Source organism: Homo sapiens, chromosome 21 (genome assembly GCF_000001405.40).
Source record: "Homo sapiens chromosome 21, GRCh38.p14 Primary Assembly".
NCBI lineage: Eukaryota > Metazoa > Chordata > Mammalia > Primates > Hominidae > Homo > Homo sapiens.
In genome coordinates, this window is record NC_000021.9 from 39,820,127 (window position 1) to 39,942,022 (window position 121,896).

Below are 121,896 nucleotides of genomic sequence, written 5' to 3' on the forward strand. Positions count from 1 at the left end.
GGAACAATGGCTAAAATGAGAATAGAGAAGAAAAATTTAATTAAATATCTGGTCACCATGTGGCCCAGTCAAAATGACACATTAAAATTAACCATCACTCTGCACTTGTCACAGGCCTCAGCTCATCTTCTGGTTACTTCTCCTTGCTCGCTAAAGGTTATAACATTCATGTCATTCTTACTAGCTAGGGAACTATAGAGAAAATATTTTTGTGTTTCTCGAGTTAGAATTTTCTGGGCAAATTTTATTAAAATTTCTTTAAAAGAATATGACTTGAAAGCTGAAGAATGATTAGATACTGACAGACTTTCCAGAGAGATTTATCCTCCTGAAGGCATGTGTTTACATTTCAAGGGGGATGAGACCTGGGACCATGGACATATTCCTGGGATCCAAATCTGGAGACACTAGTCTTCTCTTCCTTTTAGAAACATTTATTTATATTCTGAAGTGTAAAATCCCTGGGTATTTTCTAAAGAAAATTTATTTACCTAGGGAGATTATTTCTCTGTCTCAGAACGGAGGAGGGCTACTCTCTAAGTCAGCCTCTGTAACTACCCAGGTTTATGATGTCATTGCAGAGCATGGTATATGGAGGGTGATGTCTGATCTGGCTTTCATTGCACCACCTTACGGGTAAGAATAAAGCATGGAGGGAACAGTATGGTTACTGTAAGTAAGAATTATTTTATTTTATTTTTTTTTGAGACAGGGTCTCGTTCTGTTGCCCCCAGGCTGGAGTGCAATGGCCTGATCTCGGCTCACTGCAAGTTCCGCCTCCTGGGTTCACGCCTTTCTCCTGCCTCAGCCTCCCAAGTAGCTGGTACTGCAGGCGCCCGCCACCACGCCCGGCTAATTTTTTTGTACTTTTAGTAGAGATGGGGTTTCACTGTGTTAGCCAGGATGGTCTTGATCTCCTGACCTTGTGATCCGCCCGACTCGGCCTCCCAAAGTTCTGGGACTAAAGGTGTGAGCCACTGCGCCCGGCATAAGTAAGAATTATTAATCTGTTCTTGCTTCAGAACATCTGTCTTTTCAACTTAATACGAACAAATATAAATATTAAACACTTCACTTTGTCTTCAAAACTGCTCAAAACACTTCACTTTGTCTTCAAAACTGCTCCCAGAATTTTCCTAGCATTTTTGGTGATTCAACATTCATGTCAAACCACCACACTTGGGCTCCCCAGTTTCTTCATTTCCTCATTGTTGCATGCACAAATTTTTCTCTGCTCTATCTCAGCCACATCCTACTCCTTCGGTTATTCCTTAGACCTCCAAAATTTTAATTATAAGCATTTTTCTCCAAGATCTCCCTCATTTCTTTACTTATCTTAATCATTCTCTTCCAACAGCACTTCATCTACTTTGGGAATGCCAATGAATCCGATTTCTTCTTCACTCGTCATTACCTCTATGTCTGCTCTTTCTTTTCTTGTTTTTTATTGACCCAGTTTAGAGTTTACAGAGTCCTTAAATATAATCACTACTTTGAAAACATCCTCAGCTGTTTTGCTCCTCTTGACTTTGCTTGGCAAAACTCAGCCTTGGCTAAAACTTCTGGCCATTTCACACCTGCATCCAAGCAACTGAAGTTGGCTAGAAACAATTGCTACCAGCATGGACTGGTTCCACTTTGAATTCGTAACACAACCTCATGTAGGTCCTCAGCACTGCCTGACTAACCTGTTACTTTCTGTTGTCAATTTTTTTCCACACCCAGAAACAACTATTTCATACTTTCTTATCTACCCTCAAAATGCCAATATCCTTCTGTATCAGTGAGTTTTTGCTGTGTAACGGGCAAGGACACAATCCCAGTGGCATACAGTGGTAAGGATTTGTAATCATGCTCACAGGTTTATGCATCAGCTGGAGCTCCTTGTTTCATGTGTCTCTCATTATTCTGGTACCGCCTGGTTGCCAAGGGCATATTCTTCTCTTGACAGTGGCAAAAGCACTCTGTTCACTTCATATTTACTCAAATATCATTGGCCAAACTAAGTCACAAGGCCAAGTCCCACATCAATGAGGTGGGAAAGTATATTCTTCAGATGGAGATGGCAGGGAAAGGGAGCGAATATTTGCTGAATAATAATCACTCCCAATTGATGACCTTGCTTTATTTCATTGAACAATCAACAGAGATCTACCTTATGTTTTCCCCACCAAATCTGCTAACCCAACAGCATTTGTCCGTCTCATGCACTCTGCCTTTGCTCCTGTGATACAGGGCCTGCTGTGTCTAAGCCCAACCCCTCCAACTGTGCCTTGGATATCACTGCTTCTGTCTATACAGCTGGCTTCCTTGGATCATCCCTTTTCTCTTCTCTCATGGATCACTCTCATCAGCAAACATGCTGTATGATCTCCCATACCAAAATGTTGTTCTTTGAATTCTCATCTGCTTCTAGTCACGAACTTAATTTGCTGATCTTTACAGCAAAACCTTCAAAAGAGTTACTTCCCCAAATCAGTTTCCACTCTCTCGTCTGTCAGGCTCCCTTCTTTCCATTCCTATGAAGGATTAATTCTCCACATTGCAATCACTTTTGTCAAAGTCATCAACCACCTCCATCTTGTCAAATCCAAGGCACAATCTGCAGTCCTCATCTTGTGTGATGCACCAGCAACATTTGATACACTTGATCACTTCCTTCTTGAAATCTCATTTGGTGTCTATGAACCTCGATTCTCCCCATCCCATGTCACTAGCTTTTCTTTCTATACTTTTTATTTTTAGGATTGTCCTCTTCTTGTGACCTCTAAATATTGGTTGAGACTGGACTAAGAGTCATTCTGGACTCAGTTTTTTGTTCTCTTCTCTTCTTTATCTACAACTCCTCCCTAGGTAGTTTCACTGTCTCATGGCTTTAAAAACCATAAATATGATGATAGCTTCATGTTTTTTCTTTATCTTTGACCTCCTGCACTAAACTCAATATTTGTTATCCAATTTGCTATTTGGCATCTCATGTGGATATTGAATGGACACCTCGGTATACATAGGAATATCAGATTTCTTCCCAAACTCACTGCCCCTCAAATCAGTAAATGGTGCTGCTAGTAGTCAGGCTACCTGGCTTTGGTTCTCTTCTTTACATATTTCATTCATTGTCTTGTTGGTAATATCCTTAAAATACATCTGGAATTCATCTATTTGTCATCCCTTCTGTGGTAGGCAGAATTGTGGCCCCTCAAAGATGTTCATGCTCTAATCCTTAGAACCTGTAACTATTACTTTACATGACGAAAGAGACTGTGCAGATGTAATTAAGGTAATAGACCTTGAGACAGGAGATTATCCTAGATTATCTGAGTAAGTCCAGCCTAATTCACATGAGCCTCTAAAAGTAGAAGAGAAAGGCTGAAATGTGGGTCAGAGAGATATGACATTAGAAGGACTGAACTGCTGCTGCTGGCTTTAAAGTTGAAGAAAAAGGGTCACAACCAAGGAATGTGGCAGCCTCTAAAAGACGAAAACAGCTGTCATTTTACAGCTTGGAAGAAAACAGAGACCTTGGTCCTTTGGCCAAAAACAAACTGAATTCTCACAACTCAAACAGGAAATAAGTCATTCCCTAGAGCCTCCCAAAAGGAATGCAACCTTGCCCACACCTTGATTTTAGTCTCAGGAGACCATATCAGCCTCTGATCTACAGAACTGTAGGATAATAAATTAGTGCTATTTTAAGGCATTAAGTGTGTGACAACTTGTCACAACTGCAATAGACAACTAATATAACCCCCATTACTATCATCCCATCAAAGCCAGCATCATCTCTCCCCTGCAATAGTCAACTGATTGCTTCTACTCCATAAAATAATCAGTGATATTTATTTATTTATTTATTTATTTATTTATTGCGATGGAGTCTCACTCTGGCGCCCAGGCTGGAATGCAGTGATGCGATCTTGGCTCGCTGCAACCTCCACCATATGGGTTCAAGTGATTCTCCTGTCTCAGCCTCCTGAGTAGCTGGGACTACAGGTGCCCGCCACCACACCTAGCTAATTTTTGTATTTTTGTTAGAGATGGGGTTTCACTATGTTGGGCAGGCTGGTCTTGAACTCCTGACCTCAAAAAATCCACCCGCCTCAGTCTCCCAAAGTGATAGGATTACAGGCGTGAGCCACGATGCGCAGCCCAGAGTGATATTTTAAAACGTAAATCAGATCATGCCATTCTCCTGCTCAGAAACCTCTAAAAGTTTACCAATACATTAAATAAAACCCAAATTTTTGGCCATGACCCATAAATCTCTGCATGTCTGATGCTTGCATGTCTGCGTAAATTAACACGATCTTGCATTCTTCCATTCTTTTCTCTTGTTTTACTCCAGCCAAACTGGTCTTCTTGCAAAATTCTCAAACACACCAAGCTCATCCCTGTCTCAGGGCTTTTATCCTTTTAGCACCCTTGCCCTTGAATCTTCACTCCTTCCCCAGATACTCACCAGGTTTGTTTCCTCATTTTATTCAGGTCTGTGTTTCCATGGTTCCTCCATCAGCGGAACTCTGACAACCGTATATAAAATCACTCCATGTCCCACTCCTGTCACCTCTATTTCTTCACCTGCTGCATTGTTCTTGGTAGCATTTATTTGTGTTTGAAATGAGTATCATGGATTCATTTCTTTACTAGTTTATTGTATGTCTCTGTTCCCAAAAGCTAGCTTCATGAGGGTCCCTGAAAATTCTGTCTCCTGTGTTGCTGTATTATGTGTTTCTGGCTAGACAGCTCCTGGCATATAAGAAGGGTTCAATATGTTTTTGTTGAATGAATAGGTAAAGGGCAGAGTGTGGCTAGGGTGTCTGAGCCTTTGATTCAATGAATCCATCTCTTCCATGCCTCACATGTTTGGCAGAGGGAGTAAAGAGAGACACTGAATTTTCTAAATGATTAATTCTTTATCAGGCTGATCACCACATCTGTGAGTTCACTGGGTGCAGGGTCTCTGTAGAGCTACAGAAGGCAGTACTGCTGAATGAGTCGGCTGGCACATTGTGTATTTCCCAACACAGCAGAATTAGGGTCCCTGAGACAAGTCAAACGAGGAGCATTTGAAGGCCTGGTCAGCTGCTGCCTCAGGACTTTGGGGCTCAGGCGTTTAAGAGTTCATGACATTTTTCTTGCTTCTTTGGTTTTCTGCTGAACCTACATGCTTCTCAAATATGATGATTACTGGAAGAAGATTCTCCCCTCTTTCCACTCACAATGTGAGCTGGTCCCATGCTGTCACCACCTGGGGGAGAGGTCACCAAGCATGATCTTCTGATTAAGTCAGGCATCCAGCATCTCTCATTTCTGATGACATCACTAAAATGTTGACAAGGGCATATGATGCTAAAAAATACTTATTTATAGAACAAACCCCTTTGTTTAGGGAGGTGAGTCTGGCAGATGTGTCCTTGGGCCTGTGAGGAGGACTTTTCCATTTTGCAGCTTACTTCTTCCCACCTGTGCTTCAGGACCCAGTTTGCACAGTAGAACTCCACCTTCTTTGTTCACGTCATGAGTTTGTAAGTTTGACCAAATAGTGCTTTGTTCTGGTCAAGTCCAGGATCAAGCAGCATTTTCTAGTGCACGTTGACTTTAGGATTTCATATGTCGTGATCTACAACTCAGGAGCCATGCTGAGCTGCATTCAAAAAGTGCCTTGTGATGGGTAACAATAACCCTTGACATTTATTGGAGACAACTATGTGCCAGACTCTGTGTGAGAACAGCACTATATAGGCACAGTCCCTTCTCTTCCATTCTCTTTCCACCAGCTTCATTCTGGCTTCTGTTCCCATCATAGCACTGAATCAGCTCAGGTCAAGGTTACCCATGACCACCATCTTGTCAAGATCCAAGAGAATCACATGGGTCCCCTCCCTCGCCTCAGCATTTGATTCATTTGACCACTTGCTTCTTTTTTTCCCACCATTTTTTCTATTTCAATAGGTTTTGGGGGAACAGGCAGTGTTTGGTTACATGAATAAGTTCTTTCATGGTGAGTTCTGAGATTTTGATGCACACATCACCCAAGCAGTGTACACTGTGGGCAGTGCATAGTCTTTTATCCCTTGTCATCCCCCATTGTTTTCCCCAAGTCCCCCAAGTCCAATGTATCATTCTTATGCACTTGCATCCTCATAGGTTAGCTCCCACATGAGTCAGAACATATGATGTTTGGTTTTCCATTCCTGAGTGACATCACTTAGAATAATAGTCTCAAATTCCGTCCAATTTGCTGCAAATGCCATTATTTTGTTCACTTTTGCAGTTGAGTATTATTCCATAGTGTGTGTGTGTATATATATATTTATCATATATGTATGACATATATATATAACATTTTCTTTATCCTTTTTCTATATATATATATAAGATTTTCTTTATCCACTTGTTGATTGGTGGGCATTTGGGCTTGTTTCATATTTTTGCAATTGCAAATTGTGATGCTATAAACGTGTGTGCAAGTATCTTTTTTGTATAATGACTTCTTTTCCTCTGGGTAGACACCTAGTAGTGGTACTGCTGAATCAAATGGTAGATGTACTTTTAGTTCTTTAAGGAATCTTCACACTGTTTTCCACAGTGGTTGTACTAGTTTACATTCCCACCAACAGTGTGAAAGTGTTCCCTTTTCACGGCATCCATGCCAATATCTATTTTTTTAAATTTTTTTGATTATGGCCATTCTTGCAGGAGTAAGGTGGTATTGCATCGTGGTTTTGATTTGCATTTCCCTGATTATTAGTGATGTTCAGCATTTTTTCATATGTTTGTTGACTGTTTGTATATCATCTTTTGAGAATTGTCTATTCATGTTCTTAGCCCACTTTTTGATGGGATCGTTTGTTTCTTTTCTTGCTGATTTGTTTGAGTTCTTTGTAGATTCTGGATATTAGTTATTGTTGGAGGTATAGATGGTGAAGATTTTCTCCCACTCTGTGGGTTGTCTATTAACTCTGCTGATTATTTATTTTGCTGTGCAGAAGCTTTTTAGTTTAACTAAGTCCCATCTATTTGTCTTTGTTTTTGTTGCATTTGCTTTTGGGTTCCTGGTCATGGGGTCTTTGCTTAAGCCTATGTCTAAAAGAATTTTTCCAATGTTATCTTCTAGAATCTTTATGGTTTTAGGTCTTAGATTTAAGTCTTTGGTCCATCTTGAGTTGATTTTTGTATAATGTGAGAGATGAAGATCCAGTCTCATGTCTCTACATGTGGCTTGCCAATTATCCCAGCACCGTTTATTGAATAGGGTGTCCTTTCCCCACTTTATGTTTTTGTTTGCTTTGTGGAAGATCAAAGTATCTGGATTTATTTCTGGGTTATCTATTCTGTTCCATTGGTCCATATGCCTATTTTTATACCAGTACCATGCTGTTTTGGTGACAAGTATTTGGCTTTATTTCTTGGTTCTCTATTATGTTTCATTGGTCTATGTGCCTATTTTTATACCAGTACCATGCTGTTTTGGTGTCTATGGCTTTATAGTTTGAAGTCAGGTAATGTGATACCTCCAGATTTGTTCTTTTTGCTTAGTCTTGCTTTGGCTATGTGGGCTCTTTTTTGGTTCCATATGAATGTTAGGATTCTTTTTTCTAGTTCTGTGAAGAATGATGGTGGTAGTTGATGGGAATTGCATTGAATTTTTAGATTGCTTTTGGCAGTGTGGTCATTTTCACTATATTGATTCTAACTGTTTATGAGCTTGGGATATGTTTCCATTTGTTTGTGTCATCTATGATTTATTGCAGCAGTGTTTTGTAGTTTTCCTTGTAGAGGTCTTACATGTCCTTAGATATATTCCTAAGTATTTTTTTTTTTTGCAGCTATTGTGAAATGGGTTGAGTTCTTAATTTGATTCTCAGCTTGGTCACTGTTGGTATATAGCAGAGCTACTGATTTGGGTACATCGATTTTGTATCCTGAAACTTTGCTGAATTTGTTTACCAGTTCTAGGAGTTTCTTTGATGTGTCTTTAGGGTTTTCTAGGTATATGATCATATCATCAGCAAATAGCGCTGTTGGTATATAGCAGAGCTACTGATTTGGGTACATCGATTTTGTATCCTGAAACTTTGCTGAATTTGTTTACCAGTTCTAGGAGTTTCTTTGATGTGTCTTTAGGGTTTTCTAGGTATATGATCATATCATCAGCAAATAGCGACAGTTTGACTTCCTGCTTACAAATTTGGATGCCCTTTATTTCTTTCTCTTGTCTGATTGCTCTGGCTAGGACTTCCAGTACTATGTTGAATAGAAACAGTGAACGTGGGCATCGTTGTCTTGTTCCAGTTCTCAGGGGGAAAGCTTCAACTTTTGCCCATTCAGTATATGTTGGCTGTGGGTTGTCATAGATGGCTTTATTACATTGAGGTATGTCCTGTATATGCTGATTTTGCTGAGGGTTTTAATCATAAAGAGATGCTGGATTTTGTCAAGTGCTTTTTCTGCATCTATTGAGATGATCATGTGATTTTTTGTTTTTAATTCTGTTTATGTGGTGTATCACATTTATTGACTTGTGTATGTTAAACCATCCCTGCATCCCTGGTATGAAACCTATTTAGTCGTGGTGGATTGTCTTTTTGATATGCTGTTGGATTCTGTTCACTAGTGTTTTGTTGAGGATTTTTGCATCTATGTTCATTAGGGACATTGGTCTGTAGTTTTTTTTGTTATGTCCTTCACTGGTTTTGGTATTAGGGTGATACTGGCTTCATAGAATAATTAGGAAAGATTCCCTCTTTCTCTATCTTTTGGAATTCTGTCAGTAGGATTGGTACCAATTCTTCTTTGAACATCTGTTAGAGTTCAGCTGTGCATTTGTCTGTCCCTGGACTTTTTAGTAGGCAGTTTAAAAATTACCATTTCGATCTCACTGCTTGTTATTAGTCACTGCTTGTTATTGATCTCTGTTAAGAGATTCCATATCTTCCTTGTTTAATCTAGGAGGGTTGTGTATTTCCAGGAATTTATCCATCTCCTCTAGGTTTTCCAGTTTATGTGCATAAAGGTGCTCATAGTAGCCTTGAATAATCTTTTCTATTTCTATAATCCTTTCTATTTTTATTTCTTTCCTATATCAGTTGTAATATCTCCCATTTCATTTCTAATTGAGCTTATTTGGATCTTGTCTTTTCTTTTCTTGGTTAATCTCACTAATGGTCCATCAATTTTATTTATGTTTTCAAGGAACCAGCTTTTTGTTTCATTTATCTTTTGTGTTTTTTTTAGTTTCTGCAAATTTGGTTCTGATCTGATCTTCAGTATTTCTTTTCTGCTGTGGGGTTTGGGTTTGGATTGTTCTTGTTTCTACAGTTCCATGAGGTGTGACCTTGAATTGTCTATTTGTGCTTTTTCAGACTTTTTAATGTAGGCATTTAATGCTATAAACTTTCCTCTTAGCACTGCTTTTGCTGTATCCCAGAAGTTTCGATAGTTTATGTCACTATTATTGTTCAGTTCAAAGAAATTTTAAATTTCCATCGTTATTTCATTGTTAACCCAATGATCATTCAGGAGCAGGTTATTTAATTTCCTTGTATTTGCATGGTTTTGCAGGTTGCTTTTGGAGTTAATTTCAAGTTTTATTCCACTGTGGTCTGAGAGAGTACTTGTTGTAATTTCAATATTCTTAAATTTATTAAGACTTGTTTTGTGGCCTATCATATGATCTAGCTTGGAGAATGCTCCATGTGCTGATAAGTAGAATGTTTATTTTGCAGTTGTTGGGTAGAATGTTCTTTAAATATCTGTGAAGTCCATTTGTTGTAGGGTATAGTTTAAGTCCATTGTTTCTTTGTTGACTTTCTGTCTTGATGACCTGTCTAGTGCTATCAGTGGGGTATTGAAGTCTCCCACTGTTATTATGTTGCTGTCTATCTCATTTCTTAGGTTTAGTAGTAATTGTTTTATAAATTTGGAGGTTCCAGTGTTAGGTGCAGATAAATTTAGAATTGTGATATTTTTCTGTTAGACTAGTCCTTTTATCATTATATAATATCCCTGTTTATCTTTTTTAACTGCTGTCGCTTTAAAGTTTGTTTTGTTGGATACAAGAATAGCTATTCCTGCTTGCTTTTGGTGTCCATTTTTATGGAATATCTTTTTCCACTTCTTTATCTTAAGTTTATATGAATCCTTATGTTTTAGGTGAATCTCCTGAAGACAGCAGAAACTTGGTTAGTGAATTCTTAACCATTCTGCCTTTCTATATCTTTTAAGTGGAGCATTTAGGCCATTTACATTCAATGTTAGTATTGCAATGTGAGGTACTGTTCTATTCATCATGCTTCATCATGCTATTTGTTGCCTGAACACCTTGTTTTTTTTTTTTCCTCATTGTGTTATGTTATAAAGGGAGTAGCAAATTCTCTCAGCATTTGTCTGGAGAAGACTTCTTGCAAGCTCTGTTTATTTTTTAAAAATTCCTTTTTCTTTGTCTCTGACGGATTGGATTAATTCAAAACCTTGTGTTTGAGCTCTGAAGTTCTTTCTTTTTCTTTGATTCTATTGCTGAGACATTCCAGTGCATTTTGCATTTCTCTAAGTGTGCCCTTGATTTCCAGAAGTTGTAATTGTTTTTTTATTTATGCTATCTATTTCACCAAAGACTCTTCCTTTCACATTCTGTATCATGTTTTTGATTTCTTTAAGTTTGACCACTTGCTTCTTCTGAGCCACCTTCTTTGTTGGCTCTTATGTTGCCTCATTTTCTTGATTTTCCTGCTACTTCAAATTGCTTTCTTTAGTGCTTGTTTTTATAAGATTGCATGTTGGAGGACCATTTCCCTTGTCCTTGTTTTCCTGTTTGTTTACACTCTCTCTGTAGGTAATATTTTATGGTCCAATGATTTTACATACCACTCATATGCTAACAGCTTCCCAGTTTATCTTAGCCTTGTATATAAAATGTCCCCTTGACATCTCTATTTTGATGTCTACTAGGCTGCTCAAAGTAAAATGTCCAAAACAGAACTTTTGATCCTGTATAAAATATGGAGAAAAATCTGGAAGTAGATCTTAATTCTTTTCTTTCCTTCATTGTGACATACAAATCCACAGTAAGTCCTGCCAACTCTACCTTGATACTACATTTCCTTAGCTCATCCACTAGGCTCATCCCCATGGCTCCCATGCAGGTCCAAGCCACCATCACCTCTTGTCTAGAAAACTACCCTAGACTCTTTATGGTCTCGTTGCTTTCACTCTACCTCCAGTACGTGTCATTCTCTTAGCAGCAAGAAGAGTCTTTAAAAATGTAAATCAGATAATATTATTTCCTTATTAAAACTATCCAGTGGCTTCCCATTATACATAAAGAAAAAAATCCTCCAAGATTTCTTAACCTGGGTGTGCCTAATTATTCTGACTTCAGTTATCCCCCCAACCCTTGCCCACCCCATCAGCACACATATGCACTAGATGACCATGTTGCAGCTTCTCTGGTCTACCTGCCTTCCCCACATTGGTTGATCTTCTTTCCGTCTCATGACCTTTGCATTTGCTGATCCTCTGCCTTCAGCACTGTTTCCACACATCTTCACACCATTCAGGTCTCAGAGGTATGTCACCTCCTTAGAGAGAGCCTCTCTTCCTTGCCTGATAAGTAAACTGAGGCTCAGAGAGGTCCAGTAACTTGCATGAGGCTACCATGCTAGTAAGTAACATATGTGTAATCTGAGCCTTGAGGGTGTGATGCTACATCCTGTGTCTTGACCACTATTTTATCTGTCTTTACTCACCCATAATAGTGGCAAGAGAACACAGCACAGTGCAGGGCTTGCTGGGGGCCACACCTGCAGAAGATACAAAGAATGGAGAGAAGAAAAGGAGCAGAAGAAGGAGGAAGTGAGGCCATAGCCCATAACATTTTTTGGCAGCAGTAGCAGAGCCCAGTAACAGAACAATTGGATGTTGAATAAAATGAAGAGTGAGCCATTAACTCCTCAGTACAGCCAAGGTTAAGATATCAGGTCATGATCCAGAGATGAGAAGATCAGGCCTGCAAAACCAACCTGCTGTCCCAGCTAGAAAAGTATTATTTATTTCCTAGGGAACTAAAATAAGAATAAAAACCCAACTTGTACTTGTGTCCATGATTAGTATCTTATTCCTGATTTAACAACTCACTTGATATTCTCAGTAATTTATTGCAGCATGAGTGTTATTCTCAAGTAAGTCCTTTAGTTCACTATTACTATTAAAATAACCGCAATGGATATTGGTTGAAATAGAAATATCTGAAAATGGTGGATTGGGATTGAGCAGGAGAGAACGATGGAAATAATAATAAGAAGAGTGGACATCAACTGTCCTGTTAGGTCATTTAGGTGTTCCTTTTGGGTACATCTCTACAGCAATCTTCTGGGGAGAAAGAAAGACAGGAGGCCCCTATGATGGGGCCAGGGAAGAGGATAGTAATTACATAAGCACATTGAGACACCGATATAATCTTCAGTGCATATACTGACTTTAATACTGTCTTCCCAAATTCATGTCCATTCAGAATCTGTGAATGTGACTTTATTTGGAAATAGGGTCTTTGCAGATGCAATCAAGTTAAGATGAAGTCATTAGGGGGAACCCTAGATCCAACATGAATAGAGTCCTTAAAGAAGGAGAAATTGGAAATAGAGAGACACATACACAGGGAGAATGCTGGGTGAAGACAGACAGAGGTGAAGATTGGAGTAATGCGTATACAAGCCAAGGAGCACCATAGATTGCAGCCACCACCAGAAGCTGGAAGAGACAAGGAAGGATCCTGCCCTGGAGGCTTCAGAGAGAACGTGTTCCTGCTGACACTCATTTCAGACTTCTGGCCTCCAGAACAGCGAGAGCATAAATGCCTGTTTTTATAAAGCAGGCAGTTTGTGGTCATTTGTTAAGGCAGCCCTATGATTTAATACAGCAAATCTAAATAATTGGCTATCACAGATGATTACTATAAGTAAAATTTCCGCAGAATTGCTTTTTCTTCTGTTGACATAGCTTATTTTTATTTTAAAAACTAGTTTTTAGGAATCTATATGAACAGACAGTACATTCATATGGTTCCGAAATTAAAAACAAAGCAGGAAATGACATGAAAAGACCTCCTCCTTCCCCGGCTCCTGTTTCCCCTCTTCACAGACATTTTTAAAATTCATGTCTTGTGTGTTCTTCCAGGAGAATCATGTGCATCTACAAACAATTCAAGGACATATTCTTCCCGTGTTTTTAAAACACAAATTATAGCATATCATACTCTGCTTTGCACCTTGCTTTTTTTCCACTCAAGTATATATCCTGGTAAACTTTCCACATAAGTCTATGCAGAGCATCTTGATACATTTTTACAGCTGTAAAACTTTCCATTGTATGATTAGAATGATAATATATCCAGTTGGTCCTCTCATGAAGGCAATTTAGATGGCTTCCAATATTTTGCTATTATATACAAAGCTGCAAGACGTCACTTTATATATATAAATGCTTCTTGATTCATGATGGGGCTATGTCCCGGTAAACCATCATAAGTCAAAAAATCCTAAGTCAGACCATGGCAAGTCAGGGATGGTCTGTGTGTCATTTTATGTATTTGTGATTATATATGTAGGAAAGAATTCCACAAAAGTGAAATAGAATCCTAAGGGCATATGCATTTGTTGTTTTTAAAAATATATTTTATTGTGGTAAAATATACATAACAAAATTTGCCATTTTAATGATTTTTAAATGTACAGTTCAGTGGTATTAAGTACATTGATATTGTTGTGCAACCATCACCAACCTCCGTCTCCAGAATATTTTCATCTTCCCTAATTGAAATTCTGTACCCATTAAACACTAATTTCCCATTCCCCAGCACCTATCAGCCATAATGTGACTATCCATCTCTATGAATTTGACCACTCTAGGTATCTTACGCAAGTGGAATCATACAATATATTCTTTTTCTGTCTGGCTTATTTCACTATGTAAATGTCTTCAAGCTTCATTCATGTAACATGTTTCAGAATTTCCTTCTTTTTAAAGGCTGAACTATAGTCCATTGTTTGTATACACACATTTTGTTTAACCATTCATCCATCGATAGACATTTGAATCATTTCCACCTTTCGATTATTGTGAATAATGCTGCTGTGAACATTAGTGTACAAACATTTGTTCTAGTCCATGCTTTCACTTCTTTTGGATATATTCCCAGAAGTGGACTTGCTAGATCGTATAGTAATTCTATGCTTAATTTTTAGAAGAATCAGCATATGGTTTCCACAGTGGCTACACCATTTTACAGTCTCACAAGCAATGGTGGGAACTCTGATTTCTCTACATCCTACATCCTCACCAATACTTGTTAATTTCTGGGTTTTCTTTTTGGATAATAGCTATCTTAATGGGTGTGAAGTGGTATATTATCTTAGTCATCTTGAGCTGTTATAACAAATATATTATAGAAAGAGTGACTTAAACAACAAACATTTATTGCTTTGGTTCTGGAGGCTGGGAAGTCCAAGATCAAGGTGCTAGCATGTTTGGTGTCTGGTAAAGACACTCTTCCTGGTTTACAGATGGCTCACTTCTCTGTGTATTCTCACAAAGCAAAGAGGAGAGAGAGAGAGAGAGAGAGAGAGAAAGAGAGAGAGAGCGAGAGAGCGAGCTCATGCGTCTATCCTCATCAGGACACTAGTCCTATTCATGAGGGCTCCACCCTCATGACCTAATCACCTTCCAAAGTTACCATCTCTTATTATACACTGAAGTTAGTATTTCAACATATGCATTTTCTGGGGACACACATTCAGTCCAGAACAAATCTCGTGATTTTGATTTGCATTTCCCTAATGATTAGTGATTTTGGGCATCTTTTTATTTGCTTATCAGCTATTTGTATATCTTATTTGGAGTAATTGCTAAATTAAAGTCTTTTGCCCATTTTTTGATGGAGTTGTTTTTTTGTTGCTGAGTTCCCCATGATTTTCTATATATTTAATATTACAGTATTTTTGTGCTATTTTTGATTTAAAAATTTATGACAGATACTATTTTTCTGCCTTACTTTAAATATAATTTATCCTTTTCTTTCCAACTCAGAGACACCTCAGTTATTCTACTACTCTGTAATATGGGGAAAACTAAGATGTCACCCAATATCCACCTGTTCTATTAAGAGATGTCCTATCTGTTAAGCCAAAAGTTCCATCTTCTTGGTATAAAATTTTCAGCTCATTTACTTAATTAACAGTTAATTTGATGCACTGAGCACTACTCTTGGGGTTGACAAAACAAAAATGAATTAGTAGTTGTTACTGTCTCTGCAGAACTTGCAGATGAATAAATGAATGATCATACCAGAGTGCAGTAACGGTTGTCCTGGGCAAACACAGATAATCTCTGGCATAATTTAAATCAAGAATGTCTTGAACTCTATTGCATGAATCAGAAGACTTAGAAAAGTATTACCCTATTGGATAATCATTGATGAAAATCAGAACAAAGGCCATGTGCAATCTGTTCATCCCAAAATCATAGCCTTCCTATAGACTTCAGCTGCAAAGTGGTACAGAAAGTGTGGCATGAATCTCACAAAGAGAACATTGATAGAACAGAGACTATTATCGATCTACTTAAATTTTTCTTTAGCATCTAGTGTATGCCCTATATTGTGCTAAGGCAATGGTAGAAATTGCTTCTGTGATCTCCTCCCTGTCAGCCCCATAGTAATGTCCACCTCTGAGGGAAAGACTAACAAAAGTATGGCATGTAGCACCAATGGAAGACATCACTAACTGATGGTGGCCTTTCTCACTTAGTCTAGTAGTAGTTTCTGAACCCACGGCTGGAGGAGAACAATACCAATCAATAGAGTTGGCCTTGGAATTTAAATTCACTTGCAATTTTGGCTGTCAAGGGTCTCTATGTATAAGAAATTCAGCAGTCTCTCTTAATGTCTGCTGCTTTGAGAAGAAGAAGAAAGTTTGGGGCTCCAGGGAGTGAAATCAGAGAACATGCTCCTCTTTGGGCCTGGATACTGGTGAGTCAAGGTCACCATCTCTTTTGTCTATCTTCTTAAATTTATAATTTCTCTCTTTTTTCATATTGCATGTTAAGTAAAAGATTCAATGTGCTTGGTTGACCCTGAAAAGAAAGAGTTGTTGGGAGCAGGCTTTGATTTGACTGATATGTTAACTCATGTGTACATGTCCTATTCATCTTCACATCCTCAGTTCCTGTAATAGTCTTTAGGACATAGTAAGGGCTCAGAGAACATGAGCTGGATGAATGATTGAAGCTATAGGACAGTCTTGGATCTACTCACTTGGTTAAATAAAAATCCAGGTAGACTGCAGCTCCAACTATCAAGTGACCAATACCTAGGCAAGGGAGAAAACTCTCAGATATGATTCCTACTTGGGAGCCATTCATTCATTCATTAACAAATGCTGAACTTGCATGTACTCTAAGGTAGGCTGTAGGTGCTGGGTCCCTAGGGGCAGGCAAGAGCATGAGCCCCTCCTGCAAGGAACTTTGGTGAAGTGGAGAAGACATATCTTGGACACATAAAGAGAAAATTATAAACTGTGATAGATATTATAGTTGGATAAAAAGAGCGCAGGAAGGACATAGTATAGATTGGGTTTAAGCATCCACAAGTGAAGAGATGGAGTGGAGCTTTGAACTTGTTCATTGCCCTGCAGTCTGTCAGGGTGCTTCTCCCTGACACATGTCCCTCAGAGGAAGGACCCTGCACCTGGTCATCAGCTGCTTGAGTGGCATCAGAGGCTCTGAGTTCGTGCAATGCAGTGCTCCTCTCTGTGAGCACGTGGTCTGTTACCCAACACACTCCACTGGGCGAGTCATAGGGAGTCCTTTCTAACATTGTTAAAGTCTTAGCTACTGAGACTTCGGTTCAAAAGAGGCAGTGAACTAAATATTTAGGAGAGCTCAGAATTGAAATTGATGGTCAGAGCCTAAGAAGCCTCCTGCTTCATAGTTATAAAATTGAGTATAGTTTCCAATTCATAAAAATATACACTCAAAAAGCCTTAATAATTTTCATTTGCTTCTTGCAAGGTTTACAAATGGTTTAACTCAATTTCAGCCCTCAGAGCTTGGATTTCCAGCAATTCCATAAAGATAGAGACCTCATTCTATTCATTTTAAAGCTTTAATGTCTTTTTTTTTTTCATTTTATAAAATAATAGGCTGTATTCCAAATCTTGATAAGGCCCTGGAATTCTTATTCTATTCCAATGGATTTCCTTCGCTAAGTGTTTTCTCTTTATTAATCTCTCTCTCTCTGCAGAATACAGAATTTACACACTAAAGAAAGTTAGAACCTTTCTTCTGTTTACTAACACACCCCATGAAGTATCCAGTTAACTCTAGGATAAGACAAAGAAGACTTATCATTGATGAGAATCAGAACAAAGGCCAATTTAGAATGGTTTAGAATCATTGTTACAAATAATGACATTATTAGAAACGAAGTGTTAACATATGTGTTAGTAATACCCCTTTGCATGAGTATACTATGGATCCCACAGCAGTCAACATTTGCACCATCGAATCTGCTTGTTACCTACTTTTGCTCCCTGATATCTGATGTTTGTGGCTCATTCATTGCTTAATTGACTTTGAGTATATTTCCCAAATGTTCTTCTCAATCTTGTCTTTGCAGCAGAAGGGAGAAGCTGTGTGTCCCTGGGATTCTGGGGGCTCACCAAAGTCCACAATGGCTTACCGAAAGTACAACATTTTTGTGAAATCTCGTGCTTTAGCTGAACATTTTGCCTGCAATTTGTGTTCTAATCATATTCCTACGTGTTTTAATACAAAATTTCTCTTTTCCCCTAAACCTTTAAGTAGCATCAGTGCCTTGGAATGCTGTGTCAAGTGCATGGACTCTGCAGTTGTGTGTCTGAGATTCCTCAGTATTTGGTGAATCATTAGCCCAGCAGAGCAGCACAGTATCAAAGGAAGGGGTTTAGCAGAGGATTTATTGAGTGTTCCATGCATGAAGACGAGGACCACAGCCTAATCCTCTCTTCCTGCTCAGGAGCCTAGCAACCTGTTGCCCCGATTGTGGACACAGTTCTAGTCCTACCTCCCCCCATGTGGTTCTTCACTTGTGTCCTCACAAACTAATGGATGGGAGTAAATCCATGAGAAAAGGAGGCTACCTAAGCCTAGCTCAGCCAGGATGCTCTGTTTGGTTTTTTAGTGTTTATTAGGAAACATCTGTTTCCTAATATAAGGCAGCAAATGCAGCTTTTTAGGTCTCCTTCCACATCTCCAAACGCCCTCTCTCTCCTGAGGTTTCCTTCATCACCCCAGCAAGTGATGGTCTCTTCCCTTCTTCACTTCCAAGTAGCAAAAGCAAAACAACAAAGCAAACAAAAACAAAAACAAAAACAAAAAACAAAGAGAAAGAATTAGATGGAAAATGATGGAATGAGAAAATCATTATTTTGCAACTGCTGCTGTAACTGAGTCAGGTGAAGACCCTGGGAGGAGCAGTTGTTGGGAACGGGCTGGTTACATGGTCTCAGAGCGTCACTCCCTCCCTATTTGTTAATTACAAGGGAAAACATTTCCTCTCAGTGGAGAGGTCCAACACTTAGCCCAGCCGTCTATCGACATCACCATCATGGGAGAAGCTGACATCACGGGCTGCCCACTGTGATGCGAGGGGGAGGGCATGCCGTCAAATATTTAGCATTCTGGCCCAAAGCCCTTAACTGGAATCTAAGGTTAGTGAGGACACAGTCAGACAAATACAGACTTAGCACATTCTACAAAATGACTGGCCTGGACTCTTAAAAAATATGTTACAATAAATAAACCAACAAAACAAAAACATAGGCAAAGGATCTGTTCTAGGTAAAAAACACTAAAGAACGATGAAGATTGAATACATTGCATGATCCTTGAGAAGGTCTTGGAAAACTGGGACATTGGAATATAGACTGTGCATTTGGTAATATTATTGATCAATGTTAAATTTCCTGGGTGGGATAATGATATTCAAGTTATATAGGAAAAATATCCTTTTTCCTAGAAGAAACATTTGTGTAAAATGAAACATAAAAGTATCACAATGACTGCAACTTACTTTTGAATGATTTGGAGACTGAGAGAGGAAGAAAGGGAGAGAGAGCAAGAGAGAAGAAAGGGAAGGAAGGGAGAAAGCAAATGTGGAAATGTGGAAAAATGTTAACAACTGGTGAATTGAGGTCAAGGGTGCATAGGTGTTGATTGTAATCATTGACTTTTTTCAGAGGTTTGAAGTTTTTCAAATTTTTGCAGAAAAAAATTAGCATAGCAATATACCTATCTACGACTCTTGCTGGGCAATTTCAATCTTGTGCTACAGTTACTTATGGGTTCTACTGTCCCTAATTTGTGGGTTGTTCGCCTAATTAGGATAGGATCCTAGCTCCCTACATTATAAAGCACCTGCAGAGGTTAATGCATGGCTCTTCAAATAATAAATAAATGCCACTCACATGAATGCTGAGAACTAATATTGCGTATCCATACACTGGATGGAGAGGTGGAATTCCAGCCTTGCTGGGGCAATGAAGTGGGTCACTTCCTGCTGAAAAGGGGAAGGAATTTTAACCCTCATGGGTCACGAAGACCTTGTGAGTCCTCCAAGTTTGCAAGCCCCACATTTAGGAGGCCGCACTTGGCCTTGAAGGCCTGACCTTCATCTACACAAGATGGTGGGGTGTTATCTTTTTTGTGTCTTGTGTGAGGGAACTGCACAAATCAATTGGAAATAATGCAATGATAAGGCTTCTATAATAGAGAAGGAATAATGCACAAAGCTTCAGGTGATACGGTGTTTACCAAGTTATGTTTTAAAAATACAGGGCATGAGTGATAGGAATGAAATGCACATTTAATTTAGAGCAATCAGAATTTTCAAAATCATATATTTATTTAAGGTTCAGGAGCATTGCCTGGTTTTGTCATTTTCATTTGATTTGGGAAGCATGGATTTATCTTATAAAGGGGCTTGGTGCTGTGGTGGAGGGGCCCTAAACCTTCCTATCAGGACAATACAGTTTTGGGGTTTTTACTATCTTCTCCATGGTATACTGTTTTTCTGAACCCATCCTCGATGGTGAAGGAGGGATACAGAGTTTTTTCACTGAAGGGTCAGGTTGATCAGGGAAGAGGAGTGCAGAGCTGAAAGAAGTGAGGCTGGGACTTTGTGCAGCTTGGGGTTCCTTCTACCCTCCATGGGAGACGTGTGAGGATGCAGGTCTTGAGAGGAGGCTGTCACACGTGGAGTTTCCTCACGATGACCTGTGCTCCTTTCCCACCCTCCCCGCTTACAGGACAGCCTCTTTCAAGGTCCTGAATTCACTGACCCCACGCTCCCTCGGAGGCCCCTGAGCTCCCCTACAAGGACCGAGTTAGTCCCTTCGTGGGTTCCCTTCATGAATCTTGATTTCTGAGTGCCTCCAGGCTGGGCTGGTGGTGGATAGAGACTGTCACTGCCACTGAGGCCCCAGGGGGAAGGGTGCAGGCGGTTCCACAGTGAGTGTGAAGGAGATGCCTCACCTCCAGTTCCATCTCGCAAGCAGCCTGATGGGCAGCTGCCTGCTTCCTGTCACCTGCAAAGCAGGTACGCCTTGCCAGGGTGAGCACTGTTTCTTCTCGGAGGCAACACAGTCAGCCTCACACAACGAAGCGAAAAGATTCTCACTCCTGCTGCACGGCATTGGTGTCAACCCTCGCAAACAAGCCCTGCGTCGTTCCCTGGAGCTTTTGGCATCTTCCCAGGACGGGCTTCCCTTACAAATGCCTCCTCACTGGCTGCAGATGAGCCTGTCTTTGCCACACAGGGAGGAGGACGCTGCTCTAAGACGATTTTACCTCCAAACCTTCCCCAGCAATTAGAGCAGTGGCGGTGATTTCCAGTTCAGACACTTCAATATATTAGAAGTTATCATAGAGTAAGACCCTCGCCCCACACTCAATCCTGTGCACGACTCTTTGTCTTTGTTTTTCTGTTTTGGTTCCATGTTGATGTTTTGACTCTACTCTGGGCATGGAGAGATTCTCCTCTCCTCCCTGTTTGCATGGGCCAGTGGGGGAGGGGCAATGGGCACGCTGTTTTCTCTGTCATTCTGGGTCCCAGTGATTGAATTATTTGAATATTTTGGCATTATATTATTATTTTTTGAACAGGGAACACATCTGCATGATTCAAAATTGAAACAATATAAAAGGTGCACAACCTCAATGTCCAATCTCCGCCCTCATGCCCTGCTCAGCCCAGGAAGCTGCCCCCATACAGTGCACCGGCCCCGCTTCTTGGGCTTTGTTTAGCCAGTGGGAGATGCAGACAGGGCATGGGGTTGAGCCAGACGAGGGAACCCAGCGGGTTCCATAACCTCCCCCTCCTGTTCCCTCTCTGCCTCACCATTGTTGGTGTCAGCTACATTCTCACATTCACCCCATTCTCTGGGGTGGCCTCCTGGGTGAATCCCCTTCTCATGGGACTCCGGTAACTGTTTCTGTTCCTCAGGCAAGGGGGCGATGGGAGGAGGATGGGGTGATGGAAACGGCTTTCTGAAGCTGTTAGTCCCTGGCTGTTTAACTTCCTCTATGGTTCTCTTACTCCTGCTTGCAGACGTGGTGTGTCATCTCTACACTGACGGGTATTGATTGGGTATATCATCTCTACATTCAACTCTCCAGTTAAACCATCTGAGTGGCCTAACAGTTTGTAGTCAGGCCCTGTATGACACACTTACCACTCTTTATACTTTATAGGTAACTGCTGGTACTAGTTTTTCCTTATGTAAACATGAAACTTTTGCATATATATATTCTTTTTCTTTTTGGTGACAGGGCCTCACTCTGCCGCCAAGGCTGAGTGCAGTGGCACACTCGTGGCTCACTGCAGCCTTGACCTCTTGGGCTCAAGTGATCCTTCTACCTCAGCCTCCTGAGTAGCCAGGACTAAAAGGGCACAACACCATGCTCAGTTAATTTTTGTATTTTTTGTAGAGACAGGGTTTTGCCATGTTGCCTGGGCTTGCATAAGTATTCTTATTTCCCCCTTTCTTACATGAAAGATAGCACGCTTTTCACTGAACAATATATCCTGAAGGTATATTCCTAATACTGCATAAAGTGCCTCACCTTTCTTTCCTCTCTCCCTCCTTCCTTCTCTCCCTTCTTTTTGATGTTTGCATAGTGTTCCATTTTGCAGGTTTTCTAGAGTTTGCTCAATAAGTCCTCTGTTGATGGACACTTTCTCCCTTTTTATTAACCAACATAGACAATGGCACAATGAACAGATGTGTTTCACTTCTGTGCAGGCATACGTATAATGTCAATTCCTAGAAGTGGGGAAATGCATTTAAAATTTTTATCAATATTTCCAAGGGCTCATAATTTGCTGCTGACATCTCTCCTGCCCCTCTGAGCTCATCTTCTGAACTGCCAAGAGAGTTCCTTCTTAGAACACTTCAAAGCAATCCGTGGCTTCCTGTTACCCAAGCCACCTTCCTAGAGAGGGATAGGTGGTGTTTTTCACTCTCTCATTCCAAATTCTCTTCGGCCTCAGCGGCTCCTGCCTCATCTATGTACCATGCCCTCTCTCCACAGCTGCTGGCAGATAACAGAACACTGGGATTGTCAGTTCTTCTGTATCTTAGCTCGCTGTGGTCACCGAGTCTGCAGTACTCCCTTCCCCATCGCTCATCCTCATCCTTCACCCCATTCCTCCTATAGCTCTAGATGATGAAACACAGTGTAACGTTATGTATTACACATATTAAACTATCGTGTAACTCTGGATGACGCTAAGCCCCAGCTCACATGGGTTTCCCTGACCCTCGCAGGCCATCTGGCTGCTCCTTAGCTGCCTGTGTTATGAAGCCACAGCAGATCGCACTCACCCATCCACACATAAATTGTCCTAAAAAGTCATGAGTCTTTAAGGAAAACAATTGAGGCTTACTTTCATTTTCTAGCAAGGAGCCTGGTACAGAGTGGACGTTCTAGAAATTGATGTTGTCATTGCTTATTTGCTTGTTTTTAAAATAGTGCATTTTCCATTTCTTGCCTAACAGTTGTCTAACCTCTTTATTTCCAGAAGACTAGAGACCAAAGATATAAACAAATGATCTAATCAAGTTGAGAAAGATCACAAATTGGAGTGAAAGGCCGAGAAGAAAACCGGACTCTTGTGTCCTCCATCTGTGTGGAGGGCACTGTGATGCCCTGGGGAGCTTGCGGGTCTGGGTCTCAGTCTGGCTCCAGACTTTGCTGAATTAGGGAAGTTTTCTGTTCTCATCAGCTCTCTGCGTACATGGTCGTGTGTGTGTTTTGTCATCTGGAGCTGTAGGTGGCTTGTCCTCTGCTCAGCTAATGTGATTCCACTAAGTGGGAGAGGGAGTCTGTGATGGGGCTGTGGCATCCCCAAATCTACCTTCTTGGGGGATTCAGTAGCAGGTGATTTGGGATTTAGAGAGGAAAATAGGTTTGGAGAGTGGTAAGGAAGGAGGGAGTGCAAGAGACGATAACAGTGTAGGGGAAGGAAGAGGAAGGGAGGAGGAGAAGGAGAGAGGTCTGTGGCTGATGCGGCCGCCACTCATCTGGGGTGTCATCCACACTTTTTGCGTTTAGCAACTCAATTTGAGTGATGCCACAACACAGGAATATCTAGAATATGAGGTTTCCTATTAAGGGCCAGGCTAAGGTCCAAGAACATATTTCATTAATTTACCTGAGAAAGCATTCCTTTTCACTGGCTAAGAGACTTGTGCTCTATTCCGGAAGGGAAGTAAAGATGAAAATCAGATATGTGCTTGGGGCTGGGCACCATGGCTCACATCTGTAATCCCAGCCCTTTGGAAGGCCGAGGCAGGTGGATTGCTTGAGGCTAGGAGTTTGAGACCAGCTCGGGCAACACAGTGAAACACTGTTTCATCAGTAGTCTCAGCTACTTGGGAGGCTGAGGTGGGAGGATCACGTGATCCTAGGAGGTTGAGGCTTCAGTGAGCCATGATCATGCCACTGCACTCCAGCCTGGGCAACAGAGTGAGACCCTATCTCAAAAATAAGTACATAAATAAAAATAAAAACATGTGCTTGGTGAGCCCAGAATCAAGCAAAGCGAATTTCATCATTTCATCCAATATTCTACCTGGGATTGTCTTTGTTATCTTGAGACTTTGGTGTCTGAGGTAAAAAAGACTTTGGTGTCTGTGGGTTTGGGCGGGTCCATTGACTGTCTCTTTACTGAATATCTACCATGGATCTGGTCAGTGCTTGGTGCTGGGGACACAGAGGTGGAGCGAGCACAGTCTCAGGGCTGGGGTGTGGTGTGGAAGGGGAACTGAGATGTGTTGACTCCACTCTGTGGAGGCTTCCTCAGTTCTCCCATGAAGTTGATGTTTCCAGTTCCGGTTGATTGCAGGGAAGGAGAGTGGGGATCAGGCTGGATGTGGTGGCTCATGCCTGTAATCCCAGCACTTTGGGAGGCTGAGGTGGGTGGATCACTTGAGGTCAGGAGTTCGAGACCAGCCTGACTAACATGGTGAAACTCCATCTCTACTAAAAATACAAAAACTAGCCGGGCATGGTGGTGGCACACACCTGTAATCCCAGCCACTTGGGAGACTGAGGCAGGAGAATCGCTTGAGCCTGGGAGGTGGAGGTTGCAGTGAACCAAGATCCTGCCACTGCATTCCCACCTGGGCAAAAAGAGTGAGACTCCATCTAAAAAAAAAAAAAAAAAAAAGAGAGAAAAGGAAAAGAAAAAACAAAAAAGAGAGTAGGGATGAGAGAGGTCACACAGCTTTCTCAAAGTCACGCAGTCCCCAAAGCCCGGGAAGACCTGTGAGTCTGACTGACTCCGCCCTCTCCCTCTTCATGAGGATGCCTTTGGGACCAACAGTTGTGTGGGATAAGGCCTGGGATGGTCTCTAACCCAGGAGACACCCTCAGTATGGTGCTGGGTCTGTGGAGATATGAGCGCTTGGGAAAAGGCTGTAGCCCTTGCTTCTCTGAGGATGTAGTGGTGGCGATGGAGGAGGAGGAGGAGGAGAGGACATTTGAGGACAGGAGGACCAGGCCTGGGATGATCTCTAACCCAGGAGACACCCTCAGTCTGGTGCTGGGTCTGTGGAGTTATGAGCGCTTGGGAAAAGGCTGTAGCCCTTGCTTCTCTGAGGATGTAGTGGTGGCGATGGAGGAGGGGGAGGAGGAGAGGACATTTGAGGACAGGAGGACCAGGCCAGGGATGGGATCCACACTGAGGGCACCACTCACGTACACAGAGGCCCTGGTCTGTTTAGAACTCTTGTCCCCTCCTTCTGAGGAATGAGCATCTTTGACAATAGTGCGTTGGTGCTGTCTTTTGCTTCAACATTTGCAAAACTTGCTCCTCAACCCCTTGGCCTGCAAGGTTGGAGTCCTGAGGAGTTTTTGGTTCTGTTACTATGAACTGTGTTTGTGGGCCCGTGGAGGAGCTGAAAGCTCAACCTACACTGGGGTCTTTCAAATGAATTTTCTTTTCCTTTCTGTATTTGACCCAGGTTTTAATTTATTCATGGCAGATGACCTCACAGCATGTTGCCCATCTGGCAGAGCTACCTTGGAGCAATTTTAATCCGCGGAGCTTAAAGCCTTTTGATCTCCCTCATACTTTCCATTCTCAGAGGCTGAGTAATTCAAGTAAGACGTACCAGTTCAATTTTCCTCCCAGGGAAAGAAAGGAAATGACCTTTCTGGAAAAAAGTAGGAGAATATCTCAGAGGGAGGTTTTGGGGAGAAAAAAATCACAAGGTTACAAATAACTCAACAAGGGCAGTAGAAAATCATTGTCCTCCACCACAAAGCTCTGCCAACATGATGACTGTAAAGTCACGATGGCAAGAGAACCCTTTCTTTCCCCTTCCTGGGAACAATTTTATTTGACCTCTAGACACTTTTTGCGAGTGGCAAAAATCCATCTGGACTTAGAGGTGAGCAGCAGAAGCTATTTCCACCTGCATTCGGAAAGCCAAGCTCTATGGGGACAGGGCAGGAGCAAGCTGAGAAAGACATTCCTGTGTAGAGTTCCAAAGTCTTCCAAAAATGACCAAGACCAACCAAGAGCCTGCGGACACCTTCCCCTTCTGCGGGGGTCTGATGCCCTTCCTTTCAAAGATGTTAATAATTCAGTCCACAGATGGGCCGCTGTCTTATGCGAAATAACTTGCACTCCTTAAATCCAGAGCAGCGGCAGGCAGGTGTTGGGTGTGGCTGCCCTTGCACCCAAGTTTTCCAAAATAAGAAGAGAAGAGTGTTGGCAAAGGTATATTTTTTATCTTCACCCCTTTTCTCAACTTCAAGAAATAATTATTGAGGCCTTTTAAAAACACATTAATTCCCTTGTCTGAATAGAGATTGAAATTTGTTAACTGATAATTAATGTCTCTTTACCTTTTAATTAAAAGTTAACTGCTAGTGGAAAGTGCCAAGGATACTCCTTGGGCTGTGCCCAGGCCGTTCGTGCACTCTGTGTTTTGCTGGCCTGCTGGGGCTCAGAACTGGAGGCAGTGGAGGGTCTCAGGGTGGTGTATGTATGCATGGGACAGGTTAGGGACTGGTGGAGCTTGAAATAAAAGCCATTTCTTTTATGTAAAATTCACGGTAAGGCTGAAACAGTTAAATATGAATACCACCCCAAAGTCAACCACCCTGCCAATTACCAATCCCTGTCCGCCACCTCCTGCTTGCTGGAGACCAAGGCTTTGTGTTGTCTTTGGGGGACGATGGCTGAGAATCGCTTTCTCCAGTGTCTTCTGTAAGCAGAAGACTGCTTGGCCACCAGCTCTACCGCTCCATTGGGATGATGCCTCCTTTTGTCCTTCCTATTGTCACTTAACCACCTTTCTTTGAACTGTCACAGATGGTGCTTAATTAAAATTTCCCCCAAGGATACTTTCTTAGCACTATCGTTTCTACCTTAGTTAATGCCATGTGCTATATTCTGTCCAAAGTTGAGGTGGGGTGGGGATACCGTGCTCTTAGGTAGAAGTTATTTTTTCATTGTATTCATTGCATAGTCTGAGTTTAATTTGCATCCCTGTAGGATTCATATTTATTGAGCACTTACTATGTGCTAGAGCCCTTGAGTGTTATGTGAGCCATATGAAATAAGATATTCAACTGTTTGTCCTACAGATCCAGACATTTCATATGGCTCAATCTAACATCTGATTTCACTTAATCCTTACAATAAGTCTATGGGAGAGGTGCCATTGAATTCATTTTTTGGATGGTGAGGAGCCGTGGTCCATGGATGTGAAGGTATTTCTAAGGCTGCATGGTTAGGAGGCCGGCAGAGGCCATTGTCTGATGCTAAATCGCTTGTACTCTTTTGTATCTTGCTCTGGGTCTCAGGACCCTCACTGTGAATTTCAAAAGGCTTGGACTAAAACCCAGTGCTTTTCAATAAGATGCAGTCTTGTTCTCTGAGGAGGCATGTGACATAAAGGTGGGTGGTTTAGTGTCATGAAGACTGGGGAGGAGACCCTTTGGCTTATAGTAGGTGGGGTAGAGGGTAGAAGCCCCCTGCAGTGTGAGTCAGACTGACTGATGACCAAGCATTTTGCTCCAAATGCCTTTTGCTTCCTGTTTAGAAACATGGGCCCACATGAACCCCACATTTCTTCAGACAGTGGAATCCAATCACTCAGCCTTCAATAAATCCCAACAGACGAGGGCGGTACTTTGCTTCGATGGCTGCCTGGTGGGATGACCTGCCCCTTTTGGGAACATGCTGGCCCCGCCCGGCTTAGGACTGGCTCCTGGGCCATGATTCTGTTGTGTGCTCACATCCCCCAGGTGGGGATGATCCAGCCGTGGGTGGGCACCTGGCCTAGCTGGGCTGTGGGAAATCTGACCACGTGCACACATGGGCCCTACCACATGTGAACTCAGGGGCTGTGGATGGTCATCGTCTACCTACCCTGTGGCCTTGAGGGACTGAGAAGGCCAGTTTGCAAAGAGAGAGGGTGGAAGCTCACCATTGATTCCTCCTGGTTTCCCAGGGGCCTTCCTCGTGGGTCACCTGACTTCCTGTCCTTGGCTTCCATGAACCAGCCCTGTCTCCTTGCAACCCCTCCTCCTCTTTGGCTTAAGCCTGTTGGGAATGTTTGCTGTTTTTTGAAACTAGAATAAGCCTAAGCAAGATAACTCTATCAGGTCTACCCTTGCACGAGTATAAGAGAAATGTGGAAAATGAACCACACTTCAGAGCCCCTTTAGAAGATAAAAAGTGAAACTTAATGCAAATGTGAAGATGCTCATCTTAGACTCCACAGGAGATTAATATTTTTAGAGTAGAAAACTTTAGCTGTCATTGTTCAAGATGAATTTTCCATAATTATGAAGGCAAATTATCTGTGAATCTGGAAGCTATCATTATTTAAAACAAGTTCAATCAGACAATTTCCTGGTTTCCCAAATTTTACGATTTTTTTCTTGCAACCCTTTTTTGAAATTGGTCTTGTCATTTGTCTTGAAATGCAAACAATATTTACCTGTTGTGCAGCTAGTTTTAATAAAATGGAAATGCATCATCAGAACTGAAATTCATTTTGAAGTAAGAACCTGGGTGCTTTCTTACTTAATAGTTATGTATTAGATAACTATTACCTATGAATGCTTGTCAATTTTGTGTATTTTTCTTGGGCAAGAAGAGCAGCTATTTTCCTTGTATGCAGATTGTCATAGCTTAAATGTTCCAGCTTAATTATCTCCAAGGCTTTATCTTTGGAAAAGTCACTGAACTACTTGGAAATAATGGTTTCAGCATCGACTAATAAAATTATACATGAAAAAATTTATCTTCTGATGCTGAAAGGAATCATGACAGCATCAGACATTTACTCTACTCTTCTTTTATTTTTATAATTGTAAGTATTAGATCCCATCATCTTGAAAAAGTAATACACTTAATTTATGAGGAAACAAATGGACTGAGTCTGTTGCACAATGAGAACCAGATGCTCAACTCCTCAAACAAGTAGGAAAATTCTTTGAGATTTGAGAATTTCCTGAAATATTTTTGCCAGAGTTGACTTTCAAGGTGAATCATCCATAGTCAGATAACTCGGAGCGCTTGGCAACCATAGCCCGGCCCCTGCAGAGCCCTGCTGTACCTCGGGTCTCGGTCTCAGCTCTTCATATCTCGATCCACTTCATTCATTCAGTCATTTGCTCACACCTCTGGGGGCCGAGGGAAGGGTTTGTTCAGTCGAGTCAGATTTCTTGTGGTCCAAAGCCTCATGTTGGCAGTGTATATGTGTGTGTCTGTATGTGTGTGCCTGTGTGTGTGTGTATGTGTGTGGGGCGTGTGTGTGTGTGGGGGCATGTGTGTGTGTGTGTGTGTGTGTGTGTGTGTGAGAGAGAGAGAGTTGGAAGGCAGGGGAATGGATTGGTTGGGAAGTAGTCTGTGCTGGCAGCTCTGTGTGCCCAGACACCCCGATACATCCATGTCTATGCAAAGACCATCTCTCAAGCACCAGGCCTTTTAGCGGCTGCTATGGTAGCCTCACTCTTTCATTTCTGAGTTGTGGGGCTTGGGCACTGTGCTCCCCACACGTGTCCATGTGCTGATCACTGGAACCTGAGGATGTGGGGCCTTACATGGTGAAAAGGGACTATGGAGGCATGATTAAGTTAGGGATTTTGTGATGAGAAGATTTTCTGAATTATCTCGGTGGGCCCACTGTAGTTACAAGGGTCCTTAAGATGGAAGAGGGGACAGGAGGGTGAGAGAAGGGGATGAGACAGCCGAGGCAGATGTGGGAGTGACACCGGGCACAAACCCAGGAAAGACCAGGGACATAGATTCTCTCCTGCAACCTCCACAAGGAATGCAGTCCCCCTGACACATTTTAGGCTGTTGACATCTGGAACTAAGAGATATGGGATTTGTGTTGTTTTAAGGCACGAAGTTTGCAGTGAATTGTTACAGCAGCAATGAGAAATCAATACAGACAGTCCACTAAACCTCAGCTCATTTTGTATTTAAAAATGGGGCTAATTATGCCCACATCATGATGGGATGAAGTGTTGTAAGGCTTGCGAACATGCTTTAGAAACTGAAACAACATACTTGGCAGTGGAAACTTTTATCGTGTGATCTTGTGATCTTTCTTTGATGCCAAGGGGCCATCAGGTATAGCCCTGGAGCCAAATCATGGGGCATTGATCACTTGATTTGTGTTTTTTGTGCCAATGCCATCCCATTGTTCAGTGGGGCTTACTGTATGTTCAAACAGCCAGCAGCCAAGGACAAGGGCAAACACACACACACAAAGATGACAGAGGCTGAGACAGGCTGGCCAGGCAGAATCGCACTGTGGGGAGCTGAGGCTTTGGAGCAGACTGCCTGGACCTGCAGCTCAGCCTCCAGCTGCCAGCCCTGGCTGTGGGCAGTGCTTTCCAGTTGCCAGCCTTGGTTTCCTGAATAAGAAGTGCTGAGTACAGTGGCTGCTCCATAGGAATTGACAATTGTTATTACCCACCCTGCATACATCCCCTGCTCCAGGGCACGACCTGTCATTCCCACCCTGGTCCAAGGTTTTCAGCACCCGCCTTCTCCCAGTTCTGCTGAGCTTGAGGCTGTGGAGGTGGCTGGCTGGTGGGGGACGGAACAGGGCCACCAGCTTCTCCAGGGGAAAGGCTATCCTCTTAGTGCGCATTGCAGATGTGAAAAAGAAATGCCATCTTCCCAAATAAAATTAAATACAACCCAGAGGCCCCAGGACTGACCCTGGAAGGAGAATTAAGCTTTCTTTCCTTTTCCAGAGGACTCCGTCTTCCCTTGAGGTCTCTGTCTGGAACCCAGCTGCCCGTGTGGGCCTTTGGGTACATCGTTCCCTCTCTGCCATCTGTAGAAAAAAATCATCCTTTCCTGCAATCTCTGCTGCTTTGGCAGGAAATTCATGTGCAAAAGACATCTAAAATGGCTGGATGGCATCACAAGGGGAATCAACCCAGAAGGAACAGGATCCTAAACATTTGCATCTCAAGAGAGGGCTGGCAGCGGAGGCTCGCAGGGCCTGTCCTGTTTCCCGTGGAGTTTGACCTCATCTATTCTGGCTGTTAGACTGTGATGAAGATGCAGACACTCCAGGATTCAGCAGCCTGGGGCTTAAAAAATAATGTCACGCTCCCTTGCAATGATCGGTTTTGGTCACTTCATCCCTCTTGGCCTCGGGGCTGGAAATGAACAGCTGTCCAAGAGACCTCCAGGAATCCCTGGGAGTCTCAGAAGGGTGGCTCCTGGGCTCATGCATGAGTGAGTTCTTGTGTCTCTTCTCTCTTTCCTCTCTGGCTCTGGCTCATTCTTATCCACAGCTGCTGCCTGCCAGTCATGTGCCACAGGTTCACCATGGCCAACTGCCACCATGAAAAGCAGCATCCAAGCTGAGGAGCTCTCTTGGGATGTGCTCAGGGAATCAGACCCTCCAGGTGCTGCCTCCTTCCCTTGGCAGGAACAGACCCTGCTCTGGTTCTGAGCTACTCTCTGCCAGGCAGCTCCCAAAGCAGCACTGCTCTGCATTCAGCCTTGCTACGTCTCCTTCAGATGGGCGCACTAGATACTGAGTGATGATCATGCCTTGTCTAGGATCTCACCAAGACAGTTCATGAAAGAGACAGTGCAGCTCATGGAGGAGATGGTGCAGCTCACAGAGAGGATGGTGCCATCATGGAAAGCATGGGGCAGTCATGGAGATGACGGAGTAGCTCATGGAGAAGATAATGCCATCATGGAAGGCATAGTGCAGTCATGGAGATGATGGTGCAGCTCATGGAGAAGATGGTGCCATCATGAAAGGCATGGTGCAATCATGGAGTAGACAGTGCAGCTGGGCCAAGATTCTCCCTGACTAAGCTCTTCTCAGGCACCTCTGAGCCGTCGTCTTAACTAGGCCTCCAGCTTGGCTTGTGAAAACTGCAGACTCTCAGCACAAATGATTTGCCTCCTACATTAAGAGACTTAAATAAACACTTGCATGGCTGTGTTTATTTAAACAGCTCAAGGCTGTGTCCCTGGGATGACAATGACTCCAGCCCCTAAAATTCCTGCTTGTGAAAGCTCATTGCTGACAGAAGGATCTACCATTTGTTCCAGCCAACACCTGGTGGCAGGCAGATAGGCCCTGAGCCCCATTTAAGAGCAGTTCCTTTAGAAAGCTTGCAATTGTAAATCTTTTCTCTGCCCATTTGAGATGTAAATCTTCTACCACCTAGAACTGTCTTCTCAAGGACCTGTGAGCTGACTCACTGAAATGCAAACATTCAGGGAGATAACTCCACTCCTGTCCCCATGCGATGGCGAGGCCCTGACTTTGGTGGGCACCTTGCTCTTATTTGCACCACCACCTCCTGTCCTAAAGACATGAGACGTTTGTCTCTCCTCTGGATAAGTGCCTATTAACCAACCCAGGTGTCCTGGTCACATGAACCAGTCCAGCCTAGCACCTGGCACTGCCTTTCCCTCAGCACACTCCAGTCTGTAAAAGTCTCCTTATGGTTGTTTTGGCAAAGTTGAGCTTAGTTAATGCTAGACCCCTTCTCTACTGCAATAGTTACTGCTGAATAAAGTCTATCCTTACCACTTTAACTAGTGTTGGGCTTTGTTTCTCTTTCATAAGCTCATGGAGAAGACAATGCAGTTCCATCAAGTTTCTGGCTCTTACACTGCTAACAGTCAGCTCTGGGGTCCCTGAGAGGGACAGACTCACACCACCCGCTTCATCCAGGTGCCGTCAACGTTCCTGGTTCCTCTTTGGTTCCTCCTCACTGCAAGAAGTCTCACTCCACCTGAAGCCTCAAATCAGAGCCCCTTCACATGCGGATACGGTGAACAGATCTTAGCCATCGTGGGATCAGGAGCTCAGGAGTTTGAGATCAGACTTGACAACATAGTGAGACCTTATCTCACTATGTTCCTGAAGTCAGGGACTAGGGATCCAGTCTTTTGTTATCTCCTTGTTTCCCATGCTTCTGGGTCCAGAGAGAGAGAGATTCCCTTTTGTCTGTTTTGGGAATATACAGTCTGGGTTTCCTGACTTCCTGGGCGAGTGACCCCAGAGCTATCCTGGCACAATACGATAACCATCCCCCAGAGAGACAGGATGGCTCCAGCCACAGATGGGTGACTCATCCCTGGCAGGTGTCCCCGGGCCAGGGCTTGGGCAGCCAGTACCAGTGCCCGTGGATCCCCTCCCCACCGCCATTAACTTACTAGTTCAGCCCAGCTTTCTCCCGTAAGAATTCTCCATGCCTAGTAGGACGATCCAGGGCGTCATAAGATGCAGCTCTTCTTCTTCAGACTGAGGCCCCTGATTACCTTACTTCTCTCCCTCGCTGTGCAACCTGGTCTCCTGCCTCGCAGGTGCTGACCTAGCTGTCTCTTCCTAACTCCTCTAATCTGATGCATGATTTGCTTACTCACAATCTAATATCTTTTCTGTAACTTGTCTCTGGGCCTCTTTCCCTCTTCTGCACTCAGTGATTCTTGGGGAGACCTTTTGGGTAATCTCCCCTGACTCTTCTCCTCTATGTCTTTTTTTCTTTTCTTTTGTTTTTTTCTTCTTCTTTTTTTTTTTTTTTTTGTTGAGACAGGGTCTTTCTGCGTAGCCCAGGCTGGAGTGCAGTGGCATGATCATGGCTCACTGCAGCCTTGACCTCCCGGGCTCAAGAGCTCCTCCCGCCTCAGCCTCCTGAGTAGCTGAGACTGCAGGTGTGCGCCACCGCACCCTGCTAATTTTTTTAAATTTTTAGTAGAGATAAGGTCTCACTATGTTGCCCAGGTTGGTCTCAAACTCCTGAGCTCAAATGATCCTCCTGCCTTAGCCTCCCAAAGCGCTGGATTTACGGGCATGCGCCACTACACCCAGCCTTGTTTCTATGTCTTGACCCCACTCTCCCATCAGTCTCTTCTTGTCCCTGGTTCTCTCAATGCAAATTTTCCACACAAAGAGTGCACTCACCTTCCACAGCCTCTCCTCCCTCTCCACTACAGAACCCTTCCCTTCTCCCAAAGTGAATGTCCCTTCCTGCAGCTATTTATCCATCTCTGGTCCTCTGGACTGGTATTCTTGAATGTTTCTGCCCCACTCCTATGGTAGTTCTAGTTTTTTATGAAGTTTCAGGTATTTTTTCTGTGACCCTAGAGATCAGGGATGCCAGGACCTCAAAGAATGATATGTCCCTATGGACAATATGAAAGGCATTACAATTACTGTTAAAGGATATGTGTTTAATGCAGAGTGGACAGTGAGCTTGTCCACACCCGAATGTCTTGGGTAGGGATGATGCTATAGATGACATTCTGGCTTTTGGAATATTCAGGCCAAAGTAGGGTCATTGAATTAAATGTTGTAACCCCGAATATCTTTGGATGAAATTCACAGGAACGTGGTTGCAAAAGCTATTTTTTAGAAGAGAAATAAAAGTGGTTTTTTTTGGCCAATTTCTCTTTACGATGAAAATGCTTTTGCCTTTTGGGATCCAAATATATGCTGGCATTTATGCATTTTTCAGCTTCGTTCTCCACAGCTGTGCCTTGGTTGAAACAGCTCATGCATGTGGCTGGTAACCCTGGCGCCGCCCTGGTGGAAACCTTGCCACACAGTAGGACTTGTAGGTCCCCACCTCGCTGCAGCTTAATTAGGGAATTACATTTTTCTGAAGACTTTTGGTTGACTGAATTTAATAGACTGAGGAGTTTTTTAATGTTATTATATTGGTAATAAGTTCTTCAGTATGATTTAATATTTGAAATTATTTAAAGCAAGGATTCATATTAACAGGAATGAACTTATCACCTTTTATGCTAATGTTTTACGGTCTTGAAATAACTGAAATGATATGAATCTTTTGCAGGACATCAATTCTGGATATCGTTTTTGCTTTCATTTGGAAAGATGTTGGCATAGTTTCACAGTATTTTATTGACGAAAGCATTAAGTCTACATAGGAGTAACTATTAATAGTTCTTCTTTTGTGACCCATTTGAATGCTGTACAATTTCACCCAGTAGCCACTGGGAGTGTACTGTGGTGGGTTTACTTTACATCTACCCCTTTCTCTAGCTTCCACCCATAACACACAAACATAGGCACACACGTACACACTTTTGTCTTGTTTGATTGTCTGACATAATTCTTAATACAGGAAAATGACCATTTTTGAGTATGGAAGACAAATGGTTTCTACCATATTGATATATCCAAGGTGGTGGGGGAAAACCATGATGAAACTTTTTTTTTTTTCCCCCAGAGACAGGGTCTCATTCTGTCACCCAGGCTGGAGTGCATCTGCTCTATGTCCAGGATCATAGAGCAGAGGCATAGGAGGGAGGGTCTAGTAATTACATCTTCTTTGCCTTTAGTTTCTATGAAATAAATGGATTGTGGTTTTTACCTTTTTTTTTTTTTGCATGCCTAGTAATTTTGGATGCCAGATGTGAATTTCATATTTTGGGGTACTAAATTTTATCATATTCCCTTAAAGAGTGTTGGATTACTTACTTTTCTTGCATGCAACTAAGTAACCTTTGGACAAGTCTGATTCTGCTGAGGTTTGATCTGAGGCTTTGTCATGGTGAGTCAAAGACTACGTTAATTCTAATAAGAAGACGGGTGGAGCCTCTACCCCATGCCTGAGTGTTTTGAGGTTGCTTCTTTTTGGCTGGTGGGAAGATGAGTGATTCCAATTCCATGGGAGCTCTGGGAATTATTCATGGAGCTTTTTCTTGAGCTTGGATGGTTTCCTTCATTTTGGCTTCAGGGAATTTTCTCGCACAGATCGGTATTCAAAGACTCAAGGAAATGCTCTGAAGACCTCTGCAGCTCTCTCTCTGCAGCTCCCTTCTTTTTGCTATTGAGTCTTGCAAAATTAGTCTCCCTGGTGTCCCCTGGTGGAGGTGATGACCTCATTGCCTTTTCCAGATTTACATGGTATACCCACTCTAGTATGCCTCTGTCATACCTCTGTTGACATAGAGTGGGCCCGTGTTCCAGGTGATGCTACTCAGTGTCCTGTATCAGTGGGTCACACACGGAGCCTCAGGTGGTGCTGCTGCATTTGGATCGATAGAGGCTTGTGGATTGGAAAGGAAACGCACACTAGAATATGTGTCAATTCCAGTCAAGGTGGATTATTGCCTCTTCTGGGGTAGAAGGACTTTAATGACCTCAATTTGAAACCAAAAGCTGGTCTCCTTGAAAGCTGGTGCCATGTCAGGGGCTCAGACCTTCTGATCCTCCTTCCTGGCTGTGAAAGGAAGGGAGGTATTTTCCAGGTCACTGACCACATACCATGTACCTGGAGCCATGTTGCTCTCCTCTAGCAAAGATGCAGCAGATGCAGTTGGGGCTGCCACTCGACTGAGTTTGAAGCACTCCACTGACATCCTTCAGGCTGTCTGGTTTCTGTAGAGCCCACACTGGTGAATTAAATGAAGATGGGGTTCATCACCACCCCAGCTTCTTGTGGGTATGTAAGAGTGACCTTAATCTCTGCCATTTCATTGGGATGTGATATTACTTTTTATTTATTATTTTGGCTGGAGCAAGGACAGTTCAGAGCTTCTACTTAGCCTTCCCAACTAAGAACACTCTTATGCCACAAGCCATGAGTCTAATATGGATGTTCTGTCAACTGTCCAATACATCTATTTCCAGTCCATCCACTTTGTACCTGTGCCAGGATCCCATCTATACTCGACCCCTGGATGCCCCTTCTCTAACAGGAAGGCCAACGCTTTGGATCCCCCTTTCCACTTGGATTCTACAGTTAAAAATCTTCAAGATGTTTGAGTGTTCTCCTTCCCTGGTGCATTGTTACTCAAGGAGATGTCTATGGGTCCTTTTGAGGAAGAACTAGGAAAATTACTACTGCATACAGTAGGCTTGATGTTGGTAGATCCTTTCTCCTGGGGACTTGGCTTTCTGTCAATTGCTTCTGGATCTGAAAACTGGTTCAGATCTAAAAATAGAGCAAGGAATCTTGACTTCTTATTGAGATGTTGGCTCTCAGCCCCTTGATTGTCCATCTTTGGTTTCTTGTATAGATTTATAGATCTTTGTATAGGTGTGTTTGTATAGCTCAGGTTTTCTCAATCTTGGCACCATTAACATTTTGAGCCAGATCATTCTTTGCTGTCAGGGGCAGTCCTGAATACTGTAGGTGTAGTAGTCCATTCTCATGCTGCTATAAAGAAATACTCGAGACTGATATTTTATAAAGAAAAGAGGCTTAATTGACTCACAGTTCTGGATGAGTTGGGAGGCCTCAGGAAACTTACAATCATGGCAGAAGGCACCTCTTCACAGGGTGGCAGGAGAGAGAATGAGTGCCAAGCAAAGAGGGAAAAGCCCCTTATAAAACCATCAGATCTCATGAGCACTCACTCACTATCACAAGAACAGCATGGGGGTAACTGCCCCCAAGATTCAACTACCTCCCACCAGGTCCTTCCCATGACATGTGGGAATTAGGGGAACTACAATTCAAAATAAGATTTGGGTGGGGAAACAGCCAAACTATACCATGCCTCCCCTGGTCCCTCCCAAGTCTTATGTCCTTACATTTCAAAACACAATGATGCCTTTCCAACAGTTCCCCAGAGTCTTAACTCATTCCAGCATTAACCCAAAAGACCAAGTCCAAAGTCTCATCTGAGACAAGGCAAGTACCTTCTGCTTATGAGCCTGTAAAATCAAAAGCAAGTTAGTTACTTCCTAGATACAATGGAGGCACAGGCACTGGGTAAATATACCTGTTCCAAATTGGAGAAATTGGCTAAAACAAAGGGGCTACAGGTCCCATGCAAGTCTGAAATCCAATAGAGCAGTCATTAAAGTTTAAAGTTCCAAAATAATCTCCTTTGACTCCATGTGTCACATCCAGGTCACCTCGTTGCAGGAGGTGGACTCCCACAGCCTTGGGCAGCTCCACTCCTGTGGCTTTGTGGGGTACAGAACTTCCTCCCAGTTGCTTTCACAGACTGGGGTTGAGTGTCTGCAGCTTTTCCAAGTGCACAGTGCAAGCTGCTGGTGGATCTACTATTCTGGGGTCTGGAGGACAGTGGCTCTCTTCTCACAGCTCCACCAGGCAGTGCCCTGTGAGGACTCTGTGTGTGGGCTCTGGCCCCACATTGCCTTTCCACACTGCCATAGCAGAGATTCTCCATGAGGACTCTGCCCCTGCAGCAGATTTCTGTCTGGACATCCAGGTGTTTCCATACATCCTCTGAAATCTAGGTGGAGGTTCCCAAACCTCAGTTCTTGTCTTCTGTGTACCTGCATGACAGACACCAAGTGGAAGCTGCCAAGGCTGGGGGCTTGTGCCTCTGAAGCAATGACTCGAGCTCTACCTTGGCCCCTTTTAGACATGGCTGGAGCAACCGGTATACAAGACACCAAGTCTCGAGGCTGCACACAGCAGGGGGCGGCCCTGGACCCAGCTCAAGAAACCATTTTTCCCTCCTAGGCCTCTGGGTCTGTGATGGGAGGGGCTGCTGTGAGGGTCTCTGATATGCCCTGGAGACATTTTCCCCATTGTCTTGGCAATTAACATTTGGCTTCTAATTATTTATGCAAATTTCTGCAGCCAGCTTGAATTTCTCTCCAGAAACTGGGTTTTTCTTTTCTATTACATCACCAGTCTGCAAATTTTCCAAACTTTTTTGCTTTGTTTCTTCTTGAATGCTTTGCCGCTTAGAATTTTTTTCTGCCAAATACCCTAAATCATCTCTCAAGTTCGAAGTTCCACAGATCTCTAGGGTAGGGGTAAAATGCTGCCAGTCTCTTTGCTAAAGCATGACAAGAGTTACCTTAACTCCAGTTCCCAACAAGTTCCTCATCTCCATCTGAGACCCTCAGCCTGGACTTCATTGTCCATATCGCTACCAGCATTTTGGTCAAAGCCATTCAACAAGTCTCTAGGAAGTTCCAAATGTTCCCACATTTTCCTATCTTCTTCTGAGCCCTTCAAACTCTTTCAAACTCTGCCTGTTACCCAGTTCCAAAGTTGCTTCCACGTTTTCAGGTATCCTTATAGCAGCACTCCACTCCTGGTACCAATTTACTGTATTAGTCCGTTTTCACACTGCTATGAAGAAATATATCCAAGACTGGGTATTTTAAAAGAAAAGAGGTTTAATTGATTTGTAGTTCTGCATGGCTGGGGAGTCCTCAGGAAACTTACAATCATGGTGAAGGCACCTCTTCACAGGGCAGCAGGAGAGAGAATGAGTGCCAAGCAAAGGGGGAAAAGCCCCTTATAAAACCATCAGATCTCATGAGAACTCATTCACTATCCTGAGAACAGCATAGGGGTAACTACTCCCAAGATTCAACTACCTCCCACTGGGTCCCTCCCATGACATGTGGGAATTATGGGAACTACAATTCAAGATAAGATTTGGGTGGGGGCATAGCCAAAGCATATCAGCAGGATATTTAGCAGCATCCCAGCTCTCTACACGCTGGATATCATTTACGTCCTCTTAGTTCAGATGGTAATAACTGAAAATATTTTCCCTCAGCTGTGACAACAAAAATGTCTCCAGACATTGCCAGTGCCTCCCTAGGGAGAGAAGAGGAAATGCCCTGCTCCTCCTTTGGGAACCACAAGGGTAGATTGAGGGCTTTACTTGTTGGCTGCCCTCTGTCTTGTTGGTATGGGTGCTGTGTTCTATTAACATCTATTACCATAGCTTGGTGTAAGGCCAGCCTGCTGCCTGCCCTTTTATGATTATTGCACCCACCTTGCTTTTGATGGGTGATTGTTGCCACCCAGCCTCTATTATTTCTAGATCCTGCCATGCCTGTTGCTATCAGGGAGCCTGGTTCTGTAGTGGCTTCCCCTATGCCCAGTCCTGTCCTGCAGATGATGGACACCACTGTGTTACTCATTACTTTTGAGGTCCCTCTATTAGCACGTCCCTTGTTGCTTTGGTAAAGGCAATGCCCTCATCGCACTTTTCCAGACTTTCATGGTGTATCCACTGTGGCATGCTCTCAACTCTAGGCCCTTGGTTCCCACATCCACTTGTTGCCATGGCGGGTCTGGCATTTTGGCCTCAGTCAATATGGGCACCATCTTCTTCAATGTTCCAAAAGCCACCCTAGCAGCTTTTAGGTATCTTCTCCTGAGGTCTTTCCTAAAGTGTTAAGTCCTGTATCATCAGATAGTTTTCCTGTATCAATGAACTTTCTCTTGCCCAACTTCATTTTCTGCTCCTGCTCCTGCTCCTGCTAGTGCCTTCCTGCCTTGATCTGATGCTTAATTCCAGTCTTCTACACATTCTTTGTACATGTTGGCCAAGTCCTGAAGGTCCTTTGGGGAGAGCCCTTTCCTCCACTATCAGGCTTAGAACTCTTCCCCACAAGCTTATGGGTGATTCTAGCTTAGTCATGAGTTTGTTGGGCATGAGGGAAGGTGAGAATTCTCTTGGGATAGGTGTGTATTATCCTACCAGACAGAGACTCTGCATCATCTTCAAGCACCAGGGGCACTAGCCTTCGACAGGGAGAAGGCCAATCTTGCAAGCCCAGAGGCATCAGAGGGATCTGGGAATTTGAGATCTTCAAGCACACCCACCCATGACTCAGCATCCATTTCTGTTTCAATCAGGCCCTGACCTTGGCCCAGCACACCTGCTGACACTGAGGATTTAGATTTGTGTGGTGTTCTGCTAGGCTCATGATAAGGCTTGGGCCTTTCTTCAGGTTCCTCTGCCTGCAGCCCACAGGAAATAAGAGTCTTCTTTACTTTTATAAAATAAGCCAGAGCTTCCAAAATGGGCCTGGGTTTCATACTTAGCCTTGAGTTCCTAATGAATCACCCCCAGCCTTGCTTTATTTCTGTCTATAGCCTTGATTTCCGCAGCAGCAGCTAAATGATTTCATTGTCTTTATAACTACCCTTTCCCCCATATTTCTTGGCTATCTGACTCAGCCACGTCATGGTTCCCACATCGTGCATGCTTTCCACAGGTATAGCACCCCACTTCCCCAGGGTGAGCGCCCTAACACCTGCACACTGCTGCACTTCAGTGGGGCTCCATGCTGCACCTGCACGCTGCACTGAGGGTCCACACTTTCAGCTGGCTGGCAGGTGATCCAGATCCAAGCCCTGTGCCAAGGTCTGCTTTCCTCCCACTGCTCCTGATGTGACTGTCAGGTCAGTTTCCTGGAAGCTGCCTCTAAGGTGGAGATGAGAATGCAGGGTGATACTGAGCCATGCCTTGTAATGATACTGTGTGGCAGTGAATGGGGCAGGATGGGGCAGAGACAGAACTCAGGCCATGATTGAGGCAGAGCAATGCCTCCGTGGATCCTACAACAAGCTTTGGAGATGGAATGGAAGATTCTGCAGAGTTGTTCCAAATTGGGACCAGGGGGCCAGGCCTTTTTTGGATATGTTCTGCCCCCTGCATAGCTCCCTTTGGCTGACAGCAATCTCTTTAGGGGCTCAGAATTGAGAGTTGGGTCCATCACCAACACTCTCAGCAGGTGGGACAATGAGTACTTCAGTCCCCAGAGGGTGGGGGATTGGGGTGGTCCACTATGGAGTCCAGCACAGAAACCAACTTTAGCTCTTGGTCAGAGGTCTTAGTCACCTCAGGATGCCTTAAAAGAATACCACAGTCGGGAGGGTCAGCAACAGAAAATTACATTCTAACAGTTCTGGACGCTGGAAATCCAAGGTCAAGGTGCCAGGGCTGGCTCCTTCTGAGATCTCTCCCCTTGGCTTTTTCTCCCTGTGTCTCCACAGGGCCGTCCCCCTGTGCATGTCTGTGTCTCAAGCTCTTCTTCTTATAAGGACACCAGTCATAATAGATTAGGGTCCAACACTTATATACCTCATTGAACCTTAAACCTCATTAGAGGCCCTATCTCCACATGCAGCTGTGTTGGGGGGCGGGCCTTCAGCATATGAATTTTGCAGGGACACGATCTGGTCTGTAGCTGTAGACGAGCAGGCTGGTTCTGCAGAAAGAATCATGGATCTGAAATTTTGGGAACAATTACTGAAAAGTGAATTGGAGGAGTTCACCTGTGTGGAGAGTGGAGACAGGGAAAATAATTAAGGACTCAACCAAGCCCAATTCTGAAAGCTGTCAGGCTGCTGAGAATCGAGAGGTCCTTTCAGCCAGCCCACAGTGCGGCCTTCAGAGCTGCAGTGGCACTTCGAAGACAAACACCCACTGACCTTTTCATCAAAGAGAGGGGCTGCAGAGGTGACACGCAGGCTCTGCAGGCCAGGCAGCCAGTCCTCATCGGCAGGACAGGCTTGGGCATTTAATTGGGCTGAAAGGAACTATGAGTTATAAAATGACCTTTCCATCCATACATAGGGAATAATTTAAGCCTTAAGAATAGGAGCGGCTTCAGTTATGTTCGTAGCACTTGGAATTAGAAGGTGTGACAAGACAGAGATCCGTAGGAGCATCACGAATGGATTTTACCTGTCCCTGTATGTCTCCCATATTCTTCCTTTCTCTCCTGTTGGCTGGTGCCTTTTGGAAGAGTCACTTCACCTAGGTGTGAAGATGGGATGGAAGGTTGCATGCATAAAACCCAAATTATTTCAGATTAGAGGGAGACATAGAGGGTAAAGGAAAGAGAGAGAGAGAGAGAAAGAAAATACAAGTTATGCATACCAGGTTCTCAATAACTTCAAGAAATAAAAAAACATACACACCTACTATACAGAGTGGCTAATTAAGAGTGACCAGTAGTGTGGAGAAGATATGGGGTATGATGTAGAGGCATAATGATGTTTGTGCAATATTAGTTGCTAAAATCCTGGAAGACCATAGCCAAATATTTCTGTTAATTATTATTTTTTCTTCAGAAAGGCAGTAAAACCCAATTATCTAGGTTTAAAACAGGTGTGTTTTGTGGGAAGATTTTTTAACATTTTAGAAAACTGGACTAAAATTTGACAGCCGATTTTAAAATACCCTTTTTTCTCATTTTCAAAAGAGAAAATTCTTACCTGTTGGCATGGGAAAGAGAATTTAATTTCACAGAACAAAAGAGCTTTCTTTCCTACAGCAACATTCACACTTAGTGACCGCTGGGTATTTATTTATTCAGAAGTGGTTTCAGGTGCCGACTCAGTGCTGGGCATCATGCCAGGCATGGCAATGAAAAAATAAGCGGGGTGATGTGGCCTGGCCTCTCCCTCTCTCAAGAGGCTTAAAGTCCAGAAGGTGGGAGACAAGGCTTGAGTAAACAAGCACACATACTCATGCATCCTTACAACAAGTACATCCTTCCAGGAGGGGTTTAAAGAATTAGGCTGCATGTCCATATCTGTGGATAGAACCTGCATAGCCTCCCGGCTCGGGGCCACATCACATCCAGTGGTTGGCAGCAGGCTAGAGTCTGCAGGAAGATTCAAGCTCAGGGCAGCAGGGAAGGAGGTGAGGAGTCAAAGACAGGAGCCCCTGGGTTCACCCATCGGGCCAGGGATGCTGAGGCTCCCCATGTAGACACCCAGAGTGTATAGTTGGCATCGGGCTGGGAAGCAGTGAAGGTAGAAGAAGGGAGCCTCGCCATGAAGGCCAGGCTGTGCAGTCTCCGTTCCAAGGAGGATGACCACCTTCTTCATCTGTGCTGGATTAAAACAGCGCTATGTCTGCAAAGGCAAGGAAATGAAGCAGAAGGTAGGTTCTTTTTCAAAGTCCCCCACACCTCCAGAAACTATACACAAATGATGCATTTGGTATGCAAGTCTGATGAAAAGCCCTAGGTCATTAATATATAGTGTCCCTATAAATAATCTCAAAGACAGCTTGGGCCAACTCTGCCCCTTCAGGCAGGATCATGCTTCTAAGAAGATGAAAATAATCTGTCCTTATTATATATATACATTTCCATAAATTATAGAACCACATGTCTGTATTTTAATTCAGCCAGGCTGAAGTTTTCCCCAAGATCTAATATACGAAGCTGTAGATCTAATTCTTCTGAAGTTCCTTCAAAATTTATTTCCCAGCTCAATATATTTCATGTAGATATTTTTGCTTAGGTTGGCAGATGCAAGGCTTGAATACTTGTATATTACCAGTGGAGAAAATCAGACACTGAGCAATGGAACAACTTCGCCAAGGTCATACAGAAAATGATTTCTCACATCTAGGATCCAAGTTCTAAGCTTCTGGTTCAGAACCCCATTGGTCACGTAAGAGTGTTTGGCTAACCTGAGAAAAGTCGAATGATGGGGCACGTTGAAGCTATTGACATACATGTGTAAAAGTAAACCACAGCCAAGCGGGCCTGAAAAGGAGGTGGAAAGGGAGAGAGTATCACTGTGTCAAGCAGCACGTCTCAAACCTGACTGCTCATCGGAACCACAGGAAAAGGTTGAAAGATTGCTCATTGACTGTCCTTGTCCCTGGATATGCTATGAAGAGGTCCAGGTAGTCTTTGGCGTTCTTGATCTGGTAACTGGTCTTATTGGGGTAGTACTGTCCCACGAGGATGAATGGGAGGAGATGTCGTCCCAGGGCCCATCTGTGGGAGAGGATGCAATGTGTGTTCAGGCTGGGGTGCCTCTTGACAGCTAGCATGCTTGCATTTGAGACCTGGTGGGTTGCACACTCAGACCTGTCTTGTGTCACTGGCGAGCACCGATTTCCCAGGGCAGCTTGACCCTCCCTTTGTAGCAATACTGAACGTTCATTTTGTGTTCTCTATAACAGGACAACTCCACGACTCATTAACAGGAGATAGTTATTTTGCTAAAGATATCCTGGGGAAATAAGTAGGATGAAATTGCATACCACAAGGCCTTGAGAAAAATCCCCCTTAAGGTAATTCTATCCTTTCCCTGAAATTTCTCTGTGTGCTTGTGATGGCATCTGTGTTCGTTTCCTGTGGCTACCAGAATCAAGTACCAAGACTGCGTGGCTTAAGCAACCAAAATGTATCCCCTGGCAGTTCTGGAGGCTGAAAGTGTGAGGTCAAGGGGCAGCACGGTTGGTTCCTCTGAGACCTCTCTCCTTTGCTTGTAGATGCCATCTTCTCCCTGTATCCTCACAGCGTTGTCCCTCTGCGAGTGCCTGTGCCCTAATCTATTCTTCTTATAAGGACACCAGTCTATTGGATTCGGGCCCACCCTAGTGACCTTGTTTTAACTTAATCACCTCTTTAAAGACCTTTTCTCCAAATAAGGTCACATTTTGAGATATTGAGGGTTAGGACTTGAATGTATGAATTCTGGAGGAAGGCAATCAGCTCAGACCATAACCCATTCTCCCCAATAGTCTTCATAGTCCCTTGGTTGGTCCCAAAGAATTGCTGAGTCTACCCAGCAAAGCCTCAGCCCAGCCCTGCACCTCCAATCCTGCCCCTCTACTTGGAGCCTCAGCACTAATTGCTGTGCTGCCAACCTCAGGCTGCTGCAGCCCTTGATGTGTCTTTGTGTTGTTAGAAAATGCAGGTCTGCTCCAGAGCCAGCCAGCAGAGCACAGGCTGATTCTCCACATGCCCTCTGCACAGCCTGGAGGACCACAGCAGGGACCCCATGGAGGCTCACACTGGGAGACCCCTTCTACACCTCCAGGCTGTGGGGGTCCAGCCCCCAACAGGGCAGGAGGCCCCTGGGGAGGGTGTGGTTTTTGCCCCTGAGAAATCACAGGTGTCTCCTAGTATAGATAAGCAAGCACCCTTCTTCCAATCTGTCAATCTGTCCTACATCGCAGATGACACTATGGCTCCAGTTCCTCACCCTGCCCTCCTCCTCCTTCTCTCCCACTACTAACCACCTGGGCAACCCTAAAGGCATCCCACGTGGGCCTTCCCAAGCGTGGCATTGGGGGCAAGGAGGAGGAGGGGAGTGAGAGAAGGAGGATGCTGTCTTCATTAGTTTGCAAATGATTTGTGTGGTCAGGATATGTAAATAAATAATTTATATACATATAAAAGAAACGAATATAACACACATATTTTATATAATATATATAATGTTCATTTCTGTCGCTCTGTGAAATATAGGTTATTTTATAATAACTCATGTATGAGACTCTGTCTTGCTGGCTGGTGTTCCCACGCTGTGGGCGAGGGTGCTGACCAGCTGGTGCTCCTGGCCAAGGCCTCTGAGGGCAGCCTGTGCTCGCCGGTGCCCATTTGGGGGCGCATGGCCTTCTGCTTGCTGTCCAAGGTGGACCTGAGGATGTGGTCGCATCGGTGACCTGGGCATGTAAGGAGGGCAGTCCAGGTCAGAGGGCGTGGGGCTGCTGAGCTGAGGAGAGAGGGTTGATGGGCTGGAGTCTGGTGGCCTGCTCTGCACAGGGAGATGAGGGGTGCTGGGGACGGGTGGCAAGACGCTTCAATCTTCTCGCCAGACCCTCTCAGTCCTGTACCGGGACTGGCAGAGTAACAGATGTGAATGTGCCTTCAGTCTGCACAACGCTTTTTTGGGACAGTTGAGGGCCCACTCTGATGCCTTGAAGACTCTTCAGAGCCTCACGATGTTGGGACTGAACAAAGGATGGAACCTCTTCCCGGAAAAGCTGAACAGGACTAAGGCAAGGAGACCTTCAACCAGGCCAGGGCCAATGCCCAGGCTCCTTCCTGGCCCCACTGTGGTTGTGAGGAGGGCACATCAGCAAGGCTGCTGGAGCCGCTCGCCTCCTTTGTTGAGGTCGTGGGGACCCATTCCCATGTCCCAGTCCATCTACTCTTATCCTTCCAGCTCAGGGTACAAGCAGGGCGACAGATATGGGATAGGGGAGAGACAGCAGAGATATTAAAGTCCTTGGGCTGAGTTTTGTGTTATAAAGGGCAAGGGAAACACAGCTCCTGGGAAAACCTGAAAGTGCGTGAGCGGGCACGCAGGTATTTTCAGAGCTCCTCTTCCCTTAGAAAAACAATCCTTCCCATTGACATTTGAAAGGTATTTTACATGCATGTAAATCTTGCACTCATTGAAAAACGCACAATGGCATCCCTGTGATGATCTTTGAAACTTTAGCTTTTACTTTTTACTTTTTTTTTTTTTTTAAAAGAGACAGGGTCTCGTTCTGCTGCCCAGGCTGGAGTGTATTACTTTTTAAAGAAATCGAGCATTTCCTTCCATCCTGGCGGAATTTGGAGCAGCGACCTAACGTGCCGTTCTCTTTTGCACCACTAGGTGGCCCCTGGTGCTCTCAGATGTCGGCCAGGCTTGCAGACAGGTGAATGCATCTCATTGGCTCCAGGGAGGCATGATGCCACCGGGCAGCTCTTTTTAAGAGAAAAGCCAGAACCGGTGGAGCAGCGACCCCTGAGCAGTGTTCTCTGTGCTGAGCGGCGGGACTGAGCTGTTGAGTTAGAGCCAACATGAGTGAGGTGAGTGATGCTTCGACCTGGAGAGGGAAACTTAGGAGTGAGAAGGGACCTCGGCTGAAGGATTAGTCTCAGGAAATGTGAGGGACTTAGCAGTGCTGAGGAACAAATTAATCCTGTAATTATTTGCTTGGAGAACTGACAGGATTAATCTCTTGGTTTGAATGGTAAGTGCAGAAATTGGTTAAGTTTGCAACTTCTACAATTAGCCTGAGGAGGAGAAAGGTTTGCTTTCTGATTGAATGGTGACTTTGAAAAGTGCTTTGGGTTTTAGAGCTCAGAAGAGAAAGCCAAATGTTTTATTCTCTTACGAAGATGCGTGTCTTTGCATGATTCCCGCGGTGATACCTTTCAGAATGTGAGTGGGCAGGTGGTCATCTGGTGAATGCAAGCCATGGAAGGGAAGGGGACAAGGTGGGGAAAGGGCTGGCCGTTGGGTGGCATTTCATGGCTCAGTTGTACAAACTACCTCTGCAGTTAATCAGAGCACCAGGGAAAGAAATGCAAAAAGTAGTAGGAACTGGGAAACATCCGTGTGTATAGATCTGTGGCTCTAAGACCGGAGGCGGCCCCGGCAGAAGAAGAGCTACAATTTTGCAAATCCAAAGTCACTTCTCTAAACTTGTTTATACAGAATGTGTTTTACTGGGGCCAACTGACAGCACGTTTGTTTTTCTAAAATCATCTTCTCCTTTTTTCTCATCTATGAAGCAGATTAGCGGTGGTACAACACCATTCTCTAATTCAACTCAATAACCGAGCCAAATGCATCTTCATTTCCTCTTGGTTGGCACTTAAATAATTACTTTTAAAGATCTTTTATCTTCTCTGTCTCTTTTTGACAGATGGATGATTCTTTTCTTGGAAGTCTAGGATAAAATTAACAACTTCAGAAATAAAATGCCTCCTCCCTGCTTTTATCTCTCTGATGGGTGATTTTTGATGTAAACATGACAAGAAGAAGAGCAAAGCACTATAAAACTTAGAAATGGGGTTTAGGACAAAGCCAGGGGTTTGAGGCAGGGAGAGACCAACTGTGGGGTGGAAGATGGGAATTCTCCCACCACCACAATCAATGGTACCTGTAACAGCAGCTAACACTTGCCTAATGGTCTGTGTGCCGACAGTGTCAGGCTGTCTCTGCATCTGTCACCTTCTTTGAACCTCTCAACAACTCCGTGCAGTGGGCACCATTATTATTCCCAATTGACAGATGAGGACACTGAGGCACAGAGATGGGAACTAAGTGGTTTGAGGTCACCAGCTAAAGAACAGTAGAGCCAAGACTTGGGCTGCAATGCTGGGTGGTTGACTGCCGGGTGAATCTTGATGTCTAAATGTGTATGGAATTTGCTGAACAGAGGGGATGGCAGAGGTTGGAGGAGGAGAGGGGAGGTGAAGAGAAAGAAAGAAAGGAGCTGGGGCTCTGAAATAGAGATGGAATGATGAGGATGAGACCTCCATTTCCCACATGCTAGGAGGAGGGGCTTTCTGCTGGACTCTACAGATATTTCAGAAGCTTCTGTGTCCACATCAGCTCACCTTGCTTGCAACAAGAAGGGATGGCTGCGTGGAGTGGTTTTTCTTTATATACAACTTATCCAATAAGAGTTTCCTATAGAAGAAGGACTTAGAAAGCAGCACAGCACTGAGGGGTGGCCTCTCGGGTCAAGTCAGCTACCCTGGGATTCTGGCTCAGTCATGCCGTCACTTGCTGAGGCTTCTGGCCAGCAAGGTGCTCATGAGCTCTCCAGGATGCTCAGCTCTGCTGGGCTCACTCAACTGTGCGGGTCTCCAGGGAGAAAGCGCGTGTTCCAGAGCTCACCTGTGATTAGGGTCACAGCCTGGTTCCTGCTGAACGGGTAATCAGGGCAGCTCTGTAGTCACCGCCCCGCCATGGCGCTTATCAGACACATTTGCAGGTTCTTGCAGGAGCTCTTGCCTTAGTTCCTTTAATGTGGATAAAAGCACACAAGGGGCACATCCCACTTTTCTGCCTCCCCTTGCTGCTCACAAAACCCCTCCCAGCTCTCTGCTCCTCATCCTCCCTCCTGCCCTCTTCTCCCCCTCACATCACATGAGGCCTCCTCCCTCTGACCATCAGCATGGCCACCGCTCCTGGCTGATCTCCAAGTTCCTGGGCATGTGCTCCTTGGAGAGCAGGAATTTGTCCTTTGACTAAACCTCAAATCTGCTTAAAATCTTTAGTAAAGTGCAACAGAAGCTCCTTTCTGGGTAGAGAACTCGATTCCCCCTTCATGGCACCCCTCAAGGGGTTTCTTTGGTTGGATGAATTAAATGTGGCTCCTAGTTTTAATAACTCTCAGGCAGAAATGGCTTTCAGATCATCATTTACTTGCATGTGTGACTAATTACCAAAGAAAGCCAGAGCAATGGATTTTGCCAGACTTTCCTTGACCTTAGGATTGATTGGGGTCTGGTGGGCCAATAGTGCCTGCTGCAGTGCCAGGGCTGAGTGCCTGCTGCAGAGGCTCCGGAGCTCATTAGCTGCTTACCCAGGCCAGTGGGCAAGCCTGCTGGCTGGAGAGGACCCCAAAGTGTCATATACTCCCCGGGGCCTGCTCTGCACTTCCAGGCCTCCCCGCCTTTAAGGGAAAGGTGGAGTGGCAAAGGGAGCCTCGAACTGGCTTTAAACTGGGCAGCTTTACAACAAGACGTCTTCTTTATTTCCTGTAACAACACTTTTTAGGGGAAATGACATGTGATAGAAAAGAACAGCTCAGGAAAGTAAAGTACAGCGAGGAAAGTAAAGTCCAAATTTAGGGTAATGTGAGAGAGAGGAGGTGGTTTGTGGGGGTGTCTGATTTACATTTTGGTATTAAAATATGTCAGATGTGCCTGGAGCAATCTATGAGATGAATTGGAAGAGAATGTAGCAGGGATCAGAATGCAGGCTTAAGTCTATCAGCTGGATCAGAAATCTTAACCATCACAGCCTCAGTTTACAAGGTGCATTCTTTCTCCCTCATCGTACTCACCCAGGCACAAGAAAAATGACTACCTTTGTTCAGCCACTTCATAGAGCTTTTGAAAAAAGAGTTCCTGGAATAATGACAGTCAGTCCCACGTTCTCCTTTAGGTGTCTATTTTTAAGTTGCTTTTCAAAAGAACTCATTTAGGAGAGCTAGGGGCAAGGTTGGAAGGCATAAGGACAAACATCTGAGCGTGAATTTAAAAACGTGACGCCCTTGCCCTGTTTAGGGTGCGGGTTGGAGACGTTCCAGGTCACGTAATCAAATGACAGCTATTAATTGGACTTGAGACCCCTTTGGGAAAAGCCTCTTCGTAACCCCGAGTTTCACGGTCATGGGCTGGGCTTTTTTCTTGCTTTGGCGTGGATGGGAAAGTGCAACTCAGTACAAGGGCTGTGGCTCTTTCTTTCGTCTAGACATTGGCCGCAGGGCAAGGCGATGCCCATCAAAGGCATGGTTTGAAAAACATCAAGGACATTTAAGGGTAAATCTTTAGATACACATGTCTGTTCTTAGCACCCAAACAGAATCCATGTCGAACTTAATGTATACGTTAAAACGTACAATAATCTCTAAAGGAAGAAGAAAGCTGTAAATGGCATTTTTCTTGACAGAGATTGCAAACGGGAGGCTACATGCAGTTAACTCGTGAGGTGAGGACATAGAAAAAACATGAATTAAAAAAATGTTTTGCCACTGATTTTAAAATATCATACATACAACAGTGGTTTGGGGCTTACATAGTTGACTCTCACGATTGCCCAGTGGAGGGACTAAGGTTAAAACGAAACAGATCCTAAGAAGAGAAAGATTATGGCTTTGAGCTTCTTACAACGTAAGGGTAAACTCAAACAGATGCTAATGGGTGGCTGATTAGATTTGTAAGGAGCTGTATATTTTAGACCAGTTGTTAAGCACAGATTCTGAGGGTGACTGCATAAAATGTGGGTTTTGCAAATGGTCTGCAAAACCCAGCAACAAAGGTCAAATGACAATTCAACTTCTTATGTAATTATAACCCCATTTGAGGGTGTACCTGCAGCAAGGACTCTGACAGATCAAGCAAGATCAGTTTTAGTTTCGTTGGACAACACCATGAAAGATACTCTTTCCTCTAATTGGGGATATTAAGTCCACATAGTCACCAGTTACAATCTGGGTTTGAAGTTCAACTTTTCCTAATAGAGAAGAGGTCAAAATTAAGCAGGAATATGTGTTTCCCAGGGCCGATGATTGTTAAGAGTTGCCATAAAACTTGTTTCCCCAGTCATGCATTCTATGAAGAAATGCTGTGGGGTTAAAAAGTCTCAGGTTTTCTCTTTTGAATTTTAAGAATGACACAATGCAAGATGTATATTTTTTTTTCAAAAAGAAAATAAATGACTCATTATTGATTTTATTAAAGGTTTAGTGAAGTAGTACGATCAAGATGAAAAGAAAACATGTTTTTGTAATGGAAAGTTTCTTAAACTTATGATGAGCACATTCTTTGTGTTATTTATTTACTTATTTATTTGAGATGGAGTCTCTCTCTCTTGCCCAGGCTGGAGTGCAGTAGCGCGATCTTGGCTCACTGCAACCTCTGCCTCCCAGGTTCAAGCAATTCTCCTGTCTCAGCCTCCTGAGTAGCTGGGACTATAGGCTCCTACCACCACGCCCAGCTAATTTTTGTAGTTTTAGTAGAGACAGGGCTTCACCATATTGGTCTGACTGGTCTCGAACTCCTGACCTCAGGTGATCCGCCCGCCTTGGCCTCCCAAAGTGCTGGGATTACAGGTGTGAGCCACCGCACCCAACCTGCGTTATTTTTTAAAATTCTAATTTCTACTCTCAGTGTTTCATTAGAGATGTGATCGGGGGAAGGCATTCACAATTTGTCTATGGTCCTTCTGTTCTTAGACCACTGGACACATTGAACTATTTGGACGCACAGATAATATCAGGACCTAAGCCTGGGGCTTTTCATTAATTTAAAATGACTTTCTAGAAAGGTCTTCATACTGGGAGAAAAGAAGAATTTTAGGGGATGCATGCATACAGGTTTATGTTATATTTAATGATATTTTTATGAAACACAACATTAAATATCCTGCTGTTAAAGTATTATAGGCTGCATAGTATTGATTAGAAGCATCCCAGACTGTGAACTTCCCAAAAGGGACAATTTTATGTCATTCACAAGTCTGACTGCTGGTTGGGCACTTGGTAAATGTCCAGTTACTGAATGAATAAATAAGTTTTGGGATGTGGATTTATCAGTTGCTGTAATCAATAGGCCAGGCACCCTCTTCTCTAAATGTTGAGGCTTGTGGTTGGGATACATTTGGGAAAGTTGTATTCCATCTTTTGTTCTTTACTCCTGGTTTGAAACCTGTGTTTGCCATGTAAATCCTTTTATGTGGGAAATGGGTGCATTGTTATATACGCAACATAAGTGCTCTCATGACAGTAAAAGAAAATGAGAAAAAATAAGAAGGATCTCAACAGAAGGACCTCTTGACATTTGGGAAAATGTCAGGGAAAATATGGGAACGGAGCAAGGGACGTAGAATTCTAATATCCTATGTTTCCCTGTTGTCTCCATTGAGACTAGCTCACTTCAGATAAGCTCAATGAAACTCAAGCAAAAGAGACTGTAGCCAGAGAGGCAGAGCCTGTGAATACCTTGGAAAGTGGTTTGCTGTATTGAAACAGAAAACCAATTTGACTGTGATTAGAAGAGAATAAGAGAGAGTCTAAGCAGATCTGTAGTAATATAGCCCCAGTGCCCAATCTCCATCAGCCCAGTTGTAAACTCTGGCATATTGTTGAAGGTAAACATCTAGCACGCGGAAAGCAAGTTCCATATTATTGCAAGGAAATAATTTAATTATCATCTAAAATTAATTCTTAATAGCATACTCATAATATTAATTAAAATAAATAATTGATATTTGAATATTTAAATATTTTAGTAAATTTATATTTGAAATAGGAATATATGAAAATTTATATGCAAAAAGGGATGGATTCAAATTTCTTTTCTTGGGGAGTTCGAAACTGAATTGCACGTCCATATCCCCATGTGATTAATCTGATAGGAGCTCTGCTTTCCTATCATCCCCAGGGATGAACTATTTACCATTCTTCTTCCCATTTTTCAAATGAGGTGCAATGTGAACAATGAATACAGAAACGTTTTCCAGTCACCTGGCACAAGGGCCTTTGGGGTATAGATATGGGAATGTTCGATAATGGATTGTTTTGTGCCACAAACAAAGCAAGCTTGCCACAGTCATCAATGGCTCAAACCTATAAATGCCACATTCATGTTGGGGCCATTCTACATGAACAATTTAGCATAAGCCACACATTCCAGGCATGGGTCTGCTTGTATATTGTTTATGCCTCACAAAGAGCTCTGAATTTATGCTTCAGAATCTCACTGAATTTACTGCTCATTCCATTTCTGGAAGGGAAACACTTGGCCCATATTTATGACATTGCCAGTAGAAAAATCAATCACCCACTAAATGCCATTATTTTATATTTTACTCTTAACCTGCCATTTTATAAATGAAAGGAAGACAAATTAGACTCATAAAGCAGGAAGGTAATCATCCACAAATTGAACATTTAAGGGCAAGGAAGCAAAAGCTGTGAACTGTTCCAACCATTCAAATAAGGCAATTTTCCTCACAAAGGAGCTAGAATAGAGAGCAGGGGAGTCCCTCTCTTCAAGGTTTCTGCCCTCCATTTTAGGACAGTCTTGGACTTGGATGAGACTAAAACGTCTCCAGCCATACACGAGTCAGACCTCTTCCTCGTAGTTCAAAAGACAACTTTTGAATGTTAAATATTATTTACGACGGTTTGATAGCAAAATGGGATCCAGATTGGCTTGAGATCACGCTATTCCTGGTATAACAATCCAAGTCTGTGGTATAGTGGCATGACAAAAGACACAGTCATCTGTTCCCGTAGCACCACATCTGTGCTTTGGTCAATAATCGAATGAAGTAATGGTTATTTTAATTTTATATGACCTCTGAGAAAAGGACTCCAGAAGTTAACAAGACCCATTAACATGTGTCTTAATCAAATAAGAGTAAAAATATAACAAGGAAACACAGAAACACAAGAGGGAGAAATAATATAATTTCTTCCTTTTTTTTCAAGATCTTTTTTTTTTTTCTAAAAAACAATACAAGCATCTGTTCATCAGGTGGTTAAGTTCTAGTATTTTAAAAAAAAACCTAGTTAAAAGGTTACACCTGCTTTAAAATTTATGATTCTTATGTACAGTAGCTCCCCCTTATCTTCAGATGCCCGGTGAATGGCTGAAAGTGTGGGTGGTACCGAATCCTACACATGCTATGCTTTTTCCATCCGATAATACCTGAAAGTGCTGCTAAGTGGCTACGGGCAGGTAGTGTAGACAGTGTGGATACGCTGGGCAGATGAATGATTCATGTTCTTAGACAGCAAGCGGTTTCATAACGCTACTCAGTAGAGTGTGCAATTTGCAACTTATGAATTGTTTATTTCTGGGATTTTCCATTGAATATTTTTGGACTGTGGTTAGCAGCAGGTAACTCAAACCTCAGAAAGTGAAACCAAGGAAGGTTAAGGGGGAACTACTGTGTGCAATTTCTTTATTAAATAATAGCCACTGTTTCGTTAGGAGTTGTTAGAGAAATATCACTTTTTTTTTTCTTGTACCCAGCAAAATGACTAATTGTATTTAGGGTTTTCTTTTTCAAATTGTAAATTTTCTCACAGTTTTTTTTTTGTTATGCAGAGAAATCTCTGATGCAATGAATGGGTCAAATTTTGAGCTGAGTGTGGCTGTGTGACAGCATCCTGGGTGCTGGTCTCCTCATCTCTGAGGGGTGACAGCATACACACAGACACTGGTGCTGCCACAAGTCTGCCCATGTCCAAGACGGGCGATGGTGTGGAGCCTTCCTTTACAGATCATAACTCTGCATCTTCCAGAGAGTTTTAGGTGGAAATAGCAACAAGCAAAACTTCAAACCATTATGCCATAGTGAGATCTTCTCCTTAAAACAATAAGGGTGACTTGACGTGATTTTATCCTCTTGCCTTCTATGACTTTCCACAATTGTGGTTGCTCTAACAACAACTGTCTGTTTTAGCATATCAATGTTTTGGGAACTATCTTTTCAATCTTCCTGCAGATCCATAACAGAACTATGGAATAGTGTCCACAATGACTAAGGATATCAATACTCCCAAGTTTTTGATAGTGTACCTTAATAGGGAAAAAATTTGACCATGTATACACAACAAATTTTTATTTATTTTACAATTATGTATACATGCGAATATGCCAATATAGTAAGAGTTAATCATTAAAGGAAGGGTAAGGAAATCTGTAATTCCAATAGACTTTTTGGTAACTGTACTTCTTTTTGAGTCTAATTTGATGGCTGAGGTTTTTAAGCTTGTATTGGTGCCCATGAAGACATCCTAAGAAAAGAAGGTTTAGTTAGTGCTTCTATCGTTTCCTTGGTGTTTGTGCTGATGGTGTTAGTATTATTTTCAGTCTATGATTTAATGCAGAATTTTTCAATTAAATCTGAATATATATTTAATTGAAATATATATTAAATATATAGTAAATAATATATATATGATTTACTATTTTAACCACTTTTAAGTGTACAGTTCAGCGGTATTAATTACATTTACACTGTCGTGAAACGGGTCCACAGAACTTGTTCATCTTTCAAAGCCAAGACTCTGCACCCATTCAACAACCACTCTCCATTACCCCGCCCCTATCCTCTGGCAAACCCATTCTATTTCTTACCTCTATCAGTTTGACTACTTTTGGTACCTCCTGTGCGTGGAATCATACAGTATTTGTCTTTTTGTGACTGGCTTATTTTACTTAGCATAATGTCTTCAAGGTTCATCTATGTTGTGGCCTGTGACTATATAGGACATTTTAAAAGCCACTTACCTACTGTGGGAAGATTAGTTTAGTTAAAGGTAGATTGTATAATCTGTAAATCCTCTTAATGGAACATAAGGAACTGCAAGGTATCACATGATGATATTCTGAGAGCAAGTCAACAGGCAGTGTGTCTGGGACAATCTCCCATTGTGGGACTCCTACTCTTTCCTACCCACCAAGTGATGATGTCATTATCAATCCAGATATTAGCTATGAATGAAACCTAATTTTTAAATTGATCTTAGATCCTACACAAATATAAATAGAAATTCTAAAGTCTTCTTTACCATGAGTGTTTGTGGCAGTGAAGCACCTTACAACCCCAGAGGTGCCGTTGACACTGTGGTCTGTGCCAACAGCACTGCCTGGAGTTGTGCTGTGAACAACCTATGCCACTGAACATGGTGGCTCTGCCCTTCCTTGAGTTGATGTCAGCCTGCTTAAGGACGGTTGACCTTGAGAAAGGCTGTCGTTTTTATAGTTCCACTTAGAATTCAGGGAATCAGAGAAGGGCATCGTTGTCATTTCATTCAAAGTGGTCATTTTAAAATAGGGGACTGAGTGTCCAACGATGAATCTTGTGCAGAATCACAGAGCTTCTTCAGAGAAAACCTAAGTTTCCTTTCCACATTTTCCATGCTATTACATTTCTCATTTTCTGGATACAACCTAATTTCTTTTAAACCTGTCCAAATTCCACTTAGGGTTTGCACAAGTAATTTATTAAATTAAAATTGTCCTGAATATTTTTATTAGCCTTGAGTAAAAAAAGAACAGCCACAGAAATCTTGACAAAGCCATTGTTTTGTTCATCAGGTCTTCCACTCTATTTCTAGGGATTCCAGCTTCCACCCTGACACCCCCAGCCTCCCATCCCGTCACACACAGAGAAGCTGAGAAATGTTAATAATGCTTCCCTGTGGAATGTTTCATTAAGACCCTTGTTGGGCATGGTGGCTCACTCCTGTAATCCCAGCACTTTGGGAGACCCAGGTGGGAGGATTGGTTAAGCCCAGGAGTTAGAGACCAGCCTGGGCAACATGGCGAAACCCCGTCTCTACCAAAAATTAAAAAAAAAAAAAAAATTAGCCGGGTGTGGTGGTGCATTCCTGTAGTCCCAGCTACTCAGGAGGCTGAGATGGGTGGATGGTTTGAGCCTGGGAGGTGGAGGTTGCAGTGAGCCATGATCATGCCACTGCACTCCAGCCTGGACAACAGAGCCAGATCCTGCCTCAAAACAAAAACAAATACAAAAACAAAACAAAACAATCAAAGAAACAAGACCCTTGTTGGCAAAGTTTTCTTTTGTTTTGCCTGGTAGTGTTCTTGACTTTGAGGTTATACCAATCACCTTTATGCCTTGCTTACTTCCTAGTGCTCTGTTTGAATGAGGAAGAGCATTCTGAACCCTAACATACACAATTTTTAGAAAACATTTGTCCAGAAAATGGTGGCCCTTTTTATGGCCAAAACCATTGCATATATAATCAGTCATCACAAATTTTGTAGTCACATTTCTTTTTTTCTTCTAGATTGTGACGAGAGAGAGAGAGAGATTATGTCTTCTATACCGTTTCATCTTCCCAGCACTATATCATTGAACTCCCATTGATGGAGAATCAATAAGACGTGGTCCTTACCCCTTAAAGAACTTGTAGGGGGAGACAGAATCACATAAAATTAACTCTACTCTGGTGTCCACGCAGAGCTACAGGCCTATTCTCTGTATAAAGCAAGTGCCAGGATGCATGGGTTAATTTGCCATTGCTCAGAGCTGGGAAGGAGAGGAAAGAAGATGCTAATGGGTAACCTTCCCAAAGCAGCCGGGGCTTACAGAAGTAGGGGCTCAGCACACATTGATTGAAGAATAGCACTACGATAGCACTCTGCGAATCTTAAAAGTCATACAATTTAGAGCCATGTGAGAATTTAGCAATCTTCAAGCTCATTGTATAGATACATGTCCATTATGATACTGTAGTTAATTCTGAACTCCTGCCTGGTGATAAAAATTGCTTTAAACATGTTGGACATTTTCTCATCCACATCAATGAATATTTGGGCTCTAGGGACTTGTTGCATCTTTCTTTAAAAGTGAAAAGTCTTCTGTATATTGGAAAGAGATTACATGAGGACAGTCAATTACATTTTTGAAAGTGCACACATTGGTTGGTTGTAAAATTTACATGATCCAATTGTGAGAACTGTGTACATGGATTTAGGTATGTCTGTTATTTCCCTTTGTGAGAGTATCTATCCGTGCTTGCTCATGGTAGAGTATCATTGCACTTTGTATCTCAGAGCTTCTAGTGGCTTCTTAACCATTATATTATTGTCTTTTCTTTGAAGTTTGCTCAGGGGATGGGCTCAACCCTGTATTTATAACTCTGCTCTCACATATGCTTAAGTCTTGTCAAAATATCTAGATAATACAGTGCCACACCTCAAATATTTCTGGAAATGTTCTATACCTCAGAAATGTGGGATATTTTACCTCTTCTTGAAGAAAATTTTCTTTTCTTTCCTTTTTCTTTTTTTTTTTTTGAGACTGAATTTTACTCTTTTTGCCCAGGGTGGAGTGCAATGGCGCTATCTTAGCTCACTGCAAAGTCCACCTCCTGGGTTCAAGTGATTCTCCTGCCTCAGCCTCCTGAGTAGCTGGGATTACAGGTGCGCACCACCATGACCAGCTAATTTTGTAATTTTAGTAGAGATGGGGTTTCACCATGTTGGCCGGGCTGGTCTCAAACTCCTGACCTCAAGTGATCTGCTTGCCTCGGCCTCCCAAAGAGCTGGGATTGTAGGCATTAAGCCACCAATCCTGGCCAAGAAAGTTTCTTAAAATAGATGTAGCAATTTGTCAAGCACCTCCACCAAATACCTCCTTCAAGTTCATAGTTATTTTTCATCCAGGTTCCTTCTTTGCCGTCTTTAAAAATGATTCATTTCATTTCTCAGGCACTATTCTATGAATTTCCATGTCATCACTTTTTTTCTGAGTTCTTGCTAGGAGCCAGAATTGGCTGAAATTCCTATGAGAGTTCCCCCACAGTTGCATTTTGGATGAGGATTTCGAATTTCACATGACAAAATATAAATGCCGCTAAATGTAACTCCAGAGGTACAAGCAGTGGCGTCGGAGGCCCCTTCTCTGGCTCCTTAATGCCCCCATTAGTATTACAACAAGGAAAAGAGACATGGGCTGAAGAGTCAGGCAGATACTGGCAGAAGTGAGTCCAGTTAAAAACACATCATGGTTCTGTAACCCGCCCTGCTGGCCCCCTCTGCCTTCAACCTCTTTTGAGGTAACGTAGCTCAGAGTTCAGACATCCATAAAAGCCTGTGACAGGGAGTAGGGCAGGACCAGTGACATAATTTGTGGCCCCAATGAAAAATCAATACGATGCCCCTTGTTAAACATTGATTAGAATTTGAAGATGGGGACAGCAACATATCAGACCAAGCCAGGGCCCTTCTGAGAGTGGTCCCCCTTGGACCGCATGGGTCACTCTCTCATGAGGCCAGTCCTGGGTCAAAATGAGAAGCATCCCAATTGCTTTTTAATGAACAAATTAAAAACAAAAGAGGCAGAGCTGAAGAAACATAATTCCATTATCTTTGCAATGTCTGGAGATATCTATATCTATCTATATCTATATCTATATCTGTATCTATATCTATATCTATATCTATATCTATATCTATATCTATATCTATATCTATATCTATCTATATCTATTCCCTGTCCAAGTGGAAGCTCTCAAAATGGCCCAAGCCTGACCATGGAGGTCAGTGGGTGGAGGGTCTTTCCCACAAATCCAAGGGAGCTTTCAAGTTGGTTTGGAGGAAGCCTCCCTAGCAGCATGCTTGAATAAGAAACTATTGTGTTCAAGCATCAGCTTGGCTGGTGCTGAGGACTCTTTTGATGATGAAGTAATAAAATGGATTCAAAATCACTTGGCATATGTATGTGCATGTACATCTGTGTGTGCGTGTGTGTGAGTGTGTGTGTGTGCATGCGTGTGAGTGTGTGTGTATACGTGTATATGTTTAAAGGCCATATAAATGCTAAACTCTGTGTGCAAATGTCCTCGAATTCTGATTCCAACTGTCTTTATCGAGTGCTGGTTGTTTATCCAGGTGAAAGCATCCGCTGGCCAGTTTTGTCCCACGTCTTTTTCTATCAAGTCTTTGGTCCTCACTTCTTCTTCCTGAGTATGTCCGGAGGGAACAGAATGCAGACGTACTAGGCTTTTCAGTTAAAGAAACATTTTTGTATGCTGGGCTTTGGAAATAAAGAGGTCTACCTTAGTAATTCCGGGATCAATATGTGCAGATAGGAAGTAATTTGGTGGTGTGACCTTTGGCCATTTGTAAGTGCCTTGTCCCTGGAAAACAATGTTTAAATTGGAATTGGGTTTGTTTTCCAGCCAATTAAATCCTTCTGGATTTCAGAGGAATTTGAAACAAAATATGGAACAAATATCTATTATGAAGGAGGCACAGCTGTTAGATGAGTTGGTTGTTCGTATTGGTGGTCGTGTGTGCATTTTATTTTTTTTTGTGGGAGAGTAGAATTTTCACTTCTGCGGGGAGCATCTGATCAAATGGCCCATATAACTTTTACCTGTCTGCTAATCTGAGTCTCAATCCACTTCTTGGGCTGTGACAGCTGATTTAGGACAAAACATTCCTTTTCTTCCAAAAGTATACAATCTTGGGCTTCTACTGTTTTCTGAAGCTATTTTTGTTCTAGTTGAATGTTGGGGGGAGAAACCTGGCTATTTGTTTATTATTATACCAAAAAAGAAAGTCTCCAGCTTCTGAAGCTTGGGGCACTCACTGTTAGAGAAACATGTTTGGCAGCACACAGGGCCAAATAAACTACACACCTGCATTTCATTACAACAGGTCATTGCGGGAACAGTGGCATTAGCCTCCATAGGAAAAGGGTTTGCATGGGGGTCTAGGAAGCCAGTTAAACACATGAAAAACACATTGAGACACCTGGACAGAGTGATTTATGAAGCAAGAACTGTTTTCATGGTGCCAGGGTCCTGTCCTCGCAGATGCATGAAACGTACATCTGCAGTTCTGACATCACAGCGGACACGGGACTCTGAGTGATGCATTACTGAGTTCCCTGACAATGTGAAATGCATTTGTCCCGTTTTTTCCTAAAATGGCCCACCTATTTTCAAATGCAGAGTCCTGTGCGATGTCATACATTTCCACAATGTTGCTTTAAAATAAGAGAGGGCAGGAAACGTGATTCCGACTCTGCACCCAGATGGACTGAGGCATAATATGTCTGCATCGTTGATGGCAGAAAGGGGGCGTCCAAGTCAGGTTTTCCGTCTTCCAAGCCAATCTTTCCCCTTCTAGACCGGAAAGATTAAATGGCAAGTAGAACACCAAGTCAATCTGCCCAGACTCAAATTCCATTCCCTGACCCCCTCACATAGCTGTAACATGCTTGGGCATAATCCTAAGCCTCTCTGTGTCTCAAGTTTTCTCTCCATCCAGTCGGGATAAAGGCAGTAGCCACCTTGTAGTAGGCTTGTTTCCATGAGAGTGTTTAGCTGCTCTTACTATGACTGAAAAAACATAGCTGCTTGCATTTGCAGACAGAGCCTTGTGACTTGGTGCAAAGAAAGGAAAACATCTTTGCCGAACTTGGAGGTCTCATCTATTCACTCAGCTCTAAATATGGGCTTCTCTTGAATAACCGCAGGTTTGGCCTGTGTGCTTTCTTTCTCACACCTTTTTGTTCACTTGATGAGGATGCCGAGTGCAGCGGTACATTACGCTTGGCTCAACCGTGGCAGAGCCAATGTGGCCATGGTGAGAGATCATTCAGGATGGATGACTGCTTAGGGACTGGCAGGGCAAGAGTCTCCCAGCTGTTGCGGCATTTCATCCTGTGGTCTTTGGTCATTCTTTGGCTTTTATCTGAGTACACCCGGCATGGCATTTTACCAGCTGTACTGGGGAGGACTGGGGGAATGGAAAGCTGGCATTACTGCTGAAAGCAAAGAAAAGATGTGTCTTTCTCTGTGGCCGGTTTTTGTAATCCGGGAAGACCCCATGTGGGTTTTCTGATCTCATGTCAGCTTCCCTAGTTGAAGTATAAAATTGCTAGAAGAACCACATCATCCTCGGAGGGACAGGCAGGCATCCTTAGTGTTCTTGAAATGATTACATCGTCAGTTTCATTTAGTTCTAGAAGACTGGCCCTGCCTGTTGGTTTTTCCCCTAATCGTCTGTGTAAGAAAGACTTACCCTTAAATGGGTGAGTTACAGGCAGGGCTCAGTTTCTGTCATTACACTGATCTTTCATTGACAGTTTTCCACCCTCTGTTACTCTTGGCATCGGGCTGGTCAGCCATAACTTCTAGGGATGGGGAGAGAAATCGAATCTCTTCTATTCTTCTCTGTACTGCTTCAATCTGGCAACTTCTACGTAGACTGTGAGAATATAACCTTGTAATAAACATTTGGGTCTCTTTGCCTTTGTCCGAGAGCCCACTGTTATTTTTTTTCTAATCACAGCAGCTGCTCTAGCTAGCATCTGGCTCATATACCAGCAGCCTTTATTCTGAGACTAATCTAAGGATTCAACACCAATTCAGGAAGGCAATCAAAGAAGTGGGTTGGATGGACAAGTATTTCCTTTGTGTACAGTTCAGATGCAGAAGGTGGTAGACACCTACATTGATGCATTGTCCTAGCATCCTACAGATCCATGGGGTTGCCAAGGGTGGCTTGGTGGGGTTGGGGGGTGCAGGTGAATTTGGCTGTAGCTGGCATAAATGGAGGTGCTTGCATGTTGATTCCTGGGCCCTTTGACCCAACCTCTGGTTTGGGGAGAGGCTGCTGATTAGAGCAGATGCACACACCTTGTAACAGGGCCACTGAGTTCTCCCAGTCTTCCATCCACATTTCTTCTTTGTCATCAGCGTTCCCTCCTCCTGTATTTTCCCTTTCTAGAAAAAAATATGAGCTGTGATTTGTACAAAACACACAAAATGCATCCGTTGGAATCAGAGATCCAGGAAACTTCAGCTGAAATTAACAACTTCGTAACACAGGTAGAGCCTACGTCCTTCATGAGAAAAATGACACAAATCTCAGTATTCTTTGTTTGGAGTCTCTTGACATCCATGTGAGGTACATATTTTCTGTATTCTATTTTATTTTAATTCACCATGAAAAAGAAACTGGTCAAATAAAGAAGCCAAGGCTTTGAGGAGCAGAATCATTTATTTGTGGTGATTCAGCCATATTTACTCCCAGTGTTTCAACTGTGAGCTCAATGCACTGTTTTCATTACTTTTACTATATTGCAAGTTGAATACAATGAAAAAAAAAGGAGAAACATCTCTTCTTAAGCCTGTTTTACCATTATTTTGCTCTCTGATTTTTCTTAGAAACCAAATCCATGCAATGTGAGTGTTTTTATCTCATTTAGTTCTCACACATTAATGAGGTGGGTATATTGTTATTCTCATGTAATAAAAACAGACACTGAGGCTCAGAGAAGTTAAGTGACCTGAACTGGGCCACACAGCTGCTGGGGACCAGGGCTGGGATTACCTGGGTAGTTGGATTCCAGCACACTTATTTTTGAGGTTAAGTTTATTAAGGTGTAATTTACATGTGGTAAAATCTACCCCTTTTAGTTGTATGTTCGATGAGTTTTGACATATGCAGTCTTTTTTTTTTTTCTTTTGAGAGATGGAATTTCTCTTTTGTTGCCCAGGCTGGAGTGCAATGGTGTGATCTTGGCTCACTGCAACCTCCGCCTCCCAGGTTCAAGCAATTCTCGTGCCTCAACCTCCCAAGTAGCTGGGATTACAGGCATGCACCACCATGCCCAGCTAATTTTGTATTTTTAGTAGAGACGGGGTTTCACCATGTTGGTCAGGCTGTTCTCAAACTCCCGACCTCAGGTGATCCGCCTGTCTCAGACTCCCAAAGTGCTGGGATTACAGGAGTGAGCCAACGCACCCAGCTGACATGCAGTCTTATAATTGAGATATAGACTATTCTGGCCAGGCATGGTGGCTCATACCTGTAATCCCAGCACTCTGGGAGGCTGAGGCAGGCAGGTCACCTGAGGTCAGGAGTTCGAGACCAGCCTGGCCAACATGGCAAAACCTTGTCTCTACTAAAATTACAAAAGTTAGCCAGGCGTGGTGGCATGTGCCTGTAATCCCAGCTACTCGGGAGGCTGAGACAGGACAATTGCTTGAACCCAAGGAGGCAGAGGTTGCAGTGAGTGGAGATCATGCCACTGCACTCCAGGCTGGGTGACAGAGGAGACTCCGTCTTAAAAAGAGAGAGAGAGAGAGAGAGAGACAGAGATTATTCTATCACCTGAAAAGTTTATTTGTGTGCTTATAGTCAGTCCTTTCTTTCTACCCTTGGCCCTAGAGCCCACATTCTTCACCAGCACACCTTAAATAAAAATAAGCCCAATTACGATGCAAGGTATTTACACCGTTTTGAGTATAGCATGATCATATCAGCTTTTAAGTCAATTAAATCTCATAGTGCGACAGTTTATAAATGTTACTTTATAATGAATAGCTGAAGTATAGAAAAGTAACAAAATGACACCAGAGTGACCTATGTTCCTGGTCCTTGTAAATTATGCCAGGATCTCTGACTGCAGGGAGGGCATTCAATGAATGGGAACGCTTTTGATTCTGAACAGCAGCCTTAGCCAGAGCCGTTAAATGGGTTTCTGTCCTGCTCCTTCTCAAACTGACACTGAGCAAGCGCCACCTGCTCCTGCTCCAGGGGGCTATTCAACCATGTAGTCCCAGGGGAGCCAGGGCTGTGGGAGGTGTTGGTTGCTAAGAAGCAACGAGCCTGAGGCCTAGCCGCGAGCCTGAGGCCCAGCGGAGCTCCCGGTTGCCCTCCCTCTGCTCTGACCACAGCTTGTCCCTCTGCCAGGCGCTGCCCTCACAAGGCAGCCGAGAAGGACATCAGGCTGGCGGCTGGGGAAACCTCTGGCTCGGGGCTGGAGAAACAGTTCTGGGCATGTGGTTGAGGGAGGACACATCTCTTCTTTCTAGCCCAGGGAGTGTCCTACCTCCATGTGGTTTGGGGTTCAGGAGAGAATTCAGCCCATGCCCGTGGAGTCACATCCCCCTGCAGAGGGCACACACCCAAGCTGCGCTGAAGGAGATGCCCTCCCCTGTGCCCTGGGCATCCCCCAAAGCCAGGCACCCTCTCCCTCCCCTGGGACAGGACGCCAGGACAGGCCCCAGAGCCTGGGAGCCAGACTTTGCCCGGCTTTCTTTCCTGAGCGTGCTTCTATCAGCTCCTGTGGATGAGTCTGTTCTTTCCTATGTTGCTGTCTGAATGTATTAATTAGTCTGCGGGCAGCTTAAACAACAGAAATGTATTCTCTTATAGTTCTGGAGACCAGAAGTTTACAATCCTGGTGTCTGCCGGGTTGGTTCCTTCTGAGCACCATGAGGGAGAATCTGCTCCAGGCCCCTCTTCCGGGCTTGTAGATGCTGTCTTCTCCCTGTGTGTCCACACTGTCTTCCCTCTGCATGTCTGTGTTCAAATTGTCCCTTTTAATAAGGACACAGTCCTATTTGATTAGAGCCCATTCTAATGAGCTCTCTTTACTCGATTGCAAAGATGTTATCTTCCAATAGGATGACACTGTGGGGTACTTGGGGTTAGGGCTTCCTCATGTGAATTGTGGGTGGAGGTCCCAATTCAGCCCACCATACTGCAAAAGTGGTAGTAGCTCTGCCCAATGTCAAGGACCATTCAGAACCTTCTATGATATTAATTTTCAGGAAACTGACAGCAACACAAAAGTCGTCACCATGAGTCTTTGTTGAGCCAAGTTGAATAAACAAGTGGCTTATTTTACTAAAATACAAATCTACTAAATACACTAATACTAGTAAAATACTAGTAAAAATACTAAATCTACTAAAATACAAATCTACTAAAAATACAAAATTAGCTGGGCATGGTGGTAGATGCCTGTAATCCCAGCTACTTGGGAGGCTGAGGCAGGAGAATTGCTTGAACCTGGGAGGTGGAGGTTGCAGTGAGCCAAGATCACACCATTGCACTCCAGCCTGGGCAACAAAAGAGAAATTCCATCTCAAAAATAAACAAGTGACAAGTATGAAATATGTAAGATTTGAAAAGTCAGAGGGAGTTCCAAATGAACTCAACAGTGTGGGCTGGACATTTCACTGTGAAATCTGTGAAATTAGAAGAGTCCACACAGAAGTCATTAAATAGCAACTGTTCCTTAAGTTGTAATGTATATCTTTATGAAATTATATATATGGCATGTGGTTGGTTTTATAAAAGAGAGACTATATATATGTCCACCTATAAGAAGATGAAAAGAAAATATTCTGAAGTATTAACATGGATTAACTCTGATTAGTTGAATTGTAGGTGGCTTTTTGCATTTTTCCTTGCTCATTTATGTTCCAAAAATTTCACAACGGCCATATCCTACTTTTGCAAATAGAAAACAGTGTTCTTCAGCATGAAAATTGGCACAAAGAAGAATTTTTTTAAAGTAGAAAATGCGAATTTTAAAAATATAGCTGTGAAAAAAAGTATAAAATTAATTCCAATAAAATAAATCGTGGATACCTGAAAATGATGGTACGTTTATAAATGGTTTGCCTAAACTGCAGTGATGCTAATTAATTCTCTTACCATAAAGGTCAGGATAAAAAAATGACAGGAATAGAACGTAGTATTTGAGGCAGAATTTCAGCCTTTGGGTCTTCCAGAGGTGAGAATGAAAGAAGAGAGGAGGAATTAGAAAGGTTAATGCCTTTGTCATTGAAAATCCCATCACTTTTTTTTAACCAACTTTTTTTTTGTTTTTTGGTTTTTTTTTTTTTAAAAAACCTTCTAGCTGAAGTTTTCTTTTGACATGAATTTCTACACCTTTAGGGATTAAATTAATGCTCAATTTTTGGAATGTTATTAGGAGAATTATAGATGACAAAAATATCACTGGCGAGAAATTAAATCTTTTCTGTCTCTGTCACAAAATGTAGGCATAAAAGTCTCTTCTGCTCATCAGACAAATTCAGCAACTTTGATTTTGAAGTTGCCTTTGATGATAGGTCTTCAATGTTCCTGAGAATCCATTTGCTTAATGATCGAGGTGGCCTCAAGCAGTCTTCAGCTACGTGCTTACCTGCCCGGCTGTTGATGCCATTTCACTGTGCAATCCCTGTGCTTTGCTTCTCTGTTCATTCAAAGATGGATCATCTAAGAGCCTGATTAGCCTTCGTCAAAATAACATTACATATAATACCATAGTAACAGGCCTTTTTGTTTCTTTATAAACAGGGTGATTCAGAGAAAGCAGACAAGAAACCCTTAGAAGGGCTTACTGGGGTGACTGGAGGCAGTCCTGCATTTTGTGTCTCTGCTGTGTGGGGTATTAATTGTGCGAGGAATATGCAATATCTGAAACTTCATGGTCCCCATGTGCAATATATACCAAAGATATGCGGATTCGTGTTTTTCCCCTTTTTTATGATCCATCTAGGGAACTGCTTGTCGAGATGCTGCCATTCCAGGGGAGCTAAAAACCCTGAAACCATTAGAAGTGTTGATATCAGGATGCTACAGCACAAAAAGAAGACAGCACTGTGGAGAAAAATAACTTACGAGAAGACACAGCACCGGGGGATAGACGCTGTTAAGTAGCACTTGCTAACAAGAGCTTTCAAGCCACCATGAGAACGAGATGGATTTATTTTCCTTCCTTTGCAGAATCTCAGCAACTCTGTGGTAGACAGGGGCCAACAGAAGTCAGACGTTGGGAACGGGGGGCAAAATTTTAAAGAGGACTCAGGAACAAATACTTCCTTTCTTTTCATAAACCACCCATTTAACATCACTCAACAATGGCTGTTGTGGTAAACGCTGTCACTGATGGATAAGTGGGGGGAGCGTGGCTGCTGGGTCCAGGCTCCTTAGATGTGGCCAGTAGGAGGCATGGATTATCATTTTTCTTTGGCAGGGAGGGAACTGAGACTTCAATGAGGAATTTCTCCAGTGATACGCAGCTGGTGGGGACAGTCAGTGGTTGGCACACCTCCCTCAAGAGCTGACAGCGGTGTGAGTTAGGGGACTCCCCCGCTGCCCCCGATGTCAATCATTCTTGGGTCTCAGCTCCTCCCCTCCACGCTGAGATGGTTGCTTTATTCTCTGCCCGGCCCTCCAGGCTGTGAGCCACCAAAGTGGAAGCAGTGGGTCCCTTCTGCTTGGGACCCTCGGGCCCAGCCCAGGACCTGGCTCAGCAAAGGCAAAAATGAACAGTCCAGGAGTTGGTCCCCTGACCTGGCTGAGTCTGGGTACCTGTCTGACCCTGTACCCGTGACTTTTTCTCCTGACAGCTTTGCACATTGGTAAAGGTACCTAATTTCTACGTTTCACTTTAAAAAGTAGTCTTTACTTCTTAGCCTGGGAGACACCACAGTCCTTTAACTAGAGAAGTTTTCCTGTGCCGTAGCCGTGAGAGGCTGACAGCAAGACTGGGAGGAGCCCATTTCACTTCCATCCCTGCGTGGCTTGATCACGGGGCCGAGAGGGAACGCCTCTGTGAGCCAGGGGCCTCTGTGGGTCCAGTTGTCCCTTGTCCCCTGTGGATCTGGCAGCATGAGGATGCTCTCTTTCTTTCTAGTGTTGCCAAAGCCAGATTCATGAATAAAGCTCTTACGAATATTTGGTGGCCACATAGGCAAGTCTACTGGGGAGATGGGAAAGAAAGGGAGGAGTGTATGGCACCCTAAGAAATTTGGAGATGACCTGGGCCCTGACAGCTTCAGAAGCCTCCTTATTCCCTAACCCTTAGGGGTCTTCAAAAGTGGTGAGCCCCCCGCCCAGTCCAACCATATCTCACCAAATTAAATATCAAACCAAGTTCTTTTTTTTTTTTTTTTTTTTTTTGAGACAGAGTCTTGCTCTGTCACCCAGGCTGCAGTACCGTGGCACGATCTCGGCTCACTGCAAGCTCCGCCTCCCGGGTTCACGCCATTCTCCTGCCTTAGCCTCCTGAGTAGCTGGGACTACAGGCACCCACCACCACGCCTGGCTAATTTTTTGTATTTTTAGTAGAGATGGGGTTTCACTGTGTTAGCCAGGATGGTCTCTATCTCCTGACCTCGTGATCTGCCTGCCTCGGCCTCCCAAAGTGCTGGGATTACAGGCGTGAGCCACCGTGCCCAGCCTCAAACCAAGTTCTTAGAGTGAATACAGATTTACCCACTTAAATGCTAGAGGCATACATTCAGAAAAAAATATTATTAGACTGCAGTTTGGACCCCAAATTTAACCAGCTGGAATTCATTTCACATTTCATACTCTTCAATCTCTGGAATGAAAAATACGTGTCTTTTAATGGGAACTTGTATTTTATCCTAAAGATGGAACAAAGTGTACTGGGCTGAATTATTTCCCAAATAGGCATGATCTGTCTCGTGTTCTGGGTTATGATAAATGATAAAACAGGTTTGGGTGAGTTGGCTTCTAACTGATGTATGAATAGCACACTGATTTTATGGGTATAGACAACAAAGGGTGGAAGCGAGGCCTTCCACTGCAGCATTCTAGAAGTCGTGTAATAAACACTCTCAAAACAACCACAGAAGTCCTTCAGGCCCAGGCATGGCCCATGATACAATGAAAAGGTTTCAATGACTGTATTAGAATAATTTTCTGAAAGCTTGGAATTACTGGGTTTCTCCAATCTTTTCCTTACTTCAGGGAGACATAGTGACTAGAGTTGGATTGAGCCACACTGAAGCCCAAGACAGAAGGAAATATCGGTCATTCCAATCCTGTCTATTTCAAATTTTAATATTTCGTTATCTATTTATTTATTTATTTTGAGACAGCCTCACTCTTGTTGCCCAGGCTGGAGTGCAATGGCATGATCTCGGTTCAGTGCAACCTCTGCCTCCCAGGTTCAAGCGATTCTCCTGCCCCAGCCTCCAGAGTGGCTGGGATTACAGGCATTTGCCACCCCACCCAGCTCATTTTTTTTTTTTTAATTTTCATTTTTAGTAGAGACGGGTTTTCACCATGTTGGCCAGGCTGGTCTCAAACTCCTGACCTCAGGTGATCCACCCACCTCGGCCTCCCAAAGTGCTGGGATTACAGGCATGAGCCACCGTGCCTGGACAAAATTTTAATATTTTGTTCATCATGACTTTTTGCAGTACTTTTTATTTGAAAAATATTGCGTTAACATATGATTTATTTTGATTACTGAGTTTCTTGGAGCCCTCTTAAATTTTGTGCCCAGGGGAAATGCCTTGCTTGCCTTATCCAGTGGTGGCTATTTCAAGAACACTGTGATTTTGTAATGGATTTCACAAGGAAGAATAGTAGACTGAGAAGTAATTGAGTTTTTTGTTTTCAAAGGAATTTGTTTGTGGGACTGTTAGTGATGTTTGGGATGCCAGCACATTTTCTGTTCAAGCCCTGAACTGAAGACCTAGGTATTGATGATGTTGCACAGCTCCTAAATGTAGCATACTTATGTTCAGACATATCTTTATGTCCATTCTAAGCTCAAAGTACAGACAGAAATGGATCCAAGGCCAACTATTCACGTGGAACTTGATGTGGTCTGTTCAACTAGCAGGGTATTGAATATGAAGGGATTGTTTGTGATTTTGCAACTTAGTGAAAAAAAAATAGTCACCCAGCCTTGTCTATGTGCTGAGTCAGACACCTCTCATGTGTCACTAGGCCCTCTCTGAGGACCCCCGTGGGTGGCTGCCTCAGCGTGGGCTCTGCAGACTTCAGGCAGGTACACAGTAACAGCATGTCATCTCCTGCCCACATCAATCACCTCCACCTCCACCCCTTGCCTTGGGGCTTCCTCATCAACCCAGGCAGATGCAAGGTGCAAGACTTTGCATGGTCCAGATGCATGGGGAATTGGTGCTCTGTGGAGCACCTTGGATCAACGAGAGATGGCAGCTGGTGGTGTAGGGTCCAGCCCTACGGGGCTTAGCGGGTATTCTCCTCGTGTGTGGAGACAAGAGATTGTAATAAATAAAGGCATAAGACGAAGAGATAAAGAGAAAACAGCTGGGCCTGGGGGACCACTACCATCAAGGCGCGTAGACCGGCAGTGGCCCCGAACGGCTGGGCTGGCCGTTATTTATTGCATACAAGACAAGGGGGCAGGGTAAGGAGGGTGAATCTTCTAAGTGATTGACAAGGTGAAGCAAGTCACGTGATTACAGGATAGGGGGCCCTTCCCTTTTAGGTAGCCGAAGCAGAGAGAGAAGGCAGCATAGGTCAGCGTTTTCTTCTCTGCACTTATAAGAAAGATCAAAGACTTTAAGACTTTCACTATTTCTTCTACTGCTATCTACTACGAACTTCAAAGAGGAACCAGGAGTACGGGAGGAGCATGAAAGTGGACAAGGAGTGTGACCATTGAAGCACAGCACCACAGGGAGGGGTTTAGGCCTCCGGATGACTGCAGGCAGGCCTGGATAATATCCAGCCTTCCACAAGAAGCTGGTGGAGCAGAGCGTTCCCTGACTCCTCCAAGGAAAGGAGACTCCCTTTTGCGGTCTGCTAAGTAACAGGTGCCTTCCCAGACACTGGCGTTACCGCTTGATCAAGGAGCCCTCAAGCGGCCCCTATGCGGGCGTGACAGAGGGCTCACCTCTTGCCTTCTAGGTCACTTCTCACAATGTCCCTTCAGCACCTCACCCCATGTCCGCCGGTTATTCCTAGGTTATATCAGTAATGCAACAAAGAGTAATATTAAAAGCTAATGATTAATAATGTTTATAATAATGATTGATAATTGTTCATGATCATCTCTACATCTAATTTGTATTATGACTATCCTTATTCTAACTATTTTCTTTATTATACTGAAACAGTTTGTGCCTTCAGTCTCTTGCCTTGGCACCTAGGTAATCCTCCACCCCACGGTGGATAACTTTTTAGTCTTCTCCCTAGAGCCTCTGTCCTCAGACACAGTTCACACAGCTCTCGGGGGCCACACTGCAAGATCAGCATTTAGAATTTTGTGTTTTAAAACTTTTTTTAAGTTTTAATTTTTGTGGGTACATAGTAGGTGTATATATTTATAGGGGACATGAGACATTTTGATATAGGCATGCAATGTGAAATAAATACATCATGGAGAATGGGGTATGCATTCCCTTAAGCATGTATCCTTTGAGTTACAAACAATTCAAGTACACTCTTTAAATTGTTTTAAAGTGTACAGTTATTATTGACTATCGTCACCCTGTTGTGCTATCAAATAGCAGGTCTTATTTATTCTAACTATTTTTTGTACCTATTAACCATCCCCACCTCCCCTATTCAGCCGTAAAAAAGAATGAGATCTAGTCATTTGCAACAACATGGATGGAACTGGAGATTATTATGTTAAGGGAAATAAGCCAGTTACAGAAAGACAAACATTGCATATTCTTACGTACTTGTCAGGTCTAAAAATCAAAACAATTGAACTCGTAGACACGGAGGGTAGAAGGATGGTTACCCTCCGGGGCTGGGAGGATCAGCATTTGGTTATACCTCTCAATGGCCAGTCTGATGAAGAATCCTCATAGCAGCTGCCTCTCCACTCCCCACCTTCCCATCCTCTCTCTTTCACTTCTGGCACTGCCTTCTCTAATAAAACCATAGTGCAACCGACATCTGCCTCATGCTCTGTTTTCTGGGAAACCCAGACTAATATATATTCTTCACTACTTTCCTGCAGATCTTGGTGCAACAGAACTGTCAGGAAAATTTACTTCAAAAAATTGTACCTTTAAACACCTCTCCTGCCTTTTTATGGATACCGGGCATGTATGAGATTATCAGAGGAAACAGTTAGATGCACAAGGATCTTCATATACCCATTTGTTATTTAGATTCCCTTTAATTGGGGTTTTATTAGATTCTGAAGCACTCTACTTTTATTCACGAACACTGCCAAGAATGGAAACCTCGCTTTCTGAAGCTGTGTGAATTGCTTGGCACGTGTTTAAGAACCCAGAGGCATCTCATCTGCCTCCTGGATCCTCCTGTGGCCCCTCCAGAGAGTCCCAGCTCATGCACCACCTGCCTGGCACAGGGCCAAGGATGCAGGCTGTGATTGTGAATTCTGGTGTTGAACCTTAGATGGGTATGTAGCATGTTCTAATGGTGAAATAAGGACAATGTTGAAGGAAGTCATTGTGAGGGAAATATGTCTTTTGTTTGAAAGAGCCCAGTGGTGTTACTATTTGTGATTGTGAAGGTCAATCCAAGTGGAATACACTGTCTCACAGAGGGCCACCTGTCTTTTGTGGAGGTCTCTGGAGATAAAAATAGGGACATTGCTCTAACATGTTTAAAGAGGGAGGGCCAGTGTCTCTGATGATGTAGATAGACACAGAGCTGGCTTGAGCACCAGGGACGCTGATTTCAGGCGGTTGAAGGAGGAAGGGGCTGTCCTTCTTCTAGACTCTTTGGTGAGCATCCAGGAAGATGCCGTGTCTGCATGGGGACAAGGTGTTGTGGAGGGTCCCAAACAGGAGCATTTTATGGAAGAGAAGTCATTAGGGTGGGTGTCGGGCTGGAGATGATCAGGAGAAGAATGAGAACATCTGAGCTGAGTATTGTGATATAGACTGCAAGACTCATGGTGGCATTCTCCTGGGAGTGGAATTATTAGACAATCTAATGGATCTGGTTTTGCTGTGGTTGAAGTTGATGTGACTTTTTCCTCTACTACCCCTCTACTACCTGCTTCCCCAGAAGAAAAGATAGCAAAATCCCACATGTATCAACCCATGCTCTTCTTAGCAGTCATAACTGATTCACTCTCTAGATCCCTTGGAAAACATCAAAGAAGATATCTGCTGACAAATTCGCAGATATCTGAATGCATATTCATGAAGCTCTCAAATACTCTAGTCCTTAGTTCTCTAGATAATTCTAATAGCATATTTTCTACACCTGCATTAAATTGGTCATTGTGGCTATGCATATTTGTTTAGGGAGAACTTGTACTGCCTTCTGCATAACCTAACATATTAAGCTATATTGATATCTAAACTGAATGACACATTGGTGGTATTCATGATACCATTGAATCATTTCTGAAATTCCTAAGAAAGAGCTCAGGATTCCAGAATCTCATATCAGGGTTTGCTCTGAAGCCAATTTATTGTGCCCTGTTTCTTGAATATTTGATTTCATTTATTAGTTCAATGATAATAAATAATACTTTTGAACTATGACTACTTCTGTTCAGTCGGCAACATATGTTCTTAGGATGATGAACTTGTAGTTGGAGCTCATTCAGAACAGAGATAAGAGATCACATCTTCTCCTATTTGGGGATGAGAGTGGGGTGGAGAGAAAAGGCAGCCTCTTCCCGAAGATGCTAACTTCTGTCACGTCATGAAAAAGAATCTTTTCGTTGGTTGCTTAGAGAATGACCTACCTCCGTCTGTCTGTTCATTTGACCATCAACCCATCTACCCATCCGTCCACCCATTTATCTACTCATCTGTTCATCTATCCATCCATCCATCCATTCATCCACACACCCATTCATCCATCCACCCACCCATCCATCCATCCACCCACTCATCCATCCTTAGGTCCACCCATCCATTCTTCCATCCATCCATCCATCCATCCATCCACCCATTCATCCACCTATCCATTCATCTACCCATCCATTCATCCATTCAACTACTCATCCATTCATCTATCCATCCACACATCCATCTGCTATTTATTTTAGTAGAGCCTAGCTCTGGGTGCTTATGTTATTTAAACATTAACAAAGATCTGATAGCATTTCTGGAATTGAGCCCTTGGCTGTTGTTTGCCTCTGCTTATTCCTAAAAGCCAAGTGTTCTCAAAACTCCAGCCTGTGGTGTTAATGAAGTCACATTTACCTTCAAACTCAAATCTTACTGCCTCCTAACTCCCCACCCGCTGATAGAGGCCCTCAGGAGGTATGCTGCACACAGTACTGAGAGATGCTTAAGTACAGTGGCTAAAAGGAAGGGCTCCAGAGCCAGCTTCTTGGGGGCTGAATTCTGCCTCTGCCTCTTCCCCACTTCGTGGGCTTGAGCAAATTCCTCTCTGTGCCTCAGGATATAATTGGTAAAGTGAGGCTGATGAAGACACTAAGGGCATCTACCCCATCAGGGATGCTGTCAGAACTCAATGAGTTGATGGTGCTTGAGCGCCCTTGAAGCCTGGCCCCAGCAGCATGAACCATGATTACCCGACACCCAGCCTGGTGTAGACTCTCTCCAGTATAAATTCAGTGAAACTGCAACTGCCTGGTATTGTAAAGACCAGACCCTGGGAATGGGGCAGCTCTTGGAGAATTCCCCCTCTGCCCTCAGACCTCCATTGAAAATGTCAAAAGGTCCCAAAGAATTCTGAAATGAGATACTTTCAATACTTTCAATAACGAGTTCTTTTTTTGTCAGGATCATTTTTTGATGTGAGACACCTTCACCTACGACATAAATCACCTTCATTGTGTCTCCGTTAAATAGAACCTGACATAAAAACCCCATCTTAGAAATCCCGAAAAAATGACTGCTTTTCTCCCCTGTGCACATTTCATTTTGGTTTTCCTCTGGTTTCTAAAAAGTGATCTTTTATGGAAAAGTTATTCATGACATTTGAAAGGCATCCATATTTAAGGCATTTAAAGACTGTGGGGTTGAGCATGCACCTATTTTGCACTTGCCTTCCATTTAATTTGACTTTATTCTACTCTAAAACACTGTTCTTTTATTCCGTGAAATTTTCTTTTATTTGAGCCATCTATGAATTATGCAGGGAAAGATACTGGATTTGAATGCCAGAGTTTAATCACCTGAGGTGGCTGTTCCATCTCGGATTTGGTCCAACTCAGTAGTAGTCAGATTTCCACCCAGTGCAGCAAACGTACGAGCCTTGTGTTTAAAAAGAGGAGGCATCAACATAAGGACAGACAAAAAGAAGCAGGCATTTTTACTTGCAAATCTGCTATATTTAAGAAATGGTTTACCTGATTTAAATCATTTTACATTGACTCAGATGGAAGGTGAATGGTATTCGTAATAAGTGGGAAGCTTTACTTTGCTTCTTTATTGGGTTATTGTCTGCATAATGCAATAAGCATACACGAGGATGGTTCACTTTGTTAATATAAATCTGGATCATTTACTCTATTTATTTATACCTCTCAGATTCTGAGAGCAAGGTTTTCCGAGATGATACATTTACCATTAATTAAGGGTTGACAAATGACCTGAGAATTTCTTATGGCAATGTTGAACGTCAAAGGAAACTGATTGTTATTTTTCTGATATTGTTTTTAGGCTAAAGACCTGGACCCAAATATGAATTTTGAGGGTACCTTATCCCTTAGTCACCTATCATGGTTTTCTCCTTGTTCGGTGCTCTGCTGTTTTTTTCTAGGATCCCATTCAGATAGTGGCATCACAGTAGCAATTCCTGAGGTCAAGGAAGTCCAGGCTCCAGTCTTGACTCTGCCACTCATTAGCTGCATGATCTGGGGCAAGTCATGCTCCCTACCTCCCTCATTTTCTTCATCTGAAAGTTAGAGACTTGGCTGGGCATGGTGGCTCATGCCTGTAATCCCAGCACTTTGGGAGGCCGAGGCGGGTGGATCATGGGGTCACGAGTTCGAGACCAGCCTGGCCAACATGGTGAAACCCCATCTCTACTAAAAATACAAAAATTAGCCGGGGGTGGTGGCATGTGCCTGTAATCCCAGCTACTCTGTAGGCTGAGGTAGGAGAATAGCTTGAACCTGGGAGGCGGAGGTTGCAGTGAGCCAAGATCCTGCCACTGCACTCCAGCCTGGGACAGAGTGAGACTCTGTCTCAAAAAAAAAAAAAAAAAAAGTTAGAGACTTTATAAGCTTTTCAATCCTTTTCAACTCAAAGCATACTTTTTGATAACAACCAAAAAATGGGATTGACAAAATGCTTCTCTCTCCATAACTAGAACCACGTTAAGCTTTGAGGAAACACCCTTTCTGTTTACATGTGTGGTGCATTTCACGCGGCTCCCCAGACTTCACACCCAGAGAATCTTGCCCAAAGTGTTAAGTCTAACCTTAAAAGACTTCATACTTCTAGTTAACCTGGTAAAATGAAAATGCAAAGGACAAGTATAAACAATGGCAGAAAAAATAGTTTATAAGTAGGAGGAAACATAAGAGTTTCTTAGTTGATTAAAATTTATTTAAAAAGAAGACATTGGGCCGGGCGCGGTGGCTCACGCCTGTAATCCCAGCACTTTGGGAGGCTGAGGTGGATGGATTATGAGGTCAGGAGATCGAGACCATCCTGACTAACACGGCAAAACTCTGTCTCTACTAAAAATACAAAAAATTAGCCGTACGTGGTCGTGGGCGCCTGTAGTCCCAGCCACCTGGGAGGCTGAAGCAGGAGAATGGTGTGAACCTGGGAGGCGGAGGTTGCAGCGAGCCAAGATTGCGCCGCTGCACTCCAGCCTGGATGACAGAGCCAGACTCAGTCTCAAAAAAAAAAAAAAAAAAAAAAGAAGACATTGGACATGGTGACTGGAACGAAAATACAGCAGCCTAATGACTGTCATTAACAAAATGACGCATTAACAATGCTGATCTTGTAGCTGATACAGAACCTTGGCTGTTGCCTTCATATTTTCATTGAAGTTGTGCTTGATCTCCCTCCTGGTTTCTCTTGTTACTGGTGACCTGCATTCCTAGAGCAGTGGATGTGGATGAGGGGGCCGGTCTGTGCAGCTTCAGTACATCCTTTCTTGGTGGATCCATTCCTACTCTCACTAGCACAGTGCTTTAGCCATCTGAGCTAAAGTAACATAGAACTTGATATAATGCAAGAGATGTTTGCAACAATAAAAGAGACAAAAGTAATCCCGAGTATATCTGATAACAATTGCTTTTTTCTTTTATTTTTTGCCTTTAGCGACAAGGTGCTGGGGCAACCAATGGAAAAGACAAGACATCTGGTGAAAATGGTAAGAGGACATGAATAGTCCAAGTTCTTTCTCTTTTGCCATCTGCAGCCCTGGGTATGCAGCAGGTGCGGATCATACATCCCATCCCAAACAGCTTACTATATGTGTCTGCGCTTCAGCTTACAGAGGATTTTAGCAATTCACAGTGAGCACTGAGGTCTGGTTTTATGAAGAAAACTGAGCTAGCTAAATGCCGTGATAAGAAGTTTCCCTTCCATAGGAGGACTCCCATTTTGGGCAACATGGTAATTACAATGCAAATCTAGTTCTCTGCTTTCTTCATTAGGGTGGGTGAGAATCATCCAAGTTGTTGTGAGGATAAAATGAGATCAAACGAGATAAGTGATTTGAAAACTGTGAAGTACACAACTTCTGAAATGATGTTTTAAAACTTGCTTCAGCCCTCCGGAGCACACACAATGCGGTGCTGGTCCACTGGAAGGTGCTGAGTCAGTGAATGTCACTGCAGCGATTCACCAGCAAATAAAAATGATAGCAGTGACAGGAACATTGCATCCTGCCTCTTCATGGGCCCATCTCAACCATGACCCTAAATTGTAGGAATGATCATCATATTTTTATGGATCAGGAAATGGAGGCTTGGCATTGGGGTGAGATTTAGCTAGAAATGGGAAGTGCATGGATCCTGAAGGAAATAGAGCCAGTTGGAACCCCAGGTCTCTAACTTTAGCAATTGACATAAGAACAAGCATAATAATAAAAAATACCCAGTGGTATGCACCAAGGGCCACAGCATAGTTCCGGTGAGGTGAGACTCTGGGTGTTCTTCCTTTCTGTTAACTCAAGATGAACTCTCCTTTTATGGAAAATGACTCTTGCTTCCAACTAGATGAAATTGATGCTAGTGTCCATCAATCAGATTGTGGATAATGCCAATCTCAAATACCATCGGTTAAAATTCCCTGGGGCCTCACAACCCCTTTGGAGCCTCTGTGGTGGGTCTGAGCTGAGCAAGACTCAAGTATGAGAATGTTGCTCTGCGTCTGCAGCCTGCCAATATGCCCACCCATTTAGGGCAGTCCTATTGGGCAGGGTGAGTGCAGTGTTCCCTGGGTAAAGGGGTCATCATATCAATAAGTAGAGAGGTGGGGGCTCCACAATGTCCTAATTGGAGCTAGGGGGCTGGGAGAAGAAGGAAACAAGGTTTTCCATGAGGCCAATGGCTCTTCCTTTGCTGCCCAGGGCTTTTCCTGTCTCCTGTGTGTGAGTTGGGGTGGGTGTGTGGGGTACTGGCAAGGAAGGCAGGAAGCAGAGGAAGGAGCAAAGGATGGGGCTTAAAAGGGAGGAGCAATATTGTAGTTGCCTATATGAGGAAGGACCCACTGCCTGCCATAGGGGAGCATAGGGCGCTGTGAGCCTCCACTGATTTTCCCAGTTCATACATTCGTAGCCATCTGTTCATGCAAGTTCCTTTCCACTGAACCTCACAACCTTAGAATTAGAGTTTTACAGTCAGAAGACTTCTCAGAGATCCTCTATTGTCGTGATTCTCAACTTTTTTTTGAGACAGAGTTTCACTCTTGTTGCCCAGGCTGGAGTGCAATGGGACAATCTCGGCTCACTGCAACGTCTGCCTCCAGGGTTCAAGTGATTCTCCTGCCTCAGCCTCTTGAGTAGCTGGGATTACAGGCACCCACCACCACGCCTGGCTAATTTTTGTATTTTTAGTAGAGACAGGATTTCACCATGTTGGCCAGGCTGGTCTCGAACTCCTGAACTCAGCTGATCCACCCGCCTCGGCCCCCCAAAGTGGTGGGATTACAGGTGTGAGCCACTGCACCCAGCCAACATTTTTGTTCTCACAACTCCTTTCCATTTTAAAGAATTCTTGAGGACCCCAAAGAACTTTTGTTTATGTTGGTGATATCTATTGATGTTTGTCATGCTGGAACCCTACTGACTCTTATAGAGATGGTACTGAAGAAAAGACCTGGAGCCAGTGAACAAGACATAGGATTTATTGAGGGGAGTTACCTATAGGGCAGTCCAGTGGCGGTGGGCTGGATAAAAGAACCACAGCTGCCTGTAACAAGCATGCAGTTTACACAGCGTTTTCACTTAGCACCCTCCCTCTAGCAACTTCTACTTGGCAATCTACATTCATTCCAAAACAAATGTCCCCAATCCCCTGTATGGCCTGCATCCCATGGGATGGGCTGGGAATTCAGATGTTCCTCATAGATAAGAATGAATCTCTATACTGGCCACTCCCAGATTCCTTAGCTCGGAACTCGACTCCAAGCACACATTCTTCTTAGACCATAGGGTCATTCTCAGGGTATGCTTAAGTTACGCTATTGATATCAGGTGTATCTGCCATACACTGTCTCCTATATTAGAAATTAAAATGGAGAAAGTTTTAAATGGTTTTTCTTATTAATTTATTAAAAATAAAATAATAAACCCACTACATGTGAATGTAAGTAACATTTTAAAAAATGAAAAGTCATTATATTTTCCAAAATGGAAAAGGATATTTAGTAAAAAGTGGCAATTTTACATTTCTGCAACTCTCTTTAAAGTCTGGTTTGACAGAGGACAGCTGGATTTTCATACTGGCTTCTGTGTTCAATCTGTTATATCATGTGATGTGTAGCCTATGGAAAATTCCACTGCTCACTTGTGAGAGTATGAGATTTAAAAGAGCAAATAATATCCTTTAAGATCAAACTCTTACCTTTTATAATAATAATATCTTTTATAAGACCAAAAATGTTTTTGATCTTTTGGGCTCCCTTAAAGGATGTAGGCACCCCCCAGGGTACCTGGTTCACACTTTGGGAACTACTGCTCAGCATGTCTCATGTCATGCCTTGAGGAGCCTGAAGACCAGGCACATGGTGACGAAGCCAGGACTAGGTCCTATGTGTTCGATGTCTCTGCCCCTTGGCTTTATCTTGACATCCTATTGGTCTTTCAAACCATGCTGACATGCTCAGTGCTTTGCACCAAAGGGAATTACCGGCTACTATAAGTGATGCCATTTTCTGCCATTCAAAGACATGGAATTTCTTTTAGCTGAAAACCAGTCCACACCAGTGGAAACTGAGTGAGGTTTTTTATGGAGGTATAAAAATTAATTAAATGGAAATATTCCTGATGCTATGAATAAGGCTTTTCATTAGATAATTCTAGATATTAAATGATAGTCACTTTTGGGTAGAAAAGTGAATTTGAGATTATTTTACAGTTACTGGATAATGGCAATGTATAAATGTAAATTATTATTAACATGCTATACTTTAATTTCAGCTAAAACTGCCTATATATGATATTTGTACGTGATACTTTATTATAATTTAAAGTCTGTGCTTTTGCCTTTAAAAAGGAGCAAAGACAAAAACTGGAACAGCCCAAGAAAGATGAGGGTAAAAACTTCTAGAAGTAATCTAAAAAACATTTTCCTAAAGAATTGAAGTTACTTAATTTTTTATTCTTAAATTCCTGATATGAGACGATCATCTTGGAATTTCCATTTTAACCTAGTATTACATTCCATTGAAATTCAAATGATTTTATTCTGTCATTATAGGTATCTAGGGAGATCTATTATGTTAATGTATATTTCCTATTAATATCAAATGAAGCTGTCTACATGTCTTGAAGGAGCAAGGACCCTTGAGTATTGAAATATGAAGTATTAAAAAAACCATCAAAATGTTATGAAATTTGGATAGTAACACTTCATAATAAAAGGAACATTCTCAATTGTATTAATTGTCTGTACAAGTCAGGGTGTTTGTAATCCAAATATTGTAAATTTAGTTGAGGTCTCCATTTAATGTATAAAGCAATAAAGACTGTGGGAGTGAACTACAGGTGCCTTGAAATTATTTGGATCACAAAAGACCCAAGTCAGGTACATTAAAACTTCAGAAGGTATTTAGATTCCTGGGCTTTGCTGCCATTTCATTACATTGAATATTATCTTGAGAGCACCATTTTCTGGGAATGAAATTTCTCATACATTCAATATTTATTTTTGTTATTGTTGTCAACATGGTATTTATTGATGTGAAATATGACCTACTGCATACTCTCCAGAATGTTTCAAAATCCTTCTCATTTTCCCAGGATGTTAACCTCAGTACACACACTCAAACCCGATGTTTCTACTAGAACTAGATTTTGTGGTATCATCTGCTGTAGGAAGACAGGTTTTTCAGAAATATTAGGGTTATAATTTTTTTTAATGTAGAAAATAAACGTTTCAGGGCTTGGAGGTTCAGAGATTTTTCATTCCTCTATGAGCAAAGCACCTTCATCATTTGATTAGTTAAGCCACAGATTTCATTTGTTTCTGGAAATAACTTTCTACTTGAAAGAAACAATAGCTCATAGCTTCCATTATAAATCTTTCTGTCTCATTTAAATGGCTAAATTAAATTCAAACATGTTTACAAATATAGACACAACCATCTGAATCTAGATTATTCACCACAAATTAGTAATTTGAACACAACCGAAAGATTTTTGGGGGAAACTACATTGCTGGATTTCTTGATCCATACCTTGATACTGGTTGTCCGGAGAGACTCCAAGAGTTAAATTTTTTTATTGACACACAAAAGCAGAAAAATACTGGAAGCAGAGTGGCTGCTGGGAGCCTTCCAACCTGAAAAAGAGATTTATGAATAATAAACCTCGTGATGGGGCTTACTTTCAGAGCTTGGAGGCTTACCCAAGCTAAATTGAATTTCTAAAACTGGAATGGATTTCTCTTGACTTAGCGAGCTGTGATGCATTTGTTTCTACAAGGCTCTGTTTCTGCGGGTGGAAGGTGTATGAACACACCTGATTTTAAGAAAAGAATCCCCTCACATCCAGGCTGTAGGTAAATGCTACAGAGGAAAGGTATTATTTTGAACTACCTGTGGGACTCACTGTCGTTGTGTTTCTTTGAGTGTGAGTAGCCTTGCACAAGCTCGGGCTCCATGCTTGAATACCTGTGCCCCTTCCTTGGGAGAGAGACTATGGCCTGAGAAGTTTCAGTAGGTGTGGGGATATTCTAGGAGTACTTAAGACTTAGTTTGATTTGGGCTGGGCGCGGTGGCTCACGCCTGTAATCCCAGCACTTTGGGAGGCCGAGGCGGGCGGATCACGAGGTCAGGAGATCGAGACCATCCTGGCTAACACGGTGAAACCCCGTCTCTACTAAAAATACAAAAAATTATCCGGGCGCGGTGGCGGGCGCCTGTAGTCCCAGCTACTCGGGAGGCTGAGGCAGGAGAATGGCGTGAACCTGGGAGGCGGAGCTTGCAGTGAGCCGAGATTGTGCCACTGCAATCCGGCCTGGGCTAAAGAGTGGGACTCCGTCTCAAAAAAAACAAAAAAAAAAAAAAAAAAAAGACTTAGTTTGATTTGATATGATTATATGATTGCCAAGAATAAATAAGATGAAATGTTAATGTACTGGGTACTTTCCTCTCCCTGTTTTAAATCAATCCCAAACCATAAAAGTTTAAGTTTATCTCACCTTTGGATTTTGAGGAAACACACACACATGTACACACACAGAGTCACTTTCTTATTTTTCTGCTCTTAAGTAGGTAGAGAGAGAGGTCCCAAGAAGGACTTGCATTTATAGGCAGACAGATGTACATGCTACCATTAAATGGACTGTGATTTTTCAAATAGAAAAATATAATTCAAAAATTTATTTCCAAAGAAATTTCACTACCCCCTACCCCTGGCCCTTTGTGGCTCCATATCTCCCAGTAGACATTCATCCCCCTCCCACTTGTGTCTGTGTTCTTGGTGCAAGATTATCTTTCAAGACCTACGTGCTGACTTAGGCAGATTTTGCTTAGGATATATTTTATCTGTCAACTCTCCTTGGTATGTGGAATTGTGTGGAGTAAGGCTTCGTGTGCAAGGCTGGGCATCAGCTTGGAGTAAGAAGAAACTGATGTTGAGTCCAGGAACCAAGGATGATTGAGTGATCACTATCATGCCCGAGAGAGGAGGTCAGTTTTGGCAGAGGATGCTGCCTGGCTGATCTTGCTCCTGGGCACAGGGTGGCTGGATGGAAGGCAAGAGGAAGAAATGCATTCTAGAAAGGCTACAGAGGGAATACACCTGCCCCTGCCTGCAGCAGTGACTCAGCTCTGCTCTGCTTCAGATGTGGATTGTGGTCATATCAGAGTTTGAGGATGGATCATGGTACACGGAAGACAGAGCAGCCTGCGATTCAGAGTTTTGCTGTTCCTGTAGGCCAGAGGGTGCAGGTGTCTGGAATCCAGGGGGAGGTGAAGCTTGAGTCCACACTGAGGGTCTAATATGCCAATTCTGCACAAATCTCAATAGTCCACATGGAAACTTAACAAGCCAAGATGAGCCTCTTTGAAAAGGAACAGAGACAACTTTGAGTATCCAGCTGCAACGTGTGTCAGAAATGTCAGAAAGGTTATAACTTTCACAGACAGCACTGGCTGTGAAAAAAGCACCTACCTAAAGTCATTAATGTCTAAGGTGTGCAACATATCCCAGGCTAGAAAGCTCTCAATCTGTTTCCCGCTAGGGCAATGAAACCCTGAGCTGCCTAAAGGTCAGAATCCACCATAGTGAGAGATAGCAAGTGCTGCTGTGAATACCAGAGGCACATGGGTGGTGGCGCCTTCAAGGTAAAAACTCAAACAGCTCCGGTCTCCATCTGGAGGTTCTTGGCCCTTTATCTCCTTCCTTTTCCATATTTGAAGAAATCAGAAAAAAAAAAATCAAAACAAAAGTGACTGATGCTCAAGAGATGGGGTCCTTTGTGCTTTCGGCTCCAAACACTCTAAAGAGTTTCTATTCTGGAAGGAAGAAATGGACACACAAAGCTGCTTCTGATATTGATCCAGATGGGGAAAAAATGACATTGGAATTGCTTATTAAGCCGGGCATTTAAAGCCATCGCAGTCTCCAGACAAACCCAGTCAATGGGTGATATTGCTCAACAAGTGAGCTGATTCTGCCTGAAGGTTACTTTAGGGATTAGTGCTGAGGGAATTTATTAACATCCATCTCAGTTAGAAGAGTGACTTTTTGTTTGTTTTGCCCTTCAGAGTGAGCATTATAATAACTTCATTGAGCAAGGAACACCTCGGATAAGTATGGTGCTTCTGATCAGTCTTGGGTGTGAAAGTGCTTGAAGCCTTGTGGACAGAAGCGGAGATTCCTACCCATCTCTAGCTGCAATTCTTTACATCTATAGGCTTGCATAGTTTAAAAAAATGTGGCCGGGCACGGTGGATCATGTCTGTAATCCCAGCACTTTGGGAGGCTGAGGCGGGTGGATCACGAGGTCAGGAGATCGAGACCATCCTGGCTAACACGGTGAAACCCTGTCTCTACTAAAAATACAAAAAATTAGCCGGGGGTGTGGTGGTGGCTGCCTGTAGTCCCAGATACTCAGGAGGCTGAGGCAGGAGAATGGCGTGAACCCAGGAGGCAGAGCTTGCAGTGAGCCGAGACCATGCCACTGCACTCCAACCTGGGTGACAGAGCGAGACTCCGTCTCAAAATGCTCCCCCATGCTGTCTTCCCTTTGATGTTACCATGGCCTTGCAGGTGGGTTGGGAGAGGATCTCAGGCAAAGTTGCTGGTGAACTCAGGATTGTCCTAAGGTCACATAAATAAGAGGAGGAAAGTTTTGGTCATCTGACCCACAGTCCAAACACACCAGGTTGTCTCTATTTACACTTTCTCCTGACTTCCCTCTTGACCAGGGTCTTGTTTGTAAATGGGCAACTTGGATGGGCTGTGGTCTAAGCCCCTGGAACAGAATAAAGTTAATGGGCTACATCTTAGCCAAACCAGAAACTATTGTATCCATAGTACCATTATCCCATCAGTTTAGTTAACTAGCCTCTGGCAAATAGGGGTGATCTCAGACTAATAATAGGGACAGCCATGATAGTTTTCAAAATTAAAACATCAAAGCAACATGTTCATTTATAGCCTCTTCATATTTCACCTGCCCTCTTCCTCACCCTTTCTCTTTCTCCCTCCTTCCTTCCTTCCGCTCCTCCTTCTTCCCCTTCCTTCCCCCTTTCCTTCCCTTCCTTCCCTCCCTCCGTCTTTTCTTCCTACCTTTCATCCTTTTCTTCCTTCTTTCTTTTTGAGATTGAGCAGTGGACAGCTTTAGATCAGCTGAAATAGAATTTCATTCCACATCATACAGAGAAAGCTTATACACCTTGGTGAAAAAGTAAAGTTATACATTATTCTCAATGAATTACTCTTAAAGATCTTCAAGATCTTGGCCATGAAGCAGCTTGAACCAGGAAAATGTGCATCCCTCTAGCCTTTGGAAACCTGCCCCAAGCAGGAGATATTCCAGGTTTCAAATGTTTCAGGTTCTGCTTGTCAATTACTTTTATGGAAATAGTATTTCTCACGCGCTTGAAAACACTTTTGCTCTTTTAAGTAGGTGAAACACTCATAATCTTATTTATAGAATTAATGTGCACAGCAGGCAGTTTTTCAGAAGCAAAACCCCACCTAGATCTCAGGCTGGGCCAAATGATAAGATGGTTTAAATTTGTAGGTTTCATATTAGGTACATCTGGGATTACAAAAGCACGGAAAAATGCTAATATTTCTCCTTGGAAAATAATGCTGTCAGTGGGCAGAGTGGGCTGAATTGTCCTCAAAGAGTAGATCTCCCTCTCAAGCTAGATGTGTTCTCCCCTCCACATGAGGCAGGGAAGAGTCAGCCTTGCAGCCCTGGGCGTGTCTCCAGGATACCCTTAGAGCAACCACAGAACATGCTTCGGACCCCGGGCAGAAGTCCCCAGGGTCACCCAAGAAAGCTCTCTAGCAGCCAATCTAGAACATAGCTCGGGGGAGATGCAGACCCAGAAAAGGAGAAACCAGAATCCCAGGGAGGCCTATCTGGAGGAGCGGACAGACAGGGGCTTTGGCCTGTTGAAAGGTACAGCTAAGCTGTGGCAACTTTGCAGAGACTAGTAGGTTGCTAGAATTAAGAAATAAAGTCCCTGCGTGGTGGCTCCCAGCACTTTGGGAGGCCGAGGTGGGTGGATCACCTGAAGTCAGGAGTTTGAGGCCAGCCTGGCCAACATGGTGAAACTCCATCTCTACCAAAAAATACAAAAATTATCTGGGCGTGGTGGCGGGCACCTGTAATCCCAGTTACTTGGGAGGCTGAGGCATGACAATCACTTGAACCCAGGAGGCGGAGATTGAGGTGAGCAGACATCGTGCCACTGCACTCCAGCCTGGGCAACAGAGTGAGACTCTGTCTCAAAAAAAAAAAAGTGCCTTCTAATCACTTCTACCCGTTGGACTTTCCCAGCCAAAACTACAGAGCAATGATTAGGTGGAGCAGGAGAAGAGAGGAGAGTGAATCTGAGAAGCAAGAAATGCAGGGTTCCATTGTACCAAGTGCCTTTTTCCAGTTGTTGCCAATGTACTTCCCTCCCTGGCCTTTGGGCCAGGTCACCCTGTTCCCCTGTTTGTCCCCACTAATTAAAAAATGTAGCTTATTATACGATAAGTGATTGCTGCTTCCCAAAGACAAAGTGGGAATGATTTTTGTATACAAATTCTGGATTGGCTTCAGAAAAAAAAAGCAAGAAAAGTGGTTTATTGAAACCATGCTTTCATGTTAACTGTGTAGTGTAATTGGCTGGCTTAGTATTTCTAAAGGAAAGAAAACTGTCAGATCTCTTTTTTAAGGATGACATATTTGACATTCCTGGAGCGATGAGGCTGTCCCTGTGAAGGTTAATGTGTGTTCCCCACAGTCGGTGTAAGCCCCTCATCCCTCCTCAGGTGTCATTAAGGGGACAAGGAGGTGGCCAAAGAGGAGACACAAGAGGAAGCTGGCTGGAAGGTGGGTGAGGGTGGATACAGAGCTGTTCACACCTCCACCCAGTCTGAACGGAAGGCCCCGCTAGATGGCAGGCCAACTGGGAAATGGGGAAGGGACTGGGCAGGCACGGTTCTCCCCTGTAAGCTGGGGTTTGTCAGACCAGGAGGGAGGAGGAGAGTAGCTTCCAGCCACACACCCACAGACTGTGGGCTTCCAGAAAGCTGCTTTCTCAAGGGCTCAGTGGCGCCCCAGGCTCTGCTCCCACTGAGCAGAGTCTCTGGATGACTCCCCAGCTGCCTCGGCCCAAAGGAAAGGTGGGGAGGAGGGTGGGAGTGCCCGCGGCTCCAGGTGCTCTCTGGGAGGCTGGAGTAGCTGCTACTGTGCCTGGGGCTGTAGGTGTTGGCCTGGGTTGGGAGGCAGGACTGAGGTCTCAGAGGAGAGGCTAAGCTTTGCCTCCACCCCTGTGGAGAGGCGCCAAGGAGCCAATCTGCTTTCATTCAGGTCCCTCTTGGATATCTTGGCTTCATAACCTTGAATTAAACTTCAAATTTGTGACTGCAGGATCAGCTGCTTAAAAATATGAGAAATGACCATCTCCTTATTTAAATTGCACGTATTTCCTTTTAAGTTCTTCTCTCTCCTCCCCCGACACAACCAGGGGAATTGCTCTTTTCTGCACCATGGTGAAGAAATGAAATCAGGGCCCCTTTAATGTCAAGTACATTCTGAACGTTCAAGAAGGAAGAAGAATAACAAGTACTGTGAGATCATTGAATTTAAAATGCAGCCATTTATAGACTTCACTATTTCCAGCATTAATTCGAAGGAGTAGATATTACAGTTATTATAATGACAATTTCTCATGGCTATTATGGCATATTGATCTGTTCTTTTACTATCGCTTTTTCCTCGGGCAGATCCTGTATCTGCTCAGGCTGAGCACACCGTTTTCTTACAGACTGTTGTTCCGTGTCGCTGCTCTGTTTTTCTGACATGTTATTTCCTTCAGTCTCATCATGAGCAAGAAGCCAAATTATTTGCATATCACTAGGTTTAATTTTAAAATTGTATTTCCTTTGAAAGTTACCCCCTTCTCCTATTCACTAAGGAGCAGATGCTTCTTATTCACCTGCTGGGATCTCCTTGCATTCTGGTCATGGTTTTTCTGTTCCAGTTGCCATTTCCTTTTTTCCTCTTGGGATGTGGAATGGTGTAGAACTGTGATCAGTGGAAATACGTATTGATTGGATAGACCAAGATATGGCTGGGTGTGCCGGGAGGAGGAACTGGGAAGTCAGCGACGTGGCCTCCATCACAACGTTTATGAAAACTCTCCCTTCAGGAACTTATGATTATGTGAAGGGGATGCTTGCTGCTGTTTTTGTGCTTGGCAAGCAGCTTCTTCAAAATTTCTTCCTTCCTTTCTTTTCTTTTCTTTTTTTTTTTTGACATGGAGTTTCGCTTTTGTTGCCCAGGCTGGAGTGCAATGGCGTGACCTTGGCTCACCGCAACCTCTGCCTCCCGGGTTCAAGCGATTCTCCTGCCTCAGCCACCCGAGTAGCTGGGATTACAGGCGCCCGCCACCACGTCTGGCTAATTTTTGTATTTTTAGTAGAGATGGGGTTTCTCCATGTTGTTCAGGCTGGTCTCAAACTCCCGATCTCAGGCGATCTGCCCGCCTCGGCCTCCCAAGCCTTCTTCAATATTTCTAAGGTGTGTTCTTCTCTCTCTACTATTCTACCATCCCAGACCCTGAAAACAATTGGAAATCGAATCATGCTCTGGCGTTCATTTAGACAGCAAAGTCTCCTCGGATGTCAGAGAGACACTTTAGTGGCCGGGCACTGATGTGAGTGAAGCAAGTCTCACTTCAGACTCCAGTTGCTACCAGTTCACCAAATCCAAGTGCAACAGACCTGGCCTGTGTAGGAGGGCAGACCTCGCTTCCCACAGCAGTCATCGCAAACGGGGCTAATCATCGTGGGACCATGATCCTCCTCTCACCCAACCTTTCTTACACTTCAAGTTTCGCTCTTTCCACACAAACATAAAGCTTTTGGCAGTTTGGATGGATGTGCACTCACCAAAATCCAATTTCCCACCAGTCCATTAAAAAAAAAAGTGTTTTTATAGTGAGCTTTGAAAATGGGCCAGGCCATGAGAAATGGTCCATGCAGATGCTGGGTTGTAGATTATAATGCATTTGCTGGTTGGGGAAAGTGCTTTGAAGGTTCCTCCCAGGTAACTCTGAGCTCAGTAATTGTTTCATAGAACTTTCAGAATAAGATAGAGCAATGTTTAGCATCCGATTTTGGCTGGGGTTTTCCATGGATTAGCTGATGCCAGGCTGCCTCCATGCCAGCAGGAGCTGGGCATTTTTGCTGACTGTTTTTAGGGTCTTCCTCGCCCTTTAGCCATTTCCCCGGTTGCAGGGCCCCTGAGCTGCTTGGCCTGAAGGCCTGCCAATAAACCTCATCCGACTCTTGGTTTGCTCATGAAGGGTGGGGCTTGGGTGAATTCCCATTTGTTCTGTCCCTGCCATTCTATGCTTTACTCATTTGTTCCTGGTTCACCTGCAGTGAATCATTTTATCTCTTTGGGTTGCAGCATTGTACGACGACATTGTCTTTGGGCGCTTGTCGAATTCTGACTCTTTATGATTCTGTGGCTGTCTCTTTCCTGGGACAGTGTAGGACATTTGACTCCTTTTGATTTTATTTTCTGTAAGCATCAAGGGGATATCGCACATGAGTCCACAGGAGAAATACGATGTATTTTCTTGGTGGAGGCAGTGGAGGGGAAAGTAAGGGCAATGGATGGGATCTGAATGGGATTGTCACCGGCTGTGAACACAGGATAACAAGTAGTTATTTTTGTTGAAATAACAACTATTTCAACAAAATGGGTGAAAATGGGAAAATTTAACATTTCCTCTAGAAAAACTGCATTTCCAACTATCTGACAGTAAAACAGGGAAACAGGGTTTATTTTCCTGGATCTTTCTGTAGCATATGTCCAGTTTAGAAAGGAGGCTGGCACCCCAGTGACTGGCCTCGAGGTGAGCACAGGTGTAGACAACAGTGGTCCACTCGACAGAAACACAAAAGAAGTGGGTGCCTCCCTCTGGTGGCAATTGGCATACATGAAATTAAAGTGTGACTGCGATCTTTCAGGCAGAAGGTAGCCAACATTCTTTAGAAACTTTATAACCTTTTCACCTGTGGGCCTCGTCAACGTGACCTGGTACCAACCAAGCACTAGGGGAAACCTCAGCCAGAGGTTGCCGGGATAGGTGCTCCCCAGCCCCATGGCAATGGGATACTGAGTTATAGCTGTTTCTTGAAAAAGCCTCACTTGTCTTTTCTATAAATCCAGCCTATTGTCACCTTAAATGATGGCTGTGTGTGGAAGAGTTGAACCGTAGTTTTGAAATTATAATCCAGACTTGTTTGTGGAAGAAGGAGATAGGGTTTTAGAAGACAAGATGAGCTACCTGCAGATGAGATATTCATTCTTATTCTATTCACACATCTGACAGTTGAACAAAACTATAAAACGTTGCCAATTACCTATCTGGGCTAGAAACGGCCTATTAGGTCACCCCGGCCATTCACAGCTGGTGAAATATGACTCCCTGTTGTGTATTTCCTCAGTTCAGCTTAAAATGACTTTAGCAAAAGGTCAGATGCTACTGCTCCTGGGAGATGTTTGCAATCTCTAATAGACTGATGTTAGACATTTTTTTTTCTAACATTCTATCTAAATTTGTTTCTTGACATCAGTTTCTTGACATCAGCCTCTGTTAATGCTCCCTTGAGCCATGGCAGCTCCAAATGGGTATTTTATCCCTGCTTAAATTTTTGGTTTAGACAGAAATGCTTCTACTACCTCTGCTGATAATTAGAATGTGTCAAGGGATGATATTTCATTGTTGGTCTTTTGAAAGGTTTTTTTTTTTTTTTAAAGTATTTCCAAACTGATTAATTTTTGATCCTGTTGCCCTGATCCCAGAAAATTTCTTTCTGTCTTTGAAATTTCTTGAAAAGAATAAAAGTAATCCACTTTATTTTTGGTTTGTAAAAGCTTTTTGGATGGGGATGCTCCGATGGCACCCACAAAGGGCAGGAGCCTTGCTTTCCTGCCAAGGTGCCACATAAAACAGGCCCTGGTTAAATGGTCACATTTAACCAGGCCCCATCTGAATTCTGCCTAGGTGTTCATCTACCTGAACCAATATAAAAAAAGTCTGGAGCTTCAGAACTTTTCACAACCCTGGGAAGAACTTCCCAATGCCATTTTCCGGGGTGATTCGGTGTCAGAACGTTATTATTTTAATTTAATCTATTTTTATTTTTATTTTTTAGAGACAAGGTCTTGCTCTGTCTCCCAGGCTGGAGTGCAGTAGTGAGATCTTAGCTCACTCTAACCTTGAACTCCCAGCTCAAGCAATCCTCCTGTTTCAGCCTCCAGAGTAGCTGGGACTACAGGTGCGGGCCACTATAACCAGATAACTTATTTTTTGAAGAGATGAGGTCTAACTATGTTGCGCAGGCTGGTCTCAAACTCCTGGCCTCAAGGGATCCTCTCGCCTAGGCCTCCCAAAGTGAGGACATTATTACTTGTTGCTTAAAACTAACACCAAAACTCTACTCTTAGTTAATCTTTTTGAGTCCAGGTTACTATATGTAGTTCAGCTACTTAGTCTAGAATGCCACATAACTTTACTTCTGGGGTATTTAATTTTAGTATCTTTTTATAAATATAAGAACTCATCTTCCTGATAAGTAGAAAAAGGTACAGAGCTTAAAATGACCCATCTTTAAAAAGGTATTTCCAAGAAATCAGCAAGTGCCTGGCCATGAGCTCTTAAGATAGTGTCATTTTAAAAAAAGCAAATAGAAGTGCTATGTCTTTGCTCCAAACCTACAAAGAGAAGGGACGTGAGGGGCTGTGGCTGTGGATTAGGAAAGCAGAGATTGTGAAGTTTAACTGTCACAGGGCTGGCCGTCCCTAGAAATCAGCACCCATCTTTGTTTAGACATAAAATACTCACTTACAAATCCAGGCACACACCTCTGGGCAACAGCCCTCTCTGTCCTTATGACAACATTCTGATGTGGGATGCCCAGTCATGTTCAGCATGTTTGAAGGGTATTTGAAAATATGGGACTTCAGAGTCGTATACGGTAGCGTCTATTTCTGCTCTGCCATTTTCTTGCCATGCGTGAAAAGTGTAGAGCATGAAACGAAACACAGGACCCATGACTGAATGGAGATTCCAGGTTGGTGGTAGCCTCAGGCTTGAGATTTTGAGCAGTGATGGGCGTCTATCAGCTCAGCTGCGTGGTTGGACCTGGGAGGGACTTGACCCTGGCTTTGCTTCACAGACCCCCTTTGGAGTTGCCAGAGAGTTGTACCCCACGTGAAATTCCATACAAAACAGACCCGTCTACCGAATAGTCTTGTGCATTTAAGAAGGCTTGTAATCCCTGGAAATACGCAAAGAGAAACACCTGTCTGCAGGGATTAGAAGCTCAGGGTGAAGAGCCAGGGCGGGAAGTGCCCCATGAGATAGCATGGCCCAGCAGCTGAGTTGACAGCCAGGGCCAAGAAGGACGCAGAAACGTGTGTCATGAAGGATGCCAGATGCACACACACACTGTGGGAGAAAGGCATTTAAATCAGACAGCACCAAAGAGAATAAAGAGTATTTGTAAGGAGAAAAGGCCCAGAGTACCCACTTTTGAAAGCAGCTTTAGTCCCTTTCTGATGTACATGTGATGATTTTTCAACCCAAGCTGCTCTTTGCTTTCCCCATTGTTCATGAAGCTCTTGGGGGCTCTTACCAGCCTTTGTCTTCCTTCTTCACAAAACCCTGGAACACACTCCATTTGCCTTGGCTTCTACCTTTCCTTCTTAAAGTCAAAATCTTTGGCCAGGCGTGGTGGCTCATGTCTGTAATCCCAGCACTTTGGGAGCAAGTGGATCACCTGAGGTCAGGAGTTCGAGATCAGCCTGGCCAACATGGTGGAACACCATCTCTACTAAAAACATACACACACAAAATTAGCTGGGTGTGGTGGCGTGTGCCTATAATCTCAGCTACTCAGGAGGCTGAGGCAGGAGAATCTCTTGAACCCAGGAGGCAGAGGTTGCAGTGAGCCGAGATCATGCCACTGCACTCCAGCCTGGGTGACAGAGCTGTCTCAAAAAAAAAAAAAAGAAAAAAAAAAGAAGAAAGTAAAATTCTTTGTAGAATTATGGGGCAAGGAGAATTAGAAGAAACTCAGTGGGTTCAAGTGAGGTTCTTATATTAATTAGGCTAATTGATGTTCCTTTGAGACTACTTAAAAATGTCCTGTAATTATGATTGCATTTGACTTTTTTTCTATTTAAAAACTGGGGAACTGTATGAAATTCTCTATGGTGGTGAAATTTTTAGAGTTTAATGCTTTAAATCTGGTATTTGAAATTTTAGAAGCTGGGGCACATGTGAGTCCTAGAAGGTGGTGAGCACCCTCAGGAGAGTCAGTCGATACCTGGTAAAACCAGGGAATATCAGAGAAAAAGGAAAACTCCAATTATTCCAAAGCTGTGAAAGGAAGAAACAAATAGACCTAGTGCAGAATGAAGGGAGTGGCCTGAAATCTGACTAGGGAGGTCACCGTCCCTGGAGCAGGACCTGCTCACATCAATTTCCTGTGTTTTCAGGCACTTGAAAAACTACACAGTTTCCACAACTGCAAAGGGAAGGGTATGGAAGGAGAAGCAAATGTCCCACAAGGAGAAAAAAATAACATGAAGCAGGGAAGCCTCAGAGGGAATGTTGCCAAAGGTTACTGAATATAAAGGAAGTATTTCTGCAAAAAAAAAAAAATCTCTGGGATTTTTAAAGCATTAAATACTATGAAGAAATGACCACCCATTTCAGAAACTGAATGGATGCACGTAAGCAAAAGATAAAATGTGCAGTTCAGGGAAGGAAATGAGCCCATCCAATACACAGTAAAATACATGTGAATTTCCATTATCAACTTGAAATAAAATGTTTCCTGATGAATTATACACTGATTATCACACACGTGTAGAAGATGAGGTTCATTTAAAAGAAGCTGAAACCCCAAGATAACAACTGCTTAAACAATAGAGAAGGTTATTTCTCTGTCATATAGAAGGATTCTGGAGGTAGATGGTCAAGGGGAGTCTGTGTAGTTTCAAGGAGCATCAAGCATCTGTCACTGTTTGGCAATATTTGGCATAAGACTTCCAACTTATGGTTGAATATGGCTGCATGAGCACCAGCCATTGCACCTACATTTCAGCCAACAGAAAACAGATATGAACAGAGGGAAAAAATGGGCAAGGGGTGTCTGTTAATTTTATCGTAAGATTTCTTTTTTCCACTTACATCATATTGACCAAATCCTAGTTGCAGGGACACATCCAACAGTAAGGAGGCTGGAAACTGTTTTCTGGATAACCATGTGCTCAGCCCCAGATCAGGGGTTTTGGAACTAAGAAAAAGGGGATAAACAAAGGCAATGAACAGACTCAGCCACAACACCTTTCTGCTCCTGGAGTTTATTGGGTGCTTACAAGCTGGTTAGCTTGCACAGAGGGGTTATCTGAATTGTTGGATGACTAATTTGTCCTCTATCCCTCCAATCAGCCTGAAGAGATTTTTTTTCTATGTTTCCTAGTCAGAGTGTGAAGAAGGGCAAACTGTGGCTTTTCTGTGGTTTGCTGTTGGGGCAGCTAGCTGCTGATTCCTGGGAAGGAATTTCAATTCTTTCCATGTGCTCAGAGAGAAGAAGGCATTTGGTATGTTATTCTCACTCCCAAAAGCATTTTCATTTACCCACTTTCCTTCAAGTTATTCTCGAGTAAATATTAACATATTTTCTATGTAAATAAACTAAAATCTTGCAATCTGATCTCTAAAAGCACAAGATTACCCCTTTTCTTTATATAATATTTCTCTCCTCCCCTGGCCCCAGTCTAACTGGTTATGGCTATAGGAGGTGGTGGTGCAGACAGCAGAATCTACTCTTGTTGGATTTGGAAGAAAGGGCTTTTATTATAAGACCTTTAATAATTTCTGGCTTGGTAAATTTTCCTCCATCCCTTTGTTTTGAACCTATGTATGTCTTAGCTCAACCATTATTCAACCATTGTGGAAGACAGTGTGGCAATTCCTCAAAGATCTAGAAGCAGAAATACCATTTGACCCAGCAATCCCATTATTGGGTATATACCCAAAGGGATATAAATCATTCTATTACAAAGACACAAGCGTGTATATGTTCATTGCAGCACTATTCACAATAGCAGAGACATGAAGTCAACCTAAATGCCCATCAGTAATAGACTGGATAAAGACCATGGAATACTATGCAGCTCTAAAAAAGGAATGAGATCATGTCCTTTGCAGGGACGTGGATGGAGTTGGAAGCTGTTATCCTCAGCAAACTAACACAGGAACAGAAAATGAAACACCACATGTTCTCACTTATAAGTGGGAGCTGAATGATGAGAACACATGAATGCATGGGGGAGAACAATACACACTGGGGCTTATTGGGAGGGAGAGCATCAGGAAGAATAGCTAATGGATGCTGGGCTTAATACCTAGGCGATGGGTTGATCTGTGAAGCAGATCACCATGGCACACGTTTACCTATGTAACAAACCTGCACATCCTACACATGTACCCTGGAGCTTAAAATAAAAATTAAAGAAAAAAAAATTCTGGGAGGCAGAGAGCTCAGCCTAGATGGTGTCCAGCCAGAAACAATTCATATGGAAGATATTTAGCGACACGATAGATCTTTCTAGCAGATGCTTGACTGCTCCTAATGTTGCCTGGCATGTGCCACCAGGCAAAGGACACTGGGATGTCCCCACAGCTGCCCCAGAGAAACCCAGTACCTCTGCCTCAGGGCTTACCAGAAGGTGGGATCTTCCTGTGGTTGGCTGGCCCCTGATGCGCACTTCTGCCTCTCCTATCCTTCTAGTGCACCTGCCTGGCCAGCCCTCACCTGTGCGGCAGACTTCCACCCCTGAGACATCGGGGAATGATGTCCTCCAGCTTCTCAGCCTGGTGGTAGAGGGAGAAGCTGGAAGGAGGGTGCTTTGGGCAAGCCAGGCTGCCGGCTGCCGTCTTGGGCAATGCACCTCTGCATTGGGATGGCCCTCTACTCCTTACAAACTGTGTCCCTGCACATGCTCTCCAGAGAAAAACAAGCCTGGGCAAGGATTTGAACCTCAGGAAGGCAAATCTGACCACAGTCAAGAGTCATGACTTGAATTCAAGCTGTCCTTAGTCAAGCTGTTTCTCATCATACCTCTCTGATTGTCTCCATTTTTTTCTTGAAAATGTAGGCATTTGGCTAGTGGTTCTGGGTTGAATTGTGTACTCCCTCCCTATCAAATTCATGTGTTGAAGCCCTAATCTCCATAACCTCAGAATGTGATCTTATTTGGAGATAGGGTCTTTATAGAGGTAATTCAATTGAAATGAGGTCCTCAGGCTGGGCCCTCATCCAGTCTGGCTGCTGTCCTTATAAGAAGAAGAGATGAGGACACAGACATTCACAAAGGGATCCTCATGTGAGGACACAGAGGGAAGCCATCTGCAAGCCAGGAGAGAGGTCTTAGGAGGAACCTGCTCTGCCAACACGTTAATCTTGGACTCCAGCCTCCTGGATGTGAGAACATAAATTTCTGTTGCTTAAGTGACCCCGTGTGTGATACTTTGTCATGATAGCCTAAGCAATTCATACAAATAGGAATGAATTTTGCCTTTTCAACAGAAAAATTAGTATTTCTTCAATGATGATTATACCTTGTTTTTTTGTGCTCTTCCTCGCTTAATAAATTTGGAGGAAGATCTGATCTCATTAGTTCTCATTCTTTGTAATCGATAAGCATGGATTTGTGCTAATTTGATTATCTAGTTCCACAATGGGCATTTTATATAAGCCAGGGTGCCTCTGGATGGAAGCCCGAGAAACAGAATAATAGGAAATAGATGACCGAGAGGCGCTCAGAGTAAACTCTTACTTTTGGCTACCAAATTAGGCTTTGTATTAATGAGAACTTGATTTGAACAATCGAAGACTGTGGGTTTCAGAATACTTCTATTTTAGGACAAAAGAGAATTGTTCGCTCTTGGAAAAAGCTTTAAGTACCAAAGAAGGCACTAACTTGGTAAATGGAAAGCTAGAAGAAATGCGAATTGTGTTTTTGATTTGGGGAATACAATAGATGCAGAAAGTCCCCTTGCCTGGGACTGCTAATGCCTGAACTTGCTCATTAATCTCTGCCTCTTAGCACAGACCTGGAAAATTGCAATTCTCCGCACCAGCAGCCCCCATTCGATAAATATGCAGCCAGCAGGCAGGAACGAGAAGTGGCTCTGGGCTGTGGGGCTGGCTTGTTGGAATCCCACACTCCCCAAGCTGCAGAGGGATTGCAACTCAGGAAGTCAGGCAGAAGGACACAGTGGCTCTCTGCATGCTTTGTTCCCAGCTTTTTAAAGAGCTTATTGTCTTTTTTTAAATTGGCATTTCATAAAGTGTGATGCTGTATGCCAGCATTATTAGGTACTACGGGTATAAATTTATTGTTATAATTTTTTTTCCTCTGGAGGAATTGACCTTTTCTCCAACACTAGACGCCTTATTCTCTGAGTATATCTTGATCCAATGTGAGGTGTAAAGGATAAAAGCAAGGTGCAATCCTTGCTTGCTTTGTTACCTGTCTCTTTGGCTTTCTCTGCCTCAAGGGCAAGGGTTTGGGTCCTTAGGAGGGAACCCCACTCCCTCTCTTTGGCCGAGTGGCCTCGGTGTGGCCGAGGGGATCCCAGCTAAGAGGGCCCCAGCAGCACAGAACTCCGCATCAATTAGCTTAATGATATCAAGGGCAACACAGCTGACAGATGTTAATTCTTCCAAAGTTAATATTGTACTTTGAAAGAAGGTAGAACATTCTAAGAACCTTGGCATTACAATACCCCAATTGCAAGGCATACTTAAGTTAAATGACTGTTATTTCTTTATAGCTTGCTAAAATTTAGGTCCTTTTATAGTACGCTATGTGCTGTGACTCCTAATGAAGGCAGACTCCTACTCGGGACTATTATATCCCAATTTACTTCTTGGGCACAAATTTCTGATCTACAGCATTAGGCGTTAGGAGGTCATTCATTTCTATCAAATCAATCTTAAAATATGAAGAGTGATAAATATGTAAATTAAAGCATTTACCTGTTTGTGTGGTGTGTATGAGTGTGTATGTGGTGTGATGTGTGTGGTCTAATGTGTGTATGTCTATGGTGTGTGTGGTTTGTGTGTGTGTGGTGTGTATGTATGTGTAGTGTGTGGTGTGTAATGTGTATTTGTGTATGTGTGGTATGTGTTTGTGTGTGTAATGTGGTGTATTTGTGAGTGTGTGGTATGTTTGTGTGTTTTGTGTGTGTAGTGTGGTGTGTTTGTGTGTGGTGTGTATGAGTGCGTGTGGTGAGGGTTGTGTTTGTGTAGGAGTGTGTCTGGTGAGGTGTGTTTGTGTATGAGTGCATGTGTGTGGAGTGAGAGGTGTGTGTTGGTGTGTGTGTGGTGTGTGTGTGGGGTGTGTTTGATGTGTGATGTGTGTGGTGTGTGGGTGTAGGTATGTATGTGTGGTGTGTGTGTGTAGGGTGTGTTTGTGTGTGTGTGGTGTGTGTGATGTGTGTGTGTGTTTGGTCTGTGTGTGGGGTGTTTGTGTGTGTGGTGTGTGTGGTGTAGTGTGTTTGATGTGTGATGTGTGATGTGTGTGGTGTGTGTTTGTGTGTGATACGATATGTGTGTTTGGTGTGGTGTGGGTGTGGTGTGTTTGTGTGATATGTGTTTGGTGTGGTGTGTGTGTGTGGTGTAGTGTGTGTGGTGTGTGTGTGTGGTGTGTATTTGATGTGTGATGTGTGATGTGTGTGTGGTATGTGTGTGGTGTGTTTGCATATGTGGTATGATGTGTGTTTGGTGTGGTGTGTGCGTGGTGTGTTTGTGTGAGTGTGTGTGGTGTGTGACTGTGTGATGGGAGTGGATGTGTCGGTCTGTTGTGTGTGTGTGGCGTGTTGTATGTGTGTGTGTCTGTGTGTTAAAAGTAAAAGCTGCTGTGGTGATTTATTGCTGGTTCCTCCAATGATCTAACCATGATGACGTGAGCAATGACCTTTCATCGCCATCAACTGGGAAACAAACAGATTTGAGAGTTTCCTTTCCTAAGTTTAGGGGTTAATATATTTTTGAATTGTGCTGTGTTTCAAACTTTTTATCCTTTCTGGGACTGTTGCAGGATCCATGAATAGCTCTGTCATGCCCTAGGTGACTTTTCATGTCTGTTAATTTCCTAGGAATTTATGTTAATTATTTGAAGCCTGCCTCTTAGATTGTGAATGCACAGATGAAGACCATTTTTCTGGAAGTGCTATTTCCCACCATCCGTGAAGAGCCCTGGCTGCCGCCCCCATCCTGGTTGGCCTCACTGTGGGGCTGTGCCCCTCCCAGGATGGCTCCTTGGCAGAGGCCCCACCTGACAATCTTACCTCACACTCTCCAGCGGCCTGCTTTGCTCTTTGAATCTCTGAAATTCTATTACTTACTTGTGCATTTACCTTTCCATTTGTTTTCCTGGGGAGGGAGGGGACTAGGTTTGTTCTCTGCTCTCTCCCAGCCCCCAGGACAGGGATGGCTCTCTCAGACCACTCGCCGAACTCATGAATTTGGTATAGTTCCCCCAGACAGCCTGGTAAACCAGCAGATTTTGCAAGCTGGTTGACTGTATTATGTGTTTAGACTTGGACCATCCAAGAGATGCTTTTCCCCCAGAGCTATATTGACTGGTCCATAAAGAAGTCTGTCAGCTTGGTCTACATCTAAGGAGATGAAGTAGCACAACCCCACAGGATGAAAACAAGATTTGGAACAAGACCCAGATCCCAAGTCAGGCTTGGCCAGTCTTCACGAGGTGATCTTAAGCGAGGCCCTTCTAGAACGGGGATGATGAATGTTTCCTCAGCTCTCATAAATGACTACGTAAGTCCAAACTACAGATTACAGAAGCCCAAATTCTCTTTGTAAAATAGGGAATCTTAAATTCTGATTCTCTATGATGCAAAGCAACTTTAAAACCTATGAAGCCTCCAAATTAGGTCAGGTGCTGTTATAGGCTGAGCCGTGTCGTCTCCCCACCCAAATTAATATGTGGAAGCTCTAACCTCTGGTACCCCAGATTGTAACTACATTTGGAGATGGTTAAAGAGATGGTTAATTGATTAATGTTAAATTAATGTCCTCATGTGGTGAGGACACAGCAAAAAGGTGGAGAGAGGCCTCACGAGAAACCACACCTGCTAACACCTTCATCTCCAACTTCTGGCCTCCAGAACTGTGGGAAAATAAATTCCCATTGGTGAAGCCATCTAGTCTCTGGTATTTTGTTATGGCAGCCCGAGCAAACTCATACTCTTCTCGACAAGTATCTGCTGATGGACTATGGGACTGATGTGAGAACCTCTGCTCCAGCACCAAACTCTGTTGTATCAGAATAGATAAATGCAAGTGGAATTTTAATTTATCAAAGCATTTTTCTGTTCTTTGGATTTTCATGACAATACCAGAGACTTAAAAAAAATAGAGACAGGATCTCACTATGTTGCCCAGGCTGGTCTCAAACTTCTGGGCTCAAGTGACCCTCCTGCCTCGGCCTCCCAAAGTGCTAGGATTACAGGTGTGAGTCACCATGCCTGGCCCTGAGACTCGTAAAATTCATTTGGGACTGTCTTCAACTGGTAGTATAATAGTTCCTAACCTTTATATTTATGATTCTCTATTTTATATTTGCCCATCAAATGATCTGTAAAATAAAATCTACTTGAGTATATGAGGGAGGATCTATTTAATGCTCAATAAAGAGTGGTTTTTATTACCATTCCATCTTTAAGAAGGGCTGCCTGAGCTTTCTCTTGTGACATAATAAAACATATAATTGCAGAGGCCACCTTCTATTCAGTTTCTGTGGGGGAAAGGCAGTATTTCAGGAAAGTAGCATAAGAAATGTCTATACTAGTGCAAAGTTTAAACTTGAATAGGACTGTTTTGCTTCCTAGTGGAGGTCATGGCAGAACTGAATCAGGGGACGTTCCAAGCCTCAGGGAGCATCATTTCTTCATTATTTTTCCAAGCCTCAGGGAGCATCATTTCTTCATTATTCAAGGGCCATTGGCAGAGCTCTGTGTCAGGTCCTGGTGGTTTAATGAGGTTTCTGCTCAGAGGGAAAAGCCTCATTGCCTGGAGCCATTTTGCAACTACACTGTTTGTTGAGAAAGGGCAATGTGACAGGTGCACAGGTAATGGACAGGTAGCTAGATAATGTAGCAGTTCACGTAGCTGCCCAGCCTGATAGATTTTGATTGTCACTTCCTTTGAGGTGAGATCTTACAGGTGATGGACTTGGCTGATGTCTGAAGGCCTTGTGAGGGATAATGGCCCCCCAGGCACACAGGACGTTGAATCATGGGACCATTTTTTTGGAGCTATAGTGATCAATAAGTCGGGTTTCCCCTCGTCTTCTAGTGGAGTGGGAATTGCTGTTCTCTTACATCAGATCTGCTAATTGGCATGAATATCTCTTGACTGTTCTGTGGTCAGCTTGAAAATTTCAGAATGTCTATGCAGAGTGGGAAAAGGTAGAATTCCAGGACCTGCGGCAAATACAAGTAATGACAACTGTGAAGCCCTGGATGGCTTACAAGGTGTTTTGGTGAAATACTTCTTAAAAGGAAAAGCCGTAGACAAGTCAAATGTAGTGGAGTTGAGCAAAGAATGATTCCAGAATTAGGCGTCTCTCTGAACCAGAACAGGTTCTCAGAACTCCAGCCTGCCACGTGGTCAGGCAGCCTTGATGGGCAGAAAGCAGACGTGAGGCACCGAGGCAGCTTAACTGGTTACAGTGCAGCATTTTGCCCTGCTTGAGTAAGTTGCCCACCTGTGATTGACTGAAAATGGGCTGCTGTGATTGATGGAGAGCCCACTATTTGTTGACCAGAGCATGCCTGTACAGTACTCCTGAGTTAGGCTTCTAGTTAGTTTTTGTACTAAGACTGTAGTTTTTATTTGAGGACTGGAGTATGGAGGCATCCTCAGGCCAAATGTAATTTAGTCTAAAATGCTGCTCCCTCAGACTGAAAAGCCTCCATGGAGAGTGGGCGTGGCCAAAGTGATTTTCCAGTACACGCGGCAGAATCCTATGTGCACATGTCAGGGAGAGGCCACCCAGTCCAGACCTAAGCCTTCAGCCATCTGTGTGAAGGAGAAAGTGGTAACATGACGGAAATGATTGTACTGCAATCTGGACATGACAATGGCATTCGTTTCGTCCATACCACTCGTTTAGACGCCCTGCTCCCTCCTGGACACAGAAGCTCTGCAAAGGCCTCTAGGCCACTAGGAGGGCGTGGTGTGTGCCCTCGTAGCTAAGGAGAATGTCCTTTTGTATTGTCTAAGCTTTACAGTGACATGACTTGTGAGTTGTGGACTGTATCGGTCGGCAGTGGGAAGTCTCTCTTTTGAACAAATTTTAAGGATATTCTTTCTGCCTTGTATTTCTGAGCTGGGGCCATCTTGCAACAAGCCCAGCAAACACAGCTGACCATGATGGCCATGCGGGCGGCCATGATGGAAAGTGCCCCCTTCCTCCCTGGATGAGGGCCCGAGTGATCCATGAATCTCACCACTGAGCAGACACAGACACCCTGAGGCTGGAGAGCCACCTTACTGCCCACGTCCCCTTCACTGGCCTTTGCAGCTCTGGCCACGCCATGCCCAGTACAGTGTGGCCTGTGCTTTAAGGTACAACCGAGTGTTGATCTGAACATAAACCTAACACTGGGAGCCAGGTAGCACAGGCTTTTGTTTTCCAGATGAGAAAACTGAGCACCAGAGAAGCTAAGAACTTTTTTCAGAGTCACAGAGCAGTCAGAGGCAATCCCCAAATTCAGATTTTACCTGAAATCCATAGACCCACTTCTGCAGGGTGCCTGGCTCAGTGCGGAGAGTATCTAGGTGTGAGGAGAGAGGCAGCCTCTCATCCCCAAGGAGACTGAGGGCTTTGGCTGCTGGGACACGAGGCCTGTGTTCTTTGTTTTTGTTTTTGTTTGAGACAGGTCTCACTCTGTTTCCCAGGCTGGAGTACAGTGGTGCAATCATAGCTCACTGCAGCCTCCACCTCCCGGGCTCCAGTGATCCTCCCCTCTCAGTCTCCTGAGTAACTGGGACTATGCTCAGCTCTGTGTAAAAATTAGCTGCCACCACTCCTGGCTAATTTTTAACTTTTTGTAGAAACGGTGTCTCCATATGCTGCCCAGGCTGGTCTCAGACTCTCACCTCAGTCTCTGAATGTGCTGAGATTACCGGCATGAGCCACCACACCTGGCCCCGGGTTTTGTTTATTCCCTGGCCAGCTATTGGTGGCAGGCTCTGTTCTAGGCAAGAAGAGGCTTAGAAACCCGCCTGGAGCTTCTCTTGTTCTGCTGGGTCCCCACAGGCTCCTCTGGGGCCACAGGCCCTGGCCCAGGGGCATGAGGGTACACCTGTGCCTTCCTCTTTCCCTGTGTGCCTATTGAGGTCTGGACGTCTGCCCCTGGACACCTGTGCCCCTCTTCTCTCCATTCAGCCTTGAGCATTTCCTGAGGCTTTCCCCCATGAAACAGCAGTGCTCCCTGACGTCATTCTCAGGTGCCAGGTTTCCCATCTTCCTTACAGTGCCCCCTGTGGGCTGTGTCCCTCTGGCTGCCCAGACAGTGGCTTTCTCAGGACAGCTCCCAGCTACATGCCTCCTTGGAGGCCCCTTGAGGCCCTCCTCCATGACAATGCTGCAGGGAGTGAGGACAAGGACTCGCCTCACAGACTGAAGTTAAATGGTTACCAAGGAGGGTACCGTGCTTGTTTAGTCCTCCAGATAAAGGCATGCCTTTGACAGCTGCCTAGCATATTAATTAATGGCTCACTTGCAATCAACAGTTGTTAATTGAACACCTACTGTGTGTGTGCGCTGGATCCTATGTAAGCTGTTGGAACAAGGCGGACAAAGTCCCGGGCCTCACAGAGCTCACGCTCTAGCGTAGAAGACCGAGGACAAACCAGAGAAGGAAACAAAGAAGTAAAGTCATGGGTAGCAATTGCACCGTGAAGAACTGCAATGCAGGCTTGGGGGTGTGGCGTGCCCCTAGGGGACATATTCGGGGAATGTCCTCTCCTAGGGCTCTTCAGTCTCCCCAGCAGGCGTGGCCGAGGGCTTCCCTGTGGGTATCAGCAGTAGAAAGGGCCCCCTGTACTGCTCGTGGGTCCCCGCCTCTGCCCGGGAGTGATGGGGCTGGGGAAGCTCCTCACAGGGCCACCCTGCTCCTGTGGCCTTGTCACTGCCACTGGGGTCATCCTTGGGGAACCTTGGCAGGCTCCAAGGCCCTGAAGAGTGGTTCTGGGAGTGGGTGCCTGGCTGTGGTCCCTTCCCTTACTCTCCTCCCCTACCTTTGTGCCTGCTGAATCTGGGGTATTTAGAACTGTACTTTCCTGACTTCCAGGGCCACAGACCATTTGTACTGAACCCTGTGCCACCGAGTCTAATTGGTTGTCCCTTCTCCACTGCAGTCGGGTGCCCCATTCTCTTCCTTACACACTCCTGACTGGCTCAGCGGAAGGAGCTCCTGCCACTCCTCTAACAGCATCTGACCTTCCCCGCCGCCCCGGGAACTGGACTCTCTGAAGTATACAGAAAAGTAGCGATTCCTTAAATGTTAGTGGTTTCTTTTTTAAACAATGTAATATTTTTCAAATGAGGAATCAATCAGTCACTTTTGGCTGAGATATCAGTTTAAGATATAAGTGCAAAATTGATTTCTGTGAACTGTCCTCACTGTTTCATTATATATTTCCTTAATATACATAATTTTCTGCGTCTTCATTTGTCATTTGTCAAAAAATAATATTGCCGCTTTCTTCCATCATTATAAAAGGGAAAAGACAAATCAGGCCCTTTAAAAACTTCAGATTCCAGCAACATTTTACATTTAAAAGGGAAACTTCCCCTCCTACTTGGAATCAGGAGTGAATTTTTCCCCTTTGCACTCACTGTACAGTTGATGCAAGGATTCCTCTGGGAGTAGAAGGATTTGGGACTATAAACCATCTTATGAAAAATGACAACTCCCAGTGCTGTAGATGCTACCTAACCAAGGATGTTATTGGTACAAAAGGGTTTATTGCCATGAGCACAAACACTGGAGCCATTTGCATTCTGGGTTTGCTAGACACTTGACCTCCAGTCCCAGGCTCATGTGATAACATTAATTAACCACTTTTAAAACATCTACTTGAGCCACAGGAAACTTTTACTTCTCCCAGTGATCCTACCCCTTATTTTTCTCCAAAGAAAGGGCCCTGGCAATGTAGAAGACAATGTGAATAGCTACCTGGAGTGTGAGAAACAGTTCCACTTGTCTATCATTTGGGCTGTCCTGGGTTAAAAAGGAAGCACCCCCATCCCCTGCCTCTGAAATATTCCTGAACATTGGTGCACTCAACATCTCTGCTTTTATGAGCATTGGCAGCAAGTTTGAAATAGAAGACAACAGTTCTCTGATTTGGGTCATGGCTCCATCAGTCCTACAAGGCTTCCAAAGCCAGAGCTGACATTCCCTCCTCCTAGGTGAGAGGATGATTGAAGGGTCCCAGGTGGAAACTGATTAGGATCTAGGAAAATTGAGAGGAGGCTGCTTACAGCTCTGCAGATGCATCTGAAATAAGTGCTGATTCTCATCTATCTATTACCTGTCTATCTGTATTTGTCTATCATCTACTTATGTTTGTCTGTCTGTCTCTCTGATCTATCTATCTATCTATCTATCTATCTATCTATCTATCTATCATCTATCTATCTATCTGTCTATCTATCTATCTATCTATCTATCTATCATCTATCTATCTATCTATCTATCATCATCTATCTAGAGCAAGCAGGATAGAACAGGCAGGCCTTACCTCAAGTCCTCAAGGAACCCCAGCTTCCTCCACCCTCTCTGATAGAGCTGGTGCCTGAGCATTATTATGCAAAGTCCCTAAACAAGGTAGTGGATGATGAACTCAGGCTGCCTGGTGACACTCAGGAATAGAGCCCCACTCCCTGCTCACTGGCTGGGGCTTTTCCTCTGCCTCAGAATGCCTCCAGTTCTCCCATCTCCAAGTTGGCTGTGCTCCTCACAGGGCTGGCCTCCTCTGCTCTAGGTGCAAGCCCAGGGTGGCAGCGAGGCTCTTGGCCCAGGTCCCAGGAGAGGTCAGTTCTGTCCCCAGTTCTGGCTTGAGCTAACTCCAAGGCCTCCTTTGTCCTTGGATCTCAATTCTGGCCACACCTGAGAGTCTTTTTAAAAGAAGTGTAGATGTCTGGCCTCCCCACAGGGACACGGATTTCTCAACATCCATCTTGCTCTTAGGAGCACCCTTCCCACTGCGGCTGTGCAAGGAGGAAGCCCTGAGTCTGGGGTGAGACCCTCATGCCTGTATTTAAAAAAAGAAAGAAAAAGAAAAACGATGCCTTTGATGAATCTGATGTTTAGCCTTCATCAGACTAGAGGCATTTATTATTTTATTTTAGTTTTTTATTTCTGTAGGTTTTTGGGGAACAGGTGGTGTTTGGTTACATGAGTAAGTTCTTCAGTGGTGATTTGTAAGATTTTGATACACCCATCACCTGAGCAGCATACACTATACACTCTACGGCCATACCACCCTGAACACGCCGGGTCTCATCAGACTAGAGGCTTTTGAAAGACATTTACCTTCCACGACTGAAGAATTTTATTGATTTATTTGTTTTTCCGTCTTGGCTGCACTGGCCCTGTGCTGTGGTAAGGTATACAGCACAGAGGCCCAAGCCTTCGTTCCTCACCACCCCCCACTTTGTGTCCTGTCACCGTGTGAATTGGTGAAATCCCTCCACCTCAGCAAGCCATTTGCCAAGTCTACCTCATAGGAACAAGAATGTAAGCTTTGTGAAAGTTCAGTCGAACTGTGAAGGTCAAATGGTGTCATCCCATCTTGACGATGATAAAAATGGAAGCCCTGATTGCAATAAGCAAATCTTTCCTGAGAATGACACACAGAATTATACACGGAAACTCAGTATATGACTCTGCTGACTCAGTAATTGTGAATATCAGCTATCATTGGACCAATATCTTAGCAATATTAAATGGTACCTCTGTGAGATAGCAGGAGAAAGTAACAGCACAGCCAGTATTAAAACCATATATCAAGATGGTCACTGAGAACAGAAAATCATGTGCAGAAAATACATGAAGTGTTGAGACTGTGTCCTTGAGTTTCATTGTCCTGCTCAGGTGGTAGATTCTGAGCTCTGTCAAAACACTCCACTGGATTTTACTTTGCAGATGAGCTCTTGTCCTGGGGTGTAAGTTAAGCCCCTGTGTGTGCCCCAAGGTGGACTTCCTGGCTTCACTTATCTAGTGGGGCTGTCTGCTTTCCTATTTTCAGCTCAGTGATTGCCTTCTGTTTGTGTTTGTCTTGCTACAGATGGACAGAAGAAAGTTCAAGAAGAATTTGACATTGACATGGATGCACCAGAGACAGAACGTGCAGCGGTGGCCATTCAGTCTCAGTTCAGAAAATTCCAGAAGAAGAAGGCTGGGTCTCAGTCCTAGTGGGAGAACCCCCTCCTAGTCCACCTGAAAACACCAAATTCAACCATCATCTGTCAAGAAATTAAAAGAACAACACCCTAGAGAGAAGTCATCCACACACAATCCACACACGCATAGCAAACCTCCAATGCATGTACAGAAACCTGTGATATTTATACCCTTGTAGGAAGGTATAGACAATGGAATTGTGAGTAGCTTAATCTCTATGTTTCTCTCCATTTTCATTCCTCCTGCAACTATTTTCCTTGATGTTGTAATAAAATGAAGTTACGATGAGTGAATTCAAGTGACTGCCTTTCTTTCTCTCTTTATTTTACCCGATGTTAGAGGTGACTGTGAGCCAGGTGTCTATTTCTTTCTCTTAGGAGTCAGAGATGTAACACATTGTCTTCTGTTAGGAGCTTTTTTGCTGAGAGTGAGAGATCCATTTTCAGCCATGCTTGCCTCATTTGGAGAGTCCTAAGTGCTGGCTGGCGATGGCAACGTATTTTCTTCTTATCATGGGAATAGAGCCCTGTATCCTCGGGTGCCAAAGACAGAAGTTTCCCTGGGGAATTATGACTGATTCAGGAGAACAAAATGGGAGAAGGTGATGCATTTGTGTTTGGAGCATCCCCAGATTTACTCAGCAGACCCATTTCAGATCTCCAAAGGGGACACTCTAGCCTGTTATAGGCCATTCTGCAGCTTACCTGCAGTGCTCTGCACCTGTGTGGCTCCAGGGTACTGGCACCCTCTCTAAACTCCCCAACTTCCTCTATGCTGTGATTTGCCACGTGGTAGGGTTATTTATTGCAACCTGTAGCAATTTAGAGAAGCTATCAGGCCTCTCTTCCATTCCACCTTCTCCCATGCAAACCTTGCAGGTAAACTGTTCTGTAAATCCCGAAGTAGTTTTGTAGGCAGTGAGGAGAGGTCCATCACATAGAGAGGACCTCACCGCCACTGATTTGGGAGCCAGTTGGTTGGGTGGGTACCCTCCTTGGGAGACACTTGTGGCTTTTGTTTGCACTTTTCCACATGATAACGTGATGTGTAAGTCACATCTCATCTTCAACCTCCTGAGATGTTTGAGATGCTCCACGACTGCTGTCGTACACAGTGGGACATTGCATGTCTTTCCTTTGCCAGCTCCTTAACAAAGGGTCAAGGTGGAGCATGAAGAATAATGGGAAAAGGGGTGAGGGATGACATCGTGTGTGTGCACATGTGTGTGCATGGGTGTGTGGATGTAAGGGATGGTGTGAGTGAGGCATGGGCAAGGCAATGACTGCAGGTGGATGTGCCGCTGTTCCTGCGGCAGGGCCCCGTTTATTGTCAGGAAGGCACAGGTCAAGAAACACTGGCATGCTTGGGTGATTTACTGTCTCAAAAATCCCTCTGAAAGTGTGCATATTTTCTTGTGTAAGGAAATCTCTCCTGCCAGACAATTCCCTGCAGTCGTTAGAGACAGGGAAAACTCATAGATTCTGATGAATTTCCAATCATCAGAGAGCTAAACAGGATCACTTTGGCCCTGATAACCAGCGAGGACTCTGAGGGGCTCCTGATGCTGTGGTCCCTACTGAAAAGAGGACCACAGGCTGAGGGGACACTCCAGGAAAAGCTTCCTGAGACAGCAGAGATATGAATGCCACAGAAATCAGATGGGTCTCCATGTAGTCTTCTTTGGCGTTCCCTTAAGCTACCAATGTAAAGTAAGCCAGGAACAAAACAAACACTTACATATTTTGGATCAATTTCACCACACCTCATACTTCAAGCACCTCCATCCTCTGAATAGTTCACCTAAAGGAAGTAGGGGCACTGTCTATACTGGCTGCACTCTGGCCAGTGCTGTCCCAACGCTGACCCCTCTGGAAGCTAATCTGGCTTATAATGAGGATGCTTTCTTTAGAGGGGACTCTCCATGCACAGCAGAAAATCCCAATGGAGTGGTTCTTCCCTATGTCCCCAAGGGACTGGGAATATTCTTTCAGTAACAATGGCCCATTGGGGGAAGAAGGATGAAAGTGGGGTGAGAGACGTGAAATTTGGAGAGGTCCCTCAAAGATTGTGATGTGCCTCTCTTGTTCCAATCACAGGACAGGGGTATAACGGCTTTCCTTTGAAACACGGGGATGAATTTAACTATTCACTTCCCAGGTAGATTCATCAGGGTCTAGAGCTTCAGCTAACAGCATGAGGAAGATTCCAAATGTGCCCCCATCAGCATAGGAACTGGGTATGTTGAGTCTATGGTCTCATAAAACCAGAAGAAGGACAAGGGATTGTGGCTCCAGGCTTGGGAGCACCTTTTCCTTACCATGGGCTACAGTATTTATTTAGGGTAAAGGAAGGAAACTCCTGAGGTGCTATGGGGTGCCAGCAATTTGGAGCATCAGTAATTCAATGTCCCTTCAGCCATGTGTATTCAACTCCTGCTGTGGGTGTGGACTTGGTGCAGTGGCTGCAAAGCAGGACAGTCCTTGTCAAGGTGCTGTCAGTCTGGTGGGGAAGGGACGAGGATAAGCAGATGCTGGAATGGAAGGAGGGGCACAGCACGGCAGATCATGGAGAATCAATCACTCAAGTCTTCTCCAGGTGCAGCCATGCCCGGCAGTACACTGAAGGCTGACAGGAGTTCCTGGGTAAATAAGGGTGGTGGTTGGTGAAGAAGTGTCTGGGCAAAGTCCTTGAGAAGGAGGTGCACAACTTTGCCATCCCAGAGGCTGAATTTATCATTACACTTCAGCCTGGGGGATGTGACTCTGCTCTCTGAACTTGGGGAGGCCAGGAGGCAAGAACCCAAGTATTTGAGACTTGAAACTGGATCCATCTTTGACTTACAGTCAGTCAAATGACTACAGAGAAGTTACCTACCTCAAGTAGCCAGTTTCTTTAACAGCAAAGTGATGATAAAATCTTTGTGTTAAGGTGGTTGGCAAAGTGTTAGGAATTTAGAATGAGGCAAAATGCATGAGTGTCTGGCTCAGTGTAGGTGTCTAATAAATGTAAGCTGTCATTATTGATAAACCAGTGTGGTAAAGAGTCAACCATAGCTTCCCTTATCAACATGCAACACACAACACTTCACTCAACTGAAGCCATGGGACTCAGTTTCCCTTGGCTACAGCCAGTTGGACCAGTGGTAGGCACTTGACTCAAGGGGTGGGCTCAGCCTGTCTGAATATTTCTCTAGTGATTCTGAATTAACCTTCATGGGAGCTGAGCCAGTTAAGGTGAGGGAGATGTTGAGCTGGGACAAGGCTGGTGTGGTGACAGGTAAAAGTTGCAAAAAAGGTTTTAAAAAACTTTTTTTTTTTCAAGGAGCTGCAAAAGCCCATGTGGAGACAGGTGCAGGAAGAAGGAGAGGACTTGAGACTCAAGGTACATGAGCCCATGAGAGATGAAGAGGTAGCCTAGGTTGAGTTAGTCATTTGGTAGCAATGAATAGAAACCCACTCATACTAGCTAAAAAAAGAGAGAATTATTCAGGTCTCACAGACATCCAAGAATAGAACATCCAAGACACCCAAGAAAAGAACAGAACACCATGGGCAGGCAGAATTATATTAGATTTATAAATAAACTAGGGCACAGTGGGGAAGAATTGACGTCTTTATATTATTGTTTTTATAGCATTTTATGACGTTTGGTGGTTTTGTAGTTTTCTTCATATAGGTCTTGCACATTTCTTTTTGTTCTATTTCTAAGTGTTTCATAGTTTTTGTTGTCCTTGTAAGCACAATATTTTTCCAAAGCATTCTCTAGTAGGTGTTGCTGTTATCTCAAAGAACTACTGATTTCTGTAGATTTAGCTCTGTAACCATTCATCTTACTGAACTACATTCCTGATCATTTTCCAGTGAATATTTTTGGATTTCCAGGTCCTATCACTTGCAAATAACAATAATTTTGTCTCTTCTTTCCGACTACTTTCAATTCCTTTTCTTTGTTCTGTCTCATCTTCCTGTGTGTTGAGGGAGGCTTGGGCATGATTTCAGTCTCAACAGTTATAGTGACAGACCATCTCACGGGTTGTCATTTGCATGGGTCAGCTATTTTGGGTTGATTGATTTTAACTTCATAAGATCATCTTTTCTCAAGTTTTATGAGTCTCTTATTGTACCTTTGAATGCACACATTTTATAGACTGTGGAGATTAACCTAAATAAATTAGTATAATTGTAAGGGGAGATTGAACAGGAAGAGTTTAGGGTTAGGGCTTATTTAGGATTTGCGTTTAAGATGAGGATTCACACAAATGTCATGTTTAGGAGATTTCACTTGATTACAGCTCAAATCATGGACAATCAAGGTAGAGTCCCTTGGTCACTCTTTTAGCTAGAGATGCTAAAACAAAATACCATACAAGGGTGGCTTAAACAATAGACACATATTTTTCACAGTTCTGGAGGCTAGGAAGTCCAAGATGAAGGTGCTGCAGGACTTGGTTCCTGGTGAGGTCTCTCTTCCTGGCTTTTAGACAGCCACCTTCTTGCTGTGTCCTCACATGGTAACATGGTAGACAGTGAACTTGCTCTTCTTTTTTTTTTTTTTTTTGAGATGGAGGTCTCGCTATGTTACCCAGGCCGGAGTGGAGTGGTGCAATCTCAGCTCACTGCAACCTCTGCCTCCTGGGTTCAAGCGATTATCCTGCCTCAGCCTCCCGAGTAGCTGGGATTAGAGGTGTGCACCACCGCGCCCTGCTAATTTTTGTATTTTTAGTAGAGATGGGGTTTCACCATTTTGGCCATGCTGGTCTCAAACTTCTGACCTTAGGTGATCCACCCACCTCAGCCTCCCAAAGTGCTGGGATTACATCCATGAGCCACTGTGCCCAGCTCTTTCTCTTCTTGCAAGGGTACTAATCCCATCATGGGGCCCGACCCTCTTGATATCATCTAAGCCTAATTACCTTCCAAAGGTCCCACTTCAATATCATCATCTTGGGGGTTAGAGATTCACCATGTGAATTTAAAGGGACATAAACATTCAGTCCATAACATTCAGCTCACCCTTGGGCTTCATTTTCTGTAATTTGATCAGACTGAACAGTAGATTGGACTTTGTTTACTGCCCATCGATTTACTGCACAACGTGGATTTATGCTCATTGCCTGCCACTCTTCCCCTCTGGTTGCTGCTTCAAGACTGGCTCCATTTTCCCTACAGCTGTGACAATGCACTATGTTCAGTGCCCCATTGCCCTTTAGGAAGTCTTTTGCTCTTTTGTTAACAGTTGCTTAATTCAATAAGAATTAAGGGTAAACAGAATGCTGCTATGCTTTATGTGCCCTCCATGGGAGTTAGGAGTCTGCAGAGAGGGGATGATGATGGGTTTGGGCTGAGGCATGTGTTGGAGGGCACCTGCTGGAGGGCAAGGCTTGATCAGGCTTTATGAATAAAACCGCCAGAGGATTGTTAAAGTAGAGCCACTGTTCTTGCTCTCTGCCCTGTAAAGCTGATTTGAATATGAAATTTTTGCCCCCCACCAAAAAAAAAGCTAACCACTCATTATATTATATGCCTGTGCTTCAGGCTTTCTCTGGCATCTGACGGTTTAAAGAGCTACTACCATCACATGGACCATGACAGCTCACAAAGGAGAGAGATGTACTTCTCTGTTAGTGCTTCTGGGGCTTCTACTGGGGGTCTTTCTTGTAGCCCCCAAGCTAAGTAAGAATTTTCTAGGCTACCTACAGCATGAACTATGTTGTTAGATGTTGTCTTGTTCAAAGCCAGGCTGAGTCTTTGATTTAATGAGATGGATTCCTGCACAGAAATGCCTAGACTCAGGTGAAATCACATGGTATTCGATGTAACTAGGAGGAGTCCATGCCTTCCTGCTGTATTCTTCCTGCTGTATTCTTATGTGAACCTTACTGATGCCAAAAATATTAGGCTGGCTGCTTTCCTCCCTCTGCTGCAGCCAGGCCACCTGTACCCAGGCCTTCTAACCAAGCACTGTGGTTTGGGAACCACACATGCGGCATGTCTGGCTCTAGACAAAATCACTTGTGGCTGACTCTGTAACTCTTGACAGGTGCAAAGGCTTAGACAGTGCTAATCCTGAGAGCTAACACTGTTCTATACCTGGATACTTTCAGTGACCATCCCTCCAATATCACCACATCATTTCCTCTTTCTAGTATATTCTGTAACAACCAGAGTAATTTTTAAAAACTGCAAACCTGGTCCTATCATCTTTTCCATGCTTACCTCCCCTCAAACTTCAACATTCTTTAATGTCTTAACTGTGCTCATAGGATAAAGCCAATTTCCTCTGTGTGGCACCCACACTGCCACCTCTCCTCTTGTTCTGGAGGCTTCTGATGTTCCTGGGATGTGCTCTCTTGCCCGCCCCAACATCAAGATGCTTGAGTCTGCTTCTCAATCTCACCCTGCCCCTCTTTCTCTGCATCTGGTACTTCCTATCATCTTAGTTCTGAGCTGACCTGTTACTTTCTGGAGTAGTTGAGGGAGAACGAACTGATGGAAAGACAAACCCCCAAATCCCGGTGCCTGAACCCAGTAGAACTTTATTTCTTGCTTGCAGCAGAATCCAAGACTGGTGCTCCAGAGTCATCTGCATTTTCCATGCGGGAGGCTGTGTCAAAAGTTTCTGATGGGTTAAACCCAGAAGTGACTGATTGACATTGATTCCACTGGCTGGGAGAAAACACCTGGTCTCGCCTATGTGCAGGTGAGCAGGGAAATGCAGTCCACCTGTGTGCTCAGGAAGTGGAGGAAGCAGATTTGGGGCATCACTGCAGTTTCTGCCACAGCCCCCTCCCCTCACACCCCAACCCTTCCCACATACCTACTCACCCGACTCACCTAAGGTCCTGTTCCTGATGGCACTTATTACAACTGTAATTCACAGGCATCACTGTGATTGTCCAGTCAATACTCGTCTCCTCCATGCTGCTCCATGAGGTCAGGGACACCCGTTTTACCAGCGGTTCAGGTGCTCTGTAAGAACTTGCAGCAAGAATGAATAAATACATCCATGCCCACATTTGTGGCATGCACTCTACAGAAATCATCTTTCCCAGTGTATTTGAGGGCAGAGGTACATAAAGGAACCCTAATGTTTTCATTCAGTAAACAGTCAAGGAAGACCTTGATCTGGTCAGAGTCCAAAGTCAGCCGGTATGCTTCAGCTTTTCATTTTCCTCTCTAAGGAGGGTGTTAGAAAGCCACTGCACTGTAGATTTTCTTGTCATCCTAGTTTACAATGGCTAGACATAGAGTGGAATTCAGGACAGATAGGCACCAAGACACAGGTACGTTTCTAGGCCTCTGTTTATTCCCCCAAAAAGCTGAACAAATCCCCAAGCCTATGGTGGTCTTGAGGTCAACAGGCACCTGAAAACTGCAAACCCAGGATCCTACTTTATTCCATGCTATTCTTTCTTTTACAGGCTCTTTGCAACCTGCAACTTCCACCTCCTGGGTTCAAGTGATTCTCCTGTCTCAGCCTCCCAAGTAGCTAGGATTACAGGTGCTCACCACCATGCCCGGCCAATTTTTGTATTTTTAGTAGAGATGGGGTTTCACCATATTGGCCAGGCCGGTCTCAAACTCCTAACGTCGGGTGATCCATCCACCTCAGCCTCCCGAGTAGCTAGGATTACAGGTGCTCACCACCATGCCCGGCTAATTTTTGTATTTTTAGTAGAGATGGGGTTTCACCATATTGGCCAGGCCGGTCTCAAACTCCTAACATCGGGTGATCCATCCACCTCAGCCTCCCAGAGTGCTGGGATTACAGGCGTGAGCCAACATGCCTGGCCATGTCATTCTTTCTGTATAGAACAAATGCCTGCTGTTAGCCTACCCTCACTGTAGGCAGTGGACTGCCCTGGGCTTGTGGTCAGCCAGCCTAGTACTGGAGTTGTCCTGGGAAAGAAGCACAACTTCCTCTAGCCGCAACCTTCCCCTCTATAAAATGGACATAACTCCCAGGATGGTAGGGAGGGATTAAAAGCAACCTATGTGGAGCTCTTCCTGTGTATCAGGTTGTGGCAAGCTATTAAGGGCTTCACACATATTATTTCATTGAGTCTTAATAGTCTTAAAGAGGATGTACTTTATCCGCATTTTACAGATGAGAAACCTAAGGCTCAGAGAGGATGAGGGTCATGCAGCTATTGAGAGATGAGGTTGAATTCTGCATCTGGGTTTGACTTGAGAGCCTGAAGTCTTTGACACCCTATTCATCTAGTAGGAGGCATTGAACACCAATGTGTTTTGTAACTTACAGTGCTTCCTATCCATGTGGGGCACCATTTGGGTTCTGTAATCTCCAGTGCCCCCATGATGCCTCTCATGATTCAAGTCCTTTGGGGATCCTCTGCCTCTGCATTCCAATAGTGATGACTGTAGACAGAATAAGACCCCTAAAGATGTCCATGTCCAAAACCCCAGAACACATGAATATGCCCAAAAGGACTTCATGGATGTCATTAAGTTAAAGATTTTGAGATGGAAAGATTGTACTGGATTGCCTGAGTGGGTTCAATGTAATCACAAGCATATTTCGAAGAAGGAGGCAAGAGAGGATCAGCATTGGAAAAAAGGGTGGGAGGAATGTGCTTTGAGGATGGAGGAAGGGGCCAAGAACCAAGGAATGCAGGTGGCCTCTAGAAAAGGAAGGAACAGATTCTCCCTAGGAGTCTCCAGAAGGAACACAGCCCTGCCAAAACTTTGATTTTTACCTTATTATAATAGACACATTTTGGACTTCTGAGCCCCAGAACTATAGCATAGTAAATTGTGTTGTTTGAAGCTACTAGGTTCGTGGTAGCTTGGAAATTATAATGCAGTGGTAATTTCTGTGCCATGTCTCTAGTACCTTAATGCTTGGTGTGGTCTTGCAGCTCACCTGTTATGCATGCACTGATTACTATCACCCCAGCTCACACAGCATCCCTCGAGACAGTCATCCAGTACATCCCTCTCTGTGAGGACACTGCAGATACAGAAGAGCTGATGAAATGTTTTCTGGTCTTTAAAACTGTGGTACGGTGGTGAGGCTACTGAGATGGCTGGCAGATCACACTGTCCTCAGCCCTGGTCTCTGGGAATGGGTGGGATCTGCAGCAACATGATTATACCACAGTCTCTGTAGGACCCCCTTGGACAGGGAGGTGCCAAGGGCTGAGGCGAGCCAGCAGCATCGTGGTTCGTCAGCTGCTGTGGCCTGACAACCGTGGGTGAGCTTTGGAGGCTGGCCTGTGGCCAGCACTGGCCACAATTTTCTCCTTGTTCAGGTGTTGCTCAGGCTCTTTCGTGTGATTTGTTTGCAACCAAGCCAGCAGCCTCTGCAACCCCAGGCACGGAGCCAACCCAATAAATCTGGCTGCCATGCAAATGGCTGTGCCATTGCAGAGCTGCAGGCCGAGAGGGAGCTGTGAAGACTCTGCACCATTTGTATTCCTGCCTGAAATACCATGCCATTCCCTGCATTCCCTGGCCCCACTTCTGTCAAGCTCCCAGGGGAGGAGCTGCCCATCCACCCAGTGTAAAGGACCGGTGGGGTGGTAAAGCAGAAAGTGGGTGTTCTATGACTTTGATAACCTCCTTGTGGGTGTGTGAAGGTGAGGGAACTCCGTGGGACAGTGATTGGAGTTGTTGGGTCCCCCTTTTCGATTGTCTTGGTCTCAATGAACAAAGGCATTCTTCAGCTCCTTTCTGAATGCCTGGCTCCCAATCCAGGTCTCATTTACTCAGTGCCTCTCACCCACATCTACTGGCTCCCTGATGTGTTTTCATGTTTATAAATCAAAGAGCGTGAATGTTGCTAGCTACCTTAGGGACCTCATCCAGCCCTGCATTTTATAAACAAGTGAAGCAAAGCTCTGAGAAATGGAGCGCTTGCCTGCAACCACAGGTCAGGCCCAGGCATAGCATCCTTCAGGGCCAGTGCATACCCTGATGCAGCTGAACCCTCAGCAAGGCTGCTGCCACCCATCTGCAACTCTCCACCAGAGATGGGAGGCTGTGTTTTGTCCATCTAGGCCCTGAGACGCCCCTTGCTGGCTAGGTTGCCCAATCACTTGCTTGAATTCCCTGGGAATAGACATGGAAGAAAGAGCAAAAGCAAACAAACAGTGGCCCACTCCATTGCTTTTTCAGTGTGAATTTCAGAAGAGTGGAGGGGAGGGATGTGGCCATTAGGATGGAATCTCAGCGCTTTATCTGACACCCCCAGTAACGGTGGCTTCAATGACAGGGCTCATGTGTCTCATCTGTAAGAGTCTGGATTAGCAGCAGCTTCCTGGTATTAGGACCAGAACTTCTACCTTGTCTGGCCATCTTTAATGTCCTGCCCTTTCTCTCATAGTCTGAGATGGATCACCACTGCATTCATGTCCAGCCACAGGAAGGGGACAAGGCGGTGGACAACTGGGAGTATGGACGGAGAAGAGCACAGTCTCTGCCTCATGGGCCATCTTTTGTGGCCTAAACTAGGTAGATAGGCACACATGTGGCCTGAGTTCCCCAGACGGTTGACACCTGTCCAATTCTCCTGGTGCTGTGTGGCCTGGAGACATGTGATTGGAATGGCAGAAGATGGTTTCCATCCATGCACGCATCTTCCCAGCACTCATCCTTCCAGCTAATGCTGATGCATCTCCTAGCCAGCACACAGGGCAGCTGGAAGTGATTGGCATTCCTGCCGCTCAGCACCGTTCCTGGCCAATGCCTGGTGGGACTTGGAGGATAAATATCCCAGCTAACTTGCTCTCTATGTGAAATCACTCTGAGGCTGTACTGTTCTGCCTTCCAGAGTTCTGTTGTAGGGGTGAGCCCCAGGTCACACGCAGTAAACTGCTGGAGGGTGCACTTTGCATGGGCTTTGCTCTGTGTCTCACATGCTCACTTCCCTCCTGATACTCCCCAGAAAACCTCCCAAACAAACCACTTATATTTAAATGCTTGTCTCAAGGTTTGCATCTAGGAGAACCCATCCCAAGACATATGGCAAAGGAGACACGTGGGCATTTTTAGCTAAAACTCCAGGTTCCAAGAATTCTGGACCATATGCACCATATGTTTTGTTTACATCTTATGTTTCACAACCTCGTTTTTTTAATTAAGAAATCAGCCTCTTAAGATATAAGTGGGCAGAAATTAACTTAGTTTTTGTCCATCAAGAGTTATTTCCTTTCCTTGAAGGAAAAGCTTCCCTACAAGGGAAGGAAGGTGGAGTAGGAGGACCCATCTGCTCTGTGTTGGAATTCATCTAAGTCCTGGAAGTACGAAGACGAGAGAGACATGGTCTCTACTTTCTCTGGAAGCTTCATTCAAATGGGAGACTTAAGAGACATATATATGAGAGGTCAGCTAAGAGCATGAGAGAAAAATGCAAGATGTGTCGCAGTGAAGCTCACATTTATGAAAAAGCAAATGTGTCCTTGAGAAAGGGACAGGACTCCATGGATAGCTGGGAAGGCAGAAGCTTCTAGAAGAGGACCAGAGAGGTAGGAGGAGGAGAAAGGACCCTCAGCCCAAGAGTGAGGGTCTCAGTGTCTATCACAAGATCACGTGCTGCTGCGTCAGCCTCACCTATTTGATCACAGGCATTTCAGCCATGAACCCCTCTCTTCTGCCTCCTTGGGAATTGTATACGAACTCTCCCTCTGCTTTTCTAGGCTGGTGGAACATGCATTTCGGTGGCTTCAGGGACTCTGCTTTCTTTACTGATTTGCATGTGTGACTTGGTGCTCCACTCTCTGGGATACGCTGACATCTTGAATCTGCTTCTGCATCTCAGGTTAAAACAGGGATGTGCTCTGTGCACATGTTCATCCCCTCCCTTCCCTGTGCCACGTTACCCATGGCCTGGCCCCTCTCTGTCTTCCTGATGCTTGCCTATTTGTTCTCTGTTGAAGAACTTCAGGTTCCAAGCATTCTGGACCATACGTACCATGGTTTGTTTATGTCTTATTTTTCACAACCTCTTTTTTTTAAATTAAGAAATCAGTGCCTTAAGATAAAAATGGGTAGACATTAACTTAGTTTATGTCTATCAAGAGTTATTCCCTTTCCTTGAAGGGAAGGAAGGTAGAGTAGGAGGGTGTGACCCAACTGCTTTGTGTTGGGATCCATCTAAGTCCTGAAGGTATGGTGATGAGAGAGATGTGGTCTCTATTTTTTTCTGGAAGCTTCATCCCAGTGGGATGCCCATTACCCTCAGACCATTCATGGAATGGTCCTCACTCCCTGAGAACAACTCTGTGTTTGGTCACCTCAGTCACCTTGAAGCTCTCTGTCCTTGGGATAGCTGCTTCCCAGGAGGCTCCCTGATGCCTTGTGCCAATGTTCTTTGGTGGACAAAAGCTCTCAGCCACCCTGGCTGCAGAGAGGCATGACCCTATAGCCTGCAAATAGCAGAGCCCACCTCCCAGCACCTGTGCTAGTCTAGGACTGTGAAAAGCTATTCTAACTAAAATCAATTCAGTTTGGGGTGAAATTGATTCCACTGTAGCCCCTCAGCATTTTCCAGGGTCCTGTCTTTCCTCTTTTCCTATAGTTTTTAAGTCCCATGCTGTGATTTTCTAGTTTCCTTTATGGGCAGTGTAACAAGCTGAGTTACCATCTAGATAGATTACATCATTTTTAACTTGCTTTAAACTGGATGCTCATTCTGGATTGAATCAGTCCTGGGGTGTTTCTCTTGGCTTCCTCTGGTCTGGAATCACACTCATTCCCAATCTGAGGTCTCCCCAGTGGCTTTCCATAGGGTTCATGGACTCTATCATTCTGTTTGTAATAAGAAGTCTGACTTAGTCTCTAAGACAACAGTTAGTTCAGTAGGTTGTGGGGATAATGTGGGGCTTAGCAGGACTGTGTGGGTCGCTCTATCCTGAACCCATATCCACTAGAAAGGTCCAGAACTTGATATGCTACTGAAGGTGA

At 43.9% G+C, this 121,896-nt stretch overlaps 1 protein-coding gene across 1 annotated transcript, besides 10 other annotated features; it reads left to right on the forward strand.

Annotated features, from left to right (window-relative positions):
* Positions 25,195 to 26,394: an enhancer, noted in NCBI's record as "CDK7 strongly-dependent group 2 enhancer chr21:41217248-41218447 (GRCh37/hg19 assembly coordinates)". NCBI's record gives its function as "activates an origin of replication core promoter dependent on BRD2, BRD4, P300/CBP, MED14 and CDK7 cofactors, with strong dependence on CDK7, by STARR-seq in HCT116 cells {active_cell/tissue: HCT116}" and the evidence as "EXISTENCE:reporter gene assay evidence [ECO:0000049][PMID:35650434]".
* Positions 31,935 to 32,436: an enhancer, noted in NCBI's record as "NANOG hESC enhancer chr21:41223988-41224489 (GRCh37/hg19 assembly coordinates)". NCBI's record gives its function as "activates a minimal SCP1, AML or CMV promoter by ChIP-STARR-seq in naive H9 embryonic stem cells {active_cell/tissue: H9 hESC(naive)}" and the evidence as "EXISTENCE:reporter gene assay evidence [ECO:0000049][PMID:30033119]".
* Positions 47,312 to 109,266, forward strand: PCP4 (Purkinje cell protein 4). The gene is made up of 3 exons (NM_006198.3): positions 47,312 to 47,384; positions 78,350 to 78,401; positions 108,858 to 109,266. The coding sequence occupies exons 1-3, from the start codon at positions 47,376 to 47,378 to the stop codon at positions 108,983 to 108,985; spliced, it is 189 nt and encodes a 62-aa protein (NP_006189.2). The 5' UTR covers positions 47,312 to 47,375; the 3' UTR covers positions 108,986 to 109,266.
* Positions 49,210 to 49,363: a silencer, noted in NCBI's record as "fragment chr21:41241262-41241415 (GRCh37/hg19 assembly coordinates)". NCBI's record gives its function as "represses an EF-1alpha promoter that drives an FKBP-Casp9 reporter gene in an ReSE screen in HepG2 liver carcinoma cells {active_cell/tissue: HepG2}" and the evidence as "EXISTENCE:reporter gene assay evidence [ECO:0000049][PMID:32094911]".
* Positions 69,340 to 71,668: a meiotic recombination region, noted in NCBI's record as "PCP4-1a sub-region, crossovers mapped in sperm cells". NCBI's record gives the evidence for it as "EXISTENCE:DNA detection assay evidence [ECO:0005519][PMID:16680198]".
* Positions 69,340 to 73,860: a biological region, named in NCBI's record as "meiotic recombination hotspot PCP4-1".
* Positions 73,353 to 73,860: a meiotic recombination region, noted in NCBI's record as "PCP4-1b sub-region, crossovers mapped in sperm cells". NCBI's record gives the evidence for it as "EXISTENCE:DNA detection assay evidence [ECO:0005519][PMID:16680198]".
* Positions 84,745 to 86,804: a meiotic recombination region, noted in NCBI's record as "crossovers mapped in sperm cells". NCBI's record gives the evidence for it as "EXISTENCE:DNA detection assay evidence [ECO:0005519][PMID:16680198]".
* Positions 84,745 to 87,138: a biological region, named in NCBI's record as "meiotic recombination hotspot PCP4-2".
* Positions 85,155 to 86,540: a meiotic recombination region, noted in NCBI's record as "This region was identified as a recombination hotspot within the HapMap YRI population. Increased recombination rates are also observed in the HapMap CEU population, but over a wide sequence range.". NCBI's record gives the evidence for it as "EXISTENCE:nucleotide sequencing assay evidence [ECO:0000219][PMID:20981099]".
* Positions 85,191 to 87,138: a meiotic recombination region, noted in NCBI's record as "meiotic double-strand break mapped by DNA meiotic recombinase 1 chromatin immunoprecipitation followed by single-stranded DNA enrichment and sequencing in the germ cells of some male individuals with the PRDM9 A/A, PRDM9 A/B and PRDM9 A/C genotypes". NCBI's record gives the evidence for it as "EXISTENCE:chromatin immunoprecipitation-seq evidence [ECO:0000229][PMID:25395542]".
* Positions 109,267 to 121,896: the final 12,630 nt, after the last annotated feature.

Excerpts from the sequence above, each read along its gene's own strand:
- PCP4 (NM_006198.3), top strand. Across the intron at positions 78,402-108,857 it reads CAAGACATCTGGTGAAAATG|ATGGACAGAAGAAAGTTCAA; the intron begins GTAAGAGGACAT and ends GTCTTGCTACAG.